This window comes from Papio anubis, chromosome 20, assembly GCF_008728515.1.
Source record: "Papio anubis isolate 15944 chromosome 20, Panubis1.0, whole genome shotgun sequence".
Lineage (NCBI taxonomy): Eukaryota > Metazoa > Chordata > Mammalia > Primates > Cercopithecidae > Papio > Papio anubis.
This window is the reverse complement of record NC_044995.1, coordinates 47,478,225-47,581,287: the sequence shown is the minus strand read 5'-3', so window position 1 is coordinate 47,581,287 and position 103,063 is coordinate 47,478,225. Positions and strand designations below refer to the sequence as shown.

The following is a 103,063-nucleotide window of genomic DNA, read 5'->3' as shown; positions in this document are numbered from 1 at the left end:
GGTCTGCGCTCTGCTCCTTGGGCTGGGAGTGCAGTGGCTTGTGATCTCGGCTCCTGCAAGCTCAGCCTCCGGGTTCCTGCGCCATTCTCCTGCCCCTCTCCAGCCCCCTCCCGGTAGCTGGGACTACAGGCGCCCAACCGCGCCCGGCTAATTTTTGTATTTTTTTAGCAGTGAGGCGGGGGTTTCACCACGTGGTCTCGATCTCCTGACCTTGTGATCCCTTCCGCCTCGGCCTCCCAAAGGAGTCTGGGGATTACAGAAGCGTGAGCCACCCACATGACCGGAGTAGGATTCTTTAGAGGTGATTTGGCCAAGTTTTTGGTGCACCACTGCCCGAGCAGTGTACACAAGAGCTCAATTTGTAGTCTATCCCTCATCCCTTTAAACGCAGGTCCAAAGTGCAATGTTATCATTAGGTATGCCTATGCATCCTCATAGCTTAGCTCCCACTTGGGGAGAGGGGCATACACTGAGACCATGGTGAAACACGTCTCTACTAAAGAGCTACAAAAAAAAAAAAAAAAAAAATTAAGCTGGTGGCGGCCTGTAGTCCCAACTACTCGGGAGGCTGATGCAGGAGAATGGCGAGAACGGGAGGCGGAGCTTACGGTAGGTAGGCCAAGCCACCTTGCCCAGTCTAAGGACAGAGCAGGACTCTATCTCAAAAAAAAAAAAAGAGAGACCATGCATGTTTAAGTTTTCCCTCCTGAGACTATTTCCTCTTAGAATAATAAAGTACCTAATCCCATTCAGGTTACTGTGAATGCCATTAATTTATTCCCTTTTATGGCTGAGTAGTGTTCAATCATATATATATGCCACATTTTCTTTTTCTGTCCTTTTTTTTGGGGCAGAGTCTGCTCACTATTCACCCTAGGCTGGGAGTGCAGTGGCAGGATCTCAGCTCACTGCAAACTCTGCCTCCTGGGTTCAAACGATTTTCCTGCCTCAGTCTCCCAAGTAGCTGGGATTACAGGCATGTGCCACCAAACCCAGCTAATTTTTTTTTTTTTGAGACGTAGTTTCACTTTTGTTGCCCAGGCTGGAGTGCAATGGCATGATCTCGGCTCACTGCAACATCTGTCTCCCAGGTTCAAGCGATTCTCCTGCCTCAGCCTCCCGAGTAGCTGGGATTACAGGCATGAGCTACCAAGGCCGGCTAATTTTGTATTTTTAGTAGAGATGGGGGTTTCTCCACGTTGGTCAGGCTGGTCTCGAACTCCCCACCTCAGGTGATCTCCCTGCGTCAGCTTCCCAAAGTGCTGAGATTAGAGGATTGAGCCACTGCACCCGGCGGAGTCTACCTTTTCAAATCTCTCGGGTATACACCCAGGAGTGGGATTGCTGCCTTGTTAATGTTTCTCAAACAGCCGGGCGCGGTGACTCACGCCTGTAATCCCAGCACTTTGGGAGGCCGAGGCGGGCGGATCACGAGGTCAGGAGATCGAGACCATTCTGGCGAACACGGTGAAACCCCATCTCTACTAAAAATACAAAAAAATCAGCCGGGCGAGGTGGCGGGCGCCTGTAGTCCCAGCGTCTAGGGAGGTTGAGGCAGGAGAATGGCGTGAACCCGGGAGGCGGAGCTTGCAGCGAGCTGAGATTGCGCCACTGCACTCCAGCCTGGGCGACACAGCGAGACTCCGTCTCAAAAAAAAAAAAAGAGACAATTGAAAGAATTACCCTCCCAGGTAGAAATTCCCGGCTGATGGGGTGCAGCTGTTCAGCATCGGTGTTGAGAGCTCAAGCTTTTTTCTTTTTAACGCTTTGCCTCGCTGTCCCCAAGGTATTGCCTTCATCCTCATAGTCCAACGTGTCCACCATCGCATTCACATTTCAGCCAATAGCAAGAAGGAAAGAGAAAAACAGGAAAAGAGTTTACATGCCACTCCTGCTATTGGCCAGAATCGTGTAACGTGACCACATTCAGCTGCAAGGGTCGCTGGGAAATGTAGTCTTTTTTTTTCTGAGCGGCCATGTGTTCGGCTTAAAATTGTCTTTTCTTTTTCTTTCTTTCTTTTTTTTTTTTAGGAGGAGTTTTGCTCTTGTTGCCCAGGTTGGAGTGCAGTGGCGCGATCTTGGCTCACTGCAACCTCCGCCTCCGGTTCAAGCGATTCTTCTGCCTCAGCCTCCTGAGTAGCTGGGATTACAGGCGCCCACCACCACACCCAGCTAATTTTTTGTATTTTTAGTAGAGACGGGGTTTTACCATTTTAGCCAGGCTGGTCTCAAACTCCTGACCTCAGGTGATCCACCTGCCTCGGCCTCCCAAATTGCAGGGATTACCAGGGCCTTTTTCTTTATTTATTTCCTTCCTTCCTTCCCACCTTCCTTTCTTCCTTCCTTCCTTTGTTCCATCCTTCCTATTTTCGTTCCTTCTCCCCCTCCTTCCTTCTTTTTTTCTTTCCTTACTTCCTTCTTTCTTTTTTCTTTTCTTTTTTATTTTTCTGAGACAGAGTCTTGCTGTGTCACCCAAGCTGCAGGGCGCAGTGTTGCCTTCATAGCTCATTCTGGCCTCGAACTCCTGCGTTCAAGCAATCCTTCTGTCTCAGCCTCCATAGTAGCAGGCATGCACCACCACATCCAGGTAATTTAAAAATATTTTTAGAGTTGGAATCTCACTATGTCGTCGAGGCTGGTTTTGAACTCCTAACCTCCAGGAACCCTCCTGCCTCTGTCAGTTTATTTTATTTTATTGTTTTGTAGAGACGGGGTCTCGCTGTGTTGCCCAAGCTGGTCTTAAACTCCTGGGTCCAAGGGATCCGCCCACTTCAGCTTCCCAAGGTGCTGGATTACAGGGATGAAACATCACACTCAGCCAGATAATTTGTTTTCATTTTCACAAAGCACCAAAGAAGCAGCACAGTTGCATTGTTTTGTTTTTTGTTTTTTCGTTTTGTTTTGTTTTTGTTTTGAGATGGAGTTTTGCTCTTGTTGCCCAGGCTGGAGTGCTGTGGCAGGATCTCAGCTCACCACAACCTTTGCTTCCCAGGTTCAAGCGATTCTCCTGGCTCAGTCTCCCGAGTAGCTGGGATTACAGGCATGAGCCACCACGCCCAGCTAATTTTGTATTTTTAGTAGAGATGGGGTTTTTGCATGTTGATCACGCTGGTCTCAAACTCCGGACCTCAGGTGATCCACCCACTTCGGCCTCCCCAAAGTGCTGGGAATACAGGCGTGAGCCACCGCACCGGGCTTAATTTTTGTATTTTTAGTAGAGATGGGGTTTCCCCATGTTGGCTAGGATGGTCTCCATCTCTTGACCTTATGATTCGCCTGCCTCGGCCTTCCAAAGTGTTACGATTACAGGTGTGAGCCACCGCGCCCCGCGTCTTTTTTTTTTTTAATTGAGATAGCGCAATCTCAGCTCACTGCAACCTCCCTTTCCCAGGCTCAAGCAATTATCCTGCCTCAGCCTGTTGAGCAGCTGGAATTACAGGTGCCCGCCACCACGCCTGGCTAATTTTTGTATTTTTAGTAGAGATGTGGTTTCGCCATGTTGGCCAGGTGGGCCTTGAACTCCTGACTTCCGGAGATGGGCCCACCTTGGCCTCCCAATATGCTGGGGTTACAGGCGTCAGCCACCATACCCAGCCTTTGTATTTTTGTGTTTTTTTTTTTTTGAGATGAAGTCTCACTCTTGTACCCCAGGCTGGGGTGCAATGGCACGATCTCGGCTAACTGCAACCTCTGCCTCCCAGAATCAAGCAATTCTCTTGCCTCAGCCTCCTGAGTAACTGGGATTACAGGCGCCTGCCTCCCCATCCAGCTAATTTTTGTATTTTTAGTAGAGACAGGGTTTCACCATGTTGGCTAGGTGGGTCTTGAACTCCTGACCTCCAGTGATCCGCCTGCCTTGGCCTCCCAAAGTATTGGGATTACAGGCGTGAGCCACTGCGCCCGGCCTGTTTTCATTTTAAACTTTTTTCTTCCTTCAACTTATTTTAAGTTCTGGGGTACATGTGCAGGATGTGCAGGTTTGTCATATAGGTAAATGTGTGCCACAGTTGTTTGCTGCACAGATCAACCCATCACCTAGATATTAAGCCCAGCATCCCTTAACTATTCTTCCTGATGCTATCCCTCCCCCAACCCCAAGTCCTAATTTTTTTTTTTTTTTTTTTTTTTGAGATGGAGTCTCATTCTGTTGCCCAGGCTGGAGTGCCATGGTGCAATCTCGGCTTACTGCCAGCTCCGCCTCCCGGGTTCACGCCATTCTCCTGCCTCAGCCTCCCAAGTAGCTGGGACTGCAGGTGCCCACCACCATGCCCAGCTAATTTTTTGTATTTTTAGTAGAGACAGGGTTTCACTATGTTAGCCAGGATGGTCTTAATCTCCTGACCTCGTGATCCGCCCGCCTTGGCCTCCCAAAGTGCTGGGATTACAGGCATGAGCCACCGCGCCTGGCCAAGGTCACACCTTATGTACAACATCAGAACAAGAAATATGACATTAGTACAATGTATGTATACAGTTCCAGGTTATTGTAGCTGGACACCGTGGCTCATACCTGGAATTCCAGCACTTTGGGAGGCCAAGGAAGGAGGATCCTTTAAAACCAGGAGTTTGAGACCAGCCTGGGCAACATCATGAGAACTTATCTCTAAAAAAAAAGAAAAAAAAAATTAGCTGGGGGTAGTGGCACATGCCTGCAGTCTCACCTCCTAGGGAGGCTTGAGCCCAGGAGGTCAGGGCTGCAATGAGCTATGATCATGTCACTGCACTCTAGCCTGGGTGACAGAGTGTGACTCTGTTAAACCAAAAACAGACGCTGGGCACAGTGGCTCACGCCTGTAATCCCAGCACTTCGGGAGGCTGAGGCAGGTGGTTTGAGGTCAGGAGTTTAAGACCAGCCTGGCCAACATAGTGAAATCCTGTCTCTACTAAAAATACAAAAATTGACCACGCATGGTCATGGGCACCTGTAATCCCAGCTACTCGGAAGGCTGAGGCAGGAGAATCACTTGAACCTGGGAGGCGGAAGTTGTGGTGAGCCGAGATCGCACCACTGCACTCCAACCTGGGCAACAAGAGTGAAAGTTTGTCTCAAAAAATATGTATAAATAAATAAAATAAAAACACACAGAACTATTTCATCACCACAAAGATCGCTGTTCTGTTACCTCCTTATTGTTACAACTATTCCCCTCCCCGTGGCCCTGCCCTGATCCCTAGAAATGACTGATCCATGTTCTAGCTCTGTAATTCTGTCATTTCAAGAATGTTTTTATTGTTGTTGTTTTGAGACGGAGTCTCCCTCTGTCACTCAGGCTGGAGTGCAGTGGTGTGATCTTGGCTCACTGCAACGTCTGCCTCCCGGATTCAAGAGATTCTCCTGCCTCAGCCTCCCAAGTAACTGGAATTACAGACATCCACCTCCACACCCAGCTAATTTTTGTATTTTTAGTAGAGACAGGCTTTCATCATGTTGGCCAGGCTAGTTTTGAACTCCTAGCCTCCAGTGATCCACCCGCCTTGGCCTCCCAAAGTGCTGCGATTACAGGCGTGAGCCGCTGTGCCCAGCCCAGATTGGCTTTTACCCCCTACTCAGCAGAATGCCCTTGAGACCCTCTTGTCCTTTCTAAATTAATGGCAATCTAATAATATTTCACAATTCTTGAGGGCGTACCGTGTACCAGACACTGAGCTAAATACTTCGTGGCCCTACAATCACCCTGTAAAATAGATACTATTTGTGGTGCCCAGCCTGCACGATTGTCCCAACGAATCTGCCCTCCTGACATCCAGGTATGACCTGCTCACATTGAACAGGGCTGAGCTTTATGGGGTGTTTTGAAAATGGGAGTGTGCTATTTCAGGCTAGGTTATACAACACATCATGGCAGGTCCCAGTAGCTCACATCTGTAATCCCAGCCCTTTGGAAATGGGGAAGATTGCTTGAGGCTAGCAGTTCAAGACCAGATTTGGCAACCTAGGGAGACCCCATGTCTACCAAAAACCTTTTTTTCTTTCTTTCTTTCTTTCTTTCTTTTTTTTTTTTTTTGAGATGTTGTCTTACTCTGTAGCCAGGCTGGAGTGCAGTGGCACAATCTTGGGTCACTGCAACCTCCGCCTCCCGGGTTCAAGTGATTCTCTTGACTCAGCCTCCCAAATACCTGGGATTACCAGTGCCCACTATCAAGCCCAGCTAATTTTTTTTTTTTTTTTGAGACGGAGTCTCGCTTTGTTGCCCAGGCTGGAGTGCAGTGGCGCGATCTCGGCTCACTGCAAGCTCCGCCTCCCGGGTTCACGCCATTCTCCCGCCTCAGCCTCCGAGTAGCTGGGACTACAGGCGCCCGCCACCACGCCCGGCTAGTTTTTTGTATTTTTAGTAGAGACGGGGTTTCACCCTGTTAGCCAGGATGGTCTCGATCTCCTGACCTCGTGATCCGCCCGCCTCGGCCTCCCAAAGTGCTGGGATTACAGGCTTGAGCCACCGCGCCCGGCCGAGACGGGGTTTTACCATGTTGACCAGGATGGCCTTGATCTCTTGACCTCGTGATCCACCCGCCTCAGCCTCCCAAAGTGCTGGGATTACAGGTGTGAGCCACCACGCCCGGCCCTCCAGAAACCTTTTTTAATAAGCTGGGCATGATAGTGCACGCCTGTAGTCTCAACTACTTGGGAGGCTGAGGTAGGAGGATCACTCAAGTCCAGGAGTTTTTTTGTTTGTTTGTTTTGTTTTGTTTTTTGAGACAGAATCTCGCTGTCGCCAGGCTGGAGTGCAGTGGCATGATCTCAGCTCACTGCAACATCCACCTCAAGCGATTCTCCTCATCTCTACAAAAGCTGTAAAAAAATTAGCTGGGCATGGTGGGCATGTGGCTGTAAAACCAGCTACTCAGGAGGCTGAGGTGGGAGGATTGCTTGAGCCCAAGAGGCGGAGGTTGCAGTGAGCCAAGATTGTGCCACTGCACTCCAGCCTGGGTGATAGAGTGAGACTCAGTCTCAGAAAGAAAAAAAAATAGTAGGTGGGTGGTTATTTCTATGAAAGAGACTTCTGTGTCCCTGAGAAAATGCCCTGAGGGTGGGGTGGTGGGAGAGAGAACAAATTCCTTAACTCTCAATTCAATTATTTACTTATTTGTTTTTAGACAGCATCTCTCTGTTACCCAGGCTGGAGTGCACTGGTGTGATCATAGCTCACTGCAGCCTCGACCTCCCAGGCTCAAGCAGTTCTCCCACCTCAGCCTCCCGATTAGCTGGGACTACAAGTTCACACCACCATACCTGGGTATTTTTTTTATTTTTTATTTTTTTGAGACAGAGTCTCACGTCTCGCTCTGTTGCCCAGGCTGGAGTGCAGTGGCCGGATCTCAGCTCACTGCAAGCTCCGCCTCCCGGGTTTACGCCATTCTCCTGCCTCAGCCTCCCGAGTAGCTGGGACTACAGGCGCCCGCCCCCTCGCCCGGCTAGTTTTTTTGTATTTTTTAGTAGAGACGGCGTTTCACCATGTTAGCCAGGATGGTCTCGATCTCCTGACCTCGTGATCCGCCCGTCTCGGCCTCCCAAAGTGCTGGGATTACAGGCTTGAGCCACCGCGCCCGGCCGCATTATCATCATTTTAAAGACGGAGTCTCCCTCTGTTACCCAGGCTGGAGTGCAGTGTCGTGATCTCGGCTCACTGCAACTTCCGTCTCCCAGGTTCAAGAGATTCTCCTGCCTCAGCATTATAAGTGGCTAGGGTTACAGGTGCACGCCACCATGCCCCGCTCATTTTTTTTGTATTTTTAGTACAGACGGGGTTTCACCATGTTGGCTAGGCTGGTCTTGAACTCCTGACCTTGTGATTTGCCCGCCTCGGCCTCCTAAAGTGCTGGGATTACAGGCGTGAGCCACCGCGCCTGGCTCATAGGTATTTTTGCCCAGGGAACGACTCCATTTATTTAAGTGCAAAAAGGGAATAACGCTCTGTATGTATATCTACCTCTCCCCATCTATCTCTATGTATCTTACATAACAGTGGAGGTGGTTTGTGAATTTTGTCAGAATTGCAAAGGATCTGATTTAGAACTGATGAATTTTGTCCTAAAACAGGCTGTAAAGCTTTAAATTGGTCATGCGGGGATTTTCCATAGCTTCCCTCTCCTCTTTCTTGTCTGTCTACCTCCCATCAGTGTCTGAACATGTTCTGTATTTAGCCTTTTTTTTTTTTTTTTTAAGATGGAGTCTCCCTCCATCGTGCAGGCTGGAGTACAATGGTGCGATCTCGGATCACTGCAACCTCCATCTCCCGGGTTCAAGCGATTCTCCTGCCTCAGCCTCCCAAGTAGCTGGGATTACAGGTGTGTACCACCACGCCCAGCTAATTTTTGTATTTTTGGTAAAGATGGGTTTTCACCATCTTGGCCAGGCTGGTCTCGAACTCCAGGCCGCAGGTGATCTGCCCGCCTCGGCCTCCTAAAGTGCTGGGATTACAGGTGTGCGCCACCGCGCCTGGACCTTCAATTAGCTTTTGATTTTGTTTGTTGTTTATCTCCCTCCTGGAATGTCAATTCCACGAGGACAGAGAATTTTGCCTTTTGTGGTCACCACTGACTCTAAGCATCTCTAACAAAGATTAGCAAGCTACAGCCCTCAGCCCTAATCTAACTTGACACCTTTGTTATTATTTTATTTATTTATTTATTTATTTATTTATTTATTTTTGGGACGGAGTCTTCTTCTGTCACCCAGGCTGGAGTGCAGTGGCATAATCTCAGCTCACTGCAAGCTCTGTCTCCTGGGCTCACGCCATTCTCCTGCCTCAGCCTCCTGAGTAGCTGGGACTACAGATGCCCGCCACCACACCCAGCTAGTTTTTTTGGGTGTGTTTTTAGTAGAGACAGGGTTTCACCATGTTAGCCAGGATGGTCTCGATCTCCTGACCTCATGATCCGCCCGCCTTGGCCTCCCAAAGTGCTGGGATTACAGGCATGAGCCACCACGCCTGGCCTTTATTTATTATTTTTTGAGATGGAGTCTTGTATGTTGCCCAACCTGTTGCCTAGGCTGGAGTGCAGCGGCACAATCTCAGTAACCTCTGCCTCTCGGGTTAAAGCGATTCTCCCGTCTCAGCCTCCCAAGTAGCTGGAATCACAGGTGCGCGCCACTATGCCCCAGCTAATTTTTGTACTTTTAGTGGAGACGGGGGTTTCACCATGTTGTACAGGCTGGTCTCAAACTCCTGACCTCAGGTGATCCTCCTGCCTCGGCCTCCCAAAGTGCTGGGATTACAGAAGTGAGCCACCATGCCTGGCCTACAATCTGTTTTAGAGCCACAAAATGCAATCAATAGTGATAATACATTGCACATTGAGCCACCATGCCCAATGTATTATTGTTATTATTTATTATTATTAGTGAGACAGAGTCTCGCTCTGTCACCCAGGCTGGAGTGCAGTGGCACAGTCATGGTTCACTGCAGCCTAGAACTCCTGGGCTCAAGCCATCTACCCGAGTAGGTGAGACTGTAGGTGTGCACCACCATGCCCAGTTAATTTTTTATTTTTTTGCAGAGACAGGATCTCATTATGTTGCTCAATCTGGTGTAGAAGTCCTGTGTTCAAGCAGTCCTCCCACCTAGATCTCCAACAGTGCTGGGATTGCAGGCATAACCCACAGTACACAGCTTTCTTTCTCTTTAAAATATTCAAACAAAAGCATAATAATAATATAATGACCTGTGAAAATACATAAGATTGAACTCTCGGCCGGGCGCGGTGGCTCAAGCCTTTAATCCCAGCACTTTGGGAGGCCGAGGAGTGAGATCACCCGAGGTCAGGAGATTGAGACCATCCCATAGCTAACACAGTGAAACCCCACGTCTCTATTAAGAAATACAAAACTAGCTGGAGGTAGAGCCTTAGTCCCAGCTACTAGAAGACTGAGGCCGGGAGAATGCGTGAACCGGGGCCGGGCTTGCAGTGAGCTGAGATCAGGCACTGCAGTCCCAGCCTGGGTGACAGAGGACTCCGTCTCAAACAAAAAAAAAAATTGAACTCTCTGTGTTTATGAAGTTTTACTAGCATACGGGCTGGTGGCTCACACCCAGTAATCCCAGCATTTTGGGAGGCCCAGGCGAGACCTCCTCAGATCACTTGAGTCAGGAGTTTAAAGACCAGCCCTGGGCAGGCCTTGGTGGCTCCATACAATCCCAGCACTGGGAGGCAGTACGGATCACAGATCAGGATGAGACACGGTAGACAGTATACAAGGCATACAAAAAAAAAAAATACTTGAGGCAGTTGTGACCTATGGTCCCAGCACTTTCGGGAAGGCAGGCTGTAATTTCGGGAGAAGTGAGCTTTGATAACCAGATCGCCACTGCACTCCAGCCAGGCGGCTGGGAGAAATGAACTCAATCTCAAAAAGAAGACCAGCCTGTAGCTAATGTGGTGAAACCCTATCTCTACTAAAATACAAAAAAATTAACTGGGCGTGGTGCCCAGGCATGCCCTGCGGGCAGCTACTCAGGAGGTCTGAGGCAGGAAATGTGAACCCAGAGGGAGGCACAGGTTGCAATGTCGTCAAAGGTCAAGACCCCTGCACACTCCACCTTGGGCAACAGAGCAAGACTTTGTCTCAAATAAATAAATAAATAAATAGATAAATAAATAAATAAATGAAGTGTTATAGCATATACAGCCATGCTCACTTGTTTGTTTATTTATTTATTTAACCCTTATTTATTTTTTTTGAAGACGGAGTCGCTCTGAAACTGGAGATGCCAGTGTAGCTAATCTCGGCTGCTGCATCCGCCTCCCGGGTTCCGCCATTCTCCTCAGCCCGTTCTTCAGGACTACAGTATCCGCCGCCGCCCGCACCAGCTAATTTTTTGTATTTTTAGTAGAGACGGGGTTTCACCATGTTAGCCAGGATGGTCTCGATCTCCTGACCTCGTGATCCACCCGCCTCCACCTCCCAAAGTGCTGGGATTACAGGCATGAGCCACCGCGCCCGGCCCACTTCTTTATTTATAGTCTACGGTTTCTTTTACCCTTAGATGGCAGAATTGAGTCATTGCTCCAGACATTATATGTGGTCCAGAAGCAGAAAATACTTCCCTGATCTCTACAGAAAATCTTTGCAGATCCCTGAACAAGGAAACAAGACTGGCTTAGTCAAAGCCTGGGCAGGTGTTCCTATCTGATCCTGGCTTTCATCATCAGAGAACGAGGGGTCGATGGGGATGCAGCTAACATGGAAACACCTTATTCTGACAGTTTCTAGGACAGGGCTCAGCAATTTTTTATTTTTTTAATTTTTATTATTTTTTATTTATTTTTATTTATTTTTTTTTGAGACCGAATCTCGCTCTGTAGCCCAGGCTGGAGTGCAGTGGCCGGATCTCAGCTCACTGCAAGCTCCGCCTCCCAGATTCACGCCATTCTCCTGCCTCAGCCTCCCGAGTAGCTGGGACCACAGGCGGCCGCCACCACGCCCAGCTAATTTTTTGTATTTTTAGTAGAGACGGGGTTTCACTGTGTTAGCCAGGATAGTCTCGATCTCCTGACCTCGTGATCCGCCCGTCTCGGCCTCCCAAAATGCTGGGATTACAGGCGTGAGCCACTGCACCCGGCTGCAATTTTTTTATTTTTTTAATTTATTTTTTATTTTATTTTTTTTTTTTTTGAGATGGAGTCTGGCTCTGTCGCCCAGGTTGGAGTGCAGTGGCATGATCTCCACTCACTACAAGCTCCGCCGCCTCCCGGGTTCATGCCATTCTCCTGCCTCAGCCTCCCGAGAAGCTGGGACTACAGGCGCCCGCCACCATGCCTGGCTAATTTTTTTGTATTTTTTAGTAGAGACAGGGTTTCACTGCATTTGCCAGGATGGTCTCAATCTCCTGACCTCGTGATCTGCCCACCTCGGCCTCCCAAAGTGCTGGGATTACAAGCGTGAGCCACCACGCCCGGCCTTTTTTATTTTTTTGAGACGGAGTCTCACTCTGTCGCCCAGGCTGGAGTGCAGTGGTTCGATCTCAGCTCACTGTAACCTCTGCGTCCCGGGTTCAAGCAATTCTCCTGCCTCAGCCTCTTGAGTAGCTGGGATTACAGGTGCCCACCATCATGCCCAGCTAATTTTTGTATTTTTAGTAGAGACCGGGTTTCACCACGTTGGGCAGCCTGGTCTCAAACTTCTGGCCTCAAACAATCTGCCTGCCTCGCCCTCCCAAAGTGCTGGGATTACAGGTATGAGCCACTGCACCGGGCTACGGCTCAGCAATCTTAGGTACAGAACGTCCTGAGTCCCTCTTCATCCATCCTTCAGGTTCAACAACTGGCAACACAAAATCCATTTTGTTTTATTTTTCTCCCTCAATACTCTTCCCATTCCCATTATTTGTTTTCTTCTTCTTCTTTTTTTTTGAGACCGAGTTTTGCTCTTGTTGCCCAGGCTGGAGTGCAGTGGTGCTATCTAAGCTCACCACAACCTCTGCCTCCCAGGTTCAAGCGATTCTCCTGCCTCAGCCTCCTGAGTAGCTGGGATTACAGGCATGTGCCACTACACCCGGATAATTTTGTATTTTTAGTAGAGACAGGGTTTCTCCACGTTGGTCAGGCTGGTCTCGAACTCCCAACCTCGGGTGATCTGCCTGCCTTGGGGTCCCAAAGTTGCTGGGATTACAAGCGTGAGCCACAGTGGCCGGCCTCTTCCAATTATTTCATTGCAAATCCTATACCATTTTTTCTGTAAATGTGCTTGGCAGTTGTTTGTAACAGATAAAGACTCTTTATTGATTTATTATAGTTACTTTTGAGACAGGGTCTGGCTGTCACTCAGGCCGGAGTACAGTGGTGCTATCATAGCTCACTGCAGCCTCAAAGTCCTAGGCTCCAGTGATCCTCCTGCCTCAGTCTCTGGAGTAGCTGGCACTAAAGGTATGTGCCTCCATGGCCAGCTAATTTAAAAAAAAAAATTGGGGGGGCCGGGCACAGTGGCTCACACCTGTAATCCCAGCAGTTTGGGAGGCCGAGGCGGGCAGATCACCTGAAGTTCAGAGTTCAAGACCAGCCTGGCCAACATGCTGAAACCCTGTTTCTACTACAAATACAAAAATTAGCCGGGTGTGGTAGCACACAGCTGTAGTCCCAGTTAGTCGGGGGGCTGAGGCAGAAGAATTGCTGGAACCCAGGAGGCGGAAGCTGCAGTAAGCTGAGATCACGCCATTGCACTGCAGCCTAGGCAACAGACCCAAACTCCATCACAAAAAAAAATAAAAAATAAAAATAAAATAAAATAAATTTTTCTGTAGAAATGGGGATCTTGCGTTACGTTTCCTGGCTGGTCCCAAACTCCTGGGCTTAAGTGATCCTCCTCCCTCAGCCTCCCAGAGGGCTGGGATTACAGGCTTGAACCAGGCACCCAGCCCAAAACATATTTTAAAACACAGACACAGTACCATGATTACACAGAACCTTCAAACCACAAGGGTTGCAGGAATCTACAAGTGAGACAAAATTTCACAGAACTGCCAGGCACACTGTCTCATGCCTGTAATGCCACCCCTTTGAGAGATTGAGGCGGGTGGATCACTTAAGGTCAGGAGTTCAAGACCAGCCACCAGGCAGCATGGCAGAGCCCGTTCTGTGTAAAATTCTCAAAAAATTCCAGGCGGTGAAGCCAAGCACAATCCAGCAGCACTTTGGGAGGCCGAGAGGGATCCATAGTCTGGGAGATGCGTGAGCCTCTGGCAACTAGTGGCTCAGTCTACTAAAAAAAATAAAACGCTTGGGGTAGAGCTGTAGTCAACTACTCCTGCGGGAGGCTGAGGCAGGAGGAGGAGAATGGCGTGAACCCGGAGGCAAGAGCTGCAGTGAGCTGAAAAAGGATGTAGCCACTGCGCCAGCCTGAAGACAGAGTGAGACTCGTCTCAAAAAAAAAAAAATTAACTGAGTGTGGTGGTGCCTACCTGTAATTGCAGCTACTCGGGAGGCTGAGGCACGAGAGTTGCTTGAACCTGGGAAGCGGAGGTTGCAGTGAGCCGAGATCACACCACTGCACTCCAGCCTGGGCAACAGAGCGAGACTCTGTCTCAAAAGAAAAAAAAATAAAAAATTCATAGACCCAAACACACACACAGAGGAAGGTGCACGTAAAAACGGGTGAAATCCAAATAATGTCTGCACTTGAGGTGATTCCATTATACTAACATTAACAGCCAGGTTTTGACAACACAACATGGTTTTTTTTTTTTTTTTTTGAGACTCTGTCACCCAGGCTGGAGTGCAGTGGCTCGATCTCAGCTCACTGCAACCTCCACCTCTCAGGTTCAAGCAATTCTCCTGCCTCAGCCTCCTGAGTAGCTTGTATTACAGGCGTGTGCCACCACGCCTGGCTAATTTTTGTATTTTTAGTAGAGGGGGTTTCACCGTGTTGGACCAGGCTGGTCTAGAACTCCTCAGGTGATCTACCTGCCTTGGCCTCCCAAAGTGCTGAGATTACAGGTGGATCCACCATGCTCTGCTCATTCTTTTTTTTTTTTTTTTTTGATCTGGAGTCTCACTCTGTCGCCCAGCTGGAGTGTAATGGCACAATCTTGGCTTACTGCAACCTCCGCCTTCTGTGTTCAAGCGATTCTCCGGCCTCAGCCTCCCGAGTAGCTGGGATTACAGGCACACGCCACCATGCCTGGCTAATTTTTGTATTTTTAGTACAGATGGGGTTTCTCCTTGTTGGCCAGGCTGGTCTCGAACTCCTGACCTCTGCCTTGGCCTCCCAAAGTGCTTGGAATACAGGTGCGAACCACCGTGCTTGGAATACAGGCACAAGCCACCCCGCCTGGCTTTTTTTTTTTTTTTTTTTTTTTTTACACAGCATGGCTCTTGTCTGGGCTGGAGTGCAATGGTGCAATCTCAGCTCACTGCCACTTCTGTCTCCCGGGGTCAAGCGATTCCCCTGCCTCAGCCTCCTGAGTAGCTGGGATTACAGGCGCATGCCATCACGCCCGGCTAATTTTTGTATTTTTAGTAGAGACAGGGGTTTCACCATGTTGGCCAGGATGGTCTCGAACTCCTGACCTCAGGTGATCCACCCGCCTTGGCCTCCCAAAGTGCAGGGATTACAGGTGTGAGCCACCACGCCCAGCCAGTTATATAAAATGTTATCACTGGGGAAAGCTGGGAGAAAAGTGCACAAATCTCTCTGTACTGTTTTTGCAACTTCTTGTAATCTGGATCTTCACCAAAACAAATATAAATTATACTTAAAAAAAAAAAAAAAAACCTGGCCAGGCATGGTGGCTCACACCCGTAATCCTAGCACTTTGGGAGTCTGAGGCCAGCAGATCACTGAAGGTCAGGAGTTCGAGACCAGCCTGACCAACATGGTCAAACCTTGTTTCTACTAAAAACACCAAAAATTAGCCGGTGTGGTGGTGCACACCTGTAATCCCCACTGCCTGGGAGGCTGAGGCAGGAGAATCTCTTGATCCTGAGAGGTGGAGGTTGAAGTGAGCCAACATCCACCACTGCACTCCAGCCTGAGTGACAGAGAGAGACCCTGTCTGAAGAAAATAAAAATAAAGCCGGGCGCAGTTGCTCAAGCCTGTAATCCCAGCACTTTGGGAGGCCGAGACGGGCGGATCACGAGGTCAGGAGAGCGAGACTATCCTGGCTAACACAGTGAAACCCCATCTCTACTAAAAATACAAAAAAATAAGCCGGGTGAGGTGGCGGGCGCCTGTAGTCCCAGCTGCTCAGGAGGCTGAGGCAGGAGAATTGCGTGAACCCGGGAGGCGGAGCTTGCAGTGAGCAGAGATCTGGCCACTGCACTCCAGCCTGGGCGACAGAGCGAGACTCCGTCTCAAAAAAAACAAAAAACAAAAAACAAAAAAAGAAAATTAAAATAAAATAAAATAACATTACAAAAATTAGCCTGGTGTGGTGGCACACGCCTGTAATCCCAGTTATTTGGGAGGCTGAAGCATGAGAATCGCTTGAACGTGAGAGGCGGACATTGCAGTGAGCCGAGATCGCACCACTGTACTGCAGCCTGGGCAACTCAGCAAGATCCTGTCTAAAAAAACAAAACAAAACAAAAACAAAAACAAAAGCCCATCCCCAGCAGAATCAGCAGGGCTGGAATGAAGGTGAGGTCAGACTCATACATGCAATGGCAGAGCTGGGTTCTGTTGTCAATGGACAACATTTTAACACATTTAAGGACATTAACTGGCTTCACTGCAATTTGCTACACTTCATTCCATAAAATAGGGTAATTGTTCCAATCAGTTGGGCCGAGGAGGTTGACTCTACAGGCAGAGAAGGGTTGTAGAGAGCAAAAGCAAAGAACAGGCTGGGCCGGGTGGCTCATGTCTGTAATCCCAGCGCTTTGGGAGGATCCCTTGAGCTCAGGAGTTCGACAGCAGGCTGGGCAACTTGTCAAAATCCCATCTCGACAAAAAATACAAAAATTAGCCAGGCGTGGTGGTGTGCATCTGTAGTCCCAGCTACTCAGGAGGCTGAGGTAGGAGGATCACCTGAGCCTGGGCAGTTGAGGCTGCAGTGAACCATGATTAAACCACTGCACAACCACCTGGGAAACAGAAACCCTATCTCAAAAACAAACAAACAAACAAAAAACCCAACAGCAAAGAATGTCTTAAGTCATTAGTTACCATTAGGTTGTTTCAGGCTAGTTTTTTTTGTATAAGGATTAAAGCAATTAAGCAGAGGGAACTTCAGAGCATTGCCCACTGAAGACTGAAACTGGCCTGTTTGGAAAATTGACTGGCCGGGCAGTGGGGGCTGACGCCTGTAATCCCAGCATTTGGGAGGCTGAGGCGGGTGGATCATCTGAGGTCAGGAGTTCGTGACCAGCCTGGCCAACATGGCGAAAACCCATCTCTACTAAAAATACAAAAAAATTAGCCGGGTGTGGTGGCAGGTACCTATAATTCCAGCTACTCAGGAGGCTGAGGCAGGAGAATCGCTTGAACCTGGGAGGCAGAGGTTCCAGTGAGCCGAGATTGCGCCATTGCATCCCAGCCTAGGCAACAAATGCGAGACTCCTCCAAAAAAGAAAAGAAAAGAAAAGAAAATTGGCTGATAGGGCTCCCTCCTGATTTCCCCAAAGGTCAGATAACAACTTAGTTTTGTCGTGGTGACTTAGAATCTGAGTGTGAGTAGCTGTGTTTTGTTTATTCCAGTCTGTTGGTGCCTAGTGCAAGAGCTTAGTCCAAAACAACCGTCTCCGATAATTTTGTCGCCCAGTGACATGATCAAAGCTCAATGCAGCCTCGAACTCCTGGGCTCAAGCAATCCTCCTGCCTCAGCCTCCTGAGTAGCTGAGACTACAGGCGCACACCCCTACGTCTGGCTCTTTACTTCAAATTTTGGTATTTCAGGCCGGGCGCGGTGGCTAACACCCGTAATCCCAGCACTTTGGGAGGCCGAGGCAGGTGGGTCACCTGAGGTTAGGAGTTCGTAGACCAGTCTGGCCAACATAGTGAAACTCCATCTCTACTAAAAATACAAAAATTAGCTGGGTGTGATGGTGCCCATCTGTAGTCCCAGCTACTCAGGAGGCTGAGACAGGAGAATCACTTGAACCTGGGAGGCAAAGGATGCAGTGAGCTGAGATTGCACCACTGCACTCCAGCCTGGTGAAAGTGAGACTCCATCTCAAAACAAAACAAAACAAAACAAAACAAAAATTAGCTGGGTACGGTGGTGCACACCTGTAATCCCAGCTACTAGGGAGGTTGAGGCAGGGGAATCGCTTGAACCCAGGAGGCAGAGGTTGCAGTGACCGGAGATTGCTCCACTGCACTCCAGCCTGGGCGACAGAGCAAGCCTCTCAAAAACAAACAAACAAACAAACAAAACAGGCCTGGCATGATGGCTCATGCCTGTAATCCCAGCACTTTGGGAGGTTGAAGCGGGCAGATCACTTGAGGTCAGGGGTTCGAGACCAGCCTGGCCAAAAAAAAAATTAGCTGGGCATAGTGGCAGTCACCTGTAATCCCAGCTACTTGGAAGGCTGAGACAGGGCAATCCCTTGAATCCGGGAGATGGAAGTTGCAGTGAGCTAAGATCGTGCCATTGCACTCCAGCTTGGGCAACAAAAGTAAAACTCGGTCTCGAAAATAAATAAATAAATAACAATTTGGTATTTCATCCATCATGGACTCTTTTGCATTGATTTTTCTAAGTTTAAAATGTTGGACTAGCCGGGTGTGGTGACTCATACCTGTATTCCCAGCACTTCGGGAGGTCCAGCCAGGAGGATCATTTAAACCCAGACATTCGAGACCAGCCTGGACAACATAATGAGATTCTCGTCTCTACAAAAATAAAAATAAAAAATAAATGCACTAAAATACTTCATTACTGAAGTTTGAACTCCACTTCTACGGGCACTAAGCCACTCGGCTCCAAAGCTAACCAAGGAGCGCTTTGGAGCAGGAGAGGTCCCAGCTGGTGCAGATCCAAGGTTTCCCATGGGTGGGGAGGCAGGATGGGAGGGTGCAAAGACGTGAGGGCTGCACGATCTCCGAAGAATTTGGGAGCAGGTGTCCCGCTTTTCTCCGCCTGGCGCCCCCAGCCAACTGGGTGCCGAGCCCACGCCCCATCTGCACACCAGGACCCGGATGTGCAGCGCGCGGGGCGTCGGGGCCCGTGGAGCGTGCACCACGCGGCGCTGCAAGGCGTCGCACTGCACGCACTGGCGACTGCTGCGGCGGAGCAACCATTCCCTGCCCGACGCCGCCGGGAGTCTGGACACGCACCTGGCGGCCGCCGCGCGCAGGAAGCCACTGCACCTGGTCGCATTGTTGTCACTGCCACCGCCCCCTCCCGCCCTCCCTCCCTCCCTAGAGGCAACCCAGCACCCGTCCCCACCTGCGCAGGGCTGGTACCCCTTTAAGGAGTCAGACGCCGCCAGGGGTGGGCGTGGTCGCCGCGAGCGAGAGAAGAAGGGTGGAGGGGAGGGGCCGGTGTAGGGCAGACCTGATTGGCCCGAGGCCCGGGCGGCGGCCGCGCGCGCCTGCGCAGGACGCAACAGCGCGCACGGGCGGCGGGAGGAGCGCGCGCGGGTGCTAATTGGCTCGGGTGGCGGCCCCGCCCGCGAGTGGTGGGCGGTCACGTGACGCGACGGCTGGGGGCTCCCGGCGCGGGGGACGCTGGTGGCCAAGATGGCGGCGGAGCTGGTGGAGGCCAAAGTGAGTGAGCGGCGGCGGAACCGGCCGGGGCAAGTGGGCGAGAGGGCGGGGGCCGGGCCGCAGGTCGAGGTCTGCGCCTTCTGTCCAGGGCCCCACAGCGCGGCCGGCCCGCGGCTCGCCGTCCCGGCCCCCAGACCCCGACCCCGGGTCTCAGGGTGAGGGCGGGGGGCGGGGAGGCCGGGGGCGGGGCCCTTCTGCCTCACCGGGGTCTTCGCTCCGGGGGTCGCTCCCCCGGCTTCAGGCAGGCTCCCCCCCACCCAGCCCGAGCCCTTGGAGTCCCGGTCCCTAAGCGCCAGGCCAGGGCCGCGCCTCCCGGTTGAGACACCGTTCTCCCGGGCTGCGGGACGTGTTGAGCTTCTCGTTGCTCTCTTGGTTCCGAGCCGGGGTCTTTGCTCTTTGGCTGGTGTATGGGGGGAGTGTCTGCGCCTCCCCGCCCGCAGGGCTCCCAAGAATGGTATCTGGGTCTCGTCCCCGCCCAACAGGCCAGACTGGGGTTTGCGAGTCTCCTGCTTGGAAGGGTCCCCTGAGTCCCGGAGAGTGTCCTGCCACCGTCCAGGTAGAGGAGTCAGGGCCCTGAGGCCACCTCCAAGACACAGCACGTCCTCTTGGGGTCTAGAGTCCAGGCTCGGGCTTGAGCCCCTCTTCAGCTCCTGCATTGGTCCCAGAACCCCGCCCCCTTCCCGACACCGTCTCTCACACGCTGGAGTGGGCGCTGGGGGAAGACTGGGCCCCCTCTTTCCCTCCCCGTAGAATGGAGTCCTGACCACTTTTCTTGGTCAAAGACTTTCCTTATTCTCCTTTTTTTTAATCTTAAATCCTGGACTGTGCTTTGGTCCTACCTCATTCCCGTTGGGACAGAATCTAAGGCTACTAATTCCGCTTCAGGGGGCTCTAAACCTTACCTGTGCAGCATCAGATACTGTCTTCAAACCTTGGGTGCTTCTCTTATTTTCTGTTCTTGAGCGAGTCTACTTTTTAGGTCAGACACCCTCCCTCCCTACACAGCCCCCAGAATCTTTATGCACCCCAGCTTTGGTTTTTAAGGTCTCCTGTCTTTCTGCCTATTCTCTTATGTTGATCTCTGGAGGGTCCCCACTGGGTCCAAGATTGGCCTCTTTAGAATAATTTCTGCTGCTACTCTTTTATGCTACGGATCCTGTGCAGGTCCCATGTCCCATAGATACCATCTCCTAGCTTGGAACCCATTTTAATCCTAGGATTGAGCTCTGAGTATCCACATTCCAGGGGATGTACCTTCTTGTAGGTGCCTGCCTAAAGCTGAGGGTCTAAAACCCTTAGAAGTGCCCGCAAAACCACGGCTTCCAGGGAGGTTAGGGGACCTCTCCCTCCCCCATCCCCCTTCACGTCTTCCCTCCCCACAGTCCTGACCTGTACATATTTTCTTCTCAGCCCTCTCACATTACCCACTGGGATCTGAAAACACAGCGCTCAGGGCTCTGTGATTACAGCATACACCTCTTCGCCTCCCAACCCTGCCCCTCTCCCCCGCCCCGCACACACTTCTGTCCCTCTCTAGAGTTTTGAAAAGTGGAGACTCGCCCTGGAGATGTGGAGGCCTGAACTCTGTAAACCCGAGGTGGCAGGCTCTGGGCTTGAAGTGCCTTGGAGTCCTGAAATGTAACCTCCTTTCTGGACTTGGAGCTGTGACCCTGGACTCCCCACCCCCACCCTGGCTGAGGGCAGGGTCTGCACTCTTTTGTACCATCCAGGCCTTGAAATATGATCTGATGAACTTTCCTTGACCCTCTGGTGACTGGGTCCCCCCACCTCAATTAAATCAAGTTGATCCTTCTTTCAGGTTCTCTAAACCGTGAGCTTCCATTCAAGGGGGCCTGGACCCCGGGGAGCCTTCTTTCTTCTTGAGTCCGTTGCTACGCCTCTAAGTACCTTAAATGTCATTGAAACATCCCCTTTTTTACAGGGGCCTTCCTCAGCCTGTCATATTCATGGCTGCAGATTCTGTCTTTTGGGGTGCATCACAGACTGCTCGGAGGGACGAATGTTGGGGGCTTGTTGGTGAACTTTGAAATCTGAGACTCTCAGCTTGAGACCTGGAGGCAGGTTTGGGGCAGGGGTGTCTGTGAGCTCCCTGAAATAGTCCGAAGCACATATCTCCACTTTCCTGGAAAGAGGCGCCTTCCTGAGCTTCCCCCAGTGCTCCGAGGGGCCTGTGCTAGAGGAAAGGTTCAGCGCAGCTGCTGTGTCTCGGCTGATGTCTCCCCACGCGACTTCCAGGCAAGCCTGGAGTTGAAACTCTGGAAGCTGCCGGGGCCTGGCGCTGTTTATAAACACAGCTCTGACGGCAGGCAGGTCAGCTCAGAGCCAGGGCAGGAAGTGATCCTGGGGCATTTGGGGCTTCTTCCTGAATGCTTGTCCCCCCCGCATTCCCTCTGGTGTCAAGGGCAGGCTCCTCTGAGGTGGCAGCTGCCGGGAAATCTGAGTCGTGAACATATGGCCGCCTAAGGGGTGTGCTCCGGGAAGTGGGGCTGGGGCTCCACTGTCCAGCCTGGGCGGGGCGGAGGCTCCCGGGGTGCCAGGATGTCAGCAGGTTCCTGAGCCCACCTGCCTTCGACCAGGCTGCCAGTGTGAAGTGTCCACATGACATCGTCTCTCCCTGCTAAGGCCTTGGGCCACTTCCAGAAGAAACATCTTGTCCGCAAGCCTTTTTGTTTTCTGCACAAGGTAGGAAGTCAGGCCAAGGGAGGTGAGGCGTTTTTGTTTTCAAAGCATCACTGACTCTGAGGCCCGGCAGACCACGCAGGTCCCCATAGCCAGTGTGCTGGTGAGTGAGGGTCCCCGGCAGCGGACGGGAACACCCTGGGGAGCCCAGGGGCCGAGGGGCCGATGCCAGTCCCATGCATGTACTAGGGAGGCTCTGGGCCAGCCACTTCTCTCTGTGAGCCTTGGTTTCCTCACCTACACGATGGGTGTGGTCATTGTGAAATTAGCGACATAGGCCTCGCTGGTGCCTGGCAGGGAGCAGACGCTGGCATCCCGGTTCTTCACCGTCACGGGGCCACGCAGCCCTGATATGGGAAGAGGCTTCTCCCGAGGCTCTTAGGGCAGGACTGGGCCACCCACACGTGCGTCCCTGTCGTTTTGAGCCAGGACAGCCTCTCCGTCTCCAGCAGGATCCCGGCCTGGTACAGCTGGAAGGAATCAGAGTTGACAGATGAGGACCCCGCCAGTGGCCCCGGCTGCTGCATCCTTGGTGCTGAAATGGGCGGCTAGGCTCCTCGCCTCACCCTGGGGCAGCCGGGAGCTGGAAACCCCAGCACTTCCTGGCACGGAGGCCGCAGTGTAGACACTCCAGTGGGACTGCCTCTGGCTTTGACCCTCAGGGTCTTTCGAGTGGAGTTTGAATGATTTATCGGTTTCTTCGGGTGCCTGCCACCTTTGCTTACCACCCTTGACACTTGAGCTTTTTCTCCATTCCTCCTGGAAGTTTCTCTTTCCCACCACATCTCATTCATCCCAGGCCAGCTTCAGGGCTGAGGGTGGGTGGCCCCGAAACCCTGCCAGCCCATCCCTCGAGGACACCTGGCTTCTGCAGCCTGTTGAGCCCTCTTTCCCTTTCATGGTCCTACCCCTCATGGAGGGGAGGCCACTGCCAGGCTACCCCACATCAAACACTAGGGTCAGCTGGGCTCTGTTGTTTGGTTTGATTTCGCTGGAGAGGCACTGTCGGGGGATGAGGGCCAGGTCCTGCCAAGCCTCATTCATCACTTTGGCCCAGGTCCCGCAACAGCCCCTGTGGCTGCTGCCTTCCCCTCGGACCAGTCCCCCAGGGACTCAGGGCGATGTCTGGAGATGTATTTGGTTGTCATGAACTGTGGGTGTTTAGCACCCCACAGTGCCCGGGACAGCCCCAGCGTCCACAGGGCCGAGGGGACGAAACCCTGCTGGAATGATGGGTAGACGTTTCGGAGGCCCCCACAGGCCCGGCCCTGTGTTGCTGTCCGGAGGAGAGTGTGGCAGCAGGGACCGCCCCTGGCTTCAGAGCCAGGTCTGGGTTTGAATCTTGGCACTGCCACCTCTGAGCTGACAGTTCTTCTTTTGTGACAGAGCTCACACACCAGCTTAGCAGGGGTGTTTTAAGGATCAGAGTTAAATATGTAATCACATGACCGACTCGGTTCCCGGCAGGTGATTAGTGCTAAGTAAACTGTGGCTACTGTTGGCGAGACCGAAGGGAAAACATGTCTGTGGCTGACAAGGGTTGAGCGCCCACCCAGCCAGTGCTTTATGTCATTATCCTCCCGACGAAGAGACTGAGGGTCAGAGAGGCACTTGGTATTTGTCGGCAAGGCACTGGCAGAGGCCGTTTACAAGTAAAGCAGGATTCCCAGTTCCTGTCCTGGGATTGCTTTCAGGCTGAAGACAGGGAAAGAGAACCTAAAATAGAAGGGGGGCCTAGTCAGAGGCGCTTTTGCTGCGTTGGCGATGCTGGGGAAAGTTTGATGAGGAGGAGGGAGGGGGCAGGGCTTTGCTGGGAGGGGGCACCGTAGGGGCAGGGCACTCCACCAGCCCCAGCCAAGGCTGGCCCTTCCTGGCGAGTGGGTGTCTCTCACGGCCCCCGCCTCAGGGCCTGGCCTCTGCGGAGTCCCCTGCCTTGCAGCTCTGCCCTCTGAGTTGTGTGTGCTTGCTCCTCCTCAGAACATGGTGATGAGTTTTCGAGTCTCCGACCTTCAGATGCTCCTGGGTTTCGTGGGCCGGAGTAAGAGCGGACTGAAGCACGAGCTCGTCACCAGGGCCCTCCAGCTGGTGCAGTTTGACTGTAGCCCCGAGTTGTTCAAAAAGATCAAGGAGCTGTACGAGACCCGCTACGCCAAGAAGAACTCGGAGCCTGCCCAACAGCCGCACCGGCCCCTGGACCCCCTGACCATGCACTCCACCTACGACCGGGCCGGCGCTGTGCCCAGGACTCCGCTGGCAGGCCCCAATATTGACTACCCCGTGCTCTACGGGAAGTACTTAAATGGACTGGGACGGTTGCCCGCCAAGACCCTTAAGCCAGAAGTCCGCCTGGTGAAGCTGCCCTTCTTTAACATGCTGGACGAGCTGCTGAAGCCCACCGAGTTAGGTGAGTGGCCACCCTGGGGAGGCTGCGACGGGAGGCCTCGCCTAGGCCCTGTCGCCCAGCCCAGCCACGCAGCCCACCTTTGGTGATGTTCTCTGGCGCGGCCAGGGCGGGAGCCACGGTGGCCAGGGCTGTCCTTCCCTGGAAGCAAAGGGACCATCTTTGATATTGGTCACCCCTTGCTGTGTTACAAGTTACCCTGAAATGGAGCAGTGGGCGTCTGTTAGCTCTCAGGAACCCACGAGCCGCGTTGCGGGGCATTGGGGCTCGGGGGCTCTCATGAGGCTCAGTCAGGCTGGAGCCACCTCATCCGGAGGCTCGACCAGGGCTGGAGCAGCCACTTCCTCGTGTGGTGGCTGGCAGGCCGCAGCTCCTCACCGGCTTTTGGCCGTCGTCCCCAGGTCCTTACTGTGCGGCCTCCTGCACGGGCTGCCCGGGCTTCCTCAGCCTGGTGGCTCCCTCACCCTAGGGTAGCGAGTGTGTACGTCCAGCTGAGAGCTGGAGCCCTTTTTATGACCCAGCCTCGGACACGCCTTGCCGTCTCCCCCATGGAGTCCATTGCTCACAGACTCTGTGGCACAGGCAGGGACCACACCAGGCTGTGACTGCCAGGGCCAAGGGTGACCAGGGTCACCTGGGAACCTGGTTTCCCTGCTTATTCCCCATGGAAAGGGGGCTGGCCAGTGGCATCGGCCTTCCCTCCTTCCCCCAGGCTCTGGTTCCTCGTTGGCAGCCTGCAGGTATGGCCTTGGTCAGCGGGCTCAGGTCACTGCCAGGCTGTGTGCACCAGGCGTGCTGGGGGCTCAGGGCGATCCCAGGCAGAGGAGAGGTGCTGGGCTCCACACTTCTCTCTCTCATGTCTTTGTCTGCAAGCACTGACTGAGCAGGAACTGTGTGTCAGGACCTCGCAGCCCGCAGCAGTGTGGACAGGCCCCTGGCGCCTCCCAGCAGCCGTGACCATTCAGGCTGCAGGTGGGTATCAAGCCCGGTCTCTGCCTCAACCATAGCCCTGAGCTCAGGGCCAGGGAGGCCAGAGCAGCGCCAGCCCCCAGGGCAGGGAGAATGTGCAGCCTCTGGGACTCCCAGTTAGGGAGCGGAACATCCTGGGCCTTTTGTGGACCTGTGCCCCGAGGCGCTCAGATTTTACCAGGTCCTCTGTGTGCCTGGAGGTCTCTTCTTCCTGCCTCCCTTCCCCTGCCCCCACTCTTTCCTTCGCAGTAAACGTCGCGCAGTAAACGTCAGAGTGCTGTAAACGTGGGAGTGCCTGCTGGGTGGGTGCGTGATGGGCACCAGGCATGGACACGCAGCAGGGAACGGGACCAAGGCCGTGAGGTTCAGGAAGCCTCTGCACGCCCCCTCCCACCCTGCTGACCCAGCGACCTGCCTGGTCCCTGCTGTGGCCTGAGGGCTCCTCTCTGGCACGCTTCAGTCCACTGGGTGCCAGCTGGCCCCACTCCCCTGCCCCGGGAGGCAGGGTCAGTGGGGGTGTGGGGAAGGGGAACTGGCCTCCATTCCCCTCCCACCTACAGCCCTGGGACTTTGTGAGGTTAGGTAGGAGGGGCTGGGCTTCCAAGTGAGGATGGAGGAGGTGGAGGAGGTAGGAAGATGCTGCCGGTGGTTCCTGAGGCAGTGAGGCTCCTCCCTCCAGCCTGAGGCTCCGCCTTCCAAGTGAGGCTCCGCCTCCACCTTTTTTCTTTTTCTTTTGCAGGAGGTGTCTAGTGGCAGCCTCCTGGGGAGCAGGTTGGCCCAGCAGCACCTGTCCTGGGGGACTCGGGGCCTTGGCCTGACTTTCCCGGCCTTTGCTGCCTCATGAGGGAAGCGGTTCCCCCTGGCGGGTTCTTGGGCAGAGCCGGCTATCTCTGAAGCTTGGGCCTTGGGAAGGACCTGCATCACAGGGAGGCTGGGCTTTCCCGGGAGCGGCAGGGCAGGCTTGGTCCAGGGTGGGGGACGGGGCTGACCGTCTTCCTTCCTGCACGGGGACCAGTAGCTCCATCCCACAATGCATCGCTGTGCCCTGAGCCCCCAGGGACCCTGGTCACCTGATCTCCGGGAGAGCCAGCTCCCCTGTCTACACCAGTATGACTCTGCTGGCGGCTCAGAACAAAGAGGCCAACCCCACCCTACCTCTCCTTCCCACTGGCTCCCTCTCCATCCTAGGCCGCCAGGTGAACCCCCTTTCCTGGATTCCCATGCTCTTGGGGGACCCCCCCCGGGGAATGCCTGGGTCCTTAGAGGTTTCCTGGAGCATAGACCCTGGCCCCAAAGCAGTGCTCCCCTTGGTTTCAGGGCCTGAGATGCCATCCCTCCACCCCGACCCTGGGCTGTGTCCCTCCCCAGGGTGCACTCTGTGGTGCTGGCCTTGCGGGGGGCCGCCTCAGGAGGACCCAGTTCCACTGCTTCCCCCTTGCCCCCGCCTCTGGCTGTGACCCACCGGCCAGCGTGAGGCCCACTGCTCTGGTCTGTTTCCCCGGAATAGCCGCCGGCCGGCTCCAGGATGGAGACTGCGCCAGGCGGACAGGAGCCATAAATCACGTGGCGCGGAATGCTGGGCTGGGGGAGGGGGTGACAGAGCTGCAGAGCAGGCTACGGGGGCCTCGGGCCACAGATGATCGGCTCCAATGGGAGGTACCATGTGTGGGGACAGGGCTGGCGCCCAGAACAGTGCGGAGAATGGCCCAAGGTCACACAGCGGCCTGCCTTCCCTTATTCTGAGCCAACTAGGTCCTGCCTCTGAGCAGAGGCTCTGACTTGGACCTCGTGAAGGCTGGGGACCCTGTCCTGCCTCTCAGCAAGGAAGCCCGCCCCACCCCTTCCCAGCCTGCACCACCTGGGGAGTCCGACTAGGGGGCCTGACCCTCCTGTCAGGGTACATGGGAAGAGAGGCTGTCAGGAGATGTGGGGCGGAAGGAAGGGCACACACTGGCCAGGCACAGAGCTGCTCCTCCAGCGGGCACCCCGAGGAATCTGCCTGCTTGCCCGCCTGCTGTGCAGAGTGGAGCCCCTGTCGCCACGGCTTCAGACGCCCCCAGAGGCAGGAAGCCCTGGCACTAGCCAAGAGCCGCCAGTCGGGCATGTGCTGTGCTGTGTGTAAGCACGTGTGCCCTTCAGTCTCTGAAGCCCTTGGGCGAGCATTGCCCAGGCCACAGCAAGGTAGCATGGTCCCTGCTCAGGTGCCACACAGAAGTGCCAGGTGATGAGCATCTTGTGGCAGGCAGAGGGCTTTCAGGGGCTGCTGTCGGTAGCGGGAGCCATTCACTCTACATTTGTGAGGAGGTAGCAGTCAGGAAGGCTTCCTGGAGGCAGCAGCTTCCAGTCCAGACCTGAGGGTGACTCCCAAGAAGCCAGGCAGAGAGGAGGCGGCAGAGGAGTGTACTCCAGGCAGAGATGGGGGGCAGGGGAGTGTACTCTGGGCAGAGGGGAGGGGGCAGGGGAGTGTACTCCAGGCAGAGGGCAGTGAGGGCAGAGGCCGATGGCCAGAGAGGGCTCATTCACAGGGCTGAATGGAGTCCATTGTGGCCAGAGTGTGGTGTGCCCAGGAGGAGGGACGCAGCAGCCTGGGCGCAGGCGGCAGAGGCTGGAACCCGAGAATGGTGGGTCCAGGGAAGGTTGAAAACTACCCTCCTTTCCCCAAGGGCTGCAGCGCCCCTGAGGTTCTGGTATGATTTTGGGGGTCAGTGAGGAAACTGAGAGGTGCAGGAGGCAAGTGGCCACCTGCCTTCCACAGGCAGGCCTGCTGCCCGCCCAGGCCCACCATCTGTCCGTCTGCACACTGGGAGCCTGGGGGGGCACGGGGCATCCTGTGTCACTGTCCCATGTTTGGGGTAGTCTGACCCACTCGGCCTGCTGGCACTTCCCATGCCTATGATTGGGGAACAAGGGGACTCCGCCAGCTCTGCCCCAGGTCCTGGCCTTCTGGTTGAGGAGGAGGGATGGGCCCACCGCTACCAGCTAGGGGACTGCTGGCAGCCACCCCCACATCCCACTGGTCCTTCTCCTATCCCCTGTGGCCCCTGCCTTGCCCAGCCCAGCTCCCCCACCTGCCCGCCGGCCACAGTCTCCTGCTCTGCTTCCTGCCCACTGGTGCCCTCCCATGGCAGCCTGTGAATGTTCTCACTGATGGGTGGAGCTGTCACACCGCCCCTGTGCCTAGCCGGGGCACCTGTTCCCCACCCCTCCACGACAGTGCCCCCGTGTCCCTCATACCTGACTGTGCTGCCTCTACTCTTGGTCTGGGGGACCTGGGGTGGAGAATTGGTGCTGGTAGCTTTTAGCTGGACAGGGCGGGGCTGGGAGTTAGAGAACTTGTATGTGCTGGGGAGGGGACAGCCTGGAGGAGGGGGCCAGCACATGGGCCAGCTGGAGGCGGAATGGTCCCATCCGATCAGCTTTTTTTTAATTTTTTTATTTTTGAGGTGGAGTCTCGCTCTGTCGCCCAGCCTAGAGTGCAGTGGCCGGATCTCGGCTCACTGCAAGCTCCGCCTCCCGGGTTCACGCCATTCTCATGCCTCAGCCTCCCGAGTAGCTGGGACTACAGGCGCCCGCCACCGCGCCCGGCTAGTTTTTTGTATTTTTCAGTAGAGACGGGGTTTCACTGTGTTAGCCACGATGGTCTCTATCTCCTGACCTCGTGATCCGCCCGCCTCGGCCTCCCAGAAGTGCTGGGATTACAGGCGTGAGCCACCGCACCCGGCCCCGATCAGTCTTTTAAAATCTCCCAGTGTTTCATTCCTATTTACACTTGCACAATGATGCGCCTGTCCTAGAAAACTGGAGTCAACAGCAGAGCAGCCCGGCTGGCGCCCTGCTGCCCGAGTGGGCCGCCTCAGCGCAGCGGGCCGTGCTTGCCGCCTTCCCCCTTTGCCTGTGTGATTGTAGGAGCGTGTGGCTGTCCTGGCTGCTGTTTTATAACCACCCCCCCCCATGCCGTGAGCATCTGCTCCTGGCGTTAAATATTCATGTCAGCAGCATCTCGCGAGGCTCCCTGGCAGCCTTGGGTGGAGCCAGCGGCTGGGCGCTTCTTGTTGGGCTCTCGGATTGGGCCCATGGGCTGCTTTGCATGCCCGGGCTGGAGGGCCTGGCCGAGCACCTCATCCCAGAACCGGCTCTGCCTGGCAGGGCCCAGCCTTGCACCTGGCCGCAAAGATGCATCTGGTTCAGCAGCGCCTGTGCCTTGGTCCTGTGGCCCGTGGGTGCCGGGCAGTCCACGAAACCGTCTCCCCCTCGGGGAACTTCATGCTTCAGTGGCCCAACAAGAAGGAGCAGCAGAGTGATGCAGGGAAACTGAGTCGATCCTTGGAGGGAGAAGGTTTGGAGAAAAGCGGGGCGGGGGGTGCAGTTTTTAAATGAGGTGCTCAGGGAAGCCTTTCCTTCTGGTTACGTTTGTGCAAAGACAAATATAGGGCCATGAGGCTGGTCAGGAGAGAAAGGTTCCAGAAGAGGGAATGGCGTGTGCAGAGTCCCTGAGGCAGCATGGCTGGTAGGGCCCAGGCAGGAGGCCAGGGTGGTGGCCATGTGTGTGCCAGGGTGGGTGTGGCCCTGAACAGGGGTGCTGAGGGCCAGGGGTCTCCTGCAGAGCCAGCCCAGGGAGCAGGCTCTGGCTGCTGAGACCAGCAGAGCTGGGGGCAGGTGTCCGCGTCGGGTGGCATTTGAAAGCAGAACTGACAGGACTGGCTGGGGGAGTGGATGTTTGCAGGACAGCAGAGACGGGGGCTGCGTGGATGCCACCTGGGTTTCTGGCCCCAAACAGCTGACCCCGAGGGCAGAAGAGAAGGTTTGCGGTAGCCCCTCTTCCTGAGGGCCAGCCACAGCCCCTTCCCCAGCAGAGGGGGGCCAGGTGTTTGGGGGGATCCGTGAGCGGCCTGGGGCGAGTGGCACAGCAGAGCAGTCAGAGCACAGGGCATCTCCCGGGTTCCCAGCAGAGAAGCACAGCCTGGCCTCCCCCAGAGGGAGCCTCCCAGGGCAGGGACCCCAGAGTTTTGGTCTTCAATGACTGGGCCCTTTCTGCCCCGGGCATGGACTTGCTGCTTCTTGGGGACCCACCCTCCTCCCCTAATTCCTCCTGAGACACTGAGGGGTGGAGTGTCCGTGTTTTCACCTCTGACCCAGCCTGGAAGCTCAAGGCCCAGCTCAGTGTTGGCTCCTGTGAGGCCTCCCTGCCCCGAACCATTGCTCCCCAGCGCTTGGGGCAGATCTGGGCGCGTCTACAGGTGGCCTGTGTGCCCCACCCTCCCAATTAGGCGGCCTTCCTCAGGGGCCCAGCTGGGCATCCACAGCCCATCACCTCTGCAGAGACTGGCTGTGCCCTCAGCACATAAACGGGAACAGGCTGTGGCACTGTGGCCCTTGTGGCAACGCCACTGCTGCGGTAGCACCCTCTTCCTGAGGGCCAGCCACAGACCCGGCACCAGTTCCCGCAGAAACGGGTCAGCATGGGCCGGTGCAGGCTCAGGCCACAAAGGCCCTGGCAGGGCTGGGATCCGAGCCCAGGCAGTCTGGCTTCTTTTTTTTTTTTTAGACAGAGTCTTGCTCTGTGGCCCAGGCGGGAGTGCAGTGGCACAACCTCGGCTCACTGCAAGCTCCGTCTCCTGGATTCACGCCATTCTGCCTTAGCTTCCCGAGTAGCTGGGCTTCCCGTGAGCCACCACACCCAGCCGGCAGTCTGAGCTTCTGAGCCTAAAGCAGATGTACTTTTTACATCGTTACCTGTTCTCATGGGTTTTAATTGAGAAAGTTCCAAGACAGTGCTGGCAGTTGAGGTCCGATGCCATGGCTCCGGTTCTTGTAAAGGCCCTTGTCATAGGTGCAGGCCACACTGCTGTGTGCACTGCCGTCCTGGGAGCACCTTTCCAGGACTGGGCAGTCTCTGCTCATAACACAGACAGTGTGGCCTGCGAAGCTGATGAACTCCAGCCTTTACCAGGGCAGTTCGCCGTCCTTGTTCTGAAGGGCTTGCCCGTCATCTTGTCTCCCGGCCACTCCAAGGCAGCCATTGTGGCCAGATTCTCTCTCCCCCACGCTCCTCCGATATTTTTTTACACTTATAGACAAATAGGCATTTACTCAGATTCCTTCCCTCCGTTTTCGTTACACAAGCGATGGTAGGGCATGCATGCCGCTCAGCGTTTTTGATTTACGTCTAGATATATTTTTTAACGTAGACACAGTCTTGCTGTGTTGCCCAGGCTGGTCTCGCACTTCTGAACCCAAGCAATCTTCCCGCCTCAGCGTCCTGCGCCGCAGGGATGACAGCTGCACACCAGCACACCTGGCTCAGGCTCATTTAAAAACGGTTTTTTACAGACGAGGTCTCAGTATGTTACCCAGGCTAGTCTCCAACTACTGTGCTAAAGCGATCCTCCTACCTTGGCCTCCTAAAGTGCTGGGATTACAGGCATGAGCCGCCGTACCCGGCCTGCAAGTCTCTGAATGCATGTTTCCATTTACTGAAGGAAAATACTTTGAGTGGGATTCCTGGGTGCTGGGGTAGGTCTGTGCTTACCTTTATAAGGGCAGTTTCCCAAAGTGATTGTACTGTCTTATAACCCCACCAGCAGAGAGTTTGCTCTACACCCTCGCCACCTCGTAGAGTTGCCAGTCTTTTCATTTTAGGCATGCTAGTGGATGTGTAGAGAGATATTTTACTTTATTTTACCTCATTTTATTTTATTGATACGGAGCCGCACTCTGTCACCCAGGCTGGAGTGCAGTGACCCAGTCTCGATTCACTGCAACCTCCGCCTCCTGGGTTTAAGCGATTCTCCTTAGCCTCCCGAGTAGCTGGGATTGCAGGCGTGTGTCACCATGCCTGGCTAATTTTTGTATTTTTAGTAGAGATGGGGTTACCATATTGTCCAGGCTGGTCTTGAACTCCTGACCTCAAGCGATCCACCGGCCTTGGCCTCCACAGTGCTGGGATTCCAGGCATGAGCCACCGCGCCTGGCCTGTGTGTGTAGAGAGGATTTATACCAGTCTTAGATTTCTCACACAAATCGCAGGGGCCTGAAATACTGGCTGATATTTTGTGGAGGATTTTACATCTGTGTTCGTGAGGGGCATTTATTGGTAATTTTCCTTCCTTGACGCCGTGTTGTGAGGTTTTGGTATCAGAGTTATGCTGGCCTTGTAAAATAGGTAGTATTCTTTCCTTCTCTGTTGTTTGAAAGAGTTTACGTACAGTTTATGTGGTTTCTTTCCAAAATGTTTTATAGAATTCACCAATATGGACCTACAGTTTTCTTTTTCTTTTTCTTTTTCTTTTCTTTTTTTTTTTTTTTTTTTTGAGATGGGGTCTGGTTCTGTTGCCCAGGCTGGAGTGCAGTGGTGCGATCACGGCTCACTGCAGCCTCCACCTCCTGGGCTCAAGCGATCCTCCTGCCTCAGCCTCCAAGGTAGCTGGGACTACAGGTGGTGCGCGCCTCCACACCTGGCTAATTTAAAAAATTTTTGGGCCGGGCGCGGTGGCTCAAGCCTGTAATCCCAGCACTTTGGGAGGCCGAGATGGGCGGATCACGAGGTCAGGAGATCGAGACCATCCTGGCTAACACGGTGAAACCCCGTCTCTACTAAGAAATACAAAAAATAGCCGGGCGAGGTGGCAGCGCCTGTAGTCCCAGCTACTCGGGAGGCTGAGGCCGGAGAATGGCGTGAACCCGGGAGGCGGAGCTTGCAGTGAGCTGAGATCCGGCCACTGCACTCCAGCCTGGGCGACAGCGCGAGACTCCGTCTCAAAAAAAAAAAAAAAAAAATTTTTTTGTAGAGACAGGGTCTCACTATGTTGCCCAGGCTGGCCTCAAACTCCTGGGCTCAAGCGATCCGCCCACCTCAGCCCCCAAAGTGCTGGGATTACAGACGTGAGCCACCGCGCCCTACCTGGACCTGCAGTTTTCAGAAAAGGTTTTAATTATGGATCCAAATTCCTTAACAGGTAACAAACTTTTCAAACTTCCTGTATCTTTTGGTACCCGTTTTGGTAATGTGCATCTTTGGAAGAATTTGTCACTGAGTTGTCAGATTCATTGGCATGAAGGTGCACCTTTTCTTCCCCTGTTGGACCAAAAAGCGGTAGGGTCTGTACTGTGGTTCTCTTTCATTTCTGATATGGGTAGTTTGTGTTCTCACTGTCTTTCTGTTGTTCAGCTAGAGTTTCGTTCGTTTGTTTTTGTTTTTGTGTTTTGGGGGTTTTTTTGGAAACAGTCTTGCTCTGTCGCCCAGGCAGTGGTGTGATCTCCACTCACTGCAACCTCCACCTCCCAGCTTCAAGCAGTTCTCTTGCCTCAGCCTCCCAAGTAGCTGGGATTACAGGTGCCTGAACCACGCCTGGCTAATTTTTTTTTTTTTTTTTTGAGACGCCACACCATGCTGTTTTTTTTTTAAGAGATGGGGCAGCCAGGTGCAGTGGCTCATGCCTGTAATCCCAGCACTTTGGGAGACCAAGGCGGGCAGATCACCTGAGGTTGGGAGTTCAAGACCAGCCTGACCAACATGGAGAAATCCTGTCTCTGCTAAAAATACAAAATTAGCTGGGCGTGGTGGCTCATACCTGTAATCCCAGCTGCTTTGGGAGGCTGAGGCAAGAGGATCGTTTGAACCCACGAGGCAGAGGTTGTGGTGAGCCGAGATGATGCCATTGCACTCCAGCCTGGGTGACAAGGATGAAACAAAGTCTCAAAAAAAAAAAAAAAAAGGGCTGGCTGAGTGCAATGGCTCACGTCTGTAATCCCAGCATTTTGAGAGGTTGAGGTGGGCAGATCACCTGAAGTCACGAATTTGAAACGAGCCTGGCCAACATGGTGAAATCCGATTTCTACTAAAAATACAATAATTAGCCAGGCGTGGTGGCTATTCGGGAGGCTGAGGCAGGAGAATTGCTTGAACCTGGGAGACGGAGGTTGCAGTGAGCCGAGATCATGCCATTGTACTCCAGCCTGGGCGACAGGGTAAGACTCCATCTCAAAAACAAAACAAAACAAACAAAAAGAACAGTGTTTTCTGACTGCGCCTCTGCTTGTCAGTCCAGTTGTAAGTAATAGGGTAGGGCCCAGGCTTGTGAGCGCCATGGCCTTCATCCCGTCAGTACCTCCGGCGCCACCTCTGTCCATGTGACGCCATGGCCACCTTGCAGGCACGAGGAGAGCAAGGGCTGGGTCCATTTTGTACTTAGGAGGGAGGAGGGATGGCAGGTCCTGCAGGCCTGGCTGGGTCCGGCTCTCCCCCAGGCAGCTGGGCATTTTTCAGCCTTGCTAAATAGACGCCTGCATCCCATGGGCTGCAAAGGGCACTGGCTCTCTGAGTGGCCCTCAACAGGACACGGGCCGTGGTGAGTGGCCCCGAGAAAGGGATGGGCGTGAGTCCTCCCTCATTCTCCTCCCTCATCCTCCTCCCTGGGCGGCCCCCACCTCTGCCCCACATATCTGTCCCGCCAGCTTCCCATTTCCTGTTTCCTGATCTGAAGAGGAGAAGGCCGGGAAAAGCGACTGGGCTCGGGGAACCTGCCAGGGACCAGACATGCCCATGACCCTGTGTTTGTCTTCAGTCCCACAGAACAACGAGAAGCTTCAGGAGAGCCCGTGCATCTTCGCATTGACGCCAAGACAGGTGGAGTTGATCCGGAACTCCAGGTGCGCGGCTCCCCCCCAGCCCCGTGCCCTGCCGCCCGCCCGCTTTCTCCTGGGCTCACTGGAAGAGCCGGCAGCCACGCCCACTGCAGGCCCGGCTCGGGCTCAGTCCAGAACCGTGCTGCAAGGCAGTGGCCGGGTTCGCTGCCTTCCGGAAAACCCCGTCCTGAGTCTCACCTGCTGGGCTGTGTGCTCACTGCCTGTACCCTGCAGCCCGTCAGAGAGAGGTGGACTGACTGTCCCCTTTTAACACGGTCTTGCCCTCTGCATGTGGGACCATCCTGGGCGCTGCAGGGTGCTGAGTAGCATTCCTCGCCTCCACCCACTCCATGCCGAGAACACGCCCATGTTGTGACAGCCACAGATGTCCCCAGACGTTGTCCAGTGTCCCCTGGGGCAGGATAACACGGGTGAGACCTCCCTGGGTTATTGGATTCCACGTACCCCCAAGAGACTCTGCATCCCATAATCCTCTGCCCTGCTGAGGTCCCAGAAGGCTGCACACATTGAAATCTACACCCTGAGTTGGAGGGGGAGAGAGGAGGTGAATCCTGGAAGCTGGAGTCCCTGGTTTACACCGCCCGCCTTATCCGGAATTTATTCTGGTGTCCAGCATGAGCAGGAAGTTAGGTGTTTTGTTTTGTTTGTTTGTTTTTGAGACTGAGTTTCACTCTTGTTGCCCAGGCTGGAGTGCAGTGGCACGATCTTGGCTTCCTGCAACTTCCACCTCCCGTATTCAAGCAATTCTCCTGCCTCAACCTCCCAGGTAGCTGGGATTACAGGCGCCTGCTACCACGCCCGGCTGTTCTTGTATTTTTAGTAGAAATGGGATTTTGCCATGTTGGTCAGGCTGGTCTCGAACTCCTGACTCAGGTGATTCACCCACCTCAGCCTCCCAGAGTGCTGGAATTACAGGCGTGAACTACCGCGCCCGGCCAAAGTCAGGTTTTTTCCCAGATAACGAACACAGGGTTTACCCCTGCGCACCGTGGATAGTGAGGTGGGATCGTTCCCTCGGATGTCCCCAGACACTGCGTGGTGTCCCCGCCCTTAGATGAGGACGGTTGAGCTCTAGCAGGTGAGGGGCCAGTGTGGCTGCCCTGTGCTCTGCTCCTCCCTCAGTCTCTCTAAGGCTGTCCTGCCTCCAGCTGAGACAGATTCCTGCCGGGGCAGCCTCATGGTGGGTGCTGGACCCTCAGGACAGGGGAGGCCTTTTGCCCAGGTCACCCCTGAGTCCGTGGCAGGGCTGGGCTGGGCGCCCCCATTTGATGCCCAGCTTCTCATGCCCAGCTGCTTCAGACCCACCGCCTCTACTTGCTGTGGGGCCAGTTTCCCGGGGCCTCCCAGCCTGGCCCTCACACCTAGTAAGGGTTCAGAACCAGCTGAGCCAGGCTTGGCCACGGAGGTGTCTCTGTCTGGGTGACCCAAGGTGGTGACGTCACCTTCCTCCTCTTCCTTGTCTGTGAACCTGGGTCCACACAGCTCCACCTGCACTGCGTCCCTGCTGCGGGGTGCTCGAGCCAGCCACACAGTATAAAAAAATCAGTTTGGGTTTCTCCTCAGAAAGCTTCTGGACATTTCCTTTTCTTTTTTTTTCTTTTTTTGAGACGGAGTCGCTCTGTCGCCAGGCTGGAGTGCAGAGGCGCGATCTCGGCTCACTGCGAGCTCTGCCTCCTGGGTTCAAGCGATATTCTTCTCCTGACTCCGCCTCGCGAGTAGCTGGGACTACAGGCATGTGCCAGCATGCCTGGCTAATTTTTGTATTTTTAGTAGAGACAGGGTTTCACCATGTTGGACAGGATGATCTTGATCTCTTGACCTCGTGATCCACCCGCCTCTGCCTCCCAAAGTGCTGGGATTACAGGCATGAACCACCGTGCCCGACCCACATTTGTATTTCTTACGTTGAGATATGATTTGCATGCCATAGAATACGCAGTTTTTAAGTGTGTCATTGAGTGGGTTCTCGTGGATCAATAGGTAGTGCAGCTCCCACCACTGCCTAGTCTCGGAGCAATTGTGTCCATCCCCATCAGCCACCACCCTTCATCTGCTGGCCCCACGCATCCCCTCCTATCTCCGTAAATGGGCTTGTCCTAGACATTTCGTAGAAGTGGAGTCACACACTGTGGCTTTTTTAAATGATTATTATTTGAGACGGAATCTCACTCTATTGTCCAGGCTGGAGTGCAGTGTCGCGATCTCAGCTCACTGCAACCTCCGCCTCCCAGGTTCAAGTGATTCTCTTGCCTCAGACTCCTGAGTAGCTAGGATTACCGGCATGTACCACCGCATTCAGCTGATGTTTGTATTTTTAGTAAAGACGAGGTTTCATCATGTTGCCCAGGTTGGTCTGGAACCCCTGACCTCAGGTGACCCACCCACCTCCGCCCCCCAAAGTGTTGGGGTTACTGGCGTGAGCCACCTGCCCTGTGTGTCCTTTTGTGTCTGGCATTTCTCACTGGGCAGGACGTCCTCACGGTACACCTGTGCTGAGGCCCGGGTCAGCCTGGCTCCTTTCCGTGGCTGGGTCACGTGCCGTGTGTATTGGTCCTTCCGTCTGTGGAAGGACACTCAGGCTGCCGCTACTTTGTGGCTGTCGTGGTCGTTTCTGCTGTGAGCATCCACGGATGCGTCTTTGGGTAGAGAGACTTTTTCCTCTTTTCCTGGTGATGTTTCTTATTAAAGTTTATTCTCAGGTGTTAACTGGGGTTTTTTTGTTTTTTTTTAATTTGGAGAGTGTTTCTCTTTGTTACCCAGGCTGGCGTGCAGTGGTGCAATCATAGCTCACTGCAGCCTCTGCCTCCACGGGTTCAGACGATCCTCCTGCCTCAGCCTCCAAGCAGCCGGGACCACAGGTGTGCACCACCATGCCCGGATAATTTTTTGTATTTTTTATAGAGACAGTTTCACCATGTTGCCCAGGCTGGTCTCAAATTCCTGGGCTCAAGAGCTCCGCTGGCCTCGGCCTCGCAGACTGGGCATTTTCTTGCCGTTGTGAGCTGGCTGCTACATTCCAGCATGCACGTTTTAGCTGTGTCCTCGCAGTGAGAGGCACCTGGCTGCCCTCTCTGGTTCAGGGTTTTGCGGTCGATTCTCTTGTATTTTCCAGGGAGGCCAGCCCCTCTCCTGACCCCACAGCCACTCCTGTCTCACCTGGCCTGCACAAAAGAGTCCTGGGCCTCAGTTTCCCAGCTCTAGGAGAGGGAGCCTTGTGGGGTGGCGGTCTCCACCTTGTGGGGCAGGCTGAGGTTGCGCCTTCCTCACTCCGCTCTCCTTTCCTTTCCTCTGGTTTGCTCCACACCCACAGAGAACTGCAGCCCGGAGTTAAAGCCGTGCAGGTCGTCCTGAGGTATGCCCAGGTGTGCCCACGACCCCAGGGCTGGACCCCTGGCCACCTGCCCCCCCCCCCCCCCCCCCCCCAGTCCTGGTCCAGGCTCTTCTCAGTCTCCCCTGCCAACAGCAGAGCCCAACTCCCCCCAGCCTGCCATCTGTCCCTGTCTGGGGATACGCCACCATCCCACCACCTGCTCAGGCCACACCCGGGGGCCCCGATACCCCCCATGTCACCTTCTCCAGTGCCCCCATCACCGCCACTTGACTCCCACTTGTGTACCCCCGCAGCGGCCCAGCCCCTCCTGTGCGCCTCATGGTCCCCATTGTTCCCCACAGCGGCCTAGCCCCTCCTGTGCGCCCACTCCTGCCGCCCCATGGTCCCTGTTGTCGTTGCAGAATCTGTTACTCAGACACCAGCTGCCCTCAGGAGGACCAGTACCCGCCCAACATCGCTGTGAAGGTCAACCACAGCTATTGCTCAGTCCCGGTGAGCATGGCCCGCCCCGCGTCTGCTACACGAGTTTGGGGGGCGTGGAGGGAGGGTGGGGCCATTGGATTTTCCAGCCATTCTTGAGGCTGAGCGGCCTGTCTGCTTGCAGGGCTACTACCCCTCCAATAAGCCTGGGGTGGAACCCAAGAGGCCGTGCCGCCCCATCAACCTCACCCACCTCATGTACCTGTCCTCCGCCACCAACCGCATCACCGTCACCTGGGGGAACTACGGCAAGGTGAGTGCATGCTCGGTGCCCACCCTGCCCCCCTGCCCCGGCCCCCGCCCTGCCAGCCCTGACCCCGCCCCTCTGTCCCCAGAGCTACTCCGTGGCCCTGTACCTGGTTCGGCAGTTGACCTCGTCAGAGCTGCTGCAGAGGCTGAAGACCATTGGGGTGAAGCACCCGGAGCTGTGCAAGGCACTGGGTGAGCAGCTCAGGGCCACCTCGGCCGAGGGGCAGGCCAAGTCCCCCCTGGAAACCTTCCCTGTACTGGGCGAGGGTTGGGGGGCCTGCACCCGAAGGAGATGGGTAAGGGGCTGCCTGTCACTCTAGGAGTCCATGGCCTCCCCGCTGTGGCTGAGGAGGTCTCTGGAGGATACGGATGGCAGAGGGGGTACTTGGCAGTGGGAGATGCTGTGCAGAAGCCTGTGGGGTCACACCCCGTGTTGCTGGCCCCAGGCGCCCCAGCCTACAGGGGTCCAAGCAGCAGAAGAGCTGGGGCCTCGTTCCTCATTCCGGGGCAGCACAGAGGCTGGGAGGGGTGAGGGGAGTCCAGAGGGAGCTGCACTCTAAGCAGGCTCTTCTGGTTGCCTCAGCGGGGTCAAGGGTGCTGCGGGGCCTGGCGGGGCACGGACAGCGATGGCCATGGAGGCAGTTGCTATGGGAGGAAGATGAACAGCGGCGGTCTGACCTCACGTGGTGAGGCCCCATTTTATCTTTTTTTTTTTTTTAAGAGAGTCAGGGTTTCCAGGAGGTGGAGGTTGCAGTGAGCTGAGATTGCACCGCTAGACTCCAGCCTTGGCTGCAGAGCGAGACTCCACCTCAAAAAAAAAGAAAAAAAGAGGATCTCACTGTATCGCCCAGGCTACAGTGCAGTGGTGTGCTCGTGGCTCACTGCAGCTTCTGACTCAGGCTCCAGCCATCCTCCTGCCTCAGCCTCCTGAGTAGCTTGGGACCGCATGTGTTTACCACCACACCCAACTAATTTTTTTTTTTTTGTGAGACAGAGTCTCACTGTCACCCAGGCTGGAGTGCAATGGCATGAGCTTGGCTCACTACAACCTCCGCTTCCTGGGTTCAAGCAATTCTCCTGCCTCAGCCTCCCGAGTAGCTGGGACTACAGGCACCCGCCACCACACTCAGCTAAATTTTTGTATTTTTAGTAGAGACAGGGTTTCACTGTGTTAACCAGGATAGTCTTGAACTCCTGACCTCGTGATCTGCCCACCTCCGCATCCCACAGTGCTGGGATTACAGGCGTGAGCCTCCACACCTGGCCCCAACTAATTTTTTAATGTTTCGTAGAGACAGGTTCTTGCTGTGTTGCCCAGGCTGGTCTTAAACTCCTGGGTTCAAGCGGTGCACCTGCCTCAACCTCCCAGAGTGCTGGGATGACAGTCTTGGCCTCTTCGCGACCTGCTCCCTTTGTACTCTTGCAACAATGAAAACAATTTTTTTTTTTTTGAGACGGAGTCTGCCAACGCTCAGGGTTAGAGTGCAGTGAGCCGGATCTCGGCTCATTGTAAGCTCGCTCCTGGTTCATCGCTATTTTTCCTTGCTCGCCTTCGAGAAGACTGGCATCAAGTTTCAAGTTGTTTTTTAGTTTTTGTAGAGAGCAATTTCGTCGCGGCGGTTGCATATCTCTGACCGACTTCCATTCGTTCCTGAAAGTTGATTACAGGCTTGAGCCACCGCACCCGGCCGAAAACAATATTTTTTAAGTGACACGCAGAGCAATTTTAAAAGAAAGCCTACTGGCCAGGCGCAGTGGCTCACGCCTGTAATCCCAGCACTTTGGGAGGCCGAGGCGGGCGGATCACGAGGTCAGGAGATCGAAACCATCCTGGATAACACGGTGAAACCCCGTCTCTACTAAAAATACAAAAAACTAGCCGGGCGAGGTGTCGGCGCCTGTAGTCCCAGCTGCTCGGGAGGCTGAGGCAGGAGAACGGCGTGAACCCAGGAGGCGGAGGTTACAGTGAGCCGAGATCGCGCCACTGCGCTCCAGCCTGGGAGAGTGAGACTCTGTCTCAGAAAAAAAAAAAAGAAAGCCTGCCAAGCTGGGCAGGTGAATCAGTCCCCCCCGTGCAGCCGCACAGCACAAAGCCAGCGTACAGTTAGCCCTGCTTCCTGGCTGTGTGGCCTTGGAAAGTCACTGGCTTTCTCTAGTAGCCACTGTCTTCAGGAGAATAGATCTGAGCCATCTTAAGGGCACCTGGGCCTCTCTCTGGACCCCACATGCTTGGGGCTCAGGCCTCAGTGGGCTCCACAGGCCTGTTCTATGGAGAGACTAGGCCTAACCTGGAGTCCTTTGGAGCTGGGAGTGGGAGTTGGGCAGGTGGGCGAGGACTGGGACCACCTGCCAGACTGAGAAGAGGGTGGTTCTGGGCCAGCCGGGTTAGCTCGTGCCCCCTTCCAGAATGCTCGCTGTTTTCAGGTGGAATCTGGGCACCACCCCAGCCCCTTGGCAGAATGGGGGCCAGAGGGTCTCCCAGCTGCCCCTCCTAGCTGCCCAGGGCTCCTGTGCCCAGGCCTGAGTGTTCCCCATGAGCACTGCCCTCCTGGCACAGCCAGGCCCGGGCCTCTGGCCCCTGTTCCTGACCACCAAAGGGCACCTACTAGCCTGGGTGTCCAGAAGCCTGGAGCAGTGGTGGCACTGCCAGGGACCTGCGAGCCCCATCGTGTTGAAGCTTCCTGCACACTCCGGTCCCCCAAGTCAGGAAGGATAGCCGGCAGCACCCCCACTGCAGAGCAGGATGTGCAGGGGTGAGGGTGCCCACCGCAGAGTCCCGCATCCCTGGCTAGCCTCCTCCAGGCTCAGGGAGGGAGGGCCTGGCGATGTCCCCGTGGGACCAGTGGGGACACTGAGGCACAGAGTCGCAAAGTTAGGGTTCTGTGACCTGGGTTTCCCCGCCCTGCCTCCCTCTTCCCTCAAAGGGCCCTTTCTTCAACCCCCCCCACCTTCCTTTCCTTTGGGGACAATGGCCAACTTGAGGGAGGAGGCTGGGGCCGGGCAGGCCTCTTCTAGGCCCATGGGGTGGGGGCCGGCCTTAACTCCTCAGTGACCAGAGCCCTGCAGTGCTGGGGGCTGCAGGGTCAGATTTCCTCTCTGAAGGGGTCTCCTGCCGCTTCCCACAGCTGGCCCCAGCCTTAGCCTCTTTGTCACTGGATTTTTTTCTCGTTGCACCTAGGAAGTCCTCACGTTTGCCTCACTTGAACCCTTCCTGCTGCACATGTCTTTCTGTACATGGAGAAGGGAGAGCTTGCTTTAAAATCAGATGGGCACCTGCATCCCCTGCTAGCTGCCCAGGGCCCCTTTGCCAGGCGTGAGGGTCCACGTGGGCACCGGGTAGCCAGAGCTGGGTCCCAGGGGTGGAAACTCAGCCAAGGAGTGAGCGACTAGGGCAGCCTTGGCTCAAGCAGGAGAGCTGCTGGGAGCCTGCGAGGGGGCCAGACCGTGCTGGCCAGCTTGTGGCTGCCACTGCGTCCCTACGGGAGAAGGAAGAACCCACTGCTGCACACACAGGCCGGGGGGCTGGGTGGGGGTCAGGAAGGAGGAAGTGGCTTCCAAGCGGCCAGAGATAAGTGGTGTTTCAGGCCGACAAGGGGTAGTAGGAGCACTTCCAGACAGAGAAACGTCAGGACAGCTGGGGGAAGCGGGGAGACAGGCTGGCACCATCACTCTGAACCCCAAGTCGGTTGGGCAGGTGGCTTCCTAGAGGAAGCAAAACTGGTCCACTAGGCAGCTGAGGGCCGGGTGGTGGATGGAGAGGCCCTGTGGCCTGTGGGCCAGGGTGGTCTGCCCTGCAGGGCCCAGGGCTGGGGGCTGTCCTGAGCTAGCCGAGGATGGAGTTTAGCCGCATCCCAGAAGTGTGAGGAGGCAGCCGGGGTCCCCGCGTGAGTTCCTTCTGGCTGTGGGCCTGCTGCCTGTGGAGGGGAGGGCGGTGCCTGCCCCGAGCCTTCATGTTTCACGTGTTTCCCCGTGTTCCGTGCAGCTTGCTGGCGGGCACCGTCTTTTTCTTTAAAGAAGCAGCTACACTTCTGGGTGTGCGGGCTGCCTCGGCGTGGTGTCCGGGGCTGGGCGGCGGCCACTTCCTGGCTCACAGCCGGGAGGCCCCCGGGTCCATCTCCCAAAGGAATCCCTGCCTCATTCCCCACTGTGGCCTTGGGGATGGTGCGTCGGTGACGGAATTAAGTCACAGCAATGACCCCGTCGGTGGCTGTGTTGCATGAAACTTTCCAGAAAAGTCCCGTGGGTCACAGCCCACGCGGGGTAGGGGAGGCCACATAGGCCACCTGCGTGTGGGGGCTTCGGCTGAGTCTGTGGTGTGCCCAGGTTGTGGTCAAATCTAATGGTGGTCGCCGCCTGACTTCCTCTGGTCCCTCGTGGCCCTGAGCCACACAGCGAGGCTCAAGGCTCGTTTTTGGGGCATCCGTTCTGGGAGGTGGTCATGGGTGCTGGAGAGAACCCGAATCCCAGCCCTGTGTCCCACTGTGCCCACCTCTCTGACGGCGTCCTCCGTTCCCTCCCCACAGTCAAGGAGAAGCTGCGCCTCGATCCCGACAGCGAGATCGCCACCACTGGTGTGCGGGTGTCCCTCATCTGCCCGGTGAGTTGGGGCAGCCTCCTCCTTGGGGCCTCTCCTGCGGCTGTACTTCCTCCCTGGTGGCCCTGGGCCCAGGGCATCTTGGCTGGACCGTGAGCCTGCGGGGGCAAGGCTGGTCTTTGTCCCCCCGTGTTCCTGAGGAATGAGCGTTGGAACAAACCACAGGATGGAGCTGGGGGTGAGGGGTGCCGGGTGGGCGGGCACAGCAGACGGGTGCCATGCTCACGCAGCCCCTCCCCCGCAGCTGGTGAAGATGCGGCTCTCTGTGCCCTGCCGGGCAGAGACCTGCGCCCACCTGCAGTGCTTCGACGCCGTCTTCTACCTGCAGATGAATGAGAAGAAGCCCACCTGGATGTGCCCCGTGTGCGACAAGCCAGCCCCCTACGACCAGCTCATCATCGATGGGTGAGCCTGGGGCCCCGGGAGGGTGGCCGGAGCCGGACGGCCGTGGAGATCTCGGTGGCACCCTGCTTCCTGCAGACCCCGTGCTGCCCCAGCAAGACACAGCAGTGGGGACACGTGGTCCCGGAGCTTTGGAAGCCCCGGGCTGTGAGAAGAGCCCGTTTCTTCCTCGCGGAACTTTTCAGAGCCTTTGCTGTGCAGGCGATAGGCATGTAGCTTAGGCTGCAGAAGGCGGGCTCAGGTCCACCCGCTCCCACATGACCTCAGGCAGGTGTGGCCTTGAGCTCCAGGAGTGTGGTTTTTGCCCCCGAAAACCAAGCCGGACTCTGCTTTCACACGGCGTTCGCCCCAGGATGCGCAGCAATGGGGGTGGCTCCTCACAGAGAGGCAAAGGAGGCGGTGCCCCCTGGAGTGCTCTGGCCACGCCATACCCTTCCCTTCCCGGGTGGCACAGCTGTGGCCAGGCATTCCCCAGGCCACAGGGGACAGAGGACAAGACCTTTCTCCCTGGAGGGGGGCTCTGCCCAGGGCTTGAGTTTCCAGAAACTGAGCCCTGTTGTCTGTGGCACCTGATGCGGCTCCTGCCTGGCGCCGGCCACGCCCACCTCTCGTCCCCAGAGCCTCTGGCAGGGCGTGAGGCCACAGCGGCACGAGCTGGTGCCCTCACAGGCGGGAGCAGGCCCTGCCTGGGGCGGTGAGCTGGGCCCCCAGCCCTCGGGTGCACGGCCTCAGTGGACCGTGCAGGTGAAGGCAGGGCGGGCCTGCCTCTGGGGTCACAGATTTGGTCCCTAAGTAGACCTCCGGTTTGTGCAGTTGTCCCCATCCTGGGAGGCGGACCTGTGAGCTTCCCCATTTTACAGACGGGGAAACAGGCTCAGAGGAGGCAGCCAGCAGCCGGAGCCCCCCTCGGCTCACAGGGGGCCAGACTGGGACTTGAACTTGGCCTGAGTCTGGGTCCCCTCTGTGGAGGGCTGGGTGGCCACCCCCTTGCATCCCAGCTTCGGGTAGAGAGAGGAGACCCTGGGGCCGGGCACGTGGACTGCCTGAATGGCTGCTCTGTTCCCAGCTTGACAGCTGTGCAGCCGGGTGCCCGCCTTCCCCCACAGGCCCGGAGTGGGGCTTGGGCTTGGGGTGGCGGCAGCTCTTACAGCTCTCACAGCTCCAGGGCCACCAGGGCTGGGGCAGGCAGCTGTATCCCACACAGGCCTTGGCCTCAGCAGCCCATGGGACTCAGTGTAGCCAGGGGGGCTTCCCGGAGGAGAGGTCCTTGATTCATACTTTGTTCCATGAGCCCTGTTGTCTCTGTCCCTGGCTCTGAGTGGGTGACCCCAGGGTCCCCAAAAGAGTCCTGTTCCAGACCCTGCCTACAGGGAGCCTTGTTCTTGGCAGGGGGAGCAGATAGAGGAGCAGAGCCAGACATAAACTGCTGTGTCTGTCTTGGAGAGGAGGAAGAGAAGCTGTGGGGTGGGACTTTGGAGGGTGAGAAGGAGTTTTGCAAACAGGGCAGTGAGCAGGCAGAGCTGTGCTACGCCTGCGGTGGCCCCCCGGCACAGGGGGCTCTGAGCATTGCCTCAGAGAGACCTCGGTGGGGCGGGCGGGGGGCTGGCCTGGGTGAGAGGAGTCCCATCAGCCTCAGAAAGTGTCGCCCAGAAGGCTGGGTATGGTGGCTCACGCCTGTAATCCCAGCACTTTGGGAGGCTGAGGCGGGCGGATCACGAGGTCTGGAGATCGAGACCATCATGGCCAACAGGGTGAAACCCTATCTCTACTAAAAATACAAAAAATTAGCCCGGCGTGGTGGTGGGCGCCTGTAGTCCCAGCTCCTCGGGAGGCTGAGGCAGGAGAATGGCATGAACCCGGGAGGCGGAGCTTGCAGTGAGCCGAGATGTCTCCACTGCACTCCAGCCTGGGTGACAGAGCGAGACTCCGTCTCAAAAAAAAAAAAAAAAGAAAATGGCTGGGCGCGGTGGCTCAAGCCTGTAATCCCAGCACTTTGGGAGGCCAAGGCGGGTGGATCACGAGGTCAGGAGATCGAGACTATCCTGGCTAACACGGTGAAACCCCGTCTCTACTAAAAATACAAAAAACTAGCCGGGCGAGGTGGTGGGCGCCTGTAGTCTCAGCTACTTGGGAGGCTGAGGCGGGAGAATGGCGTGAACCCGGGAGGCGGAGCTTGCAGTGAGCCGAGATCCAGCCACTGCACTCCAGCCTGGGCGACAGAGCCAGACTCCGTCTCAAAAAAAAAAAAAAGAAAGAAAATGTCGCCCAGAGCGGGATGAGGGCTCTCCTGTGTGATGAGAACGACGCCACTGCAGGCGCCTGGGAGCAGCTGTAGCCTTGACAGTAACAGGCCAGCCTGGGCCCTGCATGGACCCATGAGGGGCAGGGAGGGCAGGACCCCTACAGCCCCCACATCCCCTGCTCTTGTGGGTAGTTGGGGGCCACTGGTTTTGTGCATCCTTGCCCCACCACCCCTGGCGGTGCCGTGCGCATGACCTGCCGGGGATCAGCACCTGCAGGATCCTGAGGCCAGGGGAGGGAATTCAGGGCCCCTGGACCCCTGTAGTTGGGGCGGTGAAGCTGCTCTTGCAGAGAGAAGTGGGAAGTGCCTGGCGGCATCCAGGAGGAATGGAGGGCTGGGGAGTTGGGGGGGCGGGGCACCCCCAGCCGCATCGTCAGCTGTCCGCCTCACCCCAGGCTCCTGTCGAAGATCCTGAGTGAGTGTGAGGACGCCGACGAGATTGAGTACCTGGTGGACGGTTCGTGGTGCCCAATCCGCGCCGAATGACAAGGAGCGCAGCTGCAGCCCACAGGGCGCCATCCTCGTGCTGGGTGAGTGCCTCGCCACCACAACCGCGCAGTCCCCAGCCAGGGCCGCCTCAGTTTCCCCATTTATCAGTGGTTGCATCCTAAGTACCTGCACCCTGTCGCTGTCACCCGCAGGCCCCTCGGATGCCAATGGGCTCCTGCCTGCCCCCAGCGTCAACGGGAGCGGTGCCCTGGGCAGCACGGGTGGCGGCGGCCCGGTGAGCGGCATGGAGAATGGAAAGCCGGGCGCCGACGTGGTGGACCTCACGCTGGACAGCTCATCGTCCTCAGAGGATGAGGAGGAAGAGGAAGAGGAGGAGGAGGAGGACGACGAAGAGGGCCCCCGGCCCAAGCGCCGCTGCCCCTTCCAGAAGGGCCTGGTGCCGGCCTGCTGACCCCGGCCGCACACTCGACTTTCCTGGTGCTCACCACGCAGAGGGGCGCGGGCCAGCCTCAGGCACAGAGGGAGGAGTGACCTTTCTTGTTCTTTTTCTTGTCGTTCCTTTTGTTTTTCCACCCCTTTGCCTGGCTCCTGGCACCTGTACCTCTGGACTCTCCTATGGGGGATTAAAAAAAAAGTAAAATGACAAAAAAAGATACAAAAAAAGAAAAATGAAACAAAAAAGTCAAACTCTTCAAAACAAGGCCGGCCACCCACACAGCCGCCTCCCCGGCTGGAGTCCGAGCCGGGAAGGGGTAGTGGGCGGGAGGGACCAGGACGCTGCCCCGCGCCCTCCCCTCCGGATGCCCAGCTGCCTGCCACCCTCTTCCCACGACCATTCCAGCCGGTGCGCAGGGCCCCGGGCGGCGGGCGGCGGGGCACAGCCCCTCTCTGGCGACCACTTTGACGTTTGTCTCTTCCTTTGCTTTTTCTCTGCAAACACATCCTCACCCAGAGACCCTCACGCACCGAGCAACGAGCGTTGTAGCCAAGAAGCCATGGAGTGGGTTGGGGCCGGGAGGGGCAGTGGGGCGGGGGGATGGGCGGGCAGGATTGGGGGACGGTGGGCGGCTGGGGAGGGTTTAGCCACAGATGTGTTGTATTTTTTGAAAGTGCAATAATTTGGTATTTTGAAGACCCGGCGTGTGGCCAGGAACCCCCGGGGAAGGCGGGGGCCCAGGGTGCGGCACCGTGTGGCGTGGGGGGGTCTCAGTTTTCTAGCCAGCTACCTCGGTGACTCCAATTCAGGTTAACTTCCCTACGAACAGCACAGATGTCCACAGATGTCCACAGCTGCCGCCGTCGCTGCCGCCACCATACCCCAGTCCTTGGGGCACGGGGGGTGGTCGCTTCCCAAGGGGCAGCAGGGACTCCGGCCACCCCAGCTCTTGTTTGGGTTGATTCCTCTCCTTTTTGCTCTTGGTTTTCCGACGGGTACGAGGCTGGCACCCTGTCCCCCGGGAGCCTTGCTTTTCCAGCAGGACCAGACCAGGGGCCTCCCTCCTGTCCCCAGGGGTTCCCGGCCCTTCGCAGGCCCCACCCATGCCCTTGGCCTCAGGGTCCAACAACTGGGGGCGCTTCCGGGGCTCTGCCTCCAGGATCCCGCAGCTGTGCACCCCCCTCGCCCCCCAGGAGACCGGGGCACAGGCAGGGCACCGACCTTACCTGGTTCTCCAGACCTGCTGCCTGCGGTCTGTTTTGCTTTTATCCTCCCCAGCCCAGAATTTTCCTTTGTATAAACAGAACTCCTAGTCAGGAAGCAATATCATTTCAGGTCTAAAGAAAGGGACGTGCATCTGGCCGAGGGCAGTTCAGTCTCGCTGCAGAGCCCGCAGCCCGCTGCGCAGCTCGGCCCCTCCCGCCCGCACGGGCTGCTGAAGGCCGCTGTTTTCTAATATTTGTATTCTAATTTAATTGTTTTTAAAAAATGCAAATAAAAAAGGTCGAGGTGAAGCCACCCAGGCGTCCGCTTTTGTGTGCCCTGTGTCTCTCAGTGTGTACCCTGTAGTGGGGGGTGGGGTTGTGGGAAGGACAGAAACAGCCCCACCCACATCTCTCTGTCGTGGTTATTGCCGAGTTTCAGAATTCAAAAGGTGCTGCTCGTGGTCAAATGAGGCAGATTTTTATTATTTATTTATTTTTAATAGACATGGGGGTGTCTTGCTATGTTGCCCAGGCTGGTCTTGAACTCTGGGCCTCAAGTGATCCTCCTTCCTCAGCCTCCCGAAGTCCTAGGATTACAGGCATGAGCTACCATGCCCGACCTGAATCAGGCCAGTTTTACTGTGTACTGTACTGCCTGGGCCCGGTGTCCACCAAGCTGGGAGACTGGGTGAAGGGGCTTGGGCCATACACGGAGTTCAGGTCCCAGGATTGTCCATGTCTCTCTGGGTGGCCAAGAAGATACACAAACGTTTTGCTTTTGTTAGAGGAAAAAAAAAAAGGGCCAAGCGCGGTGGCTCATGCCTGTAATCCTAGCACTTTGGGAGGCCAGGGCGGGCGGATCACCTGAGGTCAGGAGATTGAGACCATCCTGGCTAACACAGTGAAACCCCATCTCTAGTAAAAAAAATACAAAAAGTGGCCGGGCGCGGTGGCTCAAGCCTGTAATCCCAGCACTTTGGGAGGCCGAGACGGGCGGATCACGAGGTCAGGAGATCGAGACCACCCTGGCTAACATGGTGAAACCCCGTCTCTACTAAAAAATACAAAAAATTAGCCGGGCGATGTGGCGTACGCCTGTAGTCCCAGCTACTCGGGAGGCTGAGGCAGGAGAATGTCGTGAACCCGGGAGGCGGAGCTTTCAGTGAGCTGTGATCCGACCACTGCACTCCAGCCTGGGCGACAGAGCGAGACTCCGTAAAGTACAAAAAGCTGGGCGTGGTGGTGGGCCCCTGTAGTTTCACCTACTGGGGAGACTGAGGCAAGAGAGTTGCTTGAACCCAGGAGGTGGAGCTTGCCATGAGAGAAGATCACACCACTGCACTCTAGCCTGGGTGACAGAGCGAGACTCCATCTCAAAAAATAAAAAAAAAGATACACAGACAACCATGGAGCACATGAGATGTTACAGGTGTGAGATACCTGTCACCCCCACCAGGACAGCAGCAAGGGTCAGGGAAGCTGCAGTCCACACAGCTGGGGAGGACAACGCGGTGCAGCCCCTTGGAAACAGCTGGACAGTTGTTCAAAAGGCTAAACGTGGAGTTAGCGTGGGACCTGCAACGCCAGCCCCGGACATGGCCCCGAGGTAAGTGAACACATCCGTCCACATTGAAACGTGTTCATGGATATGCACAGCAGCCAAATGTGGCCACGACCCTTGTCCAACCAGGGAGTGAATCAGCGCAGCGTGGCCATCCACACCGCGGTATGACAGCCATGGAAAGGAGCGAGGCTCTGACACAGGCCCCAGCACAGACGAACCCTGAGGATGCCAGGTAAGCTTAGTGAGAGACACCAAAGGCCACGTGGCATGTGGTCCCGTTTCTATGAAATGTCCAGGACAGGCCAATCCACAGAGACAGGAAGGGGACTCACGGGTGCTAGAAGGTAGAGAAGGGGATGGAGAGTGATCACAAATGGATATGGGGCATCCTTTGGGCTGGATAGAATGTTCTGGAATTAGTGGTGATGGGTGCATAATTTTGAAGGAAATTTTTTTTTTTTTTTTTTTTGAGACAGAGTCTCTGACTCTCTGTCTCCCAGGCTGAGTGTAGCTAGCGGGACCGCTCACTGCAAGCTCATTCCGGTTCAGCCATTCTCCTGCCTCAGCCTCGAGTAGCCATTTACAGGGCACCCGTCATCATGCCCGGCTAATTTTTCGTATTTTAGTAGAGACAGGAGCCACAACAATAGCTGGTGGGATGGTCTCAATCTCCTGACCTCGTGATCCACCACCGCCTCCCAAAGCAGTTAGATTACAGGCGGAGCCACTGCACTCCAGCCTAAGTTTTGTACTTTTTTTTTTTTTGAGACGGAGTCTCCTGTTTCCAGGCTGGAGTGCAGTGGCCGGATCTCAGCTCTCACTGCAAGCTCCGCCTCCCGGCTTTTCATTTACTTCCTGCCTCAGCCTCCGGCAGCTGAGACTACAGGTGCTCACCACCGGCCTCCGGCTAGTTTTTGTATTTTTTTTTTTTTTTTTGTAGAGACAGGGGTTTCACTGCAGCAATAGGATGGTCTCTGACCTCTGGATCTCGCGGATCCCACTTCGTCTCCCGGCCTCCCAAAGTGCCGGGATTACAGGCTTGAGCCACTGCGCCCCAGCCATTTTTGACTTTTAGAGACAGGGTTTCACTGTGTTAGCCAGGATGGCCTCAAATCTCCCCTGGTCTCTGATCTGCCTGTCTCTGGCCTCCCAAAGTGTTGGGATTTCAGGCCACTGAGCCCAGCCTTTTTTGACACGGAGTCTTGCTCTGTCGCCCAGGCTGGAGTGCAATGGCACCATCTCGGCTCACTGCAACCTTCACCTCCCAGGTTGAAGTGATTCTCCTGCCACAGCTTCCTGAGACTACAGGCATGTGCCACCATGCCTGGCTAATTTTTGTATTTTTACTAGAGATGGTGTTTCACCATGTTGGCCAGGATAGTCTCAATCTCCTGACCTTGTGATCCATCTGCCTTGGCCTCCCAAAATGCTGGGATTACAGGTATGAGCCGCCACACCCGGCTTTGAAGGGAATTTATGTGGTGTGTGAATTACACTTATTTTTATTTTTGAGAAAGGGTCTCACTCTGTCGCCCAGGCTGGAGTGCAGCAGTGCAGTCATAGCTCACTGCAGCCTCGACCTCCTGGGCTCAAGCGATACTTCCGCCTCAGCCTCCAGAGTAGCTGGGACCACAGGTGTGCACCACCACACCCAGCTAATTTTTGTATTTTTTACATAGACGTGGTTTCACCTTGTTTTTCTGGCTGGTTTCGAACTCCTGGGCTCCAGCGATCCTCCCTCCTCAGCCTCCCAAAGTGCTGGGATTACAGGCATGAGCCACCGCGCCTGGTCATCCCTGAAGCACAGAGGTTAAGGAAGCACTGGCTTATGGTCCTGAGGCTGCGGCTCCTTCAGCTTCCCGACGCTGTGGGACCTCTGAGCAGAGGCCTCAGTGTGCCCTGAGGGTCCAGGGCACAGGGGGCTCAGGACATGGCTGTAGAACCACTGACCCCCCACCCTGCCCCAGCCCGTGTTGGGGACTTGGGCACAAATCCTGGCTGCAGCAGGTTCACGGGTGGCCTCGCACAGGTATGGGGCTTTGCCATGGGGTCCACACAAGGACCCGGAGGCCCTCAGGCTTCATGCTGTGGCCTCTGTGGTGTTTCCTGGCAAGGGCTGGGCCAGGCTTTGTCGACTTCCTGTGGCTAGTAGGAAGAGCTCAATCCACAGAGGAGGAGCTGGGGGTCTGAGTGGACCCAGTGCCCGGCTCAGTGCGGCCACCGGTGCCTGACTGTACCATCTGCTTCCATGAGTGCCTCATCCATCCCTTGGGGCTGGCCCCATCCCCACCCTTACTGGCCTGGACAGATCCTTGGACATGGGCCGATTCTGGTTGGAGGACAGGAGGTAGGAGGAGGCTCTCCCTCAAAGACCCTACCCAGAGGTAAGGGCTGCAGCTAGCTGAGGCTTCCAGCTCCAGATCCTGGCTCCTGGCCCTGGGGCCTGGCATGGGGCAGCACCCTGGGGTCTTCTAGCAGAGTCGGGTGGCCCCCAGGTGAGGCTACCCCGCCTGGGGCCTCGGGGAAGTCTGGAGTCAGCGGTGCCCAGGGCCCAGCCCTGGATTCTGCTGACAACCCGCCCGGCCGGTTCTCCCTGCTGCCCCTCTGGCCTTATCCTGTGCCAGCTGCCTGCCCGCGCCAGGGGCTGTGGGTCACCTTCCTCGCAAGAGGGGCCTCTGGGCCTGGGCACTCCTCGGACACTCACCCCCCACTCCGGTGCTCTGGGTCACTGTCCACACCCGGCCTCCCCGCCATGCAACAGATGGACCCCAGAGAGATGGGCCTGGCTTCTGAGGCCGGACAGGAAGAGCAGGAAGGGTCGGGGACCTGGGGCTTCTCTCCTTGAGACCCAGGATCCAGTCACCCTGGGCCCGAAGGTGTGGTGTGGACGAGGCGCTCAACCCACCCAGTCTCTTCAGGGCCAAAAGGGGAAAAGGGGACCCCCCCAAACCCCCCCTGCCCGCTCCCCAGCCTCCCCCGAACAAAACACAGAGAACATCAAATGAGGCGACTGAGGCGGCAGCGGTCGTAACAGGCTGCGTTTAGTGGTTTTTTTTTTTATGTACAAGAAAAATGAATTTTTTTGTTTTTTCATCTTTTGTGTTTTTGTGTTTTTTTATTACTTTTAAAGCTTCTCCCTCCCCACTCCCAAAAAGTGCATTTTTATCAGTTTTTTTTTGTTGTTGTTTTGTTTTAAATCTCCCACACTTTATAAAGACTCTCAAATACAGTCTCTGGAATGTCTATCTGTGCTTTGTACCCTGAGGGCGCCGCCCCGCCCCCCATTCAACCAGGCCTGGCCCCTCCAAAGTCCAAGGCACCTCGATTCTGGGCCTGGGGTGGGGTGGGGGGCGGGACCTGGGCATCAGACCCTCGTCCACAGCCTCCAGGCAGCCCTGGCGAGGAATGGGGGTCTCCCCAGCCCCCTCCACCTCCTGGCCCCAGTCCCCCCACCCCCCCATTGTAAATCTATGTATTTAATGCGAGCTAGTCTTAACTCTGAGGTTGTAGCTCCTGGGGCACCCCCCAGCCTCCAGGCCCCTGACCCGTCCTGCGCCAGCCACCCACCCCCCCACCTCCGGGAAGGCTACTTCAACTTAAATAACTTTTTAAAATAAAACTGCAAATATAAATATCTTTCTTTCTCAAAAAATAGGATTTTTGCTTTTTTTTGTTGATTTTTAATATTTTTTTTCTTCTGTTTTTCCTTTCATTCTCTCTGTCTCGCCTCCAACCATTCAGGCTGCCTGGACTGTCCCCGTCCAGGGAGGGGGCACCCCGAGGCCCCTGCCTCAGTGTCACCGCCTGTGAGATGACCGCTCCTGCCACGGCCCCGGGGACTGAATTGTGCAAAGAACCCCGTCCCCCACCTTCCCCGCAGCCGCCCACTTCCAGGGGAAGACCTTGGAAGAGGCTGGGGGACCCCCCCTTGGAAGGAAGCAAAAAGACAGTGACAGGACTCCACGGCCACAATGGTGGGGGGTCTCCTGAGCGGACCACCCCGTGGGGGCGGACTTTGGTATCGCCCGCTCGAGTCTGGCTGGCCGCAGGCCCACACCCGTGCCAGGCTGGGCCTGCTCTGGCATTTTACATTCACTGGTTTATAATTTTTTTTTTTCCTTTTTAAAAACTTTTTTGCCTTTTTTTTTTGTTTTTTGTTTTTTGTTTGTTTCCTTAATCTCAAAAGGCAGGGGGGCGTCGTGGGGCAGAGGCAGGTAGCAGCAACAGCTAGTAGCAAAGATGCTTCTCTCTCTCTCCTGGGCCCGGCAGGCTGGGGGCCGCTGCAGACGGGGGCTCCGGCCCGGCCACCTCCCCGGCCCCCCGGGCGCCCCCACCTGAAGCCCCGCCCCCAGCCTGGACCTCACTCCCGCTCTCTTGCACACACGCACACACACGTCCACGCAACTTCACCATGAGAATGGAAATAACAATTTCGCATTGTTTTTCTTTTTTTTCTTTTTTTTTTTTTTTGTACCAGGCAGTTAAAAAAAAAAAAACACCCCAAAAAAAGAAAACACAAAAAAACCCCAAACAACCAAACAAAAAAGCTTTTAGCTGTGTCCTTTCTTATGGAGTCAACACGACCCTCCTCAAATATTTCATTATTTTTTGTTTGTTTGTTTCCTGAAACGCGAGAATTCAGCAGGTATCTTTGGCAACACTTTATCACGACCTTAATTTAAAGAATAAAAATAAAATCGATTCACGTCTATATACAGTATGTGATTGCGCGGAGTCTGGGGAGGGCGGGGCGGGGCTGGGCTGGGGGGTCCCGGCTCTGGGCCCATGCAGAGGCTGTGGCCCCCAGGACGGGCGGGCAGTTAAGGCAAAGTGGGCGGGCAGGACAGGCGAAGCTGAGTGCGGAGCTAGGAACGAGGGTTTAGTGCAATCCCCGAGGTCTGTGTAAGTGTCGCGGTGGGCCGCAGCCCTTGTTCCTACGGAAGTCCCAGACCCCCCAAGTCCGGTCGCCCCCACTGGCCAGGACGACAGCTGTGATTTTAGAGTTGGTTTTATTGCGAGGGGGTGCATGGATAGGGGAACGTGGAAAGAGGGATCCCCGCTCAGGGGCCTCTCTGGGAGCTGGGGAGGGGTGTCCCTGGCCTGGGTGTTCAAGCTCCCTGCTCAGCCACGACAGATGGTTTTCTCTCCAGAACAGCTCGCCCTGTGACACTGGGGTGTGAACGCAGCCGGGGTGCTGTCACCCAGCCCCAGGGGAGAGGGGGGATCCTGAGACATTTGGAGGGGGCTGACAGGCTTAAGGGGGGGGTGGGAAGGGAACCAAAACCATCCTGTAGAAACAACATGAAAATTGCCTTCTTAAAAAGCTTCCCTTTAAAAATGAAAGAAAAAGAGACGAGAAGATGTGTGTGTCACAGAGAAGGGGTATGGGGAGGTAGGGGGCAGGGAGACACCCCCCTTGGTCGGGCATTGACAAGAAGTCTCAGTGCAGTAGAGCGTCTATTTTCAGGGTCCCATGCTAGGCATTGCATATGCAAAAGGGGTGAGGGCATCCTGGCATCTGGCGACATCGTCTCCCCAACCCCGGCCCCTGTCCGTGGCCTGTGGCTCGGTCAACACCGGGCCTTGTAGGAGCCAGAGGTTGGGGGGAGGCAGGTCCCAGCCCCCTGGATTACAGTCAGTGCCTTTGAGTAAAAAGAGGGGTGCCTGGGGTGGGGAGGGGGGCGGTGGTTCTAAGGCCCTGGAGGTGGGGGGCCCCTGTCACCCACCTCTACAGGGCAGGCGCATCCAAGGTCCAGCTCCTTGGTGGCCATGTGGGAGGATAGGCGTGTTGGAGGATTGGGGGGTGCCGGTTGGGGATCGGGGTGCTCCGGCTGGAAGGCCCATCCCTGAGCTAGGGAGGAGGAAGGAGAGACCCCGTGGACAGACGGCCCTTTGTAGGTCTAGCGGGCACTAACACCTCTTCACGTCAGAACCAAAAAAGGGGACAGAAAGGGGGAGCGGGGGAAACAGCACGAACACCCCACAGTCCTGCCTTCAAGGCTGACGTCCGGGGGTGAAGCACAAACACCTCGGGGCGTCTCCCAGGTCCCCTGCGATGGCTTCCTCCTGAACCCCCCTTCTCGCTTTTTGGGGAACAGAAGTGGATTCTACGTTTGTGGTGGGTTTTTTTTTTTTATTATTTTGTACAAAAATAAATCGACTTTTAGGAATTTCTTCTGCTCTCGCTCTCTCTCTCGCTCTCTCTCTCTCGCTCGCTTTTTTTTTTTTTTGTCTTTTCAACTTTTCATAGAAGTTGGTTGTAACTTGTAAACATGTTTTTAAATTAAGAATTAAGATAAAGTGTAGTACCCGTTCCGTTACAAAGTGCCAAGACTTCTAATGTGGTTGGTTGCCTTTTTTTTTCCTTCCTTTCGTTTTGTAAAATCTTTTTTTTTTTTTTTTTCTAGTTTGTTTTATTGCTTTTGTGACATTGGAATTTGTGGATTTTCTCTCTCTCCCCCTGTCCCTGCCATCACCAGACCCTGGGGTTCCTCTGATCATAACTCTGTTTATCCCACACTGTTGCCTGCTCCTCTGAGGAAAAGTATATTATTTATATATATATATCTCTCTCTATATATAAATTTTGTTTTTAAGGAGGAAAGAGAAAAAAAAATCTAAAAAGTGCTTTAAAAATTTGGGAGACGGGGCTCGGGGGAGAGGACAAAGACAGAAGTTTTGAATCTCCAAACGTGGGGGTCTAGGTGGACCGGGCTGGGGTGGGGGGCGCCCTGAGGGGTGGTCCCTGGGGGTCCCGCCGGTTGTAAGTGCCGTGAAGGAAGGCGGCGGGAGCCCCCCCAGGAGCCATCCTGGTGCCCCACCGGGAACCCCAGTCCGATCTCCTTTCTCCAGGCCTAGAAATAAATAGGTTTGTGTCTCAGTGGCCAGGAGATGTGGGGCGGGCAGGGGGCGGCAGGCAGGGTTGGAGGCAGGGAGGCCATTGGGGAGATGGAGAGGGAGACCCCTCCCTTAGTAAGTGCCCTGAGGAAGGAGGGTGCGGATCGGGGACGGGGGCCCATTTTAACGTCCGCTCAGAGCAGACAGAAATCATTTAAGGTCTTGTCTGAAAGACTCATAGAAACCAGCGAGGGGAGGAAATTAAAAGCCCACCCCAGTAACCCCCCCAGCCCCCCCACGTCTACCCTCACCCCAGCCCAGGGCCTCGGATCGGGCCCCAGGCCCCATGCCGGGTGCCCAGGGGGCTGTGCGGGGTCTCGGATTCCTTGTGTCCTACAAAAAACCCCAAACCAAGCCCCGAAACCCAGCGATGGGGTGGTGGGGGGGAAGGGGAGCCAGGGAGGGCCGGGGCCCCTGTGGAGGGAGAAAAACGTCAGAAAGGAGGGAAATCTGAGAAAGCGCTACCCTAGATTCTGTGACGCGTCATATATATATATCTGTATATATATATATAGATATAGATATCTGTATATAGATAGATTTTCTTTTTTTGTGTTTTTGGGGGGGTGGTGGGTGATTTTTTTTCTCTCTCTCTGTCTCTCTCTCTCTCTCTCTCGGGTTTCTGTTTTCTCTTTTTGGTTTTTAGGCGAGTCCGGCTGTGAAGTTACCGTCGGTGGCGGCCCCGGGGCCACCTCCGCTGTCACCTCCTCCACCGGCGCCCGCTACATTCAACCGGCCCAAGCCGTCGGGGCTGGCCACGTCCTCGTCCTCGTCCTCGTCCTTAAAGTGCTTCTCCTGGCCGTTGCGCCGGGCGTCGGGGGAGCTGGGCTGGGCGGGGGCGCCGGGGGTCGCGGTGGCCCCCGGGCTGGGGTCGGGCCCCCCGCCCCGGACGCGGGGCTTGCGGCCGCGGCGCGAGGGGACGCCGTTGCAGCCGTCTTTCTTGAGGTGTCTGTGCAGGTGGTCGGAGCGGACGAAGGTCTTGCAGCAGCTGTCGCACTGGTAGGGGCGCAGGCCCGTGTGCACGCGCATGTGGTTCTTCAGGTCGTAGTTGTGGGCAAAGGCGGCGCCGCACTGCTGGCACAGGTACGGCTTCTCGCCCGTGTGCTTCCGCATGTGCACCTTCAGCTTGTCCTGCCTGTGGACGGGGCACGGGGCGGGCACGGTCAGCGGGGCCGGGGACCCCCGATCCCCGCCCAGGGACCCACACGGACGCGCGGCAGGCCCCGGACCGCCCTGGCAGAACACGGACCGTGCACCGGAGGTTTCGGCGCCCCGATGGGGACGGTCCCTCGAAAAACGGAACGAATGGGGGCGACTTCGCATTCTGAACATCTGAAGAGGGGCTCCGACCCCGCGTGCTGTGCGGCCTTGGGAAAATGCTAAGCCTCTCTGAACCCCGTTTCCTTTCCTTTTTTAACTTTTTAAGAGACAGGGTCTAGGCCAGGCATGGTGGCTCACGCCTGTAATCCCAGCACTTTGGGAGGCTGAGGAAGACGGATCACTTGAGGCCAGGAGTTTGAGACCAGCCTGATCAACATGATGAAACCCCGTCTCCACTAAAAAAAAAAAAAAAAAAAAGGTCGGGCTACTGGGTGCCCAAGCCTGTAATCCCAGCACTTTGGGAGGCCGGTGACCGGGCGGATCGGCGAGGTCAGGTGATCGGTGACCATCCCGGCTAACATCGCAGAAACCCCGTCTCTACTAAAATTGCAAGAAATTACCCATGAGGTGGCGTGGCCGGTGTGTCCCAGCTACTCTGAGGCTGAGGCAGGAGAATGCATGGAACTCCAGGTGGGGCAGAGCTTGCAGTGAGCTTAGAGATCGCTTACTGCACTCCAGCTCTTGGGCAGGCAGAACAAGACTCCGTCTCAAAAAAAAATTAGCTGGCATGGTGCCAGGCACCTGTAATCCCAGCTATTAGGAAGGCTGAGGCAGGAGGATCACTTGAACCTGGGAGGTGGAGGTTGCAGCAGTAAGAGCAAAACTCCGTCTCAAAAAAAAATTTGCCAGGCGTGGTGGCGCAGGCCTATAATCCCAGCTACTTGGGAGGTAGAGGTTGCAGTGAGCCAAGATCATGCCACTGCCTTCCAGCCTCGGTGACAGAACGAGACTGTCTCCAAAAAAAAAAAAAAAGAGAGAGACAGGGTCTGGCTTTGTCCCCCAGGCTGGAGGGCAGTGGCGTGATCACGGTTCCCTGAAGCCTCGAACTCCTGGGCTCAAGCCATCATATATATATGTAAGTTTGAGAGATGCGGGTCGAGCTATGTTGCCCAGGCTAATCTCAAACTCCTGGGCTCAAGCAATCCTCTCGCCTCGGCCTCCCAAAGCTCTGGGATTACAGGTGTGAGCCACCGTGCCCGTCCTGAACCCCCTTCCCTACCGCAAAAGGAGACAGTGGGCTTCTGCCACTCCATCCTGCCCCTACCCCTGAGGTAGGACGAGGCCAGCCGGTGCCTGGTGCCTTCATTCATGCCACAGACCTTTGCCGAGTGCCTGCTGAGGGCCAGGCCCTGTTCCAGGTGCTGAAAATACCGCAGGGAACAAGACAGGCGAATATCCCTGCCCTCTTGAGGCTGGCGGTGGCCGAGGTGTTTGGTGACAGATAGGGTGACCAACTGTTCTGGTTTTAGCACTGAAAGTCCTGCATCCTGGGAAACCCCTCTGTCTGGGACAAAGTGGGGCAGTTGGTCACCCTAGTAACCGAGTCCCCACCCCATGGCACCCAGGACCGCCCACTCTCCCCTCACTTCAGTGTCACTCCCCTATCTGGGCTCCACCCTGACATGCAAAGCGTAAGCTACCCGGGAGCCTTTGCAGGTGCTGTTCCCACTGTCCGGGGCACTTTCTTTTATCCTCCTGGATCTTCACAGTCAAATCTGGGCTCAAATTTGGCCTCCTTCCCCAGCCCTGTCTCTATCCTCCTGCCATCATCATCTGACTCTTGTTTTTTTTTTTTTTTTTTTTTTTTTGAGATTGAGTCTCGCTCTATCTTCCAGGCTGGAGCGCAGTGGCGTGATCTCGGCTTACTGCAACCTCCGTCTCTCGGGTTCAAGCAATTCTCTTGCCTAGCCGGGATTACAGGCTCCTGCCACCACACCTGGCTCATTTTTGTATTTTTAGTAGAGATGGGGTTTCACCATGTTGGCCGGGCTGGTCTCGAACTTCTGACCTCAGGTGATCCACCTGCCTTGGCCTCCCAAAATGCTGGGATCACAGGCGTGCACCACCACACCTGGCTGATTTCTGTATTTTTAATAGAGACAGGATTTTCACCATGTTGGCTGGGTTGGTCTTGAACTCCTGACCTCAAGTGATCCGCTTGCCATGGCTTCTCAAAGTGCTGGGATTACAGGCGTGAGCCCCCACGCCTGGCTAGTCTCTCTTGCTTCTATTGATTTCCTTATTTCTCCTCTGTCTTCCTGATTGGACCATGAGCCCTGAGATAGCAGGGGTTGGGTGTGACTCGAGGGCCCCTCCCTACCCATCTCGCCCCACGGGGGCAGTGTGGACCCAACTCAGCCTGGCACCTTTAGCCTACAAAGGCAGTCACCATATCAGCCCTGGGGTGCCTGTGGCCTAGGTGGCTCCTGAACCCTTGGAATGTGGCCACTCTGAACTGATGTGTGCTGGAAGTGCAAAAGGCACCCCAGCTTTTGAAGACTTGATATGCAAAAGGTGATGTAAAATTGCTCACTGAGGATCCTGCAAATTGACTACACATGGAAATGCATCTACTGGGTTAGGTAAAATGTTTCAAGTCACTTTCACCAACTCCCTTTGACTTTTTTTTGAACGGGGTTGTCAGAAAATGTTAAAATATGTAGGTGGCTTGCTTGCTGGGCGTGGTGTCTCAGGCCTGTAACCCCAGCACTTTGGGAGGCTGAGGCAGGCAGATCATCTGAGGTCAGGAGTTTGAGACCAGCCTGGCCAACATGGTGAAACCCCCGTCTCTACTAAAAACACACAAAAAAATTAGCCGGGCATGGTGGTGGTGGGCGCCTGTAATCCCAGCTACTTGGGAGGATGAGGCAGGAGAATCGCTTGAACCTGGGAGGTGGAGGTTGCAGTGAGCTGAGATCGCGCCACTGCACTCCAGCCTGTGCGACAGAGCAAGACTCACCTCAAAAAAAAAAAAAAAAGTAGGTGTCTTGCCTATTCCCATTGCATGATGCCAATCCATAATAATAAAGTGTACTCCTTTCTGGGATCCAGAGGGCAGGAGGGAGCCCTGGGTCTTAAGAGCCCTGGCTAGAATCTGACCTATTCCTTGCTGCTGCCTATTGCACTCCACATCTGAGCTACTTTGGATTTCTTCCTTGTCACACTCAACAGACTGAGGACTTCTTTAGTGTGGGGACTGGCAAACTCCTATTCATCCCTCAAAGCCCTACCTTGAATGCCCCTCTATCTTTCCTAATTCCCAAAGACCTGGCTCCCCTCTGGGTTCCTCCAGCCCTAAGTCCTTCCCTCTGGGACCAGCTACAGAGCTGGTGTCCCCAACTTTAACCCCTCCTTGGCTCTGTTGCCCTGAGGGTCAAGGCCTGGCCCTTTGCAACCAGATCCCTACCTTATCTCTAGCCTTGCTGCCCCACCGAAGCCAACAGCACATGGTAACTTGCTAACAGAACCCTGGCCTAACCAGGTCTGTTACCAACCTCCAGGCCTCTGGTTTACTGATCACCTTCTGCAGAGCCCAAGGAGAGGTCTCCAGGCTGCCCTGCCTAGATCTGGCCCAGGGCCGGGGTCACAGAGGGGACGGCAGCCATAGGTTTTTCTAGAACTGTGCAGAGACTCCCCAGATGAGCCTGGGAGGCCCAGAGAGAGGAAGGGACTTGCCTGGGGCTGCACAGCAGGCTAGAGGGCCACACAGAGGTGGGGTGGGGGCGGAGGTATCCCTAGTTTCATCACCCCGAGCCCCAGCCTGGGTAATTATAGCCCCAGCCACCACAGGCCCCACTTACTCAACACCCTGCTGTGACTCAGAGGGGCCTCGGGCTCCCAGGCTTTTGGAGGGTGGGGGTGCTGGTGCCTTGGGGAGGGGGGATCCGGGCACGGGGTGGGGGAAAAGAGGAAGCAGGTGGGTCTAAATTGGGGTGGGAGGAAGAGGCCTCAACAATTGTCCCTCTCTAAGCCTCAGTTTCCCTGACTGAGGGGATCAGCCCTAGGTCGGGTGGGATAGCCAGCAGTGCCCAAGTCAGAATGAAACCAGGTCTGTGGCCTGTGGCCTGTGGCCAGGGAGGCAGGACGGGGGCCACCACCTTCGCTCAGCCCGGTCCTCTCTGCAGACCCCGGTTCTCTGCACCCCACCAAGCTGCTCTTCCTGAGCTCAGAGACGAACCCACAGTGAACCCTGCCTGGAGGAAGAGGCGCCCCCCAAGACCTCCAGTACCCCAACCTCACCAAGGAGGGGTAAGCCACCAGCTACACTGCCTGCCTCCCAAAGTGCCCTTTGCCCCCTGCCTGGCACTCCTGGGCGCCGGAGTCCAGGCCGCACCCTCCTCTCCTGGCCTGCTGGGGAGGGGGCCGGGGTGCTGGGGAGGGGTCAGTCCCAGTTCCTGTCCCCACGGGGTGCGGCTGGGAAGCTGGGACAATGGCCTCTTTCTTCAGCCTCGGTGGGCGTGGCTGGGGGAACCCCAGGGCGGGTGGGGGGCAGGGGGTGGTGCTGAGTCACCCGGCCTGGCCAGGTCCCTGCCTGTCAGCCCCCTGCCCCCACCGCTACAGCCATGGGGATCTACGAGGCCTAGCCAGCCACCTCTGGACTCCTGAGACCAAATCGCAAACTGCCCCGACCTGGCCTTGAACTCCTGCTGTTTAGGGACCAAGCCCCACGGCTCCCACAGGGGCACGGTGATCTTTCAAGCTGAGCTGGCCTCAGGGCCTCTGCACTGACTGTTCCCTCTGCCTGGAACGCCCTTTCCTACAGCTCCTTCGGGTTCCAGCAAGGCCTGTCCCCGGCGCCTAGAACAGGCCTGGCACCAGCAGATGCTTCATAAATGTTGGCTGATCGAAGCAAATTACCCAGGCTCACGGGAAACTCAGAAACCGCTCAACAGCCTGGGCTCTCCCTCCCTAAGCCTGAGGTTCTGCCACCCTCTCCCAAAGCAGAAACAGAAAAAAATCCAAAAGTGCAGAAGAGAAGAATGAGCCCTCCAGGGAGGAAGAGCGACTGCACCTTCCCGCGACCTCCCGCAGCTCAACCCTGTCCGGCACGCTTTGCATATGACCTGGCTGTCATCTTATGTCTGGCCTGCGCTGTCACCCACCGGGATGTCCGCACACAAGGGCAGGGCCTGGTCTAGGTTGTTCTTAACAGGCACGTGGGTTAGGGAAGCGGTGGCTTTGGGCCCAAGAGGTGGGGTGTGTCTGTGTGCATGTATGTCTGTGGGTGCATGTTTGCAATGTCTGCACATATGTGTGTGCATGTCTGTGCATGTACATGTCTGTGTGCATGTGCCTGCGTGCATGTTTCTATGTGCATCTCCATCTGTGTGTGTGTCTGTGTGCACGTGTGTGCATGTGCGTCTGTGTGTATGTGCATGTGTATGTGGTGTGCATGTGTCTGCCTGTGTCTGTGTAGCATGTGTGTGCACATGTGCATCTGTGCATGTGCACGTGTAGTGCGTGTGCGTCTGTATGCATGTGCAAGTGGCATGCATGTGCGTGTACATGTCTGTGCATGTGCGTGTGGGCGTCTGGGTGTGTGGATGTGTACCTGGCATGCATGTGTGCGTCTGTGTGTGTGTCTGCGTGTGTACGTGTCTGTGTGTACGTGGCGTGCATGTGTCTGTGTACGTGTCTGTGTGCATGTGCATATATGCATCTGCACGTCTGCACGTCTGCATGTCTTGTATGTGCGTCTGTGTACGTGGCACGCATGTGTGTATGTGTCTGTGTGCATGTGCGTGTGTCCGTGCGTCTGCGTGCATGTGTGCGTGCGGTGCAGGGAGAGAGGCGCGGAAGGGCCTGCGAGTGGCCGATGCCGGGGCAGGGAGCAGGGCGGCGCCTCCCCCGCGGCGGGCAGCTCACCTGGTGAAGCGGACCTTGCAGATGTTGCACTCGTAGGGCTTCTCGCCCGTGTGGGTGCGGATGTGCCGCGGCAGCTTGCCGGCGCCCTGGATGACCTTCTCGCAGATGGGGCACTTCTGGAAGGCCTTGGCTCGGATCTTCTTCTCCACCTTCTGCGACCAGGCCGGGTAGACGTCGCCGTCGTGGGCGCCGCTGAAGTACTTCAGGTAGTAGTCCATGACGCCCTTGTCGTCGGCCCGCGACTCGTCGTCGCTGTCCCCCGCCGCGGCCCCCGCCCGGCCCACCGAGGACATCATCTGCTGCAGCAGCGTGCTGGCCGCCAGCCCGTCCACGTCGGGCCCGTCCCCGTCCTCGCCCTCGGCCGCTCCCGACAGGAAGCCCGGAGAGTCGCCCGGCTCGGGGGCCGCCTCCGACAGCGACGTGGCCTCCTCCTCTCCGCCCCGGCCGTAGTGGCCGTTCTGCGTGGCGGCCGGCGGGGCCACCGGCGGCGGAAACAGACCCCCGGTGGGGGCGTCCTCATCCCGCTCCGGCCACAGACCCGGGTTGCTGTCGCCCTCGTCCCCGTCCCCCGTCGGGGGTCGCTCGGCCGGGGGGCCCGGCCCATAGAAGTCTAAGCCGTTGCAGTCGCCCGCGGCCACGGCGGCCACGGCAGCGGCCACGGCCTCCTTGGTGGCATCCAGGTCATCATCGGACGCCCCGAAGGCGGACCACGGGAAGCTGGCGGCGGCGGCGGCGGCCGCGGGGGGCAGGCTGTTCATGGGGTTGCTCTGGAAGAACTCGAGGTACTCCTTGGCGCGGAGGAGGTTGCGCTGATCAATTTGATCTACAAGGTCCAGCTGCCCGGCGTCGGCGCCCGCGTCGGCCGCCAGGATCTGCCGGTCCAGGAGGTCGGCGCACACGTGGCTCACGGCGGGGATCTCCAGCAGGCGGGCGGCGCTGAGGATGTCCCCCACGTTGGCCGTGCTGACGGTGAGCGTGGCCGTGTAGGCGAAGTCCATGAGCGCGGTGAGCGCCTCGGCGCTGACGAAGTCGATCTCGTACACGTTCTGCTGGTCCACCACCGCGCCCGACGTGAACAGCTTCTTGAAGTACTGGCTGCAGGCGGCCAGCACCGAGCGGTGCGTGGGGAACTCGCGGCCCTCCACCAGGATCACCACGTCGCACAGCAGGCCCTGCGTCCGCTGCTCGTTCAGCCCACTCAGGATGTCGCTGCTGTGGTCGGGGAACGGGATCCCGATGGGGCCGTCCACGCCGCCGGCCATCTTCCGCGCCGAGACCTGCAGCAGTGGGGAGGAAGAGGGTGCTCGTGAGTCGGGGTGCGGGGGTTCCTGTGCCCACTGACGAGGGCCCTAGGCCCTTGAGAAGCAGCGCTCCACCCTGCTTCCCCAGCCTCGATTCCCACCTGCACGTGAAGGCGGTCAGATGTCACGCCTTTCCAGCCCAAGCTTCCCCAGCTGTGCACCAAAGCGATACATGTCCTGCCTCCAGCCTCTTTTCTTTTTTGGTGTGTCTTTAGTAGAGAAGAGCTTTCATCATGTTGGCCAGGCTGGTCTCAAAACCCTGGCCTCGGCCTGGCCCAGTGGCTCACGCCTGTAATTCCAGCACTTTGGGAGGCCGAGGCGGGCGAATCATGAGGTCAGGAGATCAAGACCATCCTGGCTAACACAGTGTAACCCTGTCTCTACTAAAAAATACACAAAATTAGCCGGGTATGGTGGCGGGGGCCTGTAGTCCCAGCTACTCGGAGGATGAGGCAGGAGAATGGCATGAACCAGTGAGATCGCACCACTGCACTCCAGCCTGGGCGACAGAGTGAGACTCCGTCTCAAGAAAAACAAAACAAAACAAAAAACCCTGGCCTCAAATATCCAACCGCCCCTGCCTCCCAAGGTGCTAAGATTACAGGCATGAGTCACTGCGCCCGGCCAAGACTCAGTTTTCCATCTGTGCATGAGGATAGCCAGATGTCCTGGCTCCCCAGCCTCAGTTTACCCAGCTGTTCCCAAGGGCAGTCAAATGTCCTATTCTCTAGCCTCAGTTTCCCCAGATGTGCATGAGAATGGTCGGATATCCTGCCTCCCCCAGCCTGTCTCCCCAGCTGTGCACAAAAGCAATCAGATGTCCTGTCCCCAGCCTCAGTTTCCCCAGCTGTACAGGAAGGCAATCAGGTGTCCCACTCCCGGCCTGTTTCCCATCTGTACACGAAGGCAGCCAGATGTCCTGCCTCCAGCCTCAATTTCCCCAGCTGTGCATGAGGACAGTCAGGTGTCCTGCCCCCCACCAGCCTCAGTTTCCCCAGCTGTGCCCAAGAGCAGTCAGATGCCCTGTTCTGTCTCATCAGCGTGAGATTATGCCGGCAAAACCGACACTGGGCGCTTAAGTGTCACAGGCACACTGGCACCACCCCTCCTCCCAGGACGACCCCCGGGAATGCCTGTTGAAAGGGGACTTTGAGGCCGGGCTCAGTGCTCACACCTGTAATTCCAGCATTTTTGGGAGGGTGAGGTGGGCAGATCACTTGAGGTCAGGAGTTCAAGACCAGCGACCAGCCTGGCCAACATGGTGAAACCCTGTCTCTAATAAAAATACAAAAATTAGGCTGGCTGCAGTGGCTCACACCTGTAATCCCAGCACTTTGGGAGGCCGATGCGGGCGGATCACCAGGTCAGGAGATCAAGACCATCCTGGCTAACACAGTGAAACCCCATCTCTACTAAAAATACAAAAATAGATGGGCATGGTGGCACACGCCTGTAATCCCAGCTACTCAGGAGGCTGAGGCGGGAGAATCGCTTGAACCCGGGAGATGGAGGTTTAGTAAGCCGACCACCACCACTGCACTCCTGCCCAGCCACAGAGCGAAAGACTCCATCTTCTGCAGCGCCGCCAAAGGTGTGTGCATGTAAAAAAAAAAAAAAAATCAGCTAGGCGCAGTATGCTGTGCCGCAATGCCAGCTACCGCAGGAGGCTGAGGTGAAGAATCTGAACCGATGGAGGCCAGAGCCTGACGCTGGAGCCACCGCACTCCAGCCTGACAACAGAGCAAGACTCCAAAAAATAACAAATTAATTAATTAAAAAAAAAAAAAAAAAAAAAAAAAGGGCTGGGCGCTGTGGCTCACACCTGTAATCCCAGCACTTGTGAGGCCAAGGTATGATCACGCATGTCAGGAGTTCAAGACCAGCCTGACCAACATGCGAAACCCTGTTGCCTCTACTAAAAATGCAAAAATTAGCCGGGCGCAGGAATACATGCCTGTAATTCCAGCTACTGAAAGCTGAGGCAGGAGAATCGTATTGAACCTGGGAGGCACGAGGTTGCACCATTGTACTCCAGCCTGAATAAGAGCGTAAATTCCTTCTGGATGGATAACAAATAACAAATAATGTAAATAAATAAATAAATAAGGAAAATTCTGCAGGAAAACAGGAGCATTGTGTGGTGCGCGTCAAAAAGTGCCTGATTTGAGCCATTTTCCTGTTGGTCGAGCATGGCTTCGCCGACAGAGGGGAGGCCACTATAGACCTTTACAAAATCTACTTTGGAAGCAGAAGTTCACGCCAGGATCCTAGCACTTTGAGGGGCCAAGGCGGGTGGATCACAAGCTCAAGAGATGGAGACCATCCCAAGTGGCTGGTGAGAAACCCATCTCTAACAAAAAAATTAGTCGGGCGCAGGGCTTCATACTATAGTCCAACTACTGGGAGGCTGAGGGGCAGGAGAATCACTGACCCTGGGAGGTGAGCTGCAGTGAGCTACTCTAACGTGTGTCACAGCACTCCAGTCTATGACAGAGCTGGTGATCTGCCTCAAAAAAAAATTAGGCTGTGGCTCAAGCCTGTAATCCTGTGCCTTGGGAGGCCGAAATGGTGATCACGCAGGTCAGGAGAATGAGACCATCCTGGCTAACATGGTGGAAACCCCGTCTCTACTAAAAATACAAAAACTAGCTGGGTTTAGGGTGGCGGGCCTGTAGTCCCTAGCAGGCTGAGGTGAGAATGGTGAACCTGGAGAGGCGGAGCTTGCAGTGAGCTGAGATCCGGCCACTGCACTCTTCAGCCTAAGTGACAGAGCGAGACTCCAACTTCAAAAAAAAAAAAAAAAAAACCCACCACCAACACACAACAACACATAACACTTACTTCCCGCCGGTTCTGCCCAAACCCCACCAGCAACACCCACTCCATCATGGGCTGAGGCCACTTGCCCGAGGCCCCACCATGAGGCCACAGTTGCGTCCGAACTCAAACCGGGAGTGGACCTAAGAGCCGACCCCTTGGCCTCCCCAGCCCTGCCTCCTGCCTCCTGGTGGGGCCTGGTCCTTTTCAGGGGGCTCTGAGTCAGCAGGAAGGGGTGTGGCAGCCCAGGCACAGGGACCCAGTGCCGAAACCCAGAAGAGGTCAAGGCCATCGTGGGTGTGCCCCGTCCGGGCAGGGCCAGTGACTCTGCAGGCTAAACCCCTTCCTGCCCCTCAGATCCCCCAGCATAGGGCTCAGCCCTAGCTGTGAGTAACAGAGACCGGGCTGTAGCCCGGGAAGAGCAGGGAGCTGGGGGAACCCCTAGCCACCTCCTGCCTGCCCACAGGCCCGCCTGGCAGCCCCTCCTCAACTCTCAGCCGCCCCAGCTGAGCTGTTCAGTCCCAGGCAAGGCCTTGGCCCTCTCTGGGCCTCAGTCTCCCTATCTGTCAAATGGGCAGAGGTTTCGGGCAGCGCTGGGCCCTGGGGGGACTGTGTCTGTCCCACCCCTTTCTCTCCCTCCCTTTTTTCCGCCTTCCCCTCGGCTGTGACTCATCCACCCACTCAGAGCTTGTGCAACCCTCTGGCCCCTGTCCCCACCCCTCCGCCCTCTCCTGGGAGCCCCCGGCTGCCCCGAGTCACCCAGCACAGCTCACATTCCTCCAGGCCGGCCGGTGGCTCTCGGGCCAGAGCCTCTGGGCAAGGTCCCTAGGGAGAGGGCCTGAGCTGGGCCTTTCACAGCCTCCTCCAGGCCACCGGACCCTCCTGTCCCCCAGCCCGGCAGCCGAGGCAGGCTCTGACGCTGACGAGCTTGAGCCAGGCCCCACGAGGGAGGCACAGTGTCGGTCCAGCCGGACCCAAAGCCCGGGGCCCTCAGCGCCGGGCCTGAGCTGCCGGGCGACACAGAGGCCTTTGTGAGCTTGCTCAGTGCCACCACGCTCCCCAGGCCCCTCCACCCGCCTTCCTTCCCTCCTTCCAGCCTCGGCCCAGGGCCCAGCTGCTCAGCGCCCCCGTCCACTCCGAGGCCTGTGGTGGGGCGGTGGGCTCAGATGTGGCTGCTGGGAGCAGGGAGGGCAGGAGGGGGGCGACCCCACCCAAGGCTCAGTCCTAGGAAGCCTCTGAGGAGCCCCCTTTGGTGGTGTCCACCCCCGCCACCATCTGCCGTCTGGCCCCGGGCCGCGGGGAGCGCGTGAGCAGATGGAGCTCCGGATCAGACGGGCCCGGGCCCTCCTGCCCACCCCTGCATGGGGCAGACCTCTGACCCAGGCCACCAACGCCCCAAGATGGCCACCCCGGGCCTGCTGGGCCGCTCTTCCCCTCAGGTGACCAAGGTCCCCGCTCTGGAGTGGCTGGGAGCTATCTTTCCTGGGTCCTGGAGGATGGGCCCAAAATAATCCAGGTGGCTGAGCCACCTCCCGGAGACCCCACTGGTGTGAAGATTCCATCTCCAGGTTGGGTCCGGGGGTCCCAGTCTCTGCCCTCTCCAGCCTGGGACCCTGTCTTGGGTCCCTATTCCCCCCTAAATATCACTGAGGCCCTCCCTCGAAGCAGTCAGGCCCCGGGTGATGTCAGCCAAGGAAAGCTCCCACGAGAGGACCGTGGCCACGTTTTACAGATGAGAACGCCGGGGCCCAGAGAGGCCTGCAGCCTAAGGGTGCCTGGCAGGGCTGACTCCCAGGGGCTGGGGGCCAGAAAATGATGGAGGGGCCGGCCCCCCACCCACTCAGGGCAAGGCCCTGCCCTCACCCTGGAAACTAAACTCGCTCTGAGACAACTGACCCACACCCTCACTCAAGGAACACAAGCCACCTGCTGGCCACGCCCTGCGCCACTGCCCCCACCTGGGCCTCCTGGAGGCCTCCCCTAAGGAAAAGGCCGAAGACCCTCCCTCCGTGGCGAAAAAGGGGGAGGCCGGGCCCAGGCAGAGCACCCTCGGGGGCGCTGCAAAGTCTTGGCAGTAGAAAGTCCCCAAGTGCTGAAGCCCCACTGTGCGCCCGACACACGGTACACGCCTCCGGAGGCGGTGGTTTCAATCCCCTCCTCCGGGAAGCCCCAGCCCCACGCCAGCCAGGTTCCCACCCCTGCCGGCCAGGGTCCCCTGGGCTCGGCCCACACCCACCCGGGGCCCCATCTTTCATCACAACTCCTCCCCCGCGCTGGCCTCTGTGGGATTTCCGGGGCTGCTCGGTGCTGACTCGGCGGCCGAGGGGCAGGCCCTGGCAGGCCCCTCCTGGGCTGGAGGTGGGGCGCCCTCCTCCCGCTGGGCCACTCCCAGGGAGGGCGGCGCACAGTAGGGGCGCAGCAAACTGCTGGATAAACCAGAGACAGCCCACGCCCGGGCCCGCCCAGCTGGCTGCAGGGCCTACTCAGAACTAGGAGGCGGTGCAGCCTACCAGTCCCACCTCCCATCTAACCTAAGGGTCACTTGCTGTAGCGTCTGTGAAGAGCCACGGCACCCAGGCTGCATTTTGGCCTCCTCTGTGCTCCCAAACTAACTGGGCACCTTCCCTTCGTCTTCCCAGGTCCCTGAGAGGCTCAGAGAGGTGAGGTGGCCCAGTCGAGGTCACACAGCAGCCCTCTGACCTGGGCGGCTGCCACTCCCAGCTCTGCTGGGGATGTGCCGTGAGCTCGGAAGCTCCCTGACATGGCTCAGGCAGTAGCAGGTGTCGCCCAGGAAGGACATCGGCATCCCGAGAAGGGCGCCCCAGCACAGGGAGCATCAGGAACGGAGGCCTGGAGGTGGGCGACTGGGGAAGGGGGACCGGCTGAGACGAGGCTGCATTGCTAGTGCAGGGTGTGGGAGCCAGGGGCCTCCCCAAGGTCACATGACAAGGTGAGGGCTGGGCAGGTAACTGCCAGCCGCCACCTTCCCCAAGGCCACTTCCTGGAGCAGGGGGCCGTCTAATGAGGGGCTCAGGGCCCCCACCCAACCCCCTGCCCAGGGAGACCAGAGAACGAGGCCAAAGGGACCTCTCACCCCTCCTACGTGCTGCACAGAGCAGCTCGGATTCAAACCTCAGCTCCCCCACCTCCACGCTGTGTGACCTTGGGCAAGATGCGAGACCTCTCTGAGCCTCCGTCTCCTGGGGGACGTGACAGTGGAAAGGGGCCCCCCACTGTGGTCAGGGTCCCCGCTCACATCCATTCAGCAAACTTAGCCCAGGGACCTACTGCGCGCCAGAGCCAGTCCCCAAAACACATCGCCAGGCCGTTCACCGCCCCTCACGGATGGGAACTTTGCTCCTGAATGCTATTCCGGGAATTCAGTCCCCTCCTCACCTACCAAGGGAGTGAGTGGTGGGGTCTGAGGAGGAAGCTGGAAGGGGAAACCAGGCCCAGAGAGGGTGGGCGGCCAGCCCAAGGTCACATTGCAAGCCTAGTGTGCAGGTGCGGCTGCCAGGCCCGCACCCGGCATCCCCCGCCCCCTCCCCGCCCAGAGGCCTGTGTTGCAAGGTTAGTCCCGACGGGTAACCCCGCCCTGACCTGGTGCCAAGCCCCGCCTGGCCCAGTCCTCGGCCTGGGTTTAATGGGACAGGAATGCAGTGTCCCGATCGGGGGGCACCAACGGCCTGGGGTGACTGCCAGCTGCCAGCCCGCCCCCTGCCCGCCTGCCCTCGCCCGCAAGCCTCCCTCTGGGCCAGACATGGAGCAAACAGGCCCTCGGCCATTTTACGTGTCCATTTATTGCCCTAAATGGGGAGGGGCTTCCTGCCTGGGACTTAAAGGGCCAGAGGCAGGAAGGCGGTGGAACCCAGTGGGAAGTGGGACGGCGGGGACGGGGGCAGCGATGAGGAGGCCAGAGGGATCCTATCTGACGCCCAACTCATGGGTGGGACTGAGACCCACCCTGTTCCCACAATCTGAGGTGTCATAGGCCAGGAAGCCCAGACTGCAGCCTGAGCCCAGGTTCCAAGAGAAAGCTTCACAACTTGACAGTGGAGGGGCTGAGCTTCCCGTCACTGGGGGCAAGCAAGGCCAGACTCTCGGAAGCCCATCCTTGTCCACCCTGCCATCAGCCCAGGCTGCACCTGCTTAGCCGAGATGCCTGTGAGAGGCCGGGGTGACCTCTCTCTCCCTCCCCTGAGGGAGGCCTGCTTGTCACCTGGAGATACCTGCCCCACCCCCACCCTCTCCTGAGCAGGTGGAAGGCTCAGCCCGGGAGGCCAGCGGCCTGCAGAATCCGGCCGGATCCTTCTCTCAGGCATCCTGATAGGTGGGATGGGCCTTGTTTTCCAGTCAAACCAGAAAGGCGTGGGTGGCGACACTTCCACTGAGTGGCCGTCCACAGCCTGCTGGGGGGACAGATGGAGGGGCCGGTCCTTTGGCCACGCTCCTCCCGAGCGCCGGATTCTCTGAGGGGCACCTTCTGCGCTTTGGGGCTCTGGACTCGGCGCTCGGGGCCCAAGGGCCAGAGCTGCTCCTCCGAGCAGCTGGGGGAGGCTGGGCCTCAATAATCGCCCCAGAGATCCACGGTATGCGCCGGCGCCCACAGTGCTGGAAGGCAGGATCTGTGTCTGTGCCCCATTTTGCAGATGGGGAATGGGATCAGAGAGGGGGAGCAGCTTGGCCAGGGTCACACAGCAGAACTGGAATTTGAGGCCGTCCGTCTGGCTCCGGCCTGCCTGACTAGTCCTCCCACAGCTCCTTCCATACCCTTTCCTGGCCCCCGGATACCAGCAGGAGATGAAATCCCCCTACCCTGGGGGCTAAGAGGAAGGACGGCTTATTCTCATACCCTCAGAGTCGCCTTGCAAGGGAGCCCGGGGCAGGGCTGGAGTCCAGCTGACATGGGCCGCACAGGGAGGGGCCTCTGCCCCTGCAGCTCTCAAGACAGCTCCCCACAGGCCTGACACAGTGCACAGCAGTCGCTCAACAAACATTCCCAAGGCCCCAGTGAGGGAACCCTCTAGGGCTGACGACCATCTCCCCACTGTCCCGATGGGAAGACTGAGGCTGGCAGAGGGGGAGTGACTGCCCGGGGTGGGCCCAAGGGCTGGGCTGGGATTGGACCATGCTCACCCCCACCCAAGCTCGTTCCTCTGGTCCTTGTTGCCCAGGGCTACTGCAGGGCGGTTTATGGGCGGCAGGTGACAGGTGGGGGTGCAGGTGTCTCACGAAGCTCTGACCCACACCCCATACTCAGGTCTCTGGCATGCCCTGAGCTGACCTGGGAGTTTCCGCCACGGAGGAGAAAAGACAACAAGGGTGACTTTGCAGGCACCAGCTGGGGGACCCTCCTCAGTCCCATGCACACAGTGCACCCCGGCTGCAGGGGTCACGGGGCTCGTCCAATGTCGCAGAGCAAGCGTGCCAGCATTCCAACCCGAGGAGCCCTCCTTGGAGCATCTGGGCTGCAGAGGGCCGGCTCTGGTGAGGTGACCTCGGTCTCCTCTGGTCGTAAAACCCAGAGCCCTGCTCGGCAGGATTGGAGAGGGGCCTCATACGCACGTGCGCCAGCAAGGGCCTGCCTGGTGAGGCAGGGAGGCGAGAGGGCTGTGGCTCGTGCTGTGTGACCTTGGGAGCCATGCTGGCCCTCTCTGAGCCTCAATGTCATCTTCGGACACAGGGTTTAATAAGCCTGTGTCGGTGACGCTCCATTTGCAGGCAGGTGCCTGCAGTTGAGCCTCTACTGCCAACCTCTGGCCCTGCTCAAAGACAGGTGGGCAGGCGCCCCTCAGTGGAGCAGGCGCCCCTCAGCCACCACGCGGCAGGAGGAGACTTTGGACAGGCCCCGAGCTGGAAGGATGGTGCACAGGGGGCAGCTCTGACTCCACCTGAGTGACCTTGGGCCGCTCTCTGCTTCCCCTTACACCTCAGTCTCCCCTGCCCAGCACCAGCACCTGCTCCGAGGCTTGATCTAACCTCCGGAGTTTCCAAGCTCACATGCGACCTCCCCTCCTTGCCTCAGTTTCCTCCTCCTATGGCAACGGGGATCTGCCACCAGGTGGACCCAGCTATAGGTCAGAGGGACTCAAGGAAAGAAACAAACAAACAACAACAACAAAAAACCCAGCAGGGACTGTGATCACCCCAGGAACCTTCCCCACCAGGCCCCAGACTGGGCTCTGCCTCGGCCGGGCCTCAGTCTCCCGCACAGAGCAAAGGACTCATCCACCGCCTGCGGCCGCCCGCGGGCCTCTGCCGATGCGTGGCTGCCCGCCCGGGCCCGGGTGCTGACTGGCCGCCACGCAGCCAATCGGAACTGAATAATAAATACCCCCCGGACCGACCCACGGATTAAAATGTCAGTGTCCCGGTTGGCTCTTCTTTCCTTCCTTAGACTTCGCTTTTCCAGCGGCCGGCTCCTGCCCCCCCTTCTCCCCCAGGCTCTGTCTCCACAGCGATGGCTGGTGGTAAACAGAGGCCCCGGCCTCGCCGATAGGTGCTCTCGGGGCCCCATGGGGGGTGGCCCTCGGGGACAAACGCCCCCGGCCTGAAGCCCTCAGGCTCCCGCAGCAGCAGGGCTGGGCCTAGGCCTGGCCTGGCCTGGGCCCCTGCCCCAGCCTGGCCTCCCCGGGACCTCTCCCAGACCAGCTTGCCAATAGGAAGTGATCGGCCGGTGGTGGGGAGGCACCCCCAGTGTGGGAGCGGCACGCTCAGGGTTACGCCCTGGTCCAGTTCTGGGGTTGGGGCGGGGGGGCTGACACGGAATCCCGACGCCCTCTCCGGAGGCAGCTGGCAGGGAGGTGGGGGGGCCCAACGAGCTCGCCACCCATGGGTGAGCCAGGTGGGTGCCGCGGGTGGCAGGGGCACCAGCACCTCTGTGACTTCCGCCGCCTGGCTAGTGGGGAGAGGAATTGCTGCCTCCCCCCGCCTCGCCGCCAACTCCTGGCTGCATTCCGCCAACATTTAGTGGGCGCCGACTGGGTGCCCGGGCCCGGGTGGACAGCACCCTCCCGCCGCGGCCCACCGTGCGCCCCCGCCAGCCAGTCCGGGCAGCGCCTCCCAGAACCCGCAGAGGCCCGGGCCCTGGGGGGGGGACCCGCTCCTGCGCTCGGCGCAGCCCCCGGCCAGGCTCCCAGGCCCAGGGGGACTGGGTCTCCCGCCCGGGAGGTAGGGAGCGGGAGGGAGGGGGCCGGATCCCACCAGCTCCCCCCTCCCCTGCCCGGGCTCAGGCTTCGCACGTGGTGGTGGCGTCAAGGGGAAGGAGGGGGGGTCCGGGCCAGAGGAGACGGGGTCACGCGCTTTGGGGGCGCGGACGGCGGGGAATGGGGTGCTCTCTCCGCCCCCTCCCACGGGTCGGAGCCGGACGGCCGTCCAGGCAGGGCGAGGGGCCAGGCCGGGCCCCCCACCCGGGGCTGAGTCAGGCCCGGGCGGGGGCAGGAAGCGGCCCCCTCCCCCGCCCTGGCCGCAGCGCGCGGCCCCCGCCCGGCCCGCGGGCCCCCGCTGCCTCGCCCGCGCGGGGGGCTCCTACCTCCTTCCCGGGGCAGCGGCGAGGGGGCCCGGCCCCGGCGGCGGCGGTGGCGGCGGCTGCGGCTGGGCTGGCTCCCTCCGAGGGGCCGGGAGGCGGCAGTGAGCCTGGCCCCGCGCCACCCCCCGCCGCCGGCGGCCAATCCCCACCCGGGCTGGGGGGAGGGCGATGCAAATTACCCCGGATCTGGGTCCGCCCGCCCGCCTCCCCCACGCCCGGGCCCGGCCTGCGCTAGGCCGCGCATCCCCGGGCTCGCCTGCACCGCGCGGCCGCCCGGGCCGCCGCCCTCCCCGGGGAGCGCGGGGAGGGTGACCCCCCCCACGGGCGGGGGGCCGAGGGGAGGGGGGCTGGGGACGGTTACACAACCAGGCGGGGAGGGGCCCCGGGGCGGGGAGGGGGCCGGCCCGCGGGCCGCGCAGCCGGAAGCCGGGACCGCCACCGGCCCCCGGCGAGGGGAGCCCGGCTCCAGGCCCCGCCCCCGGGCCGGCTGGCCCCGCCCCAGCGCCGCGCCGCGCGATCGGCCCTCGCCCATTGGCTCTCCGGCCCGCCGCTCACCGCCCCTCCTCCGCACCGCCCCTACCCGCGGGCCGCGGCGGGCTGCCGGCGCGGGGCATCCTGGGACTTGTAGTCCAAACCGCTTGCCACCTGCCGGCTGCAAACGGCGGGGGGACTACGACGCCCAGAGGTCCCCGCGGCCCCGCCCGCCCACCCGAACCCCCCCCCCCCCCCCTTCCAAAGCCCCTCCCCTGTTCTTTTTTCTCAGCCCCCTCCCCCCATCCCCCATGGGAGTCTCCAATCCTGGCTAACTCCAACGTACACGCAGCACTGAATAGTCTCTCATGAGAGCGCCCCTGTTCAGTTGGAAACTTAGCAGGCGACGCGCCCCTATCTCCCCACGCCGTTCTCCCCACCTCAATGCAGCCCTCTGCTTCCCTCCCCGCCCCTGGGCGCGCCTGGAGCCCCGAAAGCCATGCACCTGCCAGCTGGGCAGCCCATGCACTTAGCCCCCACCTCCCTTCCCGGCGGCGCCCTCCCTCAAGTGCCTTCGGGATCCAGGGCGCCTCCAGCCTCCGGGCAGCTGCCAACCACCCTCCTCTGAAATCCCAACGTCCCTGGCCCCCGGATCTCCCCCTTCCGGGAGGGGCAGCAGGGCGCAGCGAGCCCCCGCTCGTTCCCTCGCCTCTGCACCTGTGCCTGGGCCGCGCCGGGCGCTGACTTACCTCAGGCTGGGCTGGCGCGGGGCCGGGGCCCGGAGTTGGGACTGGGCTCCCTCGGCCGCTCGCCTCCGGGGTCCGCGGCGCTTGCTCTGCCCGCGTCGCGCTGCCCTGGTCGCTCCCTCGCGCGGCGGCGGCGGCGTCACTGCCCCTACAGTAACTGTACAGTACAGCCAAAGCCCCGTATGATGCTCGCGACTCCCTTCCTGGTTTCTCCGAGGGCAAGAGGGGTCCTCCCTTGTCTTAAAGGTGCCGCAGCCGCCGGCCCCCCCACGCCCAGCCCGCCCCCCCCAGCCCGGCCTCGGAGGCCAGAACAGGCTCGGCAGGTCCCCTCTTGCCACGTCTCTGCCCTCCCGTGGGGCTTCGCCCGCTGCGCCGGGGAGACCGGGCTGTTATTAGGTTTTGTCAAGTGGGGGGGGGTCCGGCCCGCCCCGGCGCGCCCCCCCGCCTCTGACCTCTCCGCCCCGCCGCGCGGCGCCGTGCCAGCTTGCCAGCTTATCTGGCCCCAGAGCTCCCCGGGGCGCGGGGGGAGCGGGCCCCCCGGGGTGGAGGGGGGGTGGGGGCCTCCAGATAAACAGGCCCCCAGCCTCTGCGCAGGGGCGGGGTGCGGGGGGGGCGCGGGCTGTGCCCCCGACGCCCGGGGCGTGGCAGGATGGCAGCGGGGGCGGGGAGCGCGGTGCGCACAGCTAGGAGCGACGCGGGCGTGTGGGTCGCGCGGCCCGGGCTGCCGGGGGTGGGTGGGGGGCGAGGCGGTGGGCGCCCCCCCGCAGGCCAGATGCTGGGCCTCCCCGGGCCTCAGTGGGACTTGCCGCGCCGGGGACCCCGGGGGGTGGCTTTGCCAAGGACGGCTCGGGTCCGCGGGGCTCCCGGGTCCCTAAATGAAACCACCAACCTGCCCTCCCGCGATTATATAAAGGAGTCGCCTCCACCCCGCCGCGCTAGGGGCGTCAGCGGGGGAAGGGGTTGGCGAGGGGCGGGGAGGGCGGTTGTTTTCCCGGCTTCGCGAGTTCCCCCACCCGGCTGCGGGCCGCGGGGCGGGACGGGGACCGGACCCTGGACGCCTGGGTCCGCGCGGGTCGCTCCTTGGCACAAGGGGGTCTGCATGGCTCGCGAGGGGCGGAGGTGGGAAGTGGGGAGGCGTTGGCCCAGCTCTTTTTTTTTTCTCCTGTCCGTTTCTCCCACTTCCTCCCCGGTCGTGGGAGAGGTCCGGCGGGGGACGGGGAAGGGGGAGGAGGGCACGAGTGGCGAGAACGTCCTGGCCCGGCCCGGGGAGGGCTGGCTGGTGCGACCAGGCGCCTGGGGGGCTCCGGGACTCAGTTTCCCCTTCCTCATTCCTCTGGACCGGGAGTGCTGACAGCTGCTTTAGCTGCCGTTTACTGAGCACTTATCCAGTGGGTGACCCTGTTCCGGTGCTCACTGTGCCTTCATTCTAACCTAATCCCAGGATCATTATTATGTTTTATTATTATTTGTCATTCTTAGTACCAACACCACCTGACAGCGGGAACTACCACCGGCCTGGGTGTAGTGTACCCAGCCTGTCCTCTGACTTCAAAGCCTCTCCTGCGAGAGACACAGTTTATAGCTTCTTCGCACAATTTATTAAAAGCGCCTTTCAACACCCAACTGGGTTGAATTGGCTTTTGTAATAATCTGGCTACGAGGGGAAACCCGGGAGGGCCCCCCGGAGGGGAAGTGGACTGTCTCAGGACTCGCAGCCTGAAACCAGCCGAGTAGGTGGGAAGGGACCCAGGGAGGGGTCGCGTGGATCTAGAGCGAGGGTGTCACCCAGGGACTTTGCTCTAAGGACCCTGCCTTGGATACAAGCCCTTCTTCCTTCAACCACCAGCCATCAGCCTCGGGACCAGGAGGCCACGCTGAAGCACGAGTCTTACCAGATCCCACTGTTGTGTTTGGATTTCTGCAAATGATGCCCGGGCCTTTTTTTTTTGTATTTTTAGTAGAGACAGGGTTTTGCCATGTTGGCCAGCCTGGTGTCCAACTCCTGACTTCAGGCAATCCACCTGCCTTGGCCTCCCAAAGTGCTGGGATTACAGGTGTGGGCCACCGTGCCTGGCCTTTTTTTTTTTTTTAATAGAGATTTGGTGGGGCGGGGGGGTCTTGCTATGTTTCCCAGGTCTCAAACTCCTGGGCTTCAGTGATCCTCCCACCTGAGCCTCCCACAGTGCTGAGATGACAGTCATGAACCATCGTGCCAGCAAGACGCCCAGGCTCTAAGCTCTACATGGTCTAACCTCCCCCACACCAGGAGCAGCAGGTGACTCAGTTTCCCCTCCTGTACCGCCAGCCTCAGATCCGATTCTGCAGGAAAAGGATAGAGAATGCCCTACACAGATTCTCCATGGTGAGAAGCTGACTCAGAAGGGACAGGGACTTCTCTGTAAGACAGGCATTTACCCTAATCCTCATCGCAGCCCTGAGAAAAAGCAGAGAGCACAATTTCCATCATACCGTTGATGGAATTGAGGCCCAGAGATGGACAAGGAGCAAGGATGTTAAATCCAGCATTCACGTGTCTCTGGACACTGCCAGGTTACTGAAGGGAGGTCCTTCAGTAAGTGCCAGGATGTGGCACACCCTAAACCACGCCCCCCACCCCTGTCATGAAAACAGAACGAAGGGGACCCAAAGCTTCCTCCTGACCTCTGCCCTTCACTTCCTTTTTCCTCCCCCAACCAAAAAAAAGAAAAAAAAAAAACCGAGTTGATACTATTTGAAAACTTAATAAAGTATAAAAGATTGATTTGCTGTGTGATCTTGGGAAGGTTGCTTAACCTCTCTGATCCTTAGACTTCTTTGGAGAGAAGAATCAATGCAACTTCCTAGGGTTGTGACAAGCGAGAAATGAGACGGTGCATGGAACGCTGAGACAGCACAACCCCTGCACCAGGGAGGTCTTCAATACATGATAGGTGTGATTATATTATTAATGTTTGGGCCACGCCTGTTATTTTTGTCTCTGTATAGCCAGGGGTTTTCTGTTGGTTTGTTTGTGAGATGGAGTTTCACTCTCATTGCCCAGGCTGGAGTGTAATGGCACAATCTTGGCTTATCACAGCCTCTACCTCCGAGGTTCAAGCGATTTTCCTGCCTCAGAGTAGCTGGGATTACAGGCATGCGCCACTACGCCCGGCTTTTTTTTTTTTTTTTGAGACGAAATCTCTCTCTATTGCCCAGACTGGAGCGCAATGGTGCGATCTAGGCCCACTGCAACTTCCGCCTCCTGGGTTCAAGCGATTCTCCTGCCTCGGCCTCCTGAGTAGCTGGGATTACAGGCGCGCACCACCAAGCCCAGCTAAGTTTAAATTTTTAGTAGAGACAGGGTTTCACCATGTGGGCAAGGCTAGTCTCAAACTCCTGACCTCGTGATCCGCCCGCCTTGGCCTCCCAAAATGCTGGGATTACAGGCATAAGCCATTGTGCCCGGCCTCTAATTTTGTATTTTTAGTAGAGATGGGATTTCTCCATGTTATTCAGGCTGGTCTTGAACTCCCGACCTCAGGTGATCTGCCTGCCTCGGCCTCCCAAAGTGCTGGGATTACAGGCATGAGCCACTGCACCCGGCCATAGCCAGGGTTATTATCCTTGGTGGATAGACGTAGACAGGGGACCAGGGAGGAGGAATAACTTATCAAAGACACATAGGGAGTGATTGGGGGGACTTGAATTTCAGTTCTGTTGACTAGACTTTGCTGTGAAGCCTGTAATATTTTATTTTATTTTTATTTAGTTATTTATTTTGATACGGAGTCTCGCTCTGTTGCCCAGGCTGGAGTGCAGTGCCGCAATCTCAGCTCACTGCAACCTCCACCTCCCGGGTTCAAGCAATTCTTGTGCCTCAGCCTCCAAGTAGCTGGGACTACAGGTGCATGCCACCATGCACAGCTAATTTTTGTATTTTTACTAGAGACGGAGTTTCACCATATTGGCCAGGCTGGTCTCAAATTCCTGACCTCATGATCCACCCACCTTGGCCTCCCAAAGTGCTGGGATTACAGGCATGAGCCATGGTGCCTGGCCCCATCTCCATTTTTAAAAAATAAACGAATAATAATAATAATAATGAAATAGAATGTTTATAACAGCATAATTCACAACAGTCAAAAGGTGGAAACAATTCCAGTGTCCATTGGTATTTTTCTTTTCTTTTTTTTGTTGTTTTTTTGAGACAGAGTCTCCTGTGTCGCCCAGGCTGGAGTGCAGTGGCACAATCTCAGCTCACTGCAACCTCCACCTCCCAGGTTCAAGCAATTCTCCTGCTTCAGCCTCCCAAGTAGCTGAGATTACAAGCACCTGCCACTACGCCTGGCTAATTTTTGTATTTTTTAGTAGAGACAGGGTTTCACCATGTTGGCCAGGCTGGTCTCGAACTCCTGACCTCAGGTGATCCACCCACCTCAGCTTCCCTAAGTGCTAGGATTACGGGCGTGAGCCACTGCGCCCAGCTTTCATTATTAGGTCAATGGATAAACACAGCATAGGACATCCACACAGTGGAATATGACTCAGCCATGAAAAGGAGCGAGGCTCTGGTGCAGGCCAGAGTGTGGATGCACCTTGAGGATATCACACTCAGTGAGAGAAGCAAGACACAAAAGTCCAAACTGTGTGATCCCATTTCTCTGAAATGTCCTGAAGAGGCCAATCCACAGAGATAGAAAGTGGATGCATGGTTGTCAGAGGCTGGTTGGGGGGAATGGGGGTGACTGCTATTGGACATGAGGTTTCTTTTGGTGATGATGATAATGTTGTGAAATTATATAGAAGTAATGGTTCCATAACTCTTTCAATATTCTAGAAACAACTGTGCTTTTTATTTTTTATTTTTATTGTTGTTTATTTTCTTTCAGAGGAAGTCTCGCACTGTTGCCCGGGCTGGAGTGCAATAGCACGATCTTGGTTCACTGCAACCTCCCAGGTTCAGGCAATTCTCCTGTCTCAGCCTCCAGAGTAGCTGGGATTATGGGTGTCTGCCACCACGCCCCACTAATTTTTTGTATGTTTAGTAGAGACAGGGTTTCACTATGTTGGCCAGACTGGTCTTGAACTCCTGACCTTGGGATCTGCCTGCCTTGGCTTCCCAAACTGCTGGGATTACAGGTGTGAGCCACTATGACCGGCCTTGTGCTTTATTTATTTATTTATTTATTTATTTATTTATTTAGAGACGGAGTCTTACTCTGTCACCCAGGCTGGAATGCAGTGGCGCAATCTTGGCTCACTGCAACCTCTGCCTCCCGGGTTCAAGCAATTCTGCCTCAGCCTCCCGAGTAGCTGGGACTATAGGCACATTCCACCACGCCCGGCTAATTTTTGTAGTTTTAGTAGAGACAGGGTTTCACCATGTTGGTCAGGCTGTTCTTGAACTTCTGATCTTGTGATCCACCCACCTCGGACTTCCAAAGTGCTGGGATTACAGGCATGAACCACCGCGCCCGACCTATTATTTATTTATTTGTTTAGAGACAGAGTTTTGATTTTGTTGCCCAAGCTGGAGTGCAATGGCATGATCTCGGCTCACCACAACCTCCACCTCCCAGATTCAAGCCATTCTCCTGCCTCAGCCTCCCGAGTAACTGGGATTACAGGCACGCACCACCACACCCGACTAATTTTGTATTTTTAGTAGAGACGGCGTTTCTCCCTGTTGGTCAGGCTAGTCTCGAACTTCTGACCTCAGGTGTTCCACCTACCTCGGCCTCCCAAAGTGCTGGGATTACAGGCTTGAGCCACCGTGCCGGCTTAATTATTTTTCTTTTTATTTTGTAGATAGAGACAGAGTCTGGCTGTGTTGCCTAGGCTGGTCTCAAACTCCTGGGCTCAAGTGATCCACCCGCCTTGGCCTCCCAATGTGCTGGGATTATAGGCATGCGCCACCGTGCCCGGCCATGCCTTCCTATCTCATTTATTCACTGGACAAAAATGGACCATGTGCTTCCATGGGCCAAGTCCCTGCTCTCCAGCGTACAGGCTAGAGGAGGCTAAAGATAGTAAGAAAGAAGACAAATGAATACAACAGTTCCAGACACCATGAGTGCAATGAGAAAAGCAAGCCATAGGAATGGAAATACTAGGACCAGTCCTGAGGAATTGTTTTTTGTTTGTTTGTTTGTTTGTTTGTGAGATGGAGTCTCGCCCTGTTGCCCAGGCTGGAGTGCAATGGTGCCACCTTACCTTAGCTCACTGCAACCTCCGCCTCCCGATTCCAGTGATTCTCCTGCCTCAGCCTCCTGAGTAGCCAGGATTACAGGTTCCTGCCACCACCCCCAGCTGAATTTTTGTATTTTTAGTAGAGATGGGGTTTCACCATGTTGGCCAGGCTGGTCTCTAACTTCTGACCTCTGCCGTGGCATCCCAAAGTGATCCACCTGCCGTGGCGTCCCAAAGTGCCGGGATTACAGGCATGAGCCACCACACCCGGCCAGGGAATTTTTTTTTTTTTTTTCATAATTAGGAACCAAGCACAGTAGTGCATGTCTATAGTCCCAGATATGTGGAAGGCTGAAGCAGGAGGATCACTTGAGCCCAGGAACTGGTGGCTATAGTGTGCTATGATCGTGTCCGTCAGTATCCTCTGCACTCCAGCCTGAACAGAGCAAGACTCCATCTCTAAAATTTAAAATAATAATAATGGGCTGGGCATGGTGGCTCCCACCTGTAATCCCAGCATTTGAGGAGGCCAAGGCAGGTGGATCACCTGAGGTCAGGAGTTTGAGACCAGTCTGACCAACATGGTGAAACCCCGTCTCTACTAAAAATACAAAATTAGCCAGGCGTGGTGGCACATGCCTGTAATCCCAGCTACTCAGGAGGCTAAGGCAGGAGAATCACTTGAACCTGGGAGGTGGAGGTTGCAGTGAGCCATGATTGTGCCATTGCACTCCGGCCTAGGCAACAAGAGCAAAACTCTGTCTCAAAAAAAAAAAAAGAAGAAAAATAAAAGAAAAAGAAAAAAAGAAACAGGCTAGAATGAATCTACAAATAGAAGGAAGACACGATACACAATTTGTTTTATTGTGGACAAGCATCGTTGCAATTATTATCAGTTTTCGACAACTTACGGAGTTGTGAAATAATTCAAAGATAGCAAAAAACACAGAGATCCCACAGAATCAGACAAAACCTACTTGTGCCTAAAGGCTATTTTATTTTTTAAATAGTCCTGAAAGGCCGACACGGTGGCTCCATGTCTGTAATTCCAGCACCTTGGGAGGCCAAAGCTAAAGGATTGCTTGAGCCTGGGAGTTCAAGATCAGCCTGGGCAACATAGTGAGACCCTGTCTCTACCAAAAAGAAAAAGAAAAAAAAAGACCAATGATTTCTTCAAAGGAAGTGATGTTTGAGCAGAGACCCTTCCTTCCTTCCTTCCTTCCTTCCTTCCTTCCTTCCTTCCTTCCTTCCTTCCTTCCTTCCTTCCTTCCTTCCTTCTTTCCTTCCTTCCTTCCTTCCTCCCTCTCTCCCTCCCTCCCTCCCTCCCTTCCTTTCCTTTCCTTTCTTTTCTTTTTTCTTTTTTTTTTTTTTTTGGGCGAGTCTCACTGTGTCCTGAACTTACAAACAGATTGCAGTGGCGCCAATCTCCGGCTCACTGCAGAAGCTCCGCCTCCGGGTTCAGCCATTCTCCTGCCTCCCAGCCTCCCAGTAGCTGGGACCACGAGCACCGCCACCTCGCCCGGCCTAGTTTTGTTTTTAGTAGAGACAGGGTTTCTGCATGTTAGCCAGGATGGTCTCGATCTCTCTGACCTGATGATCCGCCCGTCTAGAAGCCTCTAAAGTGCTGGGATTACAGGCTTGAGCTGCAGCCCGGCCTCTTTTCTTTCTTTTCATTTTGGAGACAGAGTCTTGCTCTGTCACCCAGGCTGGAGTGCAGTGGCGCAATCTCGGCTCACTCCAACCTCCGTCTCCCGGGTTCAAGAGATTCTCTTGGCTCAGCCTCCCAAGTAGCTGGGATTGCAGGCTCCTGCCACCATGCCTGGCTACTATTTGTATTTTTTGTAAAGATGGGGGTTTCACCATGTTGGTCAGGCTGGTCTTGAACTCCTGACCTCATGTGATCCACCCACATTGGCCTCCCAAAGTGCTAGGGTTACAGGGGTGAGCCACTGCGCCCGGCCATGAGTAGAGATCTGAATGAAGACAGAATCAGCTGAAGACCTCCGTATGTTTCCTAGGTAAGAGGAACAGCCAAGGTGACCAGAGTGGCTGCAGTTGGGAGCCAGAGGGCACCCAGTGGGGACCTGTGGGCCATGGTGCAGGCTGTGGATTTTATTTAAAGTGTCCTGGATTCAGCCATGAAAAGGAAGGAGGCTCTGACTCAGGCCACCGCGTGGATGAACCCTGAGGACCTCACACTCAGTGAGGGAAGCCAGACACAAAAAGCCACACAGCGTGTGATCCCATTTCTATGAAATGCCCAGGACAGGCCAAGCCACAGAGACAGGAAGGGGATGCGTGGGTGCTGGGGCTGGGAGAGGGATGGGTAGTGACTGCCAGTGGGGACGGGGCTTCCTTTTTGGGGTGATAGGTTCTGCAACTAGATAGTGGTGATAGTTGCACAACTTTGTGAATGTATTGAAAATGACTGAATCTCACCCTTTAAAAAGGACAGGCTCAAGGCTGGGTGCGGTGGCTCATGCCTGTAATCTCAGCACTTAGGGAAGCCGAGGTGGCCGGACCACCTGAAGTTGGGAGTTCAAGACCAGCCTGGCCAACATGACAACACCCTATCTCCACTACAAATAAAAAAATGAGCGGGCGTGGTGGTTCACGTCTGGAATCCCAGCACTTTGGGCAGTCGAGGCGGCCGGATCACCTGAGATCAGGAGTTCAAGACCAGCCTGGTCAACATGACAACCCCATCTCCACTAAAAGTACAAAAATCAGCCGGGCATGGTGGTGGGTGCCTGTAATCCCAGCTACTTGGGAGGGTGAGGCAGGAGAATCACTTGAATCTGCGAGGCGGAGGTTGAAGTGAGCCGAGATTGCGCCACTGCACTCCAGTCTGGGCAACGGAGCGAGACTCTGTCTCAAATAAAGTAAATAAATAAATAAGGCCGGACACGGTGGCTCACGCCTGTAATCCCAACACTGTGGAAGGCCGAGGCAGGTGGATCACCTGAGGTCAGGAGTTGGAGACCAGCCTGACCAACATTGAGAGTCCCCCGTCTCTACTAAAAGTATAAAATTATTGTATGCATGTCACGCCTGTAATCCCAGCTACTTGGGAGGCTGAGCAGGAGAATCGTTGAATCCAGGGAGGCAGAGGTTGTGAAGAGTTACGCAGCCTGGGCAACAAGAAAACTGAACCGCCACCAGCCAAACGCCACCCGCAAACTGCTACCCTGTTTCGTCTATTCTGTCTGGACACCCTGCTCGTGTCGCCCAGGCTGGAGTGCAGTGGTCGGATCTCAGTTCACTGCAAGTTCGGGCCCCAGGTTTACGCCTATTCTCCCGGGCCTCAGCCTCCCGGAATAGCTGGGACTACAGGCCTGCCACCTCACCAAGCATGTTTTTGTATTTTTTTAGTGAGTCGGGGTTTCACCCATAAAGCAATGGTGGATGGTCTCATCTCCTGACCTCAGGATCCACCTTGCTCAGCCTCCCAAAGTGCTGGGATTACAGGCTTGAGCCACCGCCCGCCAGTATTTTATTTTATTTTTATTTTATTTTATTTTATTTTATTTATTTTATTTTATTTATTTTTTTGAGGCGGAGTCTCACCTGTAGCCCAGGTTGAGTGCAGTGGCCGATCTCAGCTCACTGCAGCCCGGCCCCGGTTCCTTTATCTCCTCCTCCGCCTCAGCCTCCCGAAAGTAGCTGGGACTACAGGCGCTCGGGCCACCTCGGCCTGCTATTTTTGTATTTTTTTTTTTTTTTTTTTTTTTTTTTTTGAGACGGAGTCTCAGCTGTGTCACCCAGGTTGGAGGAGGTTATCTCGCTTCACTGCAAGTTCACTTCCCAGGTTCACTTTATTCTGCCTCAGCCTCCAGTAGCTGGGACTACAGTCGCCTCGCCACTAATGCTCGCTAGTTTTTGTATTTTTAGTAGAGAATGGGTTTCACTGCTAGCCAGGATGGTCTCATCTCCTGACCTCAAGTGGATCCACCCGGGCCAGCCTCCCAAAGCGGATTACAGGTTGAGCCTGGCTACCGGGCCTATTTTTTTGTATTTCTAGTAGAGACGGGATTTCAATCGTTAGCCAGATGGTCTTGATCTCCTGACCTCGTGATCCGCCCCATCTCGGCCTCCCAAAGTGCTGGGATTACAGGCTTGAGCCACCGCCACTGCCCAGTATTTATTTTTGAGACTGAGTCTCGTTCTGTCACCCAGGCTGGAGTGCAGTGGTGTAATCTCTGCTGACTGCAATCTCCACCTGCTGGCTTCGGGCGATTCTCCTGCCTCAACCTCCTGAGTAGCTGGCATTATAGGTGTGTGCCACCACACCTGGCTAACTTTTGAATTTTTACTAGAGATGTGGTCTTACCATGTTGGCCATACTGCATCGGTAACTCCTGAGCTCAGTGATTCAACTGGCCGACTCCTCCCAAAAGTCCTGGCGATCGCAAGAGGTGTGAGCCACCAGCACCGCCGAGAGAAATACTTTCTGAGCTGCCGACTTCTCCACGGCCTCTGAATTCACAGCGGTTGGGGAGATGGTGCCTGGGTATTTTCACTGGGCAGCTAAGAGGCAACTTCAATTAGTTCCAGAAGTCAGGAGCCCTGGTAGCGATGCTGGGACTGGGTCTGTCTCCACCACACCACTCAGTATTCCCATCTGTGCAATGGGTCCTTCTGTCCCGTTTTTACCCAGCCCAGGCCTCTCTCTGCACCTAAGCGGCAGCCTCTTGCCCCACCCTCTCTCTTCCAGACCGGATGGCTGCCTCCCAGGCACCTCTCAGGACCTGGCCACAGAGCTCCAAAGCCCAGGGCCTGCTGCCTTTTGGATCATGCATGGCTCAGGGCCCAGTCTCTACCTCTCTCTATGGCCCAGTACCCTTTAGCTCAGGAGGTCTCATCTGGACTGACTCTGCCTCCTTCCAGGGGACACTGGGTGATATCTGGAGACAGTTTTAGGTGTCATGATTGGGGAGGGGGTGGGTGGAGGCCAGAGACACAGCTCAGCACCCCGCAGTGCCCAGGACGGACCCGCCCCAGAGGTCGATCCTGCCCCATCGTGTCACCGCACCGAGGGGCCAAAATTCTAGCCTGGGGCTCACTTCAGTCTTGCTCCCTGTGGAAGGTACCTGCATACTTCTCCCGCTCTGTGCTCTGCAGAGAAGAAAAGCCGCTGGCCAGTGACCTCTGGGCGAGGCGGGACTTCAGCCATCCACCGCCCTCTACCACCACCACGCCTGGGGTCAAGCCCCTACAGGCACCCCCTTGTCCAAAGCAGACAGTCCCTACTCTGGCATAAGGGGGGGACCCTGGCCCCTGGCTTTACCTACTTTGGGGTGATTCCTGGACCCTGGAGATGAACCCCAAGGGTCACCCTCACACCACGGGACCCCCCAACAATGGACAAGGCCAGTGTGTCCTCTCCCTCAGCCCCCGGTTGTGCAGAATCCGCCACATGACACCCCCAGCGTGCAGCTGAAGACTCACTCCAGACTTCGGGGCGGGGGCGGGGCCGTGGGAGGGGAGATCATGGCTGCGGTTCTGGTCCAGTCATACGTCCTGGGTTGGTTCTTTTTTTAAGAATCACCGAAATTTAAAGAGCAGAATCCTCCCTCCCTCCAGCCCACCTGCCACGTGGGCTGGCCCCTGTCCCCCTCTCCTTCTCTCTGTCTCTGCCAGCCCGGCTTGGCTGCGGGGACCCGGGCTTCGGTTTCACTTTGGTATCACCGGTTTCACTTTCAGGGCTGGGGACAGAAAGAGGAGAGAGGGACAGAGAGAGGGACAGAGGCAGGGAGGGTGGCATCATCAGGTCGGGGGCCGGGGAGGGGTCCACCACCTGCCGCTCCTTTTCCTGACCTTCCTCTGGCCTGGGGGTGGACACTGGAAGTCAAGGTCACGGGGTCAAGGTCAAATTCTCCCCGTGTGACCTTGGGTGGGAAAAGCAACTTCCTACTATCCCTGAGCCTCCTTTCCTGGACCCCCCAGTTACCCATAAGTGGGGCTAAGAATCACGTACACCCCATCTGGCGCTGGGAAGTTCAAAGGCTCCTCTGGCACCGTGGACCATCCCATCATGTCCCCGTGGGAGGGGGCGGGGCAAAGCCCCAGGCAGAACAGGATGTCGGCCGCTCCACTCCTTTGGCCAGAAACCACCGGGAAGGAGGCTCTGGGCTGCCCGAGTCCCGGGCCCGGGGTGAGCCACAGTCCCCCAGAACCCCCACCCAGCAGAGGCTGGAGCTCTGTCCGCTGGCAGATCCAGACTGGAAATTCAGTTGGGCATGGCCTCGTCCCCACCCCACCTCCATCCCCACCCCACCCTTAGGTCCTTCCTGCTTGGTGGGGGCCTGGGGCTTGAGCTACTCACTCGAGGGCGGGGACTGGGACCCACTGGCCTTCCTGTCCCCAGCACCCCCACAGGGCCCGGTCAAGGTGCGGCAGGTGCTTGGTGCTGGTCAGGTAGGATAAGGGAGTGACTATTTGCATGTCAATATCAATAACATATCTCAGTAGAGATAGGCGGTTAGTCTGTGTCAAAATGTGAGAGGGTGGTAGTTTTTTTTGTTTTTTTTTAACAGCTTTATTGAGATATAATTCACATACTGTGCAATTCACCCATTTAGTGTATATAGTTCACTGGGTTTTTGTTTTTTTTTTTCTTTTTTCTCTTTTGGAGACAGTCTCACTCTGGAGTACAGCAGTACAGTCTCGACTCACTGCAGCCTCCACCTCCCAGGTTCAACTGATTCTCGTGCCTCAGCCTCCTGAGTAGCTGGGACTACAGGCGCCCACCACCACGCCCGGCTAATTTTTGTGTTTTAGTAGAAACAGGGTTTCACCATGTTGCCCAGGCTGGTCTTGAACTCCTGAGCTCTAGCAATCCACCCTTCAGCCTCATAAAGTGCTGGGATTACAGGCATGAGTTACCTCACCCAGCCTCAGTGGTTTTTAGTATAGTCACTTGGCTAGGCTGGATGGCTCACACCTGTAATGCCAGCACTTTAGGAGGCGAAGAGGGGCGGATCACTTGAGGTCAGGAGTTCAAGACCAGCCTGGCCAACGTGGTGAAACTCCGTCTCTACTAGAAATGTAAAAGTTAGCCAGGCACGGTGGCGTGCACCTGTAATCCAAGCTACGTCAGAGGTTGAGGCGGGAAAAGTGCTTGAACCCGGGAGGCAGAGGTGGCATTGAGCCAAGATCGCGCCACTGCACTCCAGCCTGGGCAACAGAGCAAGACTCCATCTCAAAATATAAAAATTAAAAATTAAGAAAATAAAAATTATCCTCTTCATCATAAAACGGGAATAATAAAAAAAGAGAAAATAAATAAATAAATAAATATTAACCAGCCGTGGTGGCGGGCGCCTGTAATTCCAGCTACTCGGGAGGCTGAGGTAGGAGAATCACTTGAATCTGGGAAGTGGAGGTTTCAGTGAGCTGAGACTGCACCACTGCACTCCAGCCTGGGCAACAGAGTGAGACCCTGTCTAAAACAATAATAATAGTAATAATAATAATAATAATAATCATAAGGATAGAGAAGAAAACCAGCTGGCAGCTGAGGAGTGCTGAGGGGATCCACCTGGGCTGGCAGCTCAGTGCTCCTGGAAAAGCCCTTCTCCACTCCACACAGGGTGGGAACCCAGGACTTCCAAACAGGAGGCTTAGGGAGGCTGCTGCTGGGAGACAAGCCCCACACATTAGCAGCCCAGCATGGTGACTCATGCCTGTCATCCCAGCACTTTGGGAGGCAGAGGCAGACGGATCACTTGAGGTCAGGAGTTTGAGGCCAGCCTGGCCAACATGGTGCAACTCCAGCTCTACTAAAAATACAAAGATTAGTCGGGCATGGTGACATGTGCCCGTCATCCCAGCTACTCAGGAGGCTGAGACAGGAGGATCACATGAGCCCAGGAGGCTGCAGTGAGAGGTGACCATGCCGCCACTGCACGCCAGCCTGGGTGACAGAGTGAGATCCTGTCTCAAACAAACAAAAACAAATGCTGGGCAGGAAGGGAAGGGAAAGAGGAGAGAGAGGGGAGGAAAGGAGGAGAGGAGTGGAGGGAAAGAAAGGAAGAGAATTAGAAAGGAAAAGGGAGAAAAAGAAGGAAAGAGGAAAAAGGATAAAGGAAGGTGAGAAGAAAAAGAGAGAAGATGGAGAAGGGAAAGAAAGAGAACAGGAAAACAGGGAGGAGAAGAACAAAGGAAGGAAGATGAAGGAGGAAGGAAGAGGAGAATTAGAGGATGGGAAGAAGGAAGAAGGAAAAAGAAGAGAAGACAAGAGGGGCAGCGAACTATGATAATACCTATAATCAACAGGAGAACCAATGAATGGATCCGCGCTGAATCCATCCATAATATGTAGTGAAATCAATCTCCACTGAAAAATAAAACAACGAGGCGTGTGGTCATGAACTTCCTAGTCAATAATATGCTCTGACTCAGGGGAGGCTGAGGCAGGAGAATGGTGTGAACCCGGGAGTCGGAGCTTGCAGTGAGTCCAGATCGCGTCACGGCACTCCAGCCTGGGCGACAGAGCAAGACTCTGTTTCAAAAAAAAAAAAAAAAAGAGAGGAGGAGGGGATGGGGAAGGCAGGGAAGAGGACAGGAGATGGAGAGGGGAAGTAGGGAAGGGGAGGGGAGGGGAGGGGAGGGACGGGGCACCTCTGCCCTGCTCTGGGCTTCCTCCTGGGTGCAGATGGGCAGTTGCTTGTAACTTGTACCTCCCACCTCAGGCAGGGGAGCACCTTGGGCAGAGGGAGGAGGAGGGAGGCGCTAAGGATCCTATTTCTGTCGCCTGGGAACGGAGTACTGCTCTTTCCTGTGAAAGATTCCGTGGGTTCCGTGGGGGTGCCCTCTCCCTGCACTCCAGCCTCCCCTGTGCTCCTGCCATACCCCTAATCCTGGGTCAAGGTCATTTCTCACCTCCCCGCATGCAGGGGTATTGAGGGTGCTGGGCAGAGACCCCAGCCCTCTGCAGACTAGGCCAGACCCCCATTATTCAGGCCCTCAATAGTCCCCAGTTCTGCCTAAGCTCCCGAGGGGCACGTCCCACAACCCTCCCAGACTCAAGCGATCCTCCCACCTCAGCCTCCGGAGTAGCTGGGACTACAGGCACGCACCCCCATGCCTGGCTAATTGTTTTTTTTGGAGAGACAGGGTCTTGTCCTGTTTCCCAGGCTGGTCTTGAACTCCTGGGCTCAACTGATCCACCTACCTCGGCCCCACAAAGTGCTGGGATTATAGGTGTGAGCCACCACGCCCGGCCTGTTCCCCTGTTCCCTTTTTTCGTTGAGCTGTTTGTTGTTTCGTTGATGAATTGACAAAGCGATTTATATATTCTGGATCCGAGACCTCTATCCCATACATGATTTGCAAATATTAATACTTTCTCTTTTGAACCTTTTTTCTCTTTTGAGAAATATTAATATTAGTTTCTCAACATTAATATTTATCAATATAATATCAAATTAATATTTTCTCTTTTGAGCCTTTGACAGGGGAAGGGAACGTCTGCCCAACAAGGGGATATTGACCCAGAGCCTGAAGTTTGAGCAGGAGGTGGAAGTGGAGATGAGGGATGGAAGAACCTTCCAGAACAAGGAACAGCAGGTGCGAAGACTAGAAATGAGTGAAGGATTTGCACCTGGGAGGTCAGACGCACTCTTTTTTGTTGCTGTTTTGAAACAGAGTCTCGCTCTGTTGCCCAGGCTGGAGTGCAGTGACACGATCTCGGCTCACTGCAACCTCCACTGCCTGGGTTCAAGCGATTCTCCCACCTCAGCCTCCTGTGTAGCTGGGATTACAGGCACCCACCACCACGTCCGGCTAATTTTTGTGTTTTTAGTAGAGACGGGGTTTCCCCATGTTGGCCAGGCTGGTCTTGGACTCCTGACCTCAAACTATCTGCCCACCTCGGCCTCCCAGAGTGCTGGGATTCCAGGCGTGAGGCACCGAGCCCGGCCTGGATGCACTCTTTACTCCGAGAGAGAAGCGTGCTGATGTCCTTCTCCTCTTTAAAGCATCCCCCACCTCACGCCCACCAGAGAGGCAGGCCCAGCCAGGTGCATATAGCCCTGAGCACCAGGTGGCCTGGACGCAGGCTCAGTGGGGCTTCGGAGCTGTGTGACCTAGAGCAAGTTACTCCCCCTCCCGACCTCAGCGTCTTTACCTGTAAAATGGGACTCACATTTCTGGTCCCCAGAAGGGTAGTTGGGAGGATGAAGTGGGTGGATTAGATATGGGAAGTGTAGGCCAGGCGTGGTGGCTCACGCCTGTAATCCCAGCACTTCGGGAGGCCGGGCGGGCTGGATCACGCAGGTCGGTGAGATCAAGACCATCCTGGCTAACCCGTGAAACCCCATCTCTACTAAAATACAAAATCCAGCCAGGGAGGTGGCGTGGTGCCTGTAGTCCTAGCTACTCTCTGGGAGGCTGAGCCAGCGCAACCCTTGTATGCATGAGCTTGCAGTGAGCCGAGGTCGCGCCACTGCACTCCAGCCAGGGGGACAGAGCGAGACTCCGTCTCAAAAAAAAAAAAAAAAAATACAGAAGTTAGCTGGGTGTGGTGAGGCGCTCCTGTAGTCCCAGCTACTTGGAGGTTGTAGTGAGCCGAGATCGCGTCACTGCACTCCAGCCTGGGCAACAAAGCAAGACTCTGTCTCCAAAAAAAAAAAGATATGGGGAGTGTAGAGTGACACCCACAGGTGCCAGCTAGGGCTGCAGCCTAATCTCCCTTCCAGGGCTCCACATTCAGGATCTCTTCTTTCCTCAGCCCACCTGGCGCTGGCACTAGGATCTTATGAAGTCCCAGAGATTCTGCCTGATCGAGGATGCCGCCAAACGGAGTTTTCGCCGCCTGATGGATATCGCCGCCAGCCGGGAAGTGGTTTCACGGAAACGGATATTTTGAAGCGCCGGGTGATTTTTTGCACGGATTTTGTTCAAACGCCGATGCCGCACAAATGGTATTTGATTGTCCGCCAGTGTTTTGATGAACTGCCGAATCCGGAGGCCGCTTGGTTCTGATGATCGGATGGCGCGTCCTCTTCCCTACTCCTCCTCCCTCCCCCTACTCCTCCCTGCTCCTCCTCCTTCCTCCTCCTTCTGCCCCCTCCTCCCTCGTCCTCTATGCCCCTCCTCCCTCCTACCTGCTCCTCTTCCTTGCTCCTCCTCCCTCCTTCCTCCTCCAAGAGCCCAGGGAGCCCAGGGTCGGTGTAACCCAGCTGCAAAGCCATGACAGGAAGGGTCTCCCGCGGCCTGAGAAACGGTGTGAGCTGGGATTCTGGGAGGAAGGGGGACCCAGGACAGCCACTCAGGGCCCAGCCTTTGTCTCTGCACAGAGTTCAAGTCCAGTTTGAGGGAGGAGGGGAAGGAGACCTGGACGGCGGTGTTCCTGGGAATTCTAGATAGTTCTAGATACTGACGGAAGTTGCAGCAACATCTGCGTTTGAACCTGCCACTGCTCCAGGCCTGGTGACCTCCAGCCTTTAACCTTGGTGCGCAGTGAGCCTCACTCCAAGAGGCAACCAGCCACCAGCCACCAGCCACACTCAGGGGGCCCAGTAGGCACCCCGCAGCATGGAGAGCCTTCGGTGCTATCTCTGCAGCGATCCCACAGCTCAACAGGTTGTGCTGGGGGCTTTCAAACCTGCCCCCTTTTCTTGCCTGGAGGGAGGAAGGGATCTCAGCTGCATGGCCATATTTTGAACCTCGTTGCTCCCAGCCCACGCCCCCCCAACCAGGCTGGTCCTCTCCAAGGACCCCTGTCACCCAGTCCTGCCACTGAGCCTTTGCTGACACAGTTGCCCGTGTTGGCCCTGCCACCATCAGGAATGTCCTCGCCAGCGCTCAGCTGTGGATTCCCCTCCTTCCCAGGACTTCTCCTCTAGGTTCTGGCTACATTTGCCTTGAGCCCTTAGGGCGGCTGTAAATTCTAATTTCTGGGCCCCAGCACGGAGCACCGTGGTGAGGCTGCAGGCTCCCCAGGGATGGACAGGGGCTCTTATCTTTTAGGGTCCACAGGTCACTGCAGGAGAGCCCCGAACATTTGTGGGTCATAAAAGCAACGTCCTGTGAGGGGAGAGAGCAGGGTGGCGGGACCACAGGATTGTCCATGTCTTCCCCGGCAGAGGTTCGAGTCACCTTCAGCAGGTCACCTAACTTGCAGGGACTCAGCTGTCGCAGAGGTTGTGTGGGGAGAGGCAAACCTGGTCAGCCTATTTGTGGGGTGCAAACAGAAGGGATGTGGGCCTCACTGGAAGTCTGCAGAGAGGATTTGCCCCTCCGTGGATGCTTCTCTCTCTTGGTCTATGATGAGGTCCTTTTTTTCTTTTTTGTTTTAGACGGAGTTTTGCTCTTGTTGCCCTGGCTGGAGTGCAGTGGTGCGATCTCGGCTCACCGCAACCTCCGCCTCCCGGGTTCAAGCTATTCTCCTGCCTCAGCCTCCTGAGTAGCTGGGATTACAGGCATGCAATACCACACACGGATAATTTTTGTACTTTTAGTAGAGATGGGGTTTCCCATGTTGGTCAGGCTGGTCTCGAGCTCCTGACCTCAGGTGATCCGCCCGCCTCGGCCTCCCAAAGTGCTGGGATTACAGGCATGAGCCACCGTGCCTGGCCTGTGATGAGTTCCTTTGTGGACAGGGAAACTGAGGCTCTCAGAGGGGATTCTATCTTCCCCAAGGTCACAGGCCAAAGGACAGCAGAAATATCGTCAGGCCTGTGGCCTGATGTTCAAACAGGAGGCCCTGGTCGGCCGCAGTGGCTCACATCTGAAATCCCAGCACATTGGGAGCGGAAAGATTGCTGGGGGCCAGGAGTTCCAGGCCAGCCTGGGCAATGTGAGGGGTGAGATCCCGTCTCTATGAGAAGGTTTCAAAAAATTAGCCGAGCATGGTGGCTCGCGCCTGCAGTCCCAGTTACTCAGGAGGCTGAGGCAGGAGGATCGCTTGAACCCGAGAGGCAGAGGCTGAAGTGAGCTATGATGGTGCCACTGCACTCCAGCCTGGGCGACAGAGTGAGACCCTGCCTCACACGAAAACATAAACAAAACAGGAGGCCCTGCTGTCCTGAGGGGCTGGTGGTGAGTCACTGGTGGATGAGGAGAGAGCTGGTGTCCAGGTCCCAGCTGGGGTTGAGTCCTTACCTGTGCTGTCCCCCAGGGGGGCCTCTCTGCAGACCTCCATCCCTCCCCTGGGAAGCCCAGCAGAAACCTGAGACTGGGCCTCCAGCTCCAGGTCGCCACTGGGCCCAGGGCTCTCCTGCCCACCCGCCAGGGACTGGGGAACAGGTAACTCCTGCACCACCCTCAACCCACCTGGCCTGTTGCTCCAGGTGTGGCCTGGAGGCCCCGGGGCCCGCACACCTGGTCAGCTCACAGGCCAGGAAGGGGAGCGGAGGGAGGGGTGGGGCTGCCGGCCGCTGCTGGTTTCGTTTTGAGCCGGGCCCTTCTCCTTCCTCACTCCCTCCCTCCCACTCCTCGCCAGACCCCTGCTTTCTGGGAAAGGCTGTGACAACTTCCTCTGAACTCTCCTTAACCTGCCCTGGAGCCCAGGGCCCCCAGGAGGCTGAGTTCCGCCTGCGGGACCTGAGGCTTCCTGCGGGTCACACACCTCCACCCATGGCCACGTGGCCGCAGACCGCCCACCTTCTAGAAGGTTCTTTCTGTGCTGCCCCATCATGTCCCCACCGCAGGTGGAGCTGTCCCCTGCCTGCACCCCGTCCACCCTGTGTCCCAGGCTCTGCACACAGGAAACCGCTGTGGCCCCAGGGAGGGCTGCCTGAGACCCCCGCCTCCACCCCACACTGTGGACATCTGGGCTGGATGGTTCTCTGGGGGTGGGGCCGCCCTGGGCACGGCAGGGTGCTGGGTGACATCTCTGGCCTCCACCCACTCCATGGCAGGGGCACCCTCCGTCTTGACAACCACAGATATCTTGGAGTTGCCAAGCCTCCCCTGGGTGGGGGGACAAAATTGTTCCTGCTAAGATCCAGTGGGCTGAATGACATCTGTGGGGGGACAGAAATGACTGAGTTTTGTGCCGGCCGGTCAGGCAGTCCCTGGCAGACAAAATTCCCAAGAATTTGCATCCAAAAAAACAAAACAAAACAAAACCACTGGGCGAGGTTGCACTTACCTGTCATCCCAGCACTTTGGGAGGCCAAGGCGGTCGGATCACTTGAAGTCAGGAGTTCGAGACCAGCCTGGCCAACATGGTGAAACCCTGTCTCTACTAAAAATACAAAAATTAGCTGGGGGTGGTGGCACATGCCTGTAATCCCAGCTACTTGGGAGGCTGAGGCAGGAGAATCACTTGAACCCGGGAGGTGGAGGTTACGGTGAGCCGAGATCATGCCACTGCACTCCAGCCTGGGCGACAGAGCGAGACTGTCTCAAAAACAAAAAAAGAAAAAACCCTAAATTTTTCATATTGATTCCAAGGTGAAATGGGAATATTCTGGCTCTGTTGGGTTAAATATACTATCACATCATCTGTTCTTTTCTTCTATTTTGTTTATTAATATATATATATTTATTTATTTATTTATTTATTTATTTATTTATTGAGATGGAGTCTCCCTCTGTCGCCAGGCTGGAGTGCAGTGGCGCAGTCTCAGCTCTCTGCAACCTCCACCTCCCGGGTTCAAGCGATTCTCCTGCCTCAGCCCCGCGAGTAGTTGGGATTACAGGTGCCCACAACTATGCCCAGCTAATTTTTGTATTTTTCGTAGAGATGGACTTTCACCATGTTGGCCAGGCTGGTCTTGAACTCTTGACCTCAGGTGATCACCCACCTCGGCCTCCCAAAGTGCTGGGATTACAGGCATGAGTAACCGCACCCGAACAGTATTTATTTTTTTTTTGAGACAGAGTCTCGCTCTGTCACCCAGGCTGGAGGGCAGCAGCACAATATTGGCTCACTGTAACCTCCGCCCCCTGGGTTTAAGCGAACAGGCCAGCTAATTTCTGTTTGTTTGTTTTGAGACAGAGTCTCGCTCTGTCGCCCAGGCTGGAGGGCAGTGGCACAATCTTGGCTCACCGCAGCCTCCATCTCCTGAGTTTGAGTGAACACGCCGGCTAATTTATGTTTGTTTGTTTTCAGATGGAGTCTCGCTCTGTCGCCCAGGCTGGACTGCAATGGCACGATCTCGGCTCACTGCAAACTCCGCCTCCCGAGTTCAAGTGCTTCTCCGGTCTCAGCCTCCTGAGTAGCTAGGATTACAGGTGCGTACCACCATGCCTGGCTAATTTTTGTATTTTTAGTAGAGACGGGGTTTCATCATGTTGGTCAGGCTAGTCTCGAACTTCTGACCTCATGATCTGCCTGCTTCGGCCTCCTAAAGTGCTGGGATTACAGGCGTGAGCCACTGCACCCAGCCCGCGGGAGTTTTTTGAGACGGAGTCTCTGTCCCCTGGCTGAGCGCAGTGGCACACCTCGGCCTGTGCAACCTCCATCTCCCAGGTTCTAGTGATTCTCCTGCCTCAGCCTCCCTAGTAGCTGGGAATACAGGTGTGTGCCACCATGCCTGGCTAATTTTTATATTTTTAGTAGAGATGGGATTTCACCATGTTGCCCAGGCTGGTCTCGAACTCCTGACCTCAAGTGATCCTCCCGCCTTGGCCTCCCAATGTGCTGGGATTACAGGCGTGAGTCACTGGGCCCTGCCTTTTCTTTTCTTTTCTTTTTTGACAGAGAGTCTTGCTCTGTCGCCCAGGCTGGAGTGCTGTGGCAAGATCTCAGCTCACTGCAAGCCCCTCCTCCCGGGTTCATGCCATTCTGCTTCAGCCTCCCTAGCAGCTGGGACTACAGGCCCCCGCTACCACACCGGCTTTTTGTACTTTTTAGTAGAGACAGGGTTTCACCATGTTGGCCAGAATGGTCTTGGATCTCCCCGCACTGATCCCAGCCTGCCTTGGCCTCCCAGTGCTGGGATTATTAGTGAGGCCACCAAGGCTCAAGCCAGTTCTTTTCTATTTAAAATGTTTTAACAGGGAAATTCTGCTAAAACTGGGACATGTACATAATGTACATTTCTGTCTGGGATGCGGCATGCACATTGGGTTGGGGTGGAAGGGATGGGGACGCCATGGCGTGGGGACCCTTGTGGAATCTCACTCTCTGGGCGGCCGCTGTCTGCCCCATTTCATTTGATGACCTTTCCACTTGCCCCACCCTGGGGCGGCTGTTGCAGGAGGAGAAGGAAGTGTGTGCCTGTCCCAGGGCCCGCCTGGGTCCCATCTGGGGAGAATTCCACATGATGAAGCGAGCGGGCCGTTGCCTGTGACCCCCGCTTCATAAATCGAATATTTCAGCAAATCCTGTCCGGCACACAGCCTGGGACACTGCATGGAGCCCGTGACTTTTTTTTTTTTTTTTTTTTTGAGACTTTGAGTCTCACTCTGTCGCTTCAGGCTGGGAGTGCAGTGGCTTGATTTCAGCTCACTGCAAGCCCGGCCTCCTGGGTTCACGCCATTCTCCTGCCTCAGCCTCCCGAGTAGCTGGGACTACAGGCTTCCCACCTCGGCCTCCGGCTAGTTTTTGTATTTCTTGTTTTGTTTTTGTTTTTGTTTTGTTTTGTTTTTGTTTTGTTTTTGGAGACGGAGTCTCGCTTCTGTCGCCTTCCCAGGCTGTAGTGCAGTGGCCGATCTCAGCTCACTGCAAGCCCGCCTCCCTGGGTTTACGCCATTCTCCTGCCTCAGCCTCCCGAGTAGCTGGGACTACAGGCGCTCGCCATTTTTGTATTTTCAGTAGAGACGGGTTTCACCGTAAGTTAGCCAGGATGGTCTCGATCTCCTGACCTCGTGATCCGCCTGGCCTCTGCCTCCCAAAGTGCTGATTACAAGCTTGAGCCATCAAGGCCTCAAAGGCCGAGCCCGTGACTTTTTGGTGTCTGGAGCTGACTATGCTTGGCGGAGATGGCGGAGGGCTACCCATGCTCTCTCTCCAGAGACAGAGAGAGAGGCCAGCACACATGACCAAGTCAAGCTGTTTATGTAATGGCGAAAATACCCAACTGGGGTTTGGCATGAGGTGGCTCATGCCTGTAATCCCAGCACTTTGGGAGGCCGAGACGTGGATGGCTTGAGGTCAGGAGTTTGAGACCAGCCTGGGCAACATGGTGAAACCCTGTTCTACTAAAATACAAAAATTATCTGGGCGCGGTGGCACATGCCTGTAATCCCAGCTACTCGGTAGGCTGAGGCAGGAGAATTGCTTGAACCCAGGAGGCGGAGGTTGCAGTGGAGAGATCAGGCTACTGCACTCCAGCCTGGGCGAATACACCAATACCCCTGTCTGAAAACAAAACAAAACAAAAAATACCGAAATGGGGAAAACAGCCGACAAAAAGCTGTAGGTTGTCTCCCTGGGGCCATTACAGGTGGTATACCCTAGGTCTAACGGGCCTCAGACATCGGGGCAGGCTATTATGTTGTCTGGAGTGGTTTTGTCGGTTTGAGACGAGTCGCTACTGTTCTCCAGGCTGGAGTGCAGTGGCGCAGATCTCGGCTCACTGCACCTCCTCGGCCTCCCAGGTTCGGGCTGATTCTCCTTGCCTCAGCCTCCCGAGTGGCTGGGATACAGGCATGCCCCACCACACCTGGCTAATTTTTTTTTTTTGGTATTTTAGTAGAGACGGGTTTCTTTACCCATGTTGGCCAGGATTGTCTTGATCTCTTGACCTCGTGGATCCGGCCTACCAGCCTCCCAAAGTGCTGGGATTACAGGCATGAGCCACTGCACCGCCGCAGGCTCTTGGCACACCACAGAGGCCGGGCGCGGTGGCTCGCCTGCAATCCCAGTACTTTGGGAGGCCAGACGGGCGGATCACGCAGGTCAGGAGATCGAGACCATGCATAACACGGTGAAACCCCGCTCTATTAAGAAATACAAAAGCTAGCCGGCTGGTGGCGGCTTCAGCTCCAGCCACCGGGAGGCTGGCGAGAATGCATGAACCCGGAGGCTGGAGCTTGCAGTGAGCTGAGATCCGCCACTGCACTCCAGCCATGACAGAGCAAGAATCCATCTCAAAAAAAAAAAAAAAAAAAAAAAAGAATAACCACACAGAAAACCTCAACACGTTTGTGTGTAAACTTTCCAATGTCTAGGAATGAGCTGCCCTCGGACTCCTGCCTGGCCTCCTTTCAGTGACACCCTTCACCCTAAAGTCCTGTAATGTTATTTATTTTTGAGATCACAGTCTCGCTCTGTCGCTTCAGGCTGAGTGCAGTGACGCTGAGCCCGGCTCACTGCAAGCCCCGGCCCCGAAGTTCACTCCATTCTTCCTGCCTCAGCCTCCAGAGTATTGGGACTACAGCTCACCACCGCCTCGGCTAGTTTTTTGTATTTTTAGTAGGTAGAGACGGGTTTCACCGTTGTTGGCTAGGATGGTCTCGATCTGCTGACCTCGTGATCCGCCCATCTTGGCCTCCCAAAGTGCTGGGATTACAGGCGTGAGCCACCGCACCCAGCCAATTTTTTGAATTTTTAGTAGAGACGGGGTTTTGCCGTGTTGGCCAGGCTGGTCTTGAATTCGTAACTCCAGGTGATCCACCTGCCTCAACCTCCCAAAGTGCTGGGATTGTAGGCATGAGCCACTGCACCAGGCCAAGTCCCGCAACCTTTTTTTTTTTTTTTTTTTTGAGACAGAGTCTGGCTCTCTCATCCAGGCTGGAGTGTGGTGGTGCGATCTTGACTCACTGCAACATCCGCCTCCCGGGTTCAAGTGATTCTCCTGTCTCAGCCTCCCGAGTGGCTGGGATTATAGGTGCCCACCACCATGCCCGGCTAATTTTTGTATTTTTTGGTAGAGATGGGGTTTCACTATGTTGGCCAGGCTGGTCTTGAACTCCTGACCTCAGGTGATCTGCCCACCTCGCCCTCCCAAAGCGCTGGGATTATAGGCATGAGCCACCGCACCCAGCCCATGCCCTGCACACTTTAAAATGCTGCATGTTTTACAGGAAAGGGTCTGGCCCCGGGATGCAGGGGAGTCCTACCCCCGGACTGCAGCGCATCTGTGGCCAGGGCAAAACGGGGCATCGCCCGGTGTGTAGCCACCTTTGGGAGCACCCGGGATCCCTTCCCAGGCCTCCGCAGTGGAGAGCATGAGGCGACAAGTCCAAAGGGCAGCAGGTGGGAGGCGGGTCTCGGATGAGGCAGCGGGTGCGTCTGGGGGGTTTCTTGTGGGGAGCAGGAGCTGACAGACCTAGAAACTGACGTGATGGACGCACTCTTGCCAGGTCTACAAAGTAGTTTCTAGAAGCCTGATCCTGAAGTGAGGTGGGGAGACAGGCAAGACCACAGCTTCTCTCCCGTCCTTCCCTCTGGGGTGCTGTGGGTCCAGTGAAACTGCAGGATGGCCTCGCACACCGCGGGGACCCTGGCGCGGAGTCCGTCCCCACCCAGCCCAGACTGCCCCTGCTCCCCTGGAACCCCGTGTCCTTTCACTCCTTGCCAGTGGCAGGGGGTGGCCAGGACCCTGGGGTTTCCAGGACCGCCCAGAGGTCCCACCTGCTTGGAGCACACACAGGCAGCCAACAAATTCCCCTCAGCCCTCCCAGCAATCCTGAGGGTCCTGGTTACCCACAGGGCGGCCCCTTCAACACTTTTATTTTTCTCCTATTTTTTTATTTTTTGGAGCCACACTGTCGCCCAGGCTGCAGTGCGGTGGTGCCATCTCAGCTGACTGCAACCTCCACCTCCACCTCCCCAGGCTCAGCTGATTCTCCTGCCTCAGCCTCCTGAGTAGCTGGGACTACGCTGTGCACCCCACGCCCGGCCAAGGTTTTTTTTTTTTTTGTAGAGATAGGGTTTCACTCTGTTGCTCAGGCTGGTCTTGAACTGGGCTCAAGTGATCCTCCTGCCTCTGACTCCCAAAGTGTTTGGATTACAGGAATGAGCCACCAAGCCTGGCTTTTTTTTTTTTTTTTTAAGTCATGTGAGACTTTAGGGGAAAAACATGAAGGAGCAGAGAAGCCCGGGGAGCTGTTTGCAGGAGGTATCAACTCATCTCTTCCTTGGTGTCTGCAGAAAAAAAAAACCACACGACTAGAAGGGTCACCCTAAGAAGAAAAGGACGATCCAGCAGTTCCCACAGAACCACAAGCTCCCACCTTCTGCTTTGTTTTCTCCAGAAATACAGTGCCGGCCACCCTTCCCCTACAATTCGCCTGCAGATAAGTATCAGCTTGCTGGTCGTCTCCAGGAAGTACTGAAGGGGGAGGCTCGCAGCCTCACGAGCTTTACAGAGCTCAGAGGGGCCCTAGAGCCGCC

At 56.5% G+C, this 103,063-nt stretch overlaps 2 protein-coding genes across 4 annotated transcripts; one reads left to right on the top strand and one right to left on the bottom strand.

Annotated features, from left to right (window-relative positions):
• Positions 1 to 18,955: 18,955 nt before the first annotated feature.
• Positions 18,956 to 48,622, top strand: PIAS4 (protein inhibitor of activated STAT 4). 2 transcript variants are annotated; one of them, XM_031660109.1, is made up of 12 exons: positions 19,472 to 19,701; positions 23,823 to 24,249; positions 25,120 to 25,218; positions 34,779 to 34,863; positions 38,171 to 38,212; positions 38,593 to 38,683; positions 38,796 to 38,924; positions 39,007 to 39,112; positions 43,444 to 43,517; positions 43,759 to 43,919; positions 46,614 to 46,748; positions 46,860 to 48,622. In XM_031660109.1, exons 1-11 carry the CDS (start codon positions 19,597 to 19,599, stop codon positions 46,702 to 46,704), a joined length of 1,410 nt encoding a protein of 469 aa, XP_031515969.1. In that variant the 5' UTR covers positions 19,472 to 19,596; the 3' UTR covers positions 46,705 to 46,748; positions 46,860 to 48,622. The 2 variants fall into 2 exon arrangements, with proteins under 2 accessions (XP_003914722.2, XP_031515969.1); XM_003914673.2 differs by lacking the exons at positions 19,472 to 19,701; positions 25,120 to 25,218 and adding an exon at positions 18,956 to 19,145.
• Positions 48,623 to 52,896: 4,274 nt separating this feature from the next.
• Positions 52,897 to 75,904, bottom strand: ZBTB7A (zinc finger and BTB domain containing 7A). 2 transcript variants are annotated; one of them, XM_003914675.5, is made up of 3 exons: positions 75,446 to 75,904; positions 63,797 to 65,073; positions 52,897 to 57,905 (listed from the first exon to the last, which is right to left on the bottom strand). In XM_003914675.5, exons 2-3 carry the CDS (start codon positions 65,056 to 65,058, stop codon positions 57,413 to 57,415), a joined length of 1,755 nt encoding a protein of 584 aa, XP_003914724.2. In that variant the 5' UTR covers positions 65,059 to 65,073; positions 75,446 to 75,904; the 3' UTR covers positions 52,897 to 57,412. The 2 variants fall into 2 exon arrangements, with proteins under 2 accessions (XP_003914724.2, XP_009191435.2); XM_009193171.4 differs by lacking the exon at positions 75,446 to 75,904 and adding an exon at positions 65,199 to 65,369.
• Positions 75,905 to 103,063: the final 27,159 nt, after the last annotated feature.

What these genes read in the sequence shown, in the direction of transcription:
- PIAS4 (XM_031660109.1), top strand. Translation starts at nt 19,597, where the DNA reads ATGGTATCTGGGTCTCGTCCCCGCCCAACAGGCCAGACTGGGGTTTGC. An exon ending in CCTGGGGGAACTACGGCAAG is followed by an intron (nt 38,925 to 39,006) that starts GTGAGTGCATGC and finishes CTCTGTCCCCAG; the next exon opens with AGCTACTCCGTGGCCCTGTA. An exon ending in GGGTGTCCCTCATCTGCCCG is followed by an intron (nt 43,518 to 43,758) that starts GTGAGTTGGGGC and finishes CCTCCCCCGCAG; the next exon opens with CTGGTGAAGATGCGGCTCTC.
- ZBTB7A (XM_003914675.5), bottom strand. Translation starts at nt 65,058, where the DNA reads ATGGCCGGCGGCGTGGACGGCCCCATCGGGATCCCGTTCCCCGACCAC. An exon ending in TGCAAGGTCCGCTTCACCAG is followed by an intron (nt 57,906 to 63,796) that starts GTGAGCTGCCCG and finishes CCCCGTCCACAG; the next exon opens with GCAGGACAAGCTGAAGGTGC.